General features: G+C 42.7%; 1 protein-coding gene across 2 annotated transcripts; it reads left to right on the top strand.

Annotated features, from left to right (window-relative positions):
* The first annotated feature begins 84,472 nt into the window (after positions 1-84,472).
* On the top strand, positions 84,473-134,757 carry chaf1b (chromatin assembly factor 1, subunit B). 2 transcript variants are annotated; one of them, XM_060929440.1, is made up of 14 exons: positions 84,473-84,588; positions 106,871-107,003; positions 115,389-115,521; positions 116,446-116,566; positions 118,386-118,489; positions 118,610-118,706; positions 118,842-118,926; positions 120,855-120,948; positions 121,048-121,117; positions 121,296-121,387; positions 121,505-121,664; positions 130,925-131,389; positions 133,682-133,770; positions 133,951-134,757. In XM_060929440.1, exons 2-14 carry the CDS (start codon positions 106,878-106,880, stop codon positions 134,097-134,099), a joined length of 1,785 nt encoding a protein of 594 aa, XP_060785423.1. In that variant the 5' UTR covers positions 84,473-84,588; positions 106,871-106,877; the 3' UTR covers positions 134,100-134,757. The 2 variants fall into 2 exon arrangements, with proteins under 2 accessions (XP_060785423.1, XP_060785425.1); XM_060929442.1 differs by lacking the exon at positions 84,473-84,588 and adding an exon at positions 84,589-84,670.
* The last annotated feature ends 9,422 nt before the right edge of the window (positions 134,758-144,179 follow it).

Below are 144,179 nucleotides of genomic sequence, written 5' to 3'. Positions count from 1 at the left end.
AAGTAGAAATAGGAGGAGAAAAAAAAGAAACCAGCAGAATAGAATAAAGAATAAAATAGAATAAAGTTAAAATTAAAGTAAATTTAAAACATGCAGAGAAAGTAAAAATTATTTTTAAAAAAAGAAGACAATATTAATTATTTAACAGAAAGCATCTGAAAACAGCTTGGTCTTTAACCTAGATTTAAAACTGCCAACAGCAGGAGCATTTTTGATGTCCTCTGGCAGTTGGTTCCATAGCTGTACTGCATAAGGTTTGGGCTGGAAAACGTCAGCAGTATCTGGCAACATTGCATGATGTGCGAGTCAGTGTTTATGTAGGCTTAAATTCTGTTACTGAAAGTGTGTGATGTTTACAGTGAAGCACTGTGTGCACTTTATTTTTTTTTTACTTAATACAAGAAAGTAATGGATGCCAACATTTTTGCCAAAATGGTATTTTATTTTCCATTGTTTAGGCAGCTTCAGCATCATACTGTGAGATTCTGTTCAATTTTTTTTTCCTTCTATGAAGCCTGAGCCATTTATTTTATTAGTTTATGATTATTGTTTAATTTAGTCTTCAGGAGAGACTGCCTGCACACAGTACTAGTATTAATAGTTTTTTTTTCTTACATGAAAGCTGAGGCATTTATATTATATTTGAAGGTAACTTCATGTTGTGCTGTGAGGTTCTCTGCACTTTAACTTTTGAACCAACAGGAGCATTTGGATAAGTAAAGCCTATTTTTCTGCATTTTTGTAGTCCTGGTAATCTTTTATATTGGTAAAGTTGTTTATAGGACCATTTCTCAGTGTCTTTGTTTTTTAATCAATAGTTTTTCAGTAATAACTTAATATTTAACATATCACTCAATTTTAATCACAAAAAGAAAAAATCCCAACAATTTCTCGCAACTTTCACTTCCTCCCGCAATGTAATCGCAACAAAAACCTAAAAAACACTGCAACTTTCATCACAATTTTTTTGGAAACCCCTGCAACATCAGACATTTTAGCCACAACAATCACAAAAAAGGCCCGCGGAATCCTGGGGGACTGGAAAAAGAAGGAAGTATGACCACGATTATTTAAAGTTTGGATTTTCATGGACTGGATCTGAAGATGCTCCACTGCCACAGTGTGTTGTCTGCCAAGAGATGATAGCTAACGATGCTATGAGATGTTTAAAATGTGTAAAACAAGATGTTTTAAAAAGCACAGATGTTTAAAATGTGAAAAAGAAAAAAAGAAAAATGTGTACAACAACCATTTTTTAAAAATACGAATGGAACATTAAGTATAGCAACAACAAAAATTGGGGGGGGGGGGCGCTGTTGTTTATTTGCTCTCCGAGGGGGGGCTGACTCTCCCACACTTTGAAAACCCCTGTTCTAGACAATACAAAAAGCACCACATGCCAAATAAATAATTGAATACATAATAATAACAATAATAATAAATGCTTCCAATGTTATAGTGTTGTTTGTATTTGGTTGCATTCACTGCATGAATATATTTGATTGACAATTTGACTGACAGTGTTTTGGCATATTTAACATTTATCCTCCAAAATAAATCAACTGTTTTGGTTTAAGATTGTGCAAGCCTTCAAATTTTCTCACTGAACATTTCTCCTTCACATATTTCACCTGTAGGCATGTGACAAGATTTAACATGATATTGCTCAACCTACCTCTGTAAAGTCAGCTAACAACTTATTAAAATGCACCAGAATTCAGCAAATAACATGTATGATAAAAAAAACCTCTGGGGGAGGACCCCCAGACCCCCCACTAATCATTTCCTTCAAACCAATGTACAACAACCTGTACAATCTGTTACATTGGCCAACCAATCTACATTCAAACTGCCATAATGTGTAGGGGGGCACTACAAGACACACATAGGCCTACAACACACAGATAAGGTGTATATCTCTGTGCAATATGATATGGTTATCAAATTAGAGGGTTATTTTCCAAAAAGTATATTGGGGCAGGGCAGCGGGGGCAGGGGCGGGTACGAGGCAGAGCCCCCCCCCCCCACATAACCAATCCCAATTTAACCCCTGTTGATAAGTATAAGAGTTTATTTTTTCACGGTCCGGTTTCCATCAAATCCTGTGCTATGATTGTCTGGCGAGCGGGTCCGTATCCTACGATACGGACGCCAGTTACGGACCCCGGATATGGACCTCTGGTGACACGCTCATTCACAACAACAACAAACATAGTAGCATTTTTTGTCAACATTTATCTTTTTTTATAAGATTTATTTATAAGATTATCAAAAATCTTATAAATTTTTGCCAGCATTCCTCAGGAGAATAGCATTAATTTTACAGCATGGATAGCGATAACGTCAGTGTTCACAGCGAAAGCGAGTTTTACTACCCTGAGGAAGAAGAAATAAAAGAAAACATTTCAGGAGAAAGCTAAAAACCTGTAACTGTTGCTAACGCTGAGCAAAAACATGGCTGAATCCTGAATGACTCCTATTTGTATAAATAGGGGACTACATAGGCGGCAAAATGTAGTTTTTTTCCTGCCATGGAAGTGCACTTGTATACCGAGGAGGAAGCAATTTGCATTACAGCCGTGAATGAGGATTCAAAATGGCGGCTTGCCTCGGCTCAGTTTTCCCTTTCGGGCGCTCTCGTTTTCTGTTAGAATTTGGTAAAGAAAAAAATAAATATATTATTTACCAGCTTAAGGTCGGTCAGTATGGTGAAATACCGTGACCTCGGCCTTGAATACTGACCTCAGCCCAGAGGGCCTCGCTCAGTACTTTCAAGACCTCGGTCATGGTATTTCGCGATACAGACCTCCCAGCTGGTAAATAACACACACACACATTTTATATATATATATATATATATATATATATATATATATATATATATACAGTGGGGCAAAAAAGTACAGTGGTGCTTGAAAGTTTGTGAACCCTTTAGAATTTTCTATATTTCTGCATAAATATAAACTAAAACATCATCAGATTTTCACACAAGTCCTAAAAGTAGATAAAGAGAACCCAGTTAAACAAATGAGACAAAAATATTATACTTGCTCATTTATTTATTGAGGAAAATGATCCAATATTACATATCTGTGAGTAGCAAAAGTATGTGAACCTTGGTTTCAGTATCTGGTGTGACCCCCTTGTGCAGCAATAACTGCAACTAAACATTTCCGGTAACTGTTGATCAGTCCTGCACACCGGCTTGGAGGAATTTTAGCCCATTCCTCCGTACAGAACAGCTTCAACTCTGGGATGTTGGTGGGTTTCCTCACATGAACTGCTCGCTTCAGGTCCTTCCACAACATTTCCATTGGATTAAGGTCAGGACTTTGACTTGGCCATTCTAAAACATTAACTTTATTCTTCTTTAACCATTCTTTGGTAGAATGACTTGTGTGCTTAGGGTTATTGTCTTACTGCATGATCCTGACATTTTCCTTCAGAATTCGCTGGTATAATTCAGAATTCATTGTTCCATCAATGATGGCAAGCCGTCCTGGCCCAGATGAAGCAAAACAGGCCCAAACCATGATACTGCCACCACCATGTTTCACAGATGGGATAAGGTTCTTATGCTGGAATGCAGTCTTTTCTTTTCTCCAAACATAACGCTTCTCATTTAAACCAAAAAGTTTTATTTTGGTCTCATTCGTCCACAAAAATTGTTCAATAGCCTTCTGGCTTGTCCACGTGATCTTTAGCAAACTGCAGATGAGCAGCAATGTTCTTTTTGGAGAGCAGTGGCTTTCTCCTTGCAAACCTGCCATGCACACCATTGTTGTTCAGTGTTCTCCTGATGGTGGACTCATGAACATTAATATTAGCCAATGTGAGAGAGGCCTTCAGTTGCTTAGAAGTTACCCTGGGGTCCTTTGTGACCTCGCCGACTATTACACGCCTTGCTCTTGGAGTGATCTTTGTTGGTCGACCACTCCTGGGGAGGGTAACAATGGTCTTGAATTTCCTCCATTTGTACACAATCTGTCTGACTGTGGACTGGTGGAGTCCAAACTCTTTAGAGATGGTTTTGTAACCTTTTCCAGCCTGATGAGCATCAACAATGCTTTTTCTGAGGTCCTCAGAAATCTCCTTTGTTCGTGCCATAATACACTTCCACAAACATGTGTTGTGTAGATCAGACTTTGATAGATCCCTGTTCTTTAAATAAAACAGGGTGCCCACTCACACCTGATTTGTCATCCCATTGATTGAAAACACCTGACTCTAATTTCATCCTCCAAATTAACTGCTAATCCTAGAGGTTCACATACTTTTGCCACTCACAGATATGTAATACTGGATCATTTTCCTCAATAAATAAATGACCAAGTGTAATATTTTTGTCTCATTTGTTGAACTGGGTTCTCTTTATCTACTTTTAGGACTTGTGTGAAAATCTGATGATGTTTTAGATCATATTTATGCAGAAATATAGAAAATTCTAAAGGCTTCACAAACTTTCAAGCATGACTGTATTTAGTCAGTCACCAATTGTGCAAGTTCTCCCACTTAAAAAGATGAGAGAGGCCTGTAATTTTTATCATAGGTATACCTCAACTATGAGAGACAAAATGAGAAAAAAATCCAGAAAATCACACTGCCTGATTTTTAAAGAATTTATTTGCAAATTATGGTGGAAAATAAGTATTTGGTCAATAACAAAAGTTCATCTCAATACTTTGCTATATACCCTTTTTTGGCAATGACAGAGGTCAAATGTTTTCTGTTAGTCTTCACAAGGTTTTCACACACTGTTGCTGGTATTTTGGCCCATTCCTCCATGCAGATCTCCTCTAGAGCAGTGATGTTTTGGGGCTGTCACTGGGCAGCACGGACTTTCAACTCCCTCCAAAGATTTTCTATGGGGTTGAGATCTGGAGACTGGCTAGGCCACTCCAGGACTTTGAAATGCTTCTTACGAAGCCACTCCTTCGTTGCCCGGGCGGTGTGTTTGGGATCATAGCAGAGCATTTTTTAACATAGTTACTGGGAGACCAAATGGTCTCCCAATGGTTCACCCATTTGGTCACTGGGAGACCAAATGGTCTCCCAGTGGCCAGATTTGGTCTCCTCGTCAATGTCAAACCAGCTTCACTGGGAGACCAAATTTTAAACCAAGTTATGTCATCATTTGGTTCAATCAGTTGCAATTAATTAACCAAGTACCATGTAAGTATACATTTAACAAGGAAAATGAAGATCTATGTTATAAGATATACATGCAAGATCATGTTGGTTAAGAAAAACAAAACTAAAATTTGATTACTGAGATGGCTGATGTCAGAATCCGATGTCATTACTGTGTAACTTTGAGTGTCTTTGACATAACATTTGTGCTTGGTAATTGCTCTTGATAGCTGTGTAGTCACTGTAGTGTGTTTGTCTGTATGGTGATTGGAGAACCATTTTGCATCACAGAATATGCCGCAGCGGTGGAGCCGCATGGACTCTGGGGCCTGTGATTGTATTGCCCAGACCAGTTGGTCTCCTAGTGGAAAATCCTTAAAAAATGCTCTGGATCATTGTCATGCTGAAAGACCCAGCCACGTTTCATCTTCAATGCCCTTGCTGATGGAAGGAGGTTTTTACTCAAAATCTCACAATACATGGCCCCATTCATTCTTTCCTTTACACGGATCAGTTGTCCTGGTCCCTTTGCAGAAAAACAGCCCCAAAGCATGATGTTTCCACCCCCATGCTTCACAGTAGGTATGGTGTTCTTTGGATGCAACTCAGCATTCTTTCTCCTCCAAACACGACTGTAGCGGTTCTTGTATAAGGGTGGAGCACAGAAGATGGCAGGACAGAGTTCAGGTTGGTACAGCGTTTTATTGCTACACTTTTCAGTGAACAATTATTGCGAATTTACAGACACACACACAATCGGCGTCTGGTTCGGGGAAGAGCTCCCTCTGCTCTCACTCTCCCTCCTTAAGTAGGGCGCGGTCACTGGGAAGACACACAAACACAGGTTAATTGCCCTCAGGTGTAGTGATTCTGTCACTTACCTTCCCTGACTCCGCCCTCCTGTCACAGACCAGCGCTTGACCACACCCCCGCTGCCACAACGACAAGTTGAGTTTTTACCAAAAAGTTCTATTTTGGTTTCATCTGACCATATGACATTCTCCCAATCCTCTTCTGGATCATCCAAATGCTCTCTAGCAAACTTCAGACAGGCCTGGACATGTACTGGCTTAAGCAGGGGGACACGTCTGGCACTGCAGGATTTGAGTCCCTGGCGGCGTAGTGTGTTACTGATGGTAGCCTTTGTTACTTTGGTCCCAGCTCTCTGCAGGTCATTCACTAGGTCCCCCCGTGTGGTTCTGGGATTTTTGCTCACCATTCTTGTGATCATTTTGACCCCACGGGGTGAGATCTTGCGTGGAGCCCCAGATCGAGGGAGATTATCAGTGGTCTTGTATGTCTTCCATTTTCTAATAATTGCTCCCACAGTTGATTTCTTCACACCAAGCTGCTTACCTATTGCAGATTCAGTCTTCCCAGCCTGGTGCAGGTCTACAGTTTTGTTTCTGGTGTCCTTTGACAGCTCTTTGGTCTTGGCCATAGTGGAGTTTGGAGTGTGACTGTTTGAGGTTGTGGACAGGTGTCTTTTATACTGATAATGAGTTCAAACAGGTGCCATTAATACAGGTAACGAGTGGAGGACAGAGGAACCTCTTAAAGAAGAAGTTACAGGTCTGTGAGAGCCAGAAATCTTGCTTGTTTGTAGGTGACTAAATACTTATTTTACCGACAAATTTACCAATTAATTCATTAAAAATCCTACAATGTGATTTCCTGGGTTCTTTCCCCCCATTCTGTCTCTCATAGTTGAAGTGTACCTATGATGAAAATTACAGGCCTCTCTCATCTTTTTAAGTGGGAGAACTTGCACAATTGGTGGCTGACTAAATACTTTTTTGCCCCACTGTATATATTTACATAAACAATAACACATGTGGGGCGGCACGGTGGTGTAGTGGCTAGCGCTGTCGCCTCACAGCAAGAAGGTCCTGGGTTTGAGCCCCATGGCCGGCGAGGGCCTTTCTGTGCGGAGTTTGCATGTTCTCCCCGTGTCCGCGTGGGTTTCCTCCGGGTGCTCCGGTTTCCCCCACAGTCCAAAGGCATGCAGGTTAGGTTAACTGGTGACTCTAAATTGACCGTAGGTGTGAATGTGAGTGTGAATGGTTGTCTGTGTCTATGTGTCAGCCCTGTGATGACCTGGCGACTTGTCCAGGGTGTACCCCGCCTTTCGCCCGTAGTCAGCTGGGATAGGCTCCAGCTTGCCTGCGACCCTGTAGAAGGATAAAGCGGCTAGAGATGATGAGATGAGATGAGATGAATAACACGTTTGTGTGGACTTCCAGGAAGCAGTCAGATGAAAACTGGATTTAATGTGATGATGGTCTGTAGTGACGAAAACTTCCAGATGGCTTTAATGATAAAAATCTGCCTAAAAAGTGGTTGTGCAGCATGAACCCTGACCCTCAGTTCAGGTGTATTTGTGTACCTCTATCTCTTCCTCTCTCTTTGTGTGTGTGTGTGTGTGTGTGCGCAGTTGTGTCTTCATGTAAGTGTTTGAGTCTCTCAGGAGCTGTGCAGTTGCAGAAGAGCTCAACAGTTCTGATGATGATACCAGAAAAAGCCACAAAAAGAATTGAGGAATGAATCCTGTCATTTGCCATAAATATTTATTCTAACATACATTTCTTTTAAATGTAATGCAGTCAGGTCCATAAATATTTGGACATTGACAGGGTTAGTTATTGTTATTTTAGCTGTCTACCACAGTATATTGGAAGTGGAGTTAAGTAATGAATCTGACAGTGTGTAGACTTCCAGCTTTCTCAGAGTATTTACATCCATATCGAGTGAATGTTAAAGGAATTACAGTATTTTTGTATGTTCTCCCTGCTCCCCACCGCCTTTTCTTTTTTTTTTTTTTTATTAAGGGACCAAAAGTAATATCGGACAGTTGGCTGTTCCATGGCCCTTATTATTTGACTTGCACATATGCAGAGAAAAGATTTAGCACTGATTTCAACTGTGGCATTTGCATTTGGAATATGTTGCTGTTAACTCTCAATATGAAGTCCAAAGTGCTGTCAGTGAAGCAAGTGATCATTAGGCTGAAAAATCAAAACAAACCCATCAGAGCAATGGCAAAAACTCTAAGTGTGGCCAGATCAACTGGTACTTTGGTACATTCATAAACGGCAAAATGCATTAGTGAGCTCAGGAATACCAAAAGTCCCAGAAGACCTGAGAAATCAACTGGTAGATGACAGAAGGATTCTTTCCATGATGAAGAAACACAACAGGGAGCCGGATCAAGAACACTCTCCAGGAGCTAGGTGTATCTGTGCCAAAGTCAACAATAAAGAGAAATCTTAACCAGTAAATATAGAGGGTTTACCACAAGATGTAAACCACTGATTAAGTCTCAAAAACAGAAAGACCAGATGAGAGTGTTTGTTTGTCCACTTGAATAATACCCTATGGACAGATGCAACAAAGCTTGACTTGTATCCGAATGATGGGAAGATAGCATGGTGAGGGACAGTATAGGGAAGGGAAGGAACAGTTTATGAAATATACCACTCATCCCAGATAGCACATATCCAGCGGCCCGCTAGCAACAGTGAGCGGCAAACACATCTGGTGGTCCGTTATTGGACCACCAGCGGCTCACGGGTGGCAGAATACGTGAGAGTAACAAGATTTTGTAAATTATAATAGCCATAGCCATTTCCAGCCGCTTTGCGCTGTGTGGTTTACTGTTACGCACAGCAGGGATCTAGGCACCGATTTCTTTACAAAATTTCAGTAAAGGTAGGTTAAAACTATTTTCTTCTCTTGTAATAAATAAATAAATATCTGCATCTTTTTTCCCCCTTTATCAGCTTGCCAACGTTGGCCCGACGAAGGCCCGCTGGTCATATCTCTCATGGGCCACAGTCACAGCCGATGGTGTGCTGACGTTGGGCTGACATAGGTGTGCTATCTGGGATGTTATGGTGTGCATGTATAGCTGCCAATGGAACTAGTTCCTTTGCATTTATTGATTATGTGCCTAATGACAAAAGTTGCAGGATGAATTCTGAAGTGTATAGGGCTATATTACCTGATCAGATTTAGCCAAATGGTTCAAAATTCACTGGAAGGTATTTCACAGAGCAACTGGACAATGAGCCAAAGCATACTTTAAAAGCAACCCAGAGCCTCTTAAGGTGCAGAAGTCAATCACCTGACCTGAATTCAACTGAGAATGCATTCCATTTTGCTAAAGGTAAAACTGAAGACAAAATGCCTCCAAGAAGAATCAGGAACTGAAGACAGTTGCAGTAAAGACCTGGCAGAGCATTGTCAGGAAAGAAACCCAGCATCTGGTGATGTCTATGGGTTCTAGACTTCAGACAGTCAGTTATTGCACAGCATTTGCTCCAAAGTATTGAAAATAACAATTTGTTTGTTAGTTTGTACAATTACTTTTGGATACGATGGATTTTTTGCACCTTCTGATGATACTTCACCTGGTACTCAGGACACTGTTCAGCTTACTGTTCTTAAAATGTACTGTAGTCACCCCCCTCTTTCTCATGCTGCTTCATAATAGTATGGCATTATGAGTACCTGAATTATTTAATTTCAATTTTATTTCAGGAAGAAGAAAACCAGTGACCTAAATCAAGAGAGCCCTGCGAGAAAGAAAGCGAGAAGAATTTGGTTTGAACAGCCATTCCAAGGTGACTTCCGTGACAAAAGCTACTCAAATTTGGTTGAAGTCAATCTATGGCCCATAAATTCCAGAACAAATTTAAAATGTTATGCATTTATTTCATGGACATTATACAGCTCCTTAGTATAGCCAACATTTTTTTCATTTCTAACTACATTTTCATACAAAAAAAACCAGGAGGAAAATGTGACTTCCGTGACAGCTACATCCTCAAAAATATTGACTGAAGAAATGTTTTATCCAGTTCGTAGCCTTCTGGGAGAGATGTACCATTTGTCTCATACAGTATACCAGGGGGAAGTATAGAGATTCCTAAATTAAGCAAGCCATCATAAATTAGCAAATTGCTGACCTTGGAGAGCACTGGAAGTCTGTGACTTCCGTGACCGAAAAAATGTGACTTCCGTGACGAGTACCTCCACCAGTATGAAACAAAGTGCAAAAGTTGTATCTATTTATTATTATTTATTTTTAAACTCCCACATAACAATGCACAGAATAAAGTGGTCCTTAGTTCAACTTGGTGAACAAAGTTTTCCAAAATGTTATCAGCTGCAGATCCTTCAGTTTGTATGCAAGATAAAATGTCTTTATTCAAAGTGCACATAAGGTCACTTCTACAGGTTAAATATGCTTGTGACTACTTCAGATGAACAGTTTTGATTTCTGGCTGTATGTCATCCACATTTCAAGCAGTCCATGAATGCTGAAATCAAACTTCAGATATATATCTTTGTAATGAGCTGCAGTTTTTAACACCTGGTGAGATTTGAAAAAATGACTATGATGTGTAGGTTAGCTTGGAATGGCTCTGAAGGTTTGATGAGTATACCAGATATATCAACATGTTGATCTTCCTTCCCTTACAAAAAAGAAGTTTATTCAAGTGTGATTCTAGTATACTTCTTTTAAACTAAAAATAAGAGAGTATGCTTTCAGTTTACTTTTTATTTACTTATCAGAGATATACTTAATAAAGTTAGACATAAGTATACTTGGCTTATACTGAAAAGTATATAGAAAAGTCTAAGTATATTAAGCTTATACTTAAACTTTTGATCAAGATATACTTAACAAAAGCGTAATAAAGTATTAAATATTTGTGCCTTATGTTTAAGTGTACTTGCCCTGTAGTTGTGTAGAGCTTGGATATCAATTTCAGGTGTCATTGCCATGTTTTTATACTTTGGCATTTAATACACTGTTGCTTTAAATTTAGATTTTTATAGAAAATCTGTATGTTCTTAATCCTAAGTATCTGTTGTTTGTCAGTCCTGCGTGCTGTGGTGCGTACACCTGAAGGCACGCCCCGGGCTGTGCACTTATTGAGCGGACTCTAGCATGCGCACCGTTAACAACGCGTACCTGAACTCAATTAAGGAGCTATGTGCACCTATTTAAGGACTGTGCTGATGCATGATCTATGCGAAGTATTACAATATGTCAGTATGCATTACCAAGCTTTTCTACCCATGTTTCTGACTTCCTGATTCCTGTGCCTGTTTCTCATCCCCATTATCGCTTTGCCTCTGATAGCCTGGTTGTGCCTCGCCTGACCCTTTTTCCTGTTTCACGTTTTGGATTTTGCCTGTTGATTTGGGCTGTTTGCCTTTGTGTGTGTTTTGCACTTAATCATTAAACTATATTTCTGCACTTACATCCACCTACCTCGTACCTGACATTATTATTTTGTGAATTCTTACCTTTATAACATTATTGTACCTTAAGGTACAAAACACTTACATTGTGTGCTGATAGTGTGCATGAGGTAAGGGTTAGGGCTAGAAAACTAATAGTATACCTAGAAGGGTAATTGCAGTATACTTCAAAACTCAAACGTGGACTAGATTTATATAACCAGGGCGGCACGGTGGTGTAGTGTGTTGGCTCACAGCAAGAAGGTTCTGGGTTCAAGCCCAGCAGCCAGCGAGGGCCTTTCTGTGTGGAGTTTGCATGTTCTCCCCATGTCTGTGTGGGTTTCTTCCGGGTGCTCCAGTTTCCCCCATAGTCCAAAGACATGCAGGTTAGGTTAACTGGTGGCTCTAAATTAACTGTAGGTGTGAATGTGAGTGTGAATGGTTGTTTGTCTCTGTGTCAGCCCTGCGATGACCTGGCGACTTGTCCAGGGTGTACCCCGCCTCTCACCGATAGTCAGCTGGGATAGGCTCCAGCTTGCCTGCGACCCTGTAGAAGGATAAGCGGCTACAGATAATGGATGGATGGATGTATATAACCAGTAACTAATAGTATGTTTCCAATATGCTATAAAGCATACTTTTATAAACTAAAAAGTGGACTAGAAGTGTGTAACGAGTAAACCAATAGTACATTTCCAGTATACTACAAAGTATACTTTCGTAAACTAAAAAGTGGGCTAGAAGTATAAAACAAGTAAGCTCATAGTATATTTCCAGTATACTATGAAGTATGCATTTGTAAACTAAAGAGTGGACTACAAGTATAAAATTAGTAAACTATTAGTATATAAGTTTACTTGTGGTATACTTGTAGTACAAAATAAAAAATACTAGCTGTATACTCAAAGTTTACTTCTCTTAGACTTAAAGTATACTTTTTATAAACTAAAAGTGGGCCAATTTAGTCCCAAGAAGTATTAGATTAGTTTACTTACAAGTATACTGTAAGTACATTGATATCAGTATACTTGGTACACAAAAGTATACTTAAGGAAATATACTTTAACTTTACTTAAGTATACTTAATAAAATGAACTTGAAGTATACTTTTTGATAAGGGATGTGCAGCCATGCTAGTGATGCTTAGTCAGATTAGTTTCTTAATTCACAAATAAATGTCACATTATTCACAAATGTATTTTGTAATTCACAAATAAATGTCACATGACTCACAAATGTATTTTGTGATTTACATATAAATGACAAATACATGTATTTAAAAGCATTAACAATTTTCATTCAAAAAATATTTGATGCTGTTACATTTATTTGCAGACTGATGAATCCATATTTACAAACCGCTTGCCATTTGTAAAAAGCTACATGGAGTTTTGTAGTTCAAGCAGATGTTATGTCAATCATGTTATTAAAGGAGTTTAATGAGCTAAACATGTTGTATTCCCTTACACTTGGTGGGCAGCTACCAGACACCATGGAGCCATGTTTTTTTCACATATTTGTGAATTGAACTGCATCAGGAAAGTCTCAAAAATCCATACACAAATTCAGGGATGTTCACAATTGGTGAGTGATTTGTAAATGCAGATTCATCAGTCTGGAAAAAATAACAGTGTCAAAATATGTTTTGAATGAAAACTATTAATGCTTTTAAATGCATGTATTTGTCATGTATGTGAATCACAAAATACATTTGTGAATCATGTGACATTTATGTGTGAATTACAGCAATAATCTGATTCCATAGAGAGGGTGGCACGGTGGTGTAATGGTTAGCACTGTTGCGTCACAGCAAGAATATCCTGGGTTCAAGCCCAGTGGCCAATGAGGGCCTTTCTGTGTGGAGTTTGCATGTTCTCCCCGTGTCTGCATGGGTTTCCTCTGGGTGCTCCAGTTTCACCCACAGTCCAAAGACATGCAGGTTAGGCTAATTGGTGTCTCTAAATTGACGGTAGGTGTGAATGGTTGTTTGTCTCTATGTGTTGGTCCTGCAATGACCTGGTGACTTGTCCAGGATGTACTGTGCCTCTCGGCCATAGTCAGCTGGGATAGGCTCCTGCAACCCTGTACAGGATAAGTGGCTACAGATAATGGATGGATGGATGATTCCATAGAAGGCTAGTGCCTTTTTTAACTGCTGTTCATGCTTCTGTCAAGGCTGCCCCTTGTTGCCAATCCTATTTGTGATATTCATGGATGGGATCTCAAGGCGCAGCCAGGGTGAGGAGGGTGTCCAGTTTGGGAACCTCAGAATTGCATCTCTGCTCTTTGCAGATGATGTGGTTCTGTTGGCTTCTTCAGAGTGTGACCCAGCAAATGCTGGGACAGTTTGCAGCAGAGATTGAAGCAGCTGGGATGAGAGTCAGCACCTCCAAGTCTGAGGCCATGGTTGTCTGCCAGAGAATGGTGTAGTACTCCCTCCAGGTTGGGAGTCAGTTGCTGCCCCAAGTGAAGGAGTTCAAGTATCTTGGGGTTTTGTTCCCGAGTGATGGTAAAATGGAGCGTGAGATGGACAGGCAGATTGGGGCGGCTTCAGCAGTAATGCAGGCGTTGTACCGGTCCGTCGTGGTGAAGAGGGAAGCTTTCAATTTAGCAGTCAAGCTACATTTCAGCCCTCACCTATGGTCATGAGCTTTGGGTAGTGACCGAAAGGATAAGATCATGGATAGAAGCAGCTGAAATGAGCTCTCTCTGTAGGCTGGCTGGACACACCCTTTGAGATAGGGTGAGGAGCTCAGACATTCAGAAGGATCTCGGAGTAGAGCCGCTAATCCTTCATGTCGAAAGGAGTCAGCTGAGGTGGTTCGGGCATCTGATGAGGATAGCTCCTGGGCATTTCCTTTGGAGGTTTTCCAGGCACGTCCAACTGGGAGGAGACCTCAGGGTAGACCCAGAACACGCTGGAGAGATTATATAACTCATCTGGCCTGGGAGCACCTTGGGATCACCCAGAAGGAACTGGATAGTTTTGCTAGGGAGAGGGACACCTGGAATACCCTGCTTAGCCTACTGCCACCATGACCCGACTTCAGATAAGCTGAAGAAAATGGATGGATGTTCATGCTTCGTTGTAGAGCAATGTAACACAATAGCAGTAAAGCATTATCTGCCTTCTTCTGAATATATATAAGCTCACAAATATCCATGATTGGCTAATGTTGCTCTGAATGACTGGGAGAGTGAATAAACCATCCCTCCCATCCAGAAAGCATGGCCAGTTTTGCTTCTTTGTCTCCTGACAATGGATGGCTGAAGCACTGTGTAGATTTGAATTTGTGATCTCGACAATAAGGTGAGCAATTTTTCTGTTGCATTACTCAGGAGCTTATCAGGTTGCTTTCCATGGAGATCTGGCACATTTCACCTTTTAGAGCTGCTGCTGTTGGAGTGTCAGAGGGTTTAAGGCTGACTTTGGGTCTTTGTGACAGTGGCGGAGATGCCAACATGTACCTAAAATTTTCAGGTTGAAGAAGTCAATCATAAAGTAGCAGTAACCAATCCATCTAGTAAGATGTTTTTGAGAGACTGGATGTAACCAGAGAACCCAGAGGAAACCCAGACATGCACAGGAAGAACATGCAAAAGTAACACAGAGAGTCACCAAGCTCATGATTAATTATGTTTATGTTTTTTGTTTTTCTTTGCATATGGAACATGAAGAAGAAGACGAAGAAGAAGAAGAAGAAGAAGAAGAAGAAGAAGAAGAGGAAGAAGAAGAGGAAGAAGAAGAAGAAGAAGAAAATAGCTCATTCTCTACACAGCAGCCCCACACCAGCCATGCAAGAATTGTTAGTGATGACACTGAGAAAAGAAACTCTCCCAAGCTTAGATTCAATCATATCAAAGTAAAGGTTTTAAATAATATTGTTTGGTATTTATTTCAAAAATTATATTTCATGCCATTCTTATATACAACTGAGGCAAAAAGTTTACATATACTCAGACTAAAGATATTCTAAACTTTTCACAATTCCGTATATTTCCTGTTACTGTACCATACTGTTACCGTAAATGTTACAATAGTTAATTGCAGTATCTGCTTTTTTCACATTAGAAATCTTCTTAAAACAATTGATCAGATAAAGATCTAATTTAGTTTTAATTCACTGTATTAGAATTACAGTGGGTCAAAAGACAAGATTTCAGAAATTAATTTAAACAATTTAATTAAATTAATTTGGTTTTGAAACTTCTGACTGGCCAGTTTTGAAAATTAGGAGTTAATTGGAAGTGCATCTGTGGCTCTAAAAAGGCCTTCCTTTTGCCGTTTGTGCCCTTGATAAGGGAAATTTTCAAGATCTCAGGAAAAAAAAATTTTATGTGATTACCAGCTTTTCAACAGCATGTTCAGGTGAGACAAAAACGATGAACTATTTGGCCATAATAATCAGCAGTATGTATGAAGGGAAAAGGGTGAGGCTTTTAAAATGAAGAACGATGTCAGGAATGTAGACGGGAATAGGATGCAGTTGCAGTTAGAAGTTTATTAAAATATAGGCAGACAAATCCAAAAAGTGAGTCAAGAATCAATGTAAAAAAAAAAAAACAGGCAAGGGTCAGGCAGTCAGCCAATGATTTGAATTAGGTAGTCACCTGGAATGCTTTTCAATTAACAGGTGCCTTGTCAAAAGTTAATTAGTGCAATTTCTTGCCTTCTTAATGCATTTGACATCACACAGGAAACCATAAATAGTAAAAATATAGTACGTAGCCCTATTCCACAACTGTAGTAATCCAGGTTATGTCAAGAACCACTCAACTAAACTGTGGGTGGTAAAAGAGAGCAACTAGACTTGCTTGAAGATTCTTGAAGACGTTTCACCTCTCATCCGAAAGGCTTCTTCAGTTCTGCCTGACTAATAGGGAGTATCAGGTATTTATCCTCTCATGGATGAAAAGCAATCCTAAGGTGTCGCTGAGTCATCCTGTTGGTGTGGGTCACTGGGGGCTGGGTGCGAACGGCCTAGAGAGTTGTTGGGATGATCAATGGATTGTTGGTTCTCTCTGTCCTCCTGTGAGTCACTGAAAACAGCTGGATTTTGGTGTGTATTCAGTTGTCTGGGAAGTGTGCTAAGGACTGCATTGTAGGTGGCTGATAAATGATGTCTTAGACCACCACCTCTGTTCAGTGATGGCCGTTCCAGGTTGACAAAAATGGCTTCTTTAACTCCTTGCTCATACCAACGATCCTCTCTGGCTAAAATGCGTACGTTGCAATCCTGAAATGAGTGTCCTTTGTTGTTAAGATGAAGATAGACAGCAGAGTCCTGGCCTGAGGAACTGGCTTTCCTGTGTTGAGCCATGCACCTGTAAAGCGGTTGTTTTGTTTCCCCAATATACGGGTCTGTGCATACTTCACTGCACTGAATTGCATACTACGTTGTCCTGTTTGTGTCTGGCTATTCTGTCCTTAGGGTGGACCAGTTTCTGCTTCAGGGTGTTACTGGGTCTGAAATGTACCGGAATGTTGTGTTTGTAGAAGATCCTCCTGAGTTTCTCAGATAGACCAGAAATGTAGGGAATGACAATGTTCTTGCATTTGTTCCTGTTATCCTCCTTGTCCGTTATGTTCCTTTTTCTGCTCTTGAAGAAAGCCCAGTTGGGATACCCGCAGTTCTGAAGTGCTTTCTTGATGTGATTCTGCTCCTTCTCTTCTCCCTCTACCGTTGTAGGAATGTTCTGAGCCCTGTGTTGCAAGGTCCTAATGACCCCAAAAACCGCTCAACTAAGTAAAGAGAAACGACATCCATCATTACTTTTAGACATGAATTGTCTTTTAATTCAGAAAAATAAAGAAAAATCATTGAATTAGGTGTGTCCAAACTTTTGATTGGGACTGTATGTAACTCCATACTCCTGCTGTTTATCAATTGCTTTTGCTTCTGGTATGTGGCAGTTTAGTTTGATATGCGTCTCTTCATGTATTTGGATCCTTTTTATGAATGTTTTTTAATTCTATCTACATTCACTGGATATGAGCAATCGCATGCTTTTATTGCTTATTCTACTACTAGGCTATCAGCTCATATACCGTGAGTAGAGAAAAACAAAATGGCAGAGCATGTTGCTGAAACAACCAAGGACAAAATAAAAACTCTGCTCGAAAACAAAACCCCCAAAATTGTTATCAAGTATTTAAATGAAACAGATATAGCAAAAAGAATATAGTTGTTTTTTTTTTTTTTTCCTCCCAATATCTCCTGTTCCACACTCCAGCCCAGTCAGTGGCGGTAATGCACCTTTAAGTTGGTTTGCCAACTGCCAAAAAAAACCTAAAGAAGAAGAAAACCCCCAAAATTAAACAAAATAAAAAAGAAATATGGGCGGCACGGTGGTGTAGTGGTTAGCGCTGTCGCCTCACAGCAAGAAGGTCCGGGTTCGAGCCCCGTGGCCGGCGAGGGCCTTTCTGTGCGGAGTTTGCATGTTCTCCCCGTGTCCGCGTGGGTTTCCTCCGGGTGCTCCGGTTTCCCCCACAGTCCAAAGACATGCAGGTTAGGTTAACTGGTGACTCTAAATTGAGCGTAGGTGTGAATGTGAGTGTGAATGGTTGTCTGTGTCTATGTGTCGGCCCTGTGATGACCTGGCGACTTGTCCAGGGTGTACCCCGCCTTTCGCCCGTAGTCAGCTGGGATAGGCACCAGCTTGCCTGCGACCCTGTAGAAGGATAAAGCGGGTAAAGATAATGAGATGAGATGAGAAAAAGAAATATATGGAATGAAAGTATTTGGTGAAAAAAATATGTCTTTTTTTTTATTTTCAAGAAATTTTATTATAGCATTTTTCACAAATTGCTACTGTCATTTTGCCGGTTTGTTTACATTCTAAGCGAAAATTATTTTGTCGGATGTTTTGTATAAAGTTTTTTTTTTAATTGAATTTGCAAAAAATAAAATTCGGTGCTATGCGCCTCGTCGGCTATTAGCTCATGTACAACTCGATTTCATGGAATAACTGTTAAATATTCTTTGTATTGCATTTTGGTCACTGTAAGCTGTGTTTAAGTGTGCTGTATAAATAAAATTTACTTAATAGTCTATGACTGTGATTGTGAATAGGCGTGTGACTTCAATAGTGAGGTGACTGTTAGCATGCAAGCACGTGTGTGTGTTGGGAATTGTAGTCCATGGTGGCCATATTTGAAGGCTGCAGTGCATTCTGGTAAACTGATTTCTGGGTGGATCTGTTTCTTGGCTAATATTTTGAGATGCTCTCTTATAGAATTAACATAGACACCCTAATTGACCTAACACAGGTAATGTATGATAATTGAAATGTGTGGCTTTGTGAAAAATTGAGTTCAAATGTCTTTAGTGGTGTATGTAAACCTTTGGCCTCAACTGTACTATTCTTGATTCTTCACATATTTAGGTCCACTGACTCAATCCAATAAATATTAACATATGTACGTATTGTGTGTGTTCAGGCAGTGTTCTTATACATAGATGCTACCATGGGCGTAGCGGACGTGGGGGACATGTCCCCCACACTTCCCGTATTTGTGCCCTCTGTCCCCTGCACTTTTTACAGCCATTACAACCACTCAATTCATTTTTAACATGTGGAAACGCGTTTTTCCGAGCCGCCTCTAAACGCATCATGAGCAGGCGGAGCTAAGGCGGCAAACAAACCCCGCTGTCGTGTGTAATCAGAGACGCTTTAGAAAATATTGTATGAGTATCTTTGGTGTGATTCAGATCTGGGCAGTGCTTCTGTATGTTCAGCAAACCAGCCAAGAGGCTCAAGACTTTAGACAGTTTTTTCCAAACAAACCATGTAAGTTGAGTAATGCTGTTGAATGTAGATAATGTTTAGCTAAAAGATGACAAATAGATGTCAATTTTAGTTAGTTAAGCTAGCTAGCTAACTTAGAGGCGGTAGTAACTAGTTACATTTACTCCGTTACATTTACTTGAGTAACTTTTTGGATAAATTGTACTCTTAAGAGTTGTTTTGTTGCAAAATACGTTTTACTTTTACTTGAGTAATATTATTTCTAAAGTAACAATGCTCATACTTGAGTAATGTTACTATTTTGGCTACTCTAAGATTACTCACTTCTGGGTAGAAAATAAGAATATAAATGCATTTGTGTTCCTTTGACTGTTATTTTTGTAAAGATTTAATTTATTTTGTGGTAGTTAAAGTTTAAAGTACATGAATTTGCTGATTATTATTACTGTATTCCTAATTCTGTTTCAAAATGTTGCTTTCCACATATTTTTTAATCTTTATTGCCACAATAGAAAGAGCAGGGTGAGAGAGGAGACAGTGGACCAGAGGCCAACAGGGATGATTATGCAGGGTCACAGGTGAGAAGAGAATTGTGGCAGTGGGGGTGTGGCCAAGCATCAGTCTGTGACCGGAGGGTGAAGTCGGGGAAGGTAAGTGGCAGAATCACTACACCTGAGGTTGATTAATGTGTTTGTGTGTCTTCCCCAGTGACCATGCCCTATTTAAGGAAGAGAGCGAGAGCAGAAAGGGTTCGCTCCCCAACCAGACGACTGGTGTGTGTGTGTGTGTGTGTGTGTGTGTGTGTGTATATATCCAAGTATAGTTAAGGCTGAAAAGCTTTAATAAACATGTTTGTGAACTCAGTTCTGGCCTGCCGTCCTTCTGTGCTCCACCCACCCATCAAAGTTGCTACAGTGGTGCTGAAACCCGGGACGGAGTGCAGGAAAAAACAGTCCCATGGAGTCCTCCCCTTTCGCCGAGCTGGTCCACGCCCTCGCCACGGCCCAGCAAAGCCAGCACTAGGCACTAGCCGCCCTCCGGAGGGAACAGGAACAGCAGTTCAAAGCCCTGATGCTGGCTCAGCAGGAAGCGCGACAGGCGTTCCGGCACCTCCTCGCGTCGATGGGATCCACCGCCGTGGGACCGGGCCCCTTCACCCTGATGAAGATGGGCCCGCAGGACGACCCCGAGGCCTTCCTCACGCTCTTTGAACAGGTTGCAGAGACCTCGGGGTGGCCGATGGAACAGCGTGCGGCGCGCCTCCTCCCCCTGATAACGGGAGAGGCACAGCTGGCCGCGCTACAGCTCCCCGCCGGCTGGCCTACGCAGACCTTCGCCGGGCCATCCTCCAGCGTGTGGGACGCACCCCCGAGCAACAACGGCAGCGCTTCCGCGCTTTGCGCTTGGAGGAATTCGGCCGACCGTTCGCATTTGGCCAGCAACTCCGGGACGCCTGCGGGCGGTGGTTGAGGGCCGACAACCGCGACACCGAGGGGATCATTGATCAGGTGGCGCTGGAGCAGTTCATCGCATGTCTACCAGCCGGAGCTGCAGAGTGGGTCCAGTGCCACCGCCTGGCGTCGCTGGATCAGGCAATCGAGCTGGCGGAGGACCATTTGGCGGCTGTCCCGACGGCAGGACAGCAAACAACCTCTTCTCCTCTCTCTCTCTCTCTCTCTCCCCCTCTCCTCTTGTGTCTCGTCCTCGCCCCGTTCCCCCACCGCGGAGGCGGGGGCCGGCCCCACCCCAGCCGGCCCGCCGCACCCGCGGTGCCCTCCCGTTTCTCCCGTCTGTGTCTGTCTCTCCGCCCCCCTCAGTTGAGTGAGCCCCAGAGCACCAGTGCAGAGAGGAAGCCCGGGCCAGTTTGCTGGCGCTGCGGGGAGCCGGGCCACCTCCAACAGCAGTGCTCGGTAATGGAGGTGGGCGTGGTGGTTCGGATCCCCGACGCACCAGGAGCCGCCCTCGATCGGGCCGGAGCGTATCGCATACCGGTGAGTATCCAAGGGGATACATATCAGGCGTTGGTGGATTCGGGTTGTAATCAGACCTCAATCCACCAAAACCTGGTGCAAGACGAAGCATTGGGGGAGCACAATTGGGGAAGGTGTTGTGTGTGCACGGGGATGTTCACAGCTACCCTTTAGTGTCAGTCCACATTTTTTTTCGAGGGGAAAAATTTATCGTGAAGGCGGTGGTTAATCCTTGCCTTACCCACTCGATAATTTTGGGGACGGATTGGCCGGGATTTGGGGAATTAACGAATCACCTAGTGAAGAGTGGGTCCTGCCGTAGTTTAAGAAGGGGAGGTCCTGGTGTCGCATTGGCGGGAGCAGCTGTCACAGAGCCGTCTATGTCAGCTCCGCGTCAGAGTGAGGAGCCGCCGGCTCCTCCTCTCTCTCTTGGGGAATCCCTCACGGATTTTCCATTAGAGCAGTCGCGAGACGAGACTCTGCGGCATGCATTTGACCAAGTGAGAGTAATCAATGGTCAAACGCTCCAGCCAAACGCCACCCCGTCCTTCCCCTACTTCGTGATTATGAAGGATGGATAGATTATACCGAGTGATGCAGGACACTCAAACTAAAAAGCGAGTCACGCAGCTTTTGATTCTGAAGAGCCGCCGGGAATTGGTACTCCAGGCGGCTCACTTTAATCTGGACACTTAGGGCAGGATAAAACACTAGCCCGAATAATGGCCCGATTCTATTGGCCAGGGATTCGCGGTGATGTCCGTAGATGGTGTACGGCGTGCCGCGAATGCCAGTTAGTAAATCCAGCGGCCATTCCGAAAGCGCCTTTGCGCCCTCTCCCATTAATCGAGACCCCATTCGAAAGAATTGGGATGGATCTCGTCGGGCCATTAGATCGGTCAACACGAGGGTACCGCTTTATATTAGTTCTGGTGGACTATGCAACGCGATACCCGGAAGCGGTGCCTCTTCGCAATATCTCAGCACGCAGTATTGCAGAGACTCTCTTCCGCATCATCTCCCGAGTTGGAATCCCGAAAGAGATTCTGTCTGATCAAGGCACCGCGTTTATGTCACGTACACTAAAGGAACTGTATAGGTTGTTAGGTATTAAGCCAATCCGCACCAGCGTTTATCACCCACAAACGGACGGTTTAGTTGAACGGTTCAATCGCACCCTCAAGAATATAATTAAAAAATTCGTAAGTGAGGACGCACGTAATTGGGATAAGTGGCTCGAACCCTTGTTGTTTTCAGTGCGAGAGGTCCCCCAAGCCTCCACAAGGTTCTCCCCATTTGAATTGTTATACAGGCGTAAGCCGCGCGGCATTGTAGATGTGCTGCGGAAAAATTGGGAGGAGGGACCTTCACCAAGTAAAAATGAAATCCAATACGTTATTGACCTACGCGCAAAACTCCACACACTCACCCACCTAACCCTGGAGAATTTGCGGCAGGCCCAAGAACGACAAACCCGCCTGTATGACAAGAGTATGCACCTTAGGGAGTTCTCATTGGGAGATAAAGTGCTCGTACTGTTGCCCACATCGAGCTCCAAATTAGTCGCCAAGTGGCAAGGACCCTTTGAGGTCACACGGCGAGTCGGGGACGTTGACTATGAGGTGAGGTGAACGGACAGGGGTGGGGCATTACATGTTTACCACCTCAATCTGCTCAAACTCTGGAACGAGGAAGTCCCCGTGGCATTGGTGTCGGTGGTTCCGGAGAAGGTGGAGCTGGGGCCAGAGGTTCAAAAGGGAACATTGGCATCGCGTACCTCTCCGGTCCCCTGTGGAGACCACCTCTCCCCGACCCAACTCACGGAGGTTGCCCAGTTGCAGACAGAGTTTTCGGACGTATTCTTGCCCCTGCCCGGCCGCACCAACCTCATAGAACACCACATTGAGACGCCCCCGGGGGTGGTAGTGCATAGCCGCCCTTACAGGCTACCCGAACACAAGAAAAAAGTGGTTCGGGAAGAACTCGAGGCCATGCTTGAAATGGGCATTGTCAAGGAGTCCCACAGTGACTGCAGCAGCCCGGTGGTCTTGGTACCCAAGGCCGACGGGTCGGTCCGGTTCTGTGTGGACTATAGGAAAGTCAATGTGGTGTCTAAATTCGACGCGTACCCAATGCCTCATATTGATGAGTTGCTCGATTGGCTAGGCACAGTTCGCTTTTACTCGATACTGGATTTAACAAAGGGTTATTGGCAGATCCCCTTGACTCCATTATCCCGAGAAAAAACGGCCTTTTCCACACCGTTCGGCTTACACCAGTTCGTCACACTTCCTTTTTGGGCTGTTTGGGGCACCCGCTACACTGCAGCGGCTGATGGATAGGGTCCTCCGCCCCCACGCCACCTATGCTGCTGCGTACCTTGACGACATCATTATTTATAGTAATGACTGGCCGCGGCACCTACAACACCTGAGGGCCGTCCTTAGGTCGCTGAGGCGGGCGGGTCTCACAGCCAACCCGAAGAAGTGTGCGATTGGGCGGGTGAAAGTACGGTATCTGGGCTTCCACTTGGGCAATGGGCAGGTGCGTGTCCAGATTAACAAGACTGCAGCGATTGCGGCCTGCCCGAGGCCCAAGACCAAAAAGGGGGTGAGACAGTTCCTGGGGCTGGCTGGCTATTATCGTAGGTTTATACCTAATTATTTGGACGTCACCAGCCCGCTGACTGATCTCACTAAAAAGGGGGCACCAGATCCGGTCCAGTGGACAGAGCAATGCCAGTGGGCTTTTTCAGAGGTAAAGGCTGCACTATGTGGGGGGCCACTGTAAAGGCCAATTTATGCTGACAACGCAGTCCTCGCAGATAGCGTCGCAGACAGTGTCTGCGTAGCCCCCCCACCTTCGCAGACGCTCTGCGCGCACCTCCCAAAAATTGTGACCACCGCAGAAGCCTCACAGACAGCGCCGCAGACAAGAGGGCTCCGATTGGTCCACTCTACATCCGCTGTACACGCACTTCCGTTTCCCTACTTTCCCGGTTTGGTTTGTTTTCACGACCGGCATTTTTAAAAACACGAGCAAAGATGGAGCAGCATGAAGAGCGGTTGATTGAGGAAGTACGTACATCTATACGACTCCAGTTCTAGTCATTATAAAAAAAAAAAGTTCTAGTCATTATAAGTAACCGGAGGATAAACACTCCACTAACCACACCCACCAACTACTCCTAGCGACTTCGCACCCCCTTGCGTTGTGGCGGTGAATAACTTCGCGCACGCCTATTACTCCCCGCTCAACGATAAATTACAACTGTCTGCAAAAAGCTATCTGTGAAAGCCTTGTCACAAGAGCATGCAGAGGCCTTTACACTCCCCTGACTTTTCTCTCCCTTTTATATTGCAGATGGATGCGTCGGACAGAGGGCTGGGGGCTGTTTTGTCCTAGGAGGTGGAGGGGGAGGATCGCCCAGTGCTGTATATTAGTCGAAAGCTGTCGGTGCGTGAGGGGCGCTACAGCACCATAGAGAAGGAGTGCCTGGCCATCAAGTGGGCGGTCCTCGCCCTTCGTTACTACCTGCTGGGGCGCCCTTTTACCCTCTGTTCGGACCATGTGCCCCTACAGTGGCTCCACCGCATGAAGGATGCCAACGCGCGGATCACCCGTTGGTATCTGGCACTCCAACCCTTTAACTTCAAGGTGGTCCACAGGCCGGGGGCGCAGATGGTCGTGGCGGACTTCCTCTCCCGTCAAGGGAGGGGAGAGTCGGCTGCGGGCCGGATGGCTGCCCAGCCTGATTCAGGCGGTGGGGGTATGTGGCAGTGGGGGCGTGGCCAAGCAGGCGTCTGTGACCGGAGGGTGGAGTCGGGGAAGGTAAGTGGCAGAATCACTACACCTGAGGTTGATTAATGTGTTTGTGTGTCTTCCCCAGTGACCGCGCCCTATTTAAGGAAGAGAGCGAGAGCAGAAAGGGTTCGCTCCCCAACCAGACGACTGGTGTGTGTGTGTGTGTGTGTGTGTGTGTATCCAAGTATAGTTAAGGCTGAAAAGCTATAATAAACGTGTTTGTGAACTCGGTTCTGGCCTGCCGTCCTTCTGTGCTCCACCCACCCATCCGAGTTGCTACAAGAATATAACTAGCTATGTCACTACTACTATTCTTAATTCTATTTATAAATTTTACTTTATAGATTTATAGATTTTGACTTTAGATTTTGATAGTATATCATTTTAAAGAACTAAAGTCGGTTCCCTGGTGCTGTGCTGTTTGTGGTTATGTGGTTCTTTAGCTGCTAAGGAGAGGTACAATTGAATGCGAGAGGATGATAAATCACTCAATAGACCTCTGAACAAGTTGCCCCCCTCACTTCTAAAATGATGGCTACGCCCCTGGATGCTACAGTGTACTTTTCTTATATGTTTCTTCTGTTCAACAGCCCTCAGCAGTCACAAATATAGTCATTCCTAAATCAGCTCAACACTGTGCTGACAGTGGCGTATACAGGTACCACATGCCTATTTTATTTAGTCCTTCACAAAAATAAGGTTAACTGCTAACAGTATTCTGACATGGTATTTTTTTATAGCATTAAAAAAGAGAGTATTTATTTATTTATGTTTGCATTGTCTTTTATGTCTTTTGCTCTGTAGGTTTCTATGCTCTCATGCTGGTCAATTTCACTGTAAACTGACCAACCTTGTATTTGAGATGAAAGGGAAAGGGGAAGTGCTGTACAAAGTAGTGTCCTGGGATAACAGTCGGTTGAAGGGCAAAGACCAATTCCAGCCTGCAGGACCCCTGTACAACATCGACTGCTCTAAAGGTTCAATTCTTCATCTGCATCTCCCACACTGCGAGATACATACTGGTAAGATCTTTTTGGGTTCACATGTTATGAGTCTAATCAACCTAATAAAACAGAAATGCAGAGTTACAGCGGTCTCAAAAGTAGCCGGTCACCGGCAGCAAATCGCCGGCTATGGCTTGTTATTCCGCCGGCTATTGTCAGTCGAGTCACAAAATTTAATATTAAATATTTCTGACAGCAAAAAAAGTTGTGAACGTAAATTACATCCACTATGTCACGTATGTCCGTTGCCGCGTCAACTGTGTTTACATCCTCGACATGAGTGCAGCCATTACTGCCCTGTGTTGCCAGATTGTGTTATATATCCTCGACCAGAGTGCAGCCAATACTGCCCTGTGTTGCCAGATTGTGTTTATATCCTCGACATGAGTGCAGCCATTACTTCCAGTGGCCTGTGTTGCCAGATTGCGCAATTTACCTCCCAATTTGGGTGGTTTTAAGTGCATTTTGGCGGGTTTTGAACATATTTTGGGCTGTAAAACGTCAGCAGTATCTGGCAACATATTTTTTTACTTAATACAAGAAATTAATGGATGCCAACGTTTTTGCCAAAATGGTATTTTATTTTCCATTGTTTAGGCAGCTTCAGCATCATACTGTGAGATTCTGTTCAAATTGTTTTTTTTCTTCTATGAAGCCTGAGCCATTTATTTTATTAGTTTATAATTATTGTTTAATTTAGTCTTCAGGAGAGACTGCCTGCACACAGCACTAGTATTAATAGTTTTTTTCTTACATGATGAAAGCTGAGGCATTTATATTATATTTGAAGGTAACTTAATGTTGTGCTGTGAGGTTCTCTGCACTTTAACTTTTGAACCAACAGGTGCATTTGGATAAGTAAAGCCTATTTTTCTGCATTTTTGTAGTCCTGGTAATCTTTTATATTGGTAAAGTTGTTTATAGGACCATTTCTCAGTGTCTGTTTTTGTAATCAATAGTTTTTCAGTAATAACTTAATATTTAACCTATCACTCAATTTTAAACAACCCCCACACCTCCCCCATGGCTTGCCCCCATAGTCTCCAAAATTTCTGTGGGAAACACTGGCGTGCGTAACAACGCTAATCAAGCTTAAGCTAGACGATCCACCTCAAATACCCGTCCCGGGTAAATGTTATCCCAATTTTAGATGGCCTGTTCCAAACCATCCCGCCCCATGAAAAATTCGTACTTGCATATCTCTCTCTATATCTATCTATCTATCTATCTATCTATCTATCTATCTATCTATCTATCTATCTCCCTGCACGCTTTGCGTGCATTATGTCTGTCGCTGGCAGACATTTTACCATTTTGCACCCTGCTGTAAATTATTTGTACCCTGCTATTCTCCCAAACTTTGAAGCCCTTGGAGTTATGAGTTATGTGGATTTAAATAAGGAAATACTTAAGAGCCTTTGATTGGATAATTACTGCAATGATTAATATGTTTCAGCTGGCAACAATCTTTTAACCCGAATTGAGTAGCTTCTCCTTTCTTAAACAACCACATCAGAAGACATATCCTGTGGTTCTGGAAAAGATGTTACTGTGTTCCAGAAGGGTCAAATTATTGGCCTGCATCAAGCAAAGAAAACAGTTAAGGAGATTGGCATAATTGGGACTGGGCCATTAGTAACCATGCACAATTTGAGGCTGATCAAACCAAGTATCACCAAGTTATTTACTCTTTTCTTTGGCGTGGCATTTCATGCAGGGCTTTCCACTAAGGCTCATACTAGCCAGCCATGACAAATAAGTAGCCAGCCGGGGGGGTAGTAAACACAAACTCCTGTGCACGCAGTTCCCAGGATTAAATGTATTTTCCACAGACCATTTATTTATTCACTTTACTCAAATACAAAGTAAAATGGCAGTAAATCTTCTTTCTTTTCTTGCGTTCAACTGACAAACTGAGGTTGCAGGTCATTATAACCTGTTTAAGAACAGTCAGAGTGACAAAAATATAACCTAAAATGTACAAATAAAAATACTCTGCAGTATTTACTAAATCACATACTGCAGCAGTAACAATATACCACATGTAGGCTTACATTAATTATGGTATAAGTGCTACCATTGAAATAAATAATCTGAAAAAAAAAATAATAATTGGCAACAATGAATGTCCCTTTTGGGATGAATAAATTAATCTGAATCTGAATCTTAATACTATTCTGAAGCACTTCAACTGACCACCACTTCTCTTCTTTAAGAAGCCTTCCAGAGTCTGCTGATTAAGTTTTCTTTCAGGTGGCATCTTTCCTACACCTATGGGCAGGAATAAACAATGAACATGAACATTCAAAGCAGGAGAGCATTATTCAAAAACCGTTCATATTATTATTATTATTATTATTATTATTATTATTATTATTATTAGCCTAAGTATGCCTGCATAATAGACAAGCTATATTAATTTCTCAGACATTTGCTCTATTATTATTATTATTATTACTACAACATATTGCATCTTTTTTTATTCATTAGTGTATGCCAGACGCTAATGCACCAATGAAAACTGATTTGCGCACCGAAAATAATCAGTAATAGGCTATACAAGCTCACATATTGCATCATGAAGTGTTCCTGGCTTGTAAATCTCTTATTTTCGGTGCATGACACATTCACGCAACTGAGCATGCTATGAATTAACACAACGGTCTGCAGTGGTGGCTGAACAATTAAACGCTCAGCGAACATTTCTCCATTTGTGTATGAAAATACACTCAAGCGACTCAGTTTGGTTTCATTTACAACCAACGGTGTCTTTTGATGCCAGCACGTAATTGAACGAGAGAAGACTGGTTTACCGGAGACAAAATAAGCTTCTGTCCCCTCCGACGGCCCCGATACACTACTCCCTCCGCCGAGTGCGCGCTCACACACCGCATGTCGGGGCCGCGGATGAGTTACTCTCCCTTGATCAACAAAGTTGGCGGGGAATTTGTGGTTATTCGAGGATGTGATTCTTCTGGATTTTTCCGGAATTCCGGATTTTCAGGCATAAAAATGCGACCCTCGTGAATCATGCAAATTCGTTTTTTTTTTTGGGGGGGGGGTAGGACCACATTATCCATAGACATATAAACATAGACGCCGCTTTCTGCATAGAATCATACGTCATCCTCGCCGCCATATTGGATGTGGCAAAGTGGCTGCGTTTAACTGTACCAACAGGTTTACCGTCCAAACGAGATCACATGGGATTACCTTTCACAGGCTAGACTGGAAAAATACTTTTCAATACTGTTCCTTCAGTCTTCAGTTTCCCAGCTCATCTCCACCGGGTAGGTGTAGAGTTATAAGCAGTGGGAATTAGATAATACAGTGCCACATTATGATGAACGTTTTTGAATGTATGATGAATGTTTTTAACCTTTCTGAATGTGAAAGAATCAGTGATGTATTTTGTTTTGGTATGACGGTAGAACCTGGCCGAACTCAGTTTGGCGCTCATTCAGCTCACTTTATTCAACGAGAGTAGGTCTGTGTGGTGACTCAATAAATAAAACAGTAAATTTTTATTTTTATTCACTATTTCCAGTTTTTCCACTATTTCCATCATTTATCATATTCAGTCTTGTAGGTTGGTTATTGTGGCCTCAGGTTTTGGTAGCTTGCTACGGTATGCTGACTGATTAGCTTACCTGAGCTATCTATCGCGTATCTGTCGCTAGTTTGCAGTGTACAGGGTATTTCGCACACTATTTATAACCATCACATTAAAAGTTATATGTGTTGTTTTGATGCCTGTTTGTTTCCCAAATATATACGTGTGTGTCTTAATGGGTGAATAAAAGGCATCGAGTTAAATATTATTGGAGAAAGGGGCTTTATGAAGTTCAGTCCATTTACTTGCATTGGTTTACGGGGAAGATTTGCCACATCAAATATGGCGGACACTCTGACGTATCCCAGCAACGGGGCCACCAGCTCAATGCGGCGTCTATGTTTATATGTCTATTACATTATCCATAGGCAACTCCAATGAGCCACGCGTGCGCATAATAACCTACCCTAGGTTAAGCGGTACCAATAATAATAAAAAAAGCCCATTATGCATAACGCGAGAGTAACCTTTATGTGACCCGAGTCTTGAAGACTTGAACAAAGTTAGCTAGCTAGCTGGCGTCGTTAGCGTTACGGTTAGCTCGGCCAGGAAGCACCGGGTTTGCTAAAGCAGTGTGAGGGAAGAGTGAAGGTGCGATGCTGGGGCAAAAGGAGGCGGCGCAGGGCACTGAGGGTCGCCGGACGGAGTTCTGCGCTCGGCCGCTTCCAGCCCTCAGGACACTCGGGGGCTGCGTGCTGCTCCAGGTGGCCCTGTGCCTTGCCAGACGCAGCGGGGTAATCAGCACCAACAGCCATAACAACCACCCGAGTGTCAACGTTTACATGAGTGAAGATGAGGTGAAGAAACTTCTGGGTGAGTGTCTGAGTGAGTGTGTGTGTGTGGGGGGGGGTTTTCCTCTCTCAGTCCATGTTGGCTGTGTGTGTGTGTGTGTGTGTGTGTGTGCGCTAAAGCAGCCTGGATGTAGAAACACATTACACTGTTAGCTTGCAAACTAATTTAATACTTTACATAAGTACACACGAGTGAAGTTAGGAATTAATTAGTTTGTTAATTCATCAACAGTTTTGTTTTCCAGGTAGTAGTTTTAAAGTGTGTCCCAGTTTGAATTCACTGGAAATTTTAGTTAGTTAGTAACACATCTATAAACGAGCGCTATTACGCATGCGTATGAACAGGCCGAATCCCAAACGGCTCCTGGTTGGAGACGGAGTGCACTACTGTAGAAGCCTTTTTATACTTTCTATAGGGCGGTTTTGGAGAGAGCTGGGAGGCATTTGGGATTCAGCCGCAGCTAGCTGCTCTTTTGTTAATAATAATAATGATAATGATCTCATCTCATTATCTCTAGCCGCTTTATCCTGTTCTACAGGGTCGCAGGCAAGCTGGAGCCTATCCCAGCTGACTCCGGGCGAAAGGCGGGGTACACCCTGGACAAGTCGCCAGGTCATCACAGGGCTGACACATAGACACAGACAACCATTCACACTCACATTCACACCTATGGTCAATTTAGAGTCACCAGTTAACCTAACCTGCATGTCTTTGGACTGTGGGGGAAACCGGAGCACCCGGAGGAAACCCACGCGGACACGGGGAGAACATGCAAACTCCACACAGAAAGGCCCTCGCCGGCCCCGGGGCTCGAACCCAGGACCTTCTTGCTGTGAGGCGACAGCGCTAACCACTACACCACCGTGCCGCCCTATAATGATGATGATGATGATAATAATAATAATAATAATTAACTGAATCCCAAATGCCCCCCAGCTCTCTCCAAAGCCGCCCTATAGAAAGTATAAAAAGGCTTCTACAGTAGTGCACTCCGTCTTCAACCAGGAGCCGTTTGGGATTTGGCCTGTTCATAATCATGATGATAATTATATGATATAATTATATAATAATAATAATTATTATTATTATTATTAGACTGCATGGTGGTGTAGTGGTTAGCACTGTCGCCTCACAGCAAGAAGGTCCTGGGTTCGAGCCGCGTGGCCGGCAAGGGTGTGGAGTTAAACTGCTCACCTTGAATTCCATTTGGCCATTAACGGGGTGCTGAGTCATTATAACATCTCATGGGTAAAGTTCTCTGAAACTGTCTATTTATACCACAACACACTGCTGCCGTGTCGCATTATGGGTCTATATATTTTCCTGCTTTTTTGTCCTTGGCCAATCACATCCCTGTTATTATCGGTACAAACAGCACGAATCACAACTTAAGAGTGTGATTCAGTTTGACATTATTGTCAGTCTATTAGATAAACATTAAATTTTTTTAAATCGAAAATTAATATTTAGAGCCTGTGGACTACAAAAACAATAGTCATTAAGTAGCCGGCTGGGCTTAATTGTGTAGTCGGCTGTATGGCTGGCAGCCGGCGCTTGTGGAAATCCCTGCTCATGCGAATCAATTTCCCGCCATTATGTCCTCATTTGAGGTATCCACTATTCCTTCATAATTTATCATTACATATGTTGAAAGTCGGGCTGCACGGTGGTGTAGTGGTTAGCACTGTCGCCTCACAGCAAGAAGGTCCAGGTTCGAGCCCCGTGGCCGGCGAGGGCCTTTCTGTGTGGAGTTTGCATGTTCTCCCCGTGTCTGCGTGGGTTTCCTCTGGGTGCTCCGGTTTCCCCCACAGTCCAAAGACATGCAGGTTAGGTTAACTGGTGACTCTATATTGACCATAGGTGTGAGTGTGAATGGTTGTCTGTGTCTATGTGTCAGCCCTGTGATGACCTGGCGACTTGTCCAGGGTGTACCCCGCCTTTCGCCTGTAGTCAGCTGGGATAGGCTCCAGCTTGCCTGCGACCCTGTAGAACAGGATAAAGCGGCTAGAGATAATGAGATGAGATGTTGAAAGTTTATTCTAACCAAATTTCAAGGAAATTCAATGTTGCTTTACAGCAAGAAAGTTCTGGATTCGAGCCCAGGGGCCTTCGGTTATACTGTAGATGATTATAACAATCAACAAGCCTGTAAAACGAAGACGCATTCTTCTGTTAGGACTGGGACTGTTTTGGCCTCTCGAGGCTGCTGTTATTTCCATCTTGTCATGTTTGTTTTGGCCTCTAGAGGCCGCCACTGTGTTTTTGTGTTTGTCTTCATTGCCTGTTTCCTGCCCCGCCCTGTTCCTTAATTAGTGTGTGTATAAATACCCCTCTGTTTGTTCCCTTTTCACGGAGTCTTTTTCCTATGCTATGCCTGTTAGTGCTAGTTCCCTCTGTTCCATGTTCCTTGCCTGTGTCTTTGTGGTTTTTGTACTTTGCTTTCTTTTTGGACCTTTTTGAATTTTGTTTCTTACCAGTTTTGAGATCTTCTGAGCGTTTGCATTTTTGCCTTTTCTTTTCTTATTTTTGGACTTTGAACTTTTGGATATTTTTTTATTTTCCCTTTATCTTCTGAGCTTTTGGATTACTTTTGTTTTTTGCCGTGGATTGTACTTTTTGTCAATAAACTTTTTGATACTTTTCTACTTCCGCCTCACGCCTCTGCACTTGAGTCATCCCCCTGGTGGCCAAGTAGGGGTTTGCTGGATTATCACACCAGCGAACCAGGTTCGAATCCCAGCAAAACCCTAACAGAAAGACTCCGTCTGGGCACTACAAATACCAGGTGATGCCCTTCGGACTCACCAATGCACCAGCTGTTTTTCAGGCCCTAATCAACGATGTCTTGCGGGACATGATTAACCTGTACGTTTTTGTCTACCTCGACGACGTCCTTATCTTTTCCAAGACCGTGCAGGAGCACCACCACCATATCCGCCAGGTTCTCCAGAGGCTGCTACAGAACAATCTGTTCGCCAAGGCCCAGAAATGCGAATTTCATGTTCCCGAGGTCTCCTTTCTGGGTTTTATTGTACGGACAGGCCAACTCCAAATGGACCCAGCCAAGACCCTGGCTGTCCGGGACTGGCCCATTCCCAAGTCCGTCAAAGAGGTTCAGCGGTTCTTAGGATTTGCTAACTTCTACCGCAAGTTTATCAGGAACTTTAGTTCTGTAGCAGCACCCATGTCGGACCTCACCAAAGAGACAGGTGGATCTTATGTCTGGTCTCCTCAGGCGGAAAAGGCGTTCAAAGACCTCAAGCACCGCTTCTGCATGGCACCCATTCTGGTCCTCCCGGACACCTCCCAACCATTCATCGTGGAGGTGGACGCCTCGGACAGTGGTGTCGGCGCGGTACTCTCTCAACGTTCGGAAGGAAAGCTGCACCCCTGAGCTTACTTCTCCCACCGCCTGAGTCCTGTGGAGTCCTGGTACGATGTGGGGGATCGAGAACTGCTAGCGGTCAAACTGGCCCTTGAGGAGTGGAGGCACTGGCTGGAGGGAGCGCAACATCCATTCCTGGTTTGGACGGACCACAAGAACCTGGAGTACCTCCAGCAAGCCAAGAGACTGAACCCACGACAGGCTAGGTGGGCCCTGTTTTTCAGTCGGTTTGACTTCACCCTATCGTACTGCCCCGGCTCCAAGAACACCAAACCTGACGCACTGTCCAGGCTGTTCTCTGCCACTAACAGGGAGAGTGAAGTCGGGCCTATTATCCCTGTGTCCCGGATTTTGGCCCCTGTCCGCTGGGGTATTGAGGAGGCCGTCCGACAAGCCCAACGCCAGGACCCCGGTCCTGGGACGGGGCCACCAGGCCTCTTGTACATCCCACATCAAGCCTGGGCCAAGGTTCTCCAGTGGGGTCACTCTTCCCTTCTCACCGCCCACCCGGGAGCTCGGAGGACCCTGGACTTCCTGAAAAGACGCTTCTGGTGGCCTAACATGGAGAAGGAAGTAAGGTCATTCGTCCTGTCCTGTGAGGTCTGCACCAGAACCAAGAACCCGCAACAGCGTCCCCAGGGTCTCCTGCATCCTCTGACCATTCCCCGGCGTCCCTGGTCCCACGTGGCAGTTGACTTCATCACGGGTCTCCCTGAGTCACAAGGCAACACTCATATTGGTCATAGTTGACAGATTCTCCAAGGCCTGCCGCTTTTTACCACTGTGCAAGCTCCCTTCTGCTCTTGAAACTGCTAAACTATTAATCACTCATGTCTTCCGAGTCTTTGGTCTCCCGCAGGACATCATCTCAGACCGAGGGCCCCAGTTCTCCTCCCGAGTGTGGCATGGGTTCTGCAAGGTCATCGGAGCCACTGCCAGCCTCTCCTCTGGGTTTCACCCACAGTCCAATGGCCAGACGGAGAGGCTCAACCAGGACCTGGAAACCACCCTGCGAGGCCTGGCTATGGATAACCTGACATCGTGGAGCACCTGGCTGCCATGGGCAGAGTACGCCCACAACGCCCTGCAGTCATCGGCCACCAAGCTGTCGCCATTCCAGTGCCAATTCGGGTTCCAGCCACCTCTGTTCCCGGACCAGGAGGAGGACGCGGGGGTGCCCTCGGTCAACCAATATGTGAGACGGTGTCGCAAGACCTGGAGCAAGGTCAGGAAGACCCTCATCCAGACCTCCAGAACCAACCAGACTCAGGCCAACCGCCATAGAAGACCTGTCCACGCTTTCCGCCCTGGGCAGCGGGTTTGGCTGTCCACTAAGGACCTTCCACTGCGGGTGGAGAACCGCAAGCTTGCTCCTCGCTACATTGGCCCCTTCAAGGTGGTGCACAGGGTGAACCCTGTCGCCTACCGGCTCAGTTGCCCCGGACTCTGAGGATCAACCCCACATTCCATGTTTCCCTGTTGCGGCCCGTACTGACGTACACGTATGCCCCTGCCCCTAGGAACCCCCCACCCCCCGCATCTTCCAGGGTCAGACTGTGTTCACCGTGCATCGCCTGCTTGACTCCCGCCGGGTCCGCGGCAGGCTTCAATATCTAGTAGATTGGGAGGGCTATGGCCCTGAGGAACGCTTTTGGGTCCCCGCCCGGGACATTCTAGATAAAGGACTATGCCGGGACTTCCATTCGGCCCATCCGGATCACCCTGGGAACGTCAGGAGACGCTCCTGGGGGGGGGTCCTGTTAGGACTGGGACTGTTTTGGCCTCTAGAGGCTGCTGTTATTTCCATCTTGTCATGTTTGTTTTGGCCTCTAGAGGCCGCCACTGTGTTTTTGTGTTTGTCTTCATTGCCTGTTTCCTGCCCCGCCCTGTTCCTTAATTAGTGTGTGTATAAATACCCCTCTGTTTGTTCCCTTGTCACGGAGTCTTTTTCCTATGCTATGCCTGTTAGTGCTAGTTCCCTCTGTTCCATGTTCCTTGCCTGTGTCTTTGTGGTTTTTGTACTTTGCTTTCTTTTTGGACCTTTTTGAATTTTGTTTCTTACCAGTTTTGAGATCTTCTGAGCGTTTGCATTTTTGCCTTTTCTTTTCTTATTTTTGGACTTTGAACTTTTGGATATTTTTTTATTTTCCCTTTATCTTCTGAGCTTTTGGATTACTTTTGTTTTTTGCCGTGGATTGTACTTTTTGTCAATAAACTTTTTGATACTTTTCTACTTCCGCCTCACGCCTCTGCATTTGAGTCATCCCCCTGGTGGCCAAGTAGGGGTTTGCTGGATTATCACACCAGCGAACCTTGTTCGAATCCCAGCAAAACCCTAACATTCTTCGGTCTTTGCCTCTCAACGTGCCGAAGCACTCAGCAGCTGAACAAGCCTGTCGGACTGATAAAACTCCCAAACCACGAAGTGTTCTCTTTCGGGTATGAATAATGTTCAGTGTATCTCACTAATGGCATTTATTGAAGTAAATGCATTTATACTGAACATGACATGGCAGATCAGCGGGTTTCCAAAGATTTTTTTTATAATGTTTCCTGATATCAAGTTTTATTTAACTAATCGCTGGTTTATAAATGTTTTGATAAGACATTCTGAGATTTGATGATGATGTTGTACAGTGTGGTAGACTTGGTCAATCTCTAGGTTGTATGAATTCTTGTCACTTATATCTTACCTTCTCACCAAGCTTGATTTGGATTCAGATTTCCCTGCTGTAAACCCTTGACATGTTATCCACCTCTTTAAATCACCAATTTTATTGTCTTCCATGACAGAGCATGGCAAAATTGCTCTGTCATAGAAGACAAGCTAACATCCATTATATTGCTCAACTACCGACCCCAGCTATCCCCCATAATGCATTGCAATAAACAAGTAGTTGTGCTGAGGTAGTTATGCTTAGGGACTATTAACTCAATGTCCTTGCAATGTACAGTGGTGCTTGAAAGTTTATGAACCCTTTAGAATTTTCTGTATTTCTGCATAAATATGATCTAAAACATCATCAGATTTTCACACAAGTCCTACAAATAGATAAAGAGAACCCAGTTAAGCAAATGAGACAAAAATATTATACTTGGTCATTTATTTGTTGAGGAAAATGATCCAATATTACATATCTGTGAGTGGCAAAAGTATGTGAACCTCTAGGACTAGCAGTTAATTTGAAGGTGAAATTAGAGTCTGGTGTTTTCAATCAATGGGATGACAATCAGGTGTGAGTGGGCACCCTGTTTTATTTAAAGAACAGGGCTCTATCAAAGTCTGATCTTCACAACACATGTTTGTGGAAGTGTATCATGGCACGAACAAAGGAGATTTCTGAGGACCTCAGAAAAAGCATTGTTGATGCTCATCAGGCTGGAAAAGGTTACAAAACCATCTCTAAAGAGCTTGGACTCCACCAATCCACAGTCAGACAGATTGTGTACAAATGGTGGAAATTCAAGGCCATTGTTACCCTCCCCAGGAGTGGTTGACCAGCAAAGATCACTCCAAGAGCAAGACATGTAATAGTCGGCGAGGTCACAAAGGACCTCAGGGTAACTTCTAAGCAACTGAAGGCCTCTCTCACATTGACTAATGTTTATGTTCATGAGCCCACCATCAAGAGAACACTGAACAACAATGGTGTACATGGCAGGGTTGCAAGGAGAAAGCCACTGCTCTCCAAAAAGAACATTGCTGCTCAACTGCAGTTTGCTAAAGATCATGTGGACAAGCCAGAAGGCTACTGGAAAAATGTTTTGTGGACAGATGAGACCAAAATAGAACTTTTTGGTTTAAATGAGAAGTGTTATGTTTGGAGAAAGGAAAACACTGCATTCCTATGGAATCAATTTTGTGCCAAAATGTTCATACAATACTTTTGAAATATCAAACAAAAATGACAAATCAAAATACAAAAAAAGTCTTTTTTTTTTTAGACTGGCAAACAAATTATTCATGTAATTGTGCAAAATATCAGTCTATTACTCTTCAGAAACCTTTTATTTTTGTTCCGCATCTTTCTCAGTTTTGTTTGACGTAATTTATTTTGGTTGCGATTCCAGCTTTCTCGTTTGCGCTCCCTGACTTTTTGCTTGCAGTTTTGGCACAAAATTCACGTGTGGGTGGGCTGTCCAGGAATGCATTCCCATTGGGTAACTTGTGTTTGACTGACAGCTACGCTCAGCCATTCCCTACTCGGATTCTGGTGGACTGTTTGACGAGTGACCGATCCATTGACAGTAAACAAGGATCGAGTGGACTTCAGTGGGGACTATGATATTGAATTAATTCAACAAAGTGTAAATTCAATATCATAATCGCCACTGAAGTCCACTCGATCCTTGTTTACCGTCAATGGATCGGTCACTCGTCAAACAGTCCGCCAGAATCCGAGTAGGGAATGGCTGAGCGTAGCTGTCAGTCAAACACAAGTTACCCAATGGGTAACCTCCGTGGGAATGGCTGAGACTTGTGACATGCTGACTTTGGGGCTATTTCCCATTCTGTATAGACGCAACTTTGGTCATTAGAATGTCTGGAATAATCGATCACTTAATAAGGCAATATTTTGATCAGGGGTTGACACAGGGAGATTTGCATTAAGTCTTTTAATAAGGGATAATTTCAAAATTAGTCCGCGGCACCTCCGCAGAAGACTGGCCCGGCTTCGTCTCTACCAACGGAGATACAGTGATCCAGCTGAGATCATGAAATAATTGTTTTGTTTTCTCGAGATCTCGGAATAATGGTTTTGTTTTCTCGAGATCTCGAATTAGTTGTGTTGTTTTCTCGAGATCCTAAATTAATTATGTCGTTATCTCGGGATAACAAGGTGAATCAAAAAAGATTATATGAAGGGCCTCTCTCGGCTTCCGTAAATATACACTCAAACAAAACAGCAATAAAGGAGGAAAGCCCCCACATGAGCGCACATCATTTGCAACATAGGCTACCCAACTCAGTACAAGAACAAAGCACTTACAGTGTGTGCAGTAGGCTTCGTGCGCATTGTTCTGCACCTCTCGGAGGAAGGGGTAGGTGCCCTGTAAATCTTTGGAAGGTACATTTTCTTTTCGGCATAATTGCTGCGGCATTACTGCTGCTAGCTGCTAGACAAAGAACATTCGCGCCAGTTAATGTTTATTTTACCTTCTTGCTGTGAGGCGACAGTGCTAACCACTACATGACCGTGCCGCCCTGGTGTCCATGATTTCTAAAAAGAATTTCTACTTTTGATTCGTCAGAACTTGGGAAAATTTTCCACTTTGCCTCACTCTATCATAAAAGAGCTCGGGCCCAGAGAAGGTGGCGGTGTTTCTGGATATTGTTTATATATGGTTTTAACTTGCATTTGTGGATGCAGTAATGAACTGTTTTCACAGACAATGGTTTTCTTAAGTGTTCCTGAGCCCATACAGTGATTTCCACTCCAGGCATGTGTCTGCTTTTAATGCATTGTCGCCTGAGGGCCTGAAGATCACAGGCATCCAATGTCAATTTTCAGCCTTGTCTCTTGCATACAGAGATTTCTCCAGATTCTCTGAATCTTTTAATGATGTTCTGTAACATAGATGATGTGATCCCCAAATTTTTTGCAATTTTACATTGAGGAATGTTATTCTTAAATTGTTGCTTGGCAACACGTTCTGTTGTCTGGAATAATGTGGCTAAATAAACACCCATGCCAGGGGGCAATAACCAGGAAAGTTTGCGATTCCTGTCAATTCATCAAAATAGTAAATGCAGACATTTCTCCGCTAGTGATTCCCACGCTGCTCAGTCGCAAACGTCGCGAGTGGCGAAAACCGGCACATATCCGTGTCCCGACAGACTTTTGTCGAGACTCGGGACACACAACCCCAAATCGGGACTGTCCCAGTAAAACCGGGACGTCTGGTCACCCTAAATTAAGAGAATTTATTTTTTTCGCGGTGCGGTTTCCATCAAATCCTGCGCTCTGATTGGCTGGTGAGTGAGTCCGTATCCTACGGTACAGACCCCAGTTACGGACCCCGGTTATGGACCTCTGGCAACTCGCTCATTCACAACAAAAACAAACATAGTTGCATTTTTTGTCAACATTTATCTTTTTTTTTTTACAAGATTTATTTATAAGATTATCAAAAATCTTATAAATTTTTGCCAGCATTTCTCAGGAGAATAGCATTAATTTTACAGCATAGATAGTGATAATGACAGTCTTCACAGCAAAAGCAAGTTTTACTACCCTGAGGAAGAAGAAATAAAATAAAACATTTCAGGAGAAAGCTAAAAACCTCTAACTTGCTAACGCCGAGCAAAAACATGGCTGAATCCTGAATGACTCCTATTTGTATAAATAGGGGACTACATAGGCGGCAAAATGTAGTTTTTTTGCTGCCATGGAAGTGCACTTGTATACCGAGGAGGAAGCAATTTGCATTACAGCCGTGAATGAGGATTCAAAATGGCGGCTTGGCTCAGTTTTCCCTTTCGGGCGCTTTCGTTTTCTGTTAGAATTTGGTAAAGAAAAAATAAATATATTATTTGCCAGCTTAAGGTCGGTCCGTATGGTGAAATACCGTGACCTCGGCCTCGAATACTGTCCTCGGCCCAGAGGGCCTCGCTCAGTACTTTCAAGACCTCGGTCACGGTATTTCACCATACGGACCTCCCAGCTGGTAATTAACAGAATGTCTTTATTATCAGCTGCAGCATTCCAATATCTCCACCCCTCTGTATTCTTGGACACCTCTCCATAAAAAAAATCCACCAATCCAAAATTCAAAACCTATATTAATATCCTTCATAATTGGCAAGAAAACTATGCTCCTAAACTAGAAATACATTATCCATCACACAATGGTGAAATCTCCTCAAAGAATACATATCCATGAAACAATGACATTACATTCCAGCACCAACCCTCACACTTTGCAAACATTTGGGATATCTTTATCATCTCATTAGACTTGCCTGTTAACTAATCCCTCTCTCTCTCTCTCTCTCACACACACGCACAAATATTATAAACCCTCTCCAAAACCTTCTTTTCTTCATTTTATTCTCCATCATACCTCCTACATCAACACATATACATCCCCTTTAACTTTCTTACAACCCATTATAAGCAATGCTTGATCCTGTCATGTTGATCTGTCTGTATGTTTATCAGTCTGTATGGTTGATTCTCTTCATGTCTCATCATGTCTTCCTATGCCAACTGTTTTCTTAGTCTGTTTATCTACTTGGTCTTGTCATTTCTTATCATGTTAGTCTGTATTTGGTGTGAGTTGACCCTTTGCTTTAAAAAAGTAGTCTCAAAGTACAGTGAGTGCAGTTTGATAAGGAAATGAGCTGTAGGTTTTACTGAGCATCTTGCAGAACCAGCCAGAGTTCTTTAGGACACTTTGACTGTCACACTCGCTTCTTCATTTGGCAGCAAAACCCAATCGCCTTCATTGTGTTTTCTTTTTTCATCTGAAAAGTGGTCTCATGTGTAATATGCTGCTCAGATACAAACATTTTTTTTATGTGACTTTTAAATTTGTGCTGGAAAACGAATGTCTGGGACTCTAAAATGTTTTTGTACTGATTCAATAATGTATAAATCCTAAATTAGAAATCTATAACAAAGTTTGCATGAAAAAAAAAATCTGGTACCAAAGACTTTTGCACAGTATGGATGTTCCTAATAAAGTGGCATATATATATATATATATATATATATATATATATATATATATATATATATATATATGAGAGAGAGGGAACAAAACACGATAACCACTAATATGCTTAACATGCTGTTCGTCCTCTGCATGTTGGAGCTGCTGCAGATCAGATTTGTTATTCCAGCATTTCCCATTGATGCTGAATCGGATCGAGGTCTTGGGAATTTGGTGGACAGGGCAACACCTTGAACTCTTTGGCATGGTACTCAAACTATTCCTGAGCAATGTGTGCAATGTGCGTTATCCTGCTGAAAGAGGCCACTGCCATCCACAAAATACCATTGCCACGAAGTGGTGTACTTGTTTGGCACGGTGGTGTAGTGGTTAGCATGGTTGCATCACAGCAAGAAGGTTCCGGGTTTGAACCCAGCGGCCGGCGAGGGCCTTTCTGTGTGGAGTTTGCATGTTCTCCCCGTGTCTGCATGGATTTCCTCCGGGTGCTCCAGTTTCCCCCACAATCCAAAGACATGCAGTTAGGTTAACGTGGGGCAGCCTTGGGCTGAAGTGCCTTTGAGCAAGGTACCGAACCCCTAACTGCTTCCTGGGTGCTGTAGTGTGGCTGCCCACTGCTCTGGGTGTGTGTGCGCGCGTGTGTGTTCACTGCTTCAGATGGGTTAAATGCAGAGGATGAATTTCGCTGTGCTTGAAGTGTGCATGTGACAAATAATTTCTTCTTCTTCTTCCAGAACAATGTTTAGTTAAGTGGTATTTCTCAACTTGACATCCACATGAATGCCTGGACCCAGGTTTTCCTGGCAGAACATTGCCCAGAGCATCACACCAACACCAGCTTGTCTTTTTCGCACAGTGCATACTCGTGCCATCACTTCCCCAAGGAAACAGCTCACACATTCCCATGCCATCCACATGATGTCAGAGAAAATGGAACGACCTTCTTTTGTTGGTTCATGCCTTGTTCCTACTCAGACCACTGTCAATAGATATTTACTTGCTGACCAGATGTACCCCACAAACCTTGTCATTTTGGAGAGGGTCTGACCTAGTGATCTGGCCATAATGATGTGACCACTATCAAAGCCGCTCAAGTCTTTACACCTTACCATTTCTCTCGTATTCAACACGTCAACCATGAGGACAGACTGTTTGGTTATTGTCTCATATATCCCAGATCTTGTGCAGTTATTATGAGCTAATCAACATGATTCACTTTGTCTGTCGGTGGTCAGAATGTTGTTGCTCATTGCTGTATGACACTGTTTCATAATAATTGGAAAAATAACTTACATAAAGATGTTTGATTGTTTACCGACTTTTGGATTTTCCCTTTCAGCTCCTTGCAGCACTGCATATGTTCCGGATAAAAATCAGATTGAATTGGCTGTGGCACATTTCAGTAAGGGTAATGTGGAGATCATTAAGTCCCTGAAAGTGACAAATACACATGTGATCATAGAAGTCCAAAATCTGTCCCTCTTTGGCCTGCTCAAAAAATGGATCTTCCAGGAAACTCCCATCAGTGCCCAAGTCCTTCTCTTCTACCAAAAAATGGAAATTGGGAGAAAACTACACATTTACCTGTTGCCAGGAAATGTGCCACTTAAAAAGGTATTCTGCTTCAATTTGTATATTTATCATTTCAATTTTATAATTTTTGGATTTTCAGAAAATGTCTTTGTGATGAACATAAATTCCACCAAACTATCAGTGATATTTGCTTTTATGGGTTCAAGTTAAATTTTAGTTCATTTTAAAAATTCCATTCAATGAAATATTTTTTCTGTCCATGAAGGTGCAGAATCAACATGAGGGTGACACATTCATTAAGTGCAGCTCCATATGTCAACTGACCCCTGGTGAAAAATACAGACCGCTCTGTGAGCCTTATGAATCCCATCCAAAGGTAAACTCCACGTTTATTTGTGGAGAAATAAGATTTCTTGACACATTGAAATAGTGTATTCAGCAATCTTTGGTTTTCTTAGGTGCAGACATTTAGCTGTGATTTTGGCCCCAACTATCACCCCACATTTGAAGTGATCCTTGATCCCGAAGCTGAAGACCTCACATTGAGTATTTTGGATGAAATTGGCCAGGAGGTGTAGGAGCCTCATCAGGTCTTGCTTACAGGTAGCTAAGATTTTCATTTTTGTATTCTGATAGTTCTAGGTTGACATTACTATCGTATTATTTAAGGTTACATTATAGTTGTAGGTACAGTCCCTTTTAAAAACTACATTTCCCATCAGCCCACTTCCGCGTTGGCCTGCATCACGCCGGGGCGGGATCACCAACACCACGTCCTCTATGAAGACATAAATAATGGAACGACACTTCCGCTCTCTCTCTCGTGTCCGGATTCCAAGCCATCTGGACACACAAAGAGATACGCTCCGTGAGCAAACTAGATAAAGACGTCTTTTTCTTTCTTTCTTGCAAGATCCACGAGTTAGCGCAATTTCTTTGTTTACCTTTGGCCACGGTAGACTCTAAGATCGCGCGATTTTAAACTCAGTGAGTTACAACCGGTTTTTCATTCATTCATTAAGTACGTATGACTGCAGCTCAAAGCTAATTTATAATTAGGAGCGACCAGAATTCCTCCTGATTGAAGCGCTGTGCACATTGTTAATCAGAGTTTTTCTTCCCACGAGCCACGAAGCGCCGGATCAAGAATTCTCTGCTTTCCACAAACGTGCTCCATGGGCCTCTGTGAACCTCAACTTCTCCAAGTACTCTCACAATCTCGCGTAGAAGCGGGGTACGGAAGTAAGACTGGAAAAATTTTGGGCATACATAAAGATCAGTCTTTAGGAATTTAGCTTTTATTGAAATAATGTGAATTTAAACCCAGGTTTATTTGTTACACTGTTAAACACGCAGCGTGTTGATTTATTTTGTTCTATGTTCTCTCAATTGTTTTAATAGATAGGCTGTGCATGCTCCTCTCTATCCCTGACTAACACTTTAATTTCCTTATCACACATTTTGACTTTATCAAGGTTCAGTGAATTTGGTAATGTTATAAAGCTAGTGGATTAGCTGCCACGGCTAATTCTTCTATCTTATTAACATCCAGAGATAACGGTATTGTCCCCAAAGGACGTTTAGGCCTTACACACGGCCTCAAAAGCACGTCAGCTAGCTTTCCTTTGTCTAGTTAGCACACAAAGCTAATCAGTTGCTTACATACACAAACACATGCTAGCTAGCATTCCTTTGTCTTAGCCTAGCCACGTGGTCAACTCCTCCCCCACAAACACACGTGGAGTTAGCTACACAAAGCTAATTCTCTTGTGTGGGCCACACCCACACAAGGCCTCTCATACCCACGCACACACACACATACACACACACCTCACCGTTTGTATATACTCCATCTGCTATTATCCATTTTTATCTTTGTTATAATAAATTCATTTATTATTGAAACTGTGTGTTTTATTTGTGTTGCAATAATCTCTGAAGTCCCCAATCTCCCAAAGAATTCAGAAAGGTGCATATAAGTTATGTAATACGGTAAGTGATCATAATAATTTAAGTGATTCACTTGAATGATTCACTTGAATGATTCACTTGGGTGATTCACTTGAATGATTCACTTTAAGTGATTCAATTTAGACAATTCAAATGAGACTGATTCAATTTAATTATTAACCTTCAAATTTACTATGAGACTGATTTAATGAGATTGATCACTCAATTACCCAAATGCACCCACATAGTATTGTAGCACTGAATCTTGTTTTCTGTCTTATTTCCTCAGCTGATCGTCGAGAAGCAGTTCCAGTCAAAATAGATTAAGGTAAGACTTTCTGACTGAAATTGGCATCATGTATTTTTCAGCTTCATACACTCTTTCCCAATAGAGCAAAGTGTGTATTGCAACATTCAATTTATTTTTTTATTCATTGACCACTATTTCCTAAACAGAAACACATGAAATAAGTTCTGACCCTGCAACCTTCTTATGCATCATATATTTTTAATTACATGTTTAAATATTTTGAAAAAAATATTTTGAAAAATATAATTTCCAGTTAAGGTTTCACTGGCATTTGTATTAAAAATATGGATTTTAAAGTCATCAAATTCAATTTATTTATGATGAACCTTTGATGAATTCTGTTGAAAGAGTCATGCAGTACATGTTGTAATTTAATTTTTATCTCTATTTTAGGTGCTGAATTTGTAGATGAACACAGAGACATGCTCATATAGAGTTTCATCAGTGATGGAAATGGCAGATACTTTCCTAAGAAAGAAAATCATCAGTCATGAAATATACAATTATATCAATAAGGCACCAACACCACAGGAGAAAATGAGGAAATTGTACAGATTTCTCAATTCAGGAGAAATGTAAATGAAAGCAGAGTTCTGCAAAGTTCGAAAGGAAAAGCAGCCTTTTGTAGTTAATGACCTGGAGTTTAGATCAAATAATGCATCGATGATCCTCAAAGGAGACTTTTACACTGAAATGTGAAATAAAAGTTAAGATCCCAGTAGTGGTTAGTACAAGTACATACTCATTTCCTGCTTAAACGTTTATAGAATTCTGCAGAATACAAGCACATATTTCTTTGCATATTTTAATCAATATTTTTAGATAATGAAGTTAGACAAAAGCATAGCCTATGTTATATCAAAATCAACTATCCAAATATTTTTATTAACCCTTTCCTTGACTTGGTGATTTGTATTTTGTACTTAAAAAAACAAAACATATGAGTGCATTTATGAACTCTTAACTGATGTGTACATGTACTAGATATTGAGACAATCAAGAGAACCAAATGAAATACAAATTTAGGCATTTTGTTGATGATCATCTCTGTAATATTTTAATTTACAATCTATAAATATTTCCAAGGAAATGGGTGGTGTGTGTGTGATTTATATATATATATATATATATATATATATATATATATATATATATATATATATATATATAAACGTAGGTTAGGGACTGTATTTATAAATGTCATTGTGTATATTCTACAACATTAGGGATAACTCTCTTGTGCATATCTTTTACATGAGAAATTTTGTTTTTTGAAAAACGTATGCTCATTTTGAATTTGATGTCAGCAACACATTTCAGAAAAGTTGGGATAGGGCATGTTTACTATTGTGTGGCATCACCTCTACTTTTAACACCACTCTGTAAACATTTGGGAACTGAGGAGCCCAACTGCTGTAGTTTTGAAAGAGAAATGTTGTCCCATTCTTGCCTCATATACAATTTTAGTTGCGCAACAGTTCAGGGTTTCCTTTGTTGTATTTTACGCTTCATAATGCACTAAATGTTTTAAATGGGAGACAGGTCGGGACTGCAGGCAGGCCAGTTTAGCACTCGGACTCTTTTACTATGGAGCCATGCAGTTTTAATACGTGCAGAAAGCGGTTTGGCATTGTCTTGCTGAAAGAAGGAAGGCCTTCACTGAAAAATATTTTGATGCTGGCTTTTGAACTGTGCACTGATAAGCTGGATGATCCTTCTAACTTTAGCCTGGAGGACGTGGTGTCCATGATTTCTCATCTCATTGTCTCATCTCATCTCATCTCATTGTCTGTAGCTGCTTTATCCTGTTCTACAGGGTCGCAGGCAAGCTGGAGCCTATCCCAGCTGACTACGGGTGAAAGGCGGGGTACACCCTGGACAAGTCGCCAGGTCATCACAGGGCTGACACATAGACACAGACAACCATTCCCACTCACATTCACACCTACGGTCAATTTAGAGTCGCCAGTTAACTTAACCTGCTTGTCTTTGGACTGTGAGGGAAACTGGAGCACCCGGAGGAAACCCATGCAGACACAGGGAGAACATGCAAACTCTGCACAGAAAGGCCCTCGCCGGCCACGGGGCTCGAACCTGGACCTTCTTGCTGTGAGGCGACAGTGCTAACCACTACATGACCGTGCCGCCCCGGTGTCCATGATTTCTAAAAAGAATTTCTACTTTTGATTCGTCAGACCTTGGGAAAATTTTCCACTTTGCCTCACTCTATCATAAAAGAGCTTGGGCCCAGAGAAGGTGGCGGTGTTTCTGGATATTGTTTATATATGGTTTTAACTTGCATTTGTGGATGCAGTAATGAACTGTTTTCACAGACAATGGTTTTCTTAAGTGTTCCTGAGCCCATACAGTGATTTCCACTCCAGGCATGTGTCTGCTTTTAATGCATTGTCGCCTGAGGGCCTGAAGATCACAGGCATCCAATGTCAATTTTCAGCCTTGTCTCTTGCGTACAGAGATTTCTCCAGATTCTCTGAATCTTTTAATGATGTTCTGTAACATAGATGATGTGATCCCCAAATTCTTTGCAATTTTACATTGAGGAATGTTATTCTTAAATTGTTGCACTGTTTGCCCCTCCCCATTTTTAATTCTGACAGACTCAGCCTCTCTGGGATGCTCTTTTTTTTTTTTTTTTACTCAACCATGTTACTGACCTGTTGACAATTAACCAAATTAGTTTTTTTTTCTTTATGCAACTTTTTCAGTCTTTTGTTGGTCCTGTCCCAACGTTTCTGAAGTATGTTGCTGACATATATAATATGCAAATTTTTAAAATTTTATATATATAATATATAAACCTAAAATTTCTCAGTTTCAACTGATATGTTGTCTTTGTACTATTTTCAATGACATATAGGGTTTCCATTATATGCAAATCATCGCATTATGTTTTTAGTTATGTTGAACACAATGTCCCAACTTTTTTGCAATTGGGGTTTTACATATGTAAGCTTCTAAGGTTGTTTTGCAAGGATTTGTCTGGATTTGTCTTATTAAATACAACATATGAACTACTATGTCAGTGAGCAATAAAGTCAATAAGGCTTCAGTTTGTTGGTGAATTCATTAAACTTTGTGCAAATTATGAAATAAACGAAGGGAAATTTTCCAAATCACCTCCTAATGTTTGTTGTAAAGCAGTTTCCAATCCGATACTTGCGTACAAAAAAAAAAAGCAAAAGCAGTTTTATTATGTTATTGTTATTGTTGTGTCCATGTTCAGAGGCGGCGGCAGGAAGTTTTGGATGGGGGGGGGTGACGTACGCCAAAGGCACATCAAATTTAGGGGGGTTCAGGGGCATGACCCCCCTCGAAAGTTTGGGATTTTTAACCCTCTAAAACACTATTTCCTGCATTTTGAAAGGCAAATTTTGGTGGAGTAAAGCTAAGTTGAATGTCTCTTTTAGAGTACATTTCATCCATGTATTTTTTTCTATATGAAACAGAACCAATGATACTATTGTTGCATACTTTTCAAATCAAAGCTGTGTGATATTTGTGTACTGAATCATGTACAGTATGACTGACATATGGGGCTGTATTGGTAAACTGGAAAAACTACATTCCCTTAGTTTTCTCATGGATACCCCCCCACACACACACACATTCCTTAATGTCCTTGATGAATTAAAGAGCTAATAGATTTACAGTGGTGCTTGAAAGTTTGTGAACCCTTTAGAATTTTCTATATTTCTGCATAAATATGACCTAAAACAACATCAGATTTTCACACAAGTCCTAAATGTAGATAAAGAGAACCCAGTTAAACAAATGAGACAAAAATATTATACTTGGTCATTTATTTATTGAGGAAAATGATCCAATATTATATTATATATCTGTGAGTGGCAAAAGTATGTGAACCTTTGCTTTCAGTATCTGGTGTGATCCCCTTGTGCAGCAATAACTGCAACTAAATGTTTCCGGTAACTGCAGATCAGTCCTGCACACTGGCTTGGAGGAATTTTAGCCCATTTCTCCATACAGAACAGCTTCAACTCTGGGATGTTGGTGGGTTTCCTCACATGAACTGCTTGCTTCAGGTCTTTCCACAGCATTTCGATTGGATTAAGGTCAGGACTTTGACTTGGCCATTCCAAAACATTTAACTTTATTCTTCTTTAACCATTCTTTGGTAGAATGACTTGTGTGCTTAGGGTCATTGTCTTGCTGCATGACCCACCTTCCCTTGAGATTCAGTTCATGGACAGATGTCCTGACATTTTCCTTTAGAATTCACTGGTATAATTCAGAATTCATTGTTCCATCAATGATGGCAAGCCGTCCTGGCCCAGATGCAGCAAAATAGGTCCAAATCACCACCATGTTTCACAGATGGGATAAGGTTCTTATGCCAGAATGCAGTGTTTTCCTTTCTCTAAACATAACACTTCTCATTGAAACCAAACAGTTCTATTTTGGTCTCATCCATCCACAAAACATTTTTCCAATAGCCTTCTGGCTTGTCCTCATGATCTTTAGCAAACTGCAGTTGAGCAGCAATGTTCTTTTTGGAGAGCAGTGGCTTTCTCCTTGCAACCCTGCCATGCACACCATTGTTGTTCAGTGTTCTCCTGATGGTGGACTCATGAACATTAACATTAGCCGATGTGAGAGAGGCCTTCAGTTGCTTAGAATTTGCCCTGGGGCCTTTTATGACCTTGCCAACTATTACACGCCTTGCTCTTGGAGTGATCTTTGTTGGTCGACCACTCCTAGGGAGGGTAACAATGGTCTTGAATTTCCTCCATTTGTACACAATCTGTTTGACTGTGGATTGGTGGAGTCCAAACTCTTTCGAGATGGTTTTGTAACCTTTTCCAGCCTGATGAGCATCAGTAATGCTTTTTCTGAGGTCCTCAGAAATCTCCTTTGTTCGTGCCATGATACACTTCCACAAACATCTGTTGTGAAGATCAGACTTTGATAGATCTCTGTTCTTTAAATAAAACAGGGTGCCCACTCACACCTGATTGTCATCCCATTGATTGAAAACACCTGACTTTAATTTCACCTTCAAATTAACTGCTAATCCTCAAGGTTCGCATACTTTTCCCCACTTACAGATATGTAATATTGGATCATTTTCCTCAATAAATACATGACCAAGTACAATATTTTTGTCTCATTTGTTTAACTGGGTTCTCTTTATCTACTTTTAGGACTTGTGTGAAAATCTGATGATGTTTTAGGACATATTTATGCAGAAATGTAGAAAGTTCTAAAGGGTTCACAAACTTTCAAGCACCACTGTATAAAGACACCAATAGCAAAGTGAATAAATTAAGCTTGGATCATTTGTCTGTATTTTGCACAGATCACTGATAACTTGGTGCATTGGGATTGTTAGATGTAATTAATATTAGCGCAAAAATATTAGATAATAGATCTGTAACTTGGGCGGCACGGTGGTGTAGTGGTTTGCACTGCCACCTCACAGCAAGAAGGTTCTAGGTTCAAGTCCAGTGGCCAATGGGGACCTTTCTGTGTGGAGTTTGCATGCTCTCCCTGTGTCTGCGTGGGTTTCCTCCGGGTGCTCCGGTTTCCCCCACAGTCCAAAGACATGCAGGTTAGGCTAATTGGTGGCTCTAAATTGACTGTAGGTGTGAATGTGAATGCTTGTTTGTCTCAATGTGTCAACCCTGCGATGATATGGCAACTTGTCCAGGGTGTACCCCACCTCTCGCCCATAGTCAGCTGGGATGGGCTCCAGCTTGCCCGCAACCCTGTACGGGATAAGCGGTTATGGATAATGGATCTGTAAATCAACACCACCTAAAATGAGATCATGGGACGAATATAGACCAATAACGTTAGGCTGATTGATTTACAGCAACCTAACTGTAAAGATCTAAAATTTAGATTTATTGCTGTATTATAATATTACCGGCAGACCTAGTCTGGCCCATTAAAAATTAAATGGTTGCTGTCCAATAGCAATTAATCTCAACTAGGTTTAATGCTAGTTAATACTACTAATAATAGTAATACTAAATCACATTAACCAACAATTAATATTAGTCCGGGATATTAAAGCAGATACACAGAACTTTTATTTTTAAATACATTTCTGAGTGGATAGTATCTCCATCCTTGACTCTTGTATGCTGCATAAATGGGAATAAAAAATATATAATTTTTGAGAGTTAAAATTGACCGCAAAGTTGGCATTTGAGCTGCCCCGCTGAGCCAGCCAGCCCTGAGTGTGTGACATAACAGCGGTAACTGGTTTTAAGGCAGAGGCCTTTTACAGCTATAGACCAAAGTCATATCAATAAAAATTTATGGTGAAAGTAAGAAATACCGTTACCGACTTGCTCAACTAAGACTGATTTGACTTCATTGATTGTGGGTTGACTCTCATTAAAACAGGATGGGTGTTATAACTTATGCAACATACATGTACATGCATGCATTTTCACTGATAAAACGTAAAATTAAATAATTAAATAATCTAATTAAATAATCAGATGAACTGAGACAATCACATTCTGAAGCAAATTAAATAATCTTATACTGGTAACTTAAACACACAATACAAGTTACATGTATTAATCTAAATGCAGGTAAACAACGTGTTGTTTTTGTTGTTTTTTTATCCAAATGAGAGTTGGAGCTTACCCATCTGTGTTCTCGCTTCTTGAAGGCCGATCTTGTGGCCGATTGTTTTGAAACAATCTGACTTTCAGTTTATTCAGTTCTCCGTTCATTCGCTTCTTCCACGTAAGGGCGAGATGGCAGCAATATCCAGCGGAGAAATCAGACGGCTGCTCCACTCGTTCTCCATTTTCTCCATACTGAGTACTCTGCCATTACTGCTCAGCTCAGGCAATTACTAAAACCCGGGATGGGATGTCACCGGTTTTAGCAACAACTGTGGGGAGGTCACTGCCCGAGCAATATGTCACATCCCGTTCCATCCTGGGTTTTACCAACAACCCTCAGCTCACTCTTCAGGAGAACTGGTGCAACTGAACTTATTTTCCTTTAAAATAAATAAATAAATACTTTCCTTTTTTGTAGTTTTCTTTATTTGTTGGTACTGCACCCTCTTTCAATACAGGCTTATAGCCAACACTCCTCAACAGATCAGAGGTCTCGTATGAGTCTTCAGTAAAATGTGCAGAGCAGAGGCAATTACTCCACAATGTACCTGTGAACTTCTCGCCAAATGTGTCCAAATCTTTGCAGTTTGAACATTCTTGGGCCATGAATGCAATGTAAATCCACCATCTGTCATGTTGCTGCACCGGCCAGCAGCAGATCTACGTGGCATGGCAATAAATTAGCTCAAAATGGAGGGTCGGAGTTGCAGTTAGCTCTGTGTTTTAGTATAGCGCAAATGGCAATGATACCGATAGACTTCCTGCTGTGACATTGCAGACGTCAAGGTCATTCACTCAGATCGCTACCAAACCACATGAACTTCACATGTGATTTTTCACATGTGAAATATGTGGAAAATGTGTTTTGCACATGGAAAACATTTTATTTGCACATGGGAAACGTGGTTTTGGCCCAATTTTATGTGAATCACATGTGGGAATGTTTTACACGTTTTACACATGTGCTCTACATGGTAACACGTTACAAAATCTGATACCATGTATTCCACATGTGATCACGTGAAATACATGGGAAATTCATGTGTTTTTTCTGTAAGGGCATGAATCACTTTAATCGTAAAAATTACTCTATTAGATTTATTGTTTCCGCTTAAAACTATTCCTGTGCCATTCTTGAGGTCTCATGGGATTTATAAACGAAAGTGAAGCCATGGTTCTGCGTATCTGCTTTAAGGACAAACACAAAGGGGGATTAAAACTTTTGCAAGACACTTTATAAATAAAGGCTTCCTCTTCTTCTTCTTCTTCTTCTTAATTTATCTTTCATGGCATTGTAAATCTGGATGCTTGGCAAATATTGCAATATTTATTCATCTTTATAGCAGACTTATTTGTCAAGATACTTGATTATAATATAATGTTTTCCTCCTAAAGATTAGTCCACAGTATCTGCACACAAACTCCACTAGCCACACGTGGCCATTCAATGCTAAAGCAGAACTGATTGGTGAGTCAAAACTACTTTTTTTCTTTATTACTTTCCTTTTCCCAACTGATTACTGGATGATTTTCAGCAAAGAGTTGACATCCCACGCCTATCTTTCACATTCTGAATTTTGTCCATCCTGAGTACTCCACCATTACTGCTCGGCTCAGGCAGTTACTAAAACCTGGGACGGAACGGGACGTCACCGGCTTTAGCAACAACCACGGGGAGGTCACTGCCTGAGCGATATGTCATGTCCCGTTCCATCCCGGGTTTTACCAACAATCCTCGGCTCACTCCAGGAGGAGTGGTGCAACTGAACTTTGTTTTTAAAAATAAATAAATAAAATAAAATACTTTCCTTTTCTTGGAGTTTTTCTTTTCTGGAAAACCAGTGGAGGACTGGTTCTCCAGAAGCCAAGCAGTATGGGAAGAGATTCACTAGCGCATTGAGGCAGTGAATGCCAAGTACAAGGAGTATGCCGGCAAACATCAAGGTAACAATCTGGAATTTTCACCAGGTGACAGAGTATACGAGGTGTCCACACATGACCTAAGGGAACCCAATTCATGCAAAAAACTTCAGGCACACTACATCAGCCCATACAAGGTGCTACGTCACATCAACGAGGTCTCCAAAAGACTAGAGCTCCCACCATACAGTCGCATTGTTCCTACATTCCATGTGACACATCTGAAAGAAAGAAAGCACAACTTTATTCATCACACACTTGTGAAATTTCCTCTCTGCACTTAACCCATCTGAAGCAGTGAACACACACACACACACACACACACACGTGAGCAATGAGCACACACACATACCAGTCTGAAACCCGCTATTCAAGGTCCACTTGCTGACAATGTTCTCATCCAGGAACATCAGCCTCTGAGTCTTGAGGGAGAACCCATCTATCAGGTAAACAGAATCCTTGATTTCAGAAGGAGGACAGTTTGAATACCTGGTAGATTGGGAAGGCTATGGACATAGCTAGGTAGAAGCTAAGGACATTCTAGACCCTTGTTGACACAGGAATTCCACACCTAGCACCCTGACAAACCTGCACCAAGGGGGAGAGGACATCCCAAGAAGAGTATAGCTCCCAGAGGGAGCTCTGGGGGGGGGGGGGGGGGGGGATGTTCTGTCAGTAATGGTGTTGAGTCAAAACTCTAACCGACCTACAAACAAGGCTTCCCAAGACTACAACACCCAAAGTTCACAGCACCTCCTGTCTCCCTTTTAAGTGCAGCTGACTATCATTAACTTAATCAGCAGTGCTACTTAAGCCTCTCCCTCACACACCTTCAGTGCAAAGTATCGTTCTGTGTTTACCCAGTCACATTGAGCCCGCCCGCCATTTCCTGAACCTTTGCTACATTTACCCATTTAACTCTTTAGTGTGCTCTCTACCATTCTGTTTGCCAATTGACTGACCCCTACCTACTTTTTGACTACGAGTTTGCTTACTGATTTGACTACGCTTCATGTTTGCATCCCCGCTCTCCCCTGCACTTTCATCTGTGAATGCCTGCAATCTGACTCTCTCTCATATACAGTGCCTTGCAAAAGTATTCATACCCCTTGAACTTTTTCACATTTTTCCACCTTACAACCATGAACTTAAAAGTTTTTTATTGAGATTTTATGTGATAGACCAACACAGAGTAGCACATAATTGTGAAGTGAAACAAAAATGATAAATAGTCTTCAAAATTTTAAACAAATAAAAATCTGAAAAATGTAATGTGCATTAGTATTCAGCCCCCCTGCATCAATACTTTGTAGAGCCACCTTTTGCTGCAATTACAGCTGCAAGTCTTTTGTGGTATGTCTCTACCAGCTTTGCACATCTAGACACTGAAATTTTTGCCCATTCTTCTTTGCAAAATAGCTCAAGCTCAGCCAGATTGGATAGAGAGCGTCTGTGAACAGCAATTTTCAAGTCTTGCCACAGATGCTCAATGGGATGTAGGTCTGGACTTTGACTGGGCCATTCTAACACATTGATATTCTTTGATCTAAACCATTCCATTGTACAACCCCGATTCCAAAAAAGTTGGGACAAAGTACAAATTGTAAATAAAAACGGAATGCAATAATTTACAAATCTCAAAAACTGATATTGTATTCACAATAGAACATAAACAACATATCAAATGTCGAAAGTGAGACATTTTGAAATTTCATGCCAAATATTGGCTCATTTGAAATTTCATGACAGCAACACATCTCAAAAAAGTTGGGACAGGGGCAATAAGAGGCTGGAAAAGTTAAAGGTACAAAAAAGTAACAGCTGGAGGACCAAATTGCAACTCAATAGGTCAATTGGCAATAGGTCATTAACATGACTGGGTATAAAAAGAGCATCTTGGAGTGGCAGCGGCTCTCAGAAGTAAAGATGGGAAGAGGATCACCAATCCCCCGAATTCTGTGCCAACAAATAGTGGAGCAATATCAGAAAGGGGTTCGACAGTGTAAAATTGCAAAGAGTTTGAACATATCATCATCTACAGTGCATAATATCATCAAAAGATTCAGAGAATCTGGAAGACTCTCTGTGCGTAAGGGTCAAGGCCGGAAAACCATACTGGGTGCCCGTGATCTTCGGGCCCTTAGACAGCACTGCATCACATACAGGCATGCTTCTGTATTGGAAATCACAAAATGGGCTCAGGAATATTTCCAGAGAACATTATCTGTGAACACAATTCACCGTGCCATCCGCCGTTGCCAGCTAAAACTCTATAGTTCAAAGAAGAAGCTGTATCTAAACATGATCCAGAAGCACAGACGTCTTCTCTGGGCCAAGGCTCATTTAAAATGGACTGTGGCAAAGTGGAAAACTGTTCTGTGGTCAGACGAATCAAAATTTGAAGTTCTTTATGGAAATCAGGGAAGCCGTGTCATTCGGACTAAAGGGGAGAAGGACGACCCAAGTTGTTATCAGCGCTCAGTTCAGAAGCCTGCATCTCTGATGGTATGGTTGCATTAGTGCGTGTGGCATGGGCAGCTTACACATCTGGAAAGACACCATCAATGCTGAAAGGTATATCCGGTTCCAGGTCACTGCTCTTGTGGTCGACCGGTCGGAGCACTGAGTGGTTTTCTTATTTTAATTTTTTTCTATTGTGTTTTGTTTTGTTTGTGTTTTTGTTTTGTTTGTTTCATTACACTGTCAGAATGTATTTTTCTGGAATTATTTACACGCTGGCAGCTTTACACATGTTGGTTTATTCGATCGCTGCTTCACCCTCGGAGACAATAAGGATTACATACTCGTGGGAGTTGCTGCTGCATCTCAACCTCAGTCCGGCTCCGTTCTTCCCCGATACTCTTCCTGGGGAAATTCAGAAATGAACATCCAAGGCGGATCAGTCCAACTCCAAACAGAGATTTCACAAGGCGACCAGATGGGGAAAAAAGAAGGGAGGTATCAGAGTGCGACTTCGGCAAGCAACAGGTAAACAGCTGACACTGCCGGCAGTCATCCTCGCCAATGTCTGCTCACTAAGGAATAAAACGGACGAACTTCAGGCTAATGTGAACCATCTGCATGAGTACAGGAATGCTTCTATTCTGGCGTTTACTGAAACTTGGCTCAACCATGGCAATGACAACAAAGCGCTGTACATCGATGGATTTGGCACCCCATCAGGCTCGACTGTGACAGTGACATCACCGGTAAACAACATGGTGGTGGTGTGTGTTTCTATATCAACCCCCAGTGGTGCTCCACTGTCCACATCAGAGAGAAGCTCAGCACTCCAGACATTGAGCTCCTGGCTCTATCTCTTCATCCCTTTTACCTTCCCAGAGAGTTCCCTCAACTCTTCTTCGTCCTGGTTTACATACACCCCAAAGCTAACTCCACTTCAGCAACTGACCTCATCAAAAGCTCCCTGGACAAATTTGAACATTTATCCCCTGATTCCCCCAAATTAATTCTTGGAGATTTTAATCACTGCTATCCTGAAAAATCTTTGAAAGGCTTTGAACAATACATCCATTGCTTCACTCATCTGGGAAAGACACTTGATAGATGCTATGGTTCTGTCCCGGATGCCTACAGAGCTGTCACTCTTCCTCCCCTCGGCTCTGCTGATCACCTCACCATCCTGCTCACTCCTGCCTACATCCCAGTCATCAGGAAAATTAAGAAGGTTACCAGGACCATCAAGCAGTGGACTAATGAGAGTATAGCAATCCTCCAGGGTTGCTTCGAGTCTACTAACTGGACTAACCTCCTTTCCTCTTCTGATGACATAAACGAACAGGTGGATGTCGTCTCATCATACATCAACTTCTGTGAGGAAAACATTATATCCTCCAAGACTGTTACCATCTTCCCTAACAATAAACCCTGGGTCACCAAGGAGCTAAAAACCATTATCAATAAGAAGAAACGGATCTTCTCTGGATCAGAGATGGAGAAAAAGGAGGTTAATAAAGAGGTCAAGCGGGCTATTAAGATTGCCAAGCTGAATTACAAGAACAAAGTGGAAGAAAAGTTTTCTCATGGAAACCTCCGCTCAGCTTGGCAGGGCCTGAAGAGAATGGCGGCTGTTAACTTTCCTATCAGTAACAACTCTGTTAACATCCCTGGCAGTACACCAGCATATCTCCCCAATGACCTTAATTCCTTCTTCTCCAGATTTGAGATCAACAACTCCACCCAGTTAGAGGATATCAGATCCAACCTCATACCTGATGACCCTTGCATCTCTTTCCCCACCACTGATGTAGTGAGGGCCCTTAAGAGGTCTAAGGCTAACAGTGCACCTGGAGCCAATAATGTTAGTGGCCGGGTCCTTAGATACTGTGTGGACCAGTTAGGGAGTGTTTTCCAGAAACTGTTTCAGACCTCCATCAACACAGGAACTGTCCCCAAATGTTGGAAACACTCAACAATTGTCCCCATTCCCAAGAGAAGCCCCCCCCCCATGGCCCTGAACAATCTGCGCCCAGTGGCCCTCTCCTCCCAGGTGATGAAGGCTATGGAGAGGCTTGTCAGGCAATACATTCTTACTCTGATCAAGTCACAACTTGATCCACTCCAATTTGCATATCAAATCCATAAAGGTGTCGACGATGCCAAAGCCTTCATCATCGACACTATCCACAGACACCTGGATATTCCCAATACCATCCGCCAGACTCCTGTTTGCAGATTTCTCCTTGGCCTTTAATACCCTGCAACCGCATATTCTGGCAGAGAGACTCCACCGGAACTTCAACATGAGCAGCCAGCTCATCCTCTGGATCCTGGACTTTCTAACCAACCAAACCCAGCATGTCCGAATTAACAATAACCTGTCTGATCTCCTCACCACCTCCACTGGCTCCCCACAAGGCTGTGTGCTTTCTCCACTGCTCTTCATTCTGTACACTGATGAGTGCAGATCAACGTACCCCAACTGTCACCTGGTTAAGTTTGCTGACGACACAGTTCTCCGGTCCCTCCTGTCCAGCCCCTTCTTCCATCATGGATCTGCTCTTCAGCAGTTCGTAGAGTGGTGTGACTCTTCCTGCCTGGAGTTGAATGTTAGCAAAACTAAGGAGATGGTGGTGACCTTCTAAAGCAGCCAAAGGGAACTGGTGGTAGCGGTCACCACTATGGTCCACGGTTTTCCGGTCGAGACAGTTGAGGAATATAAATACCTGGGAACCATTCTGGACTGCCAATTGAGGTTCTCTTCCAACACAGAAGGGATCCTGAGGAAGTGCCACCAGAGGATGTACCTACTAAGGAAACTGAACTCTTTTTCTGTCAGTCAGAACATCTTGCTGACATTCTATTATACATTCATTGAAAGTGTTTTAGCTTTTTCTATATGCTGCTGGTATTACTCCATTACTGTACAGGATAGGAACCACCTGCATAACATTGTCAAGGTGTGTTCTAAGATTATTGGACTTCCTGCTCGCCACCTGAATACTGTGTACGAGCAGCAGGCTAGCGGCCTGGCTCGTTGAATTCTTAAGGACTCGACTCATGCTTTGTTCCCGGCATTTGAGCAGCTGCCATCTGGTCGCAGGTTCCGCTGTCCGGCCTGTAAGACCCAGAGGAGGAGAGCAACCTTTGTTCCAAGTGTTATTCTCCTCCTGAACTCTAAGAAGTCTAAGACAGTTACAATAACTTAAGTCTTCTGTACAATACTCTAGTGCAATATCACATGTCCTGATGTGCAATATTACAATATCACCTTGTCATTTTAACTACAGTGTCACACTAATCATATTGTCACTTTAATTTTATCCATGCTTCATTTTATTTATTTGCCATTGTGGCAGCGGGGGCGTGGTCAAGCATCGGTCTGTGACCGGAGGGTGGAGTCAGGGAAGGTAAGTGGCAGAATCACTGCACCTGACGTTAATTAATGTGTTTGTGTGTCTTCCCCAGTGACCGCGCCCTATTTAAGGAGAGAGAGAGAGAGAGCAGAGGGAGCTCTCTCCCCAACCAGACGACTGATGTGTGTGCATGTGTCTGAGAGCGAACATAGACGCTGAAAAGCTAAATAAGAGTTTTGTGAACTCAGTTCTGGCCTGCCGTCCTTCTGTGCTCCACCCACCTACACGAACTGTCACAGTGGTGCTGAAACCCGGGAATGAGCACAGAAGAGAACAGCCCCATGGAGTCCTCCCCCTTCGCAGACCTGATCCACGCCCTCACCACAGCCCAACAGAGCCAGCACCAGGCGCTGCTCGCCCTCCGAAAGGAGCAAGAACAACGGTTCGAGGCCCTGGTGCTGGCACAACAGGAAGATCGTCGGGCATTCCGGCACCTCCTCGCGTTGGCGGGGTCCACCAACTCCACCGCCGCGGGCCCTTCCCCCCTCACCCTCATGAAGATGGGCCTGCAGGATGACCCTGAGGCCTTCTCACGCTCTTTGAGCAGGTAGCAGAGACCTCGGGTGGCCGGTGGAACAGCGCGTGGCGCGCCTCCTCCCCCTGCTAACGAGAGAGGTGCAGCTGGCCGCGCTACAGCTCCCTGCCGACCGCCGGCTGGCCTACGCGGACCTTCACTGGGCCGTCCTCCACTGGGTGGGGCACACCCCCGAGCAACATCGTCAGCGCTTCCGCGCTTTGCGCTTGGAGGAAGTCGGCTGGCCGTTTGCGTTTGGCCAGCAACTCCAGGACGCCTGCTGGCAGTGGTTGAGGGCCGACAACCGCGATGCCGAGGGACTCATCGACCAGGTGGTACTGGAGCAGTTCATCGCGCATTTACCAGCAGGAACCGCAGAGTGGGTCCAGTGCCACCACCCGGTGCCGCTGGATCAGGCAATCAAGCTGGCGGAGGACCATTTGGCGGCTGTCCTGACGGCAGGACAGCAGACAACCTCTTCTCTCCTCTCCTCTCTCTCTCTCTCTCTCCCCCTCCTCCTGTGTCTCCTCCTCGCCCCATTCCCCCACCGTGGAGGCGGGGGCCGGCACCACCCCAGCCGGCCCGCCGCACCCGCAGTGCCCTCCCATTTCTCCCTTCTGTGTCTGTCTCTCCCCCCCTCAGGTGAGTGAGCCCCAGAGCACTAGTGCAGAGAGGAAGCCCGGGCCGGTTTCCTGGCGCTGCGGGGAGCCGGGCCACCTCCAACAGCAGTGCTCGGTAATGGAGGTGGGCGCGGTGGTTCGGATCCCCGACACGCCAGGAGCCGCCCGCGATCGGGCTGGAGCGTATCGCATACCAGTGAGTATCCAAGGGGATACATATCAGGCGTTGGTGGATTCTGGTTGTAATCAGACCTCAATCCACCAAAGCCTGGTGCAAGACGAGGCATTGGGGGGAGCACAATTGGTGAAGGTGTTGTGTGTGCACGGGGATGTTCACAACTACCCTCTAGTGTCGGTCCACATTCTTTTTCGAGGAGAAAAATTTATAGTGAAGGTGGCAGTTAATCCTCGCCTTACCCACTCGATAATTTTGGGGACTGATTGGCCGGGATTTCGGGATTTAATAACACACTTAGTGAAGAGTGGGTCCTGCCATAGTTTAACAGGGGGAGGTCCCGGTGTCGTGTTGGCGGGAGCAGCTGTCACAGAGCCGTCTATGTCATCTCCACGTCAGAGTGAAGAGCCGCTGGCCTCTCCTCTCTCTATTGGGGAATCCCTCGCGGATTTCCCGTTAGAGCAGTCGTAAGACGAGACTCTGCGGCATGTGTTTGACCAAGTGAGAGTAATCAATGGTCAAATGCTCCAGCCAAACGCCACCCCATCCTTCCCCTACTTCGCAATTATGAAGGATAGATTATACCGAGTGACGCAGGACACTCAGACTAAAGAGCGAGTCACGCAGCTTTTAATTCCGAAGAGCCGCCGGGAATTGGTATTCCAGGCGACTCACTTTAATCCCATGGCTGGACACTTAGGGCAGGATAAAACACTAGCCCGAATAATGGCCCGGTTCTACTGGCCAGGGATTCACGGCAATGTCCATATGTGGTGTACGGCGTGCTGCGAATGCCAGTTAGTAAATCCAGCATCCATTCCAAAAGCGCCTTTGCGCCCTCTACCGTTAATTGAGACCCCGTTTAAAAGAATTAGGATGGATCTAGTCGGGCCATTAGATCGGTCAACACGAGGGTACCGCTTTATATTAGTTCTGGTGGACTATGCAACGCGATACCCGGAAGCAGTGCCTCTTCGCAATATCTCAGCACGCAGTATTGCAGAGGCACTCTTCCGCGTGATCTCCCGAGTTGGAATCCTGAAAGAGATTCTGACTGACCAAGGCACCTCGTTTATGTCATGTACACTGAACAAACTGTATGGGTTGTTGGGTATTAAGCCGATCTGCACCAGCGTGTATCACCCACAAACAGACGGTTTAGTTGAACGGTTCAATCGCACCCTCAAGAACAAAATTAAAAAATTCGTAAGTGAGGATGCACGTAATTGGGATAAATGGCTCGAACCCTTGCTATTTGCAGTGTGAGAGGTCCCCCAAGCCTCCACGGGGTTCTCCCTGTTTGAATTGTTATACGGGCGTAAGCCGCGCGGCATTCTAGATGTGCTGCAGGAAAACTGGGAGGAGGGACCTTCACCAAGTAAAAATGAAATCCAATACATTATTGACCTGCGCGCAAAACTCCACACACTCACGCACCTAACTCAGGAGAATTTGCGGCAGGCCCAAGAATGACAAACCTGCCTGTACGATAAGGGTACGCACCTTAGGGAGTTCGCACCGAGAGATAAAGTACTCGTACTGTTGCCCACATCGAGCTCCAAATTGGTCGCCAAGTGGCAAGGACCCTTTGAGGTCACACGGCGAGTCTGGGACGTTGACTATGAGGTGAGGCGAACGGATAGGGGTGGGGCGCTACAGATTTACCACCTCAACCTGCTCAAACTCTGGAACGAGGAGGTCCCTGTGGCGTTGGTGTCGGTGGTTCTGGAGAAGGCGGAGCTGGGGCCGGAGGTTCAAAAGGGAACATTGGCATCACGTACCTCTCCGGTCCCCTGTGGAGACCACCTCTCCCCGACCCAACTCACGGAGGTCGCCCAGTTGCAGACCGAGTTTTCGGACGTGTTCTCGCCCCTGCCCGGCCGCACCAACCTTATAGAGCACCACACTGAGACGCCCCCGGGGGTGGTAGTGCGTAGCCGCCCTTACAGGTTACCCGAGCACAAGAAAAAAGTGGTTCGGGAAGAACTCGAGGCCATGCTCGAAATGGGCATCGTCGAGGAGTCCCACAGTGACTGGAGCAGCCCGGTGGTCTTGGTACCCAAGGCCGAAGGGTCGGTCCAGTTCTGTGTGGACCATAGAAAAGTCAACGCGGTGTCTAAATTCGACGCGTACCCAATTGCTCGATCGGCTAGGCACGGCTCGTTTTTACTCAACACTGGATTTAACAAAGGGCTATTGGCAGATCCCCTGGACTCCATTATCCTGAGAAAAAACGGCCTTTTCCACACCGTTCGGCTTACACCAATTTGTCACACTTCCTTTTGGGCTGTTTGGGGCGCCCGCTACGTTTCAGCGGCTGATGGATAGGGTCCTCCGCCCCCATGCCACCTATGCGGCCGCCTACCTCGATGACATTATTATCTATAGTACTGACTGGCCGAGGCACCTCGAACATCTGAGGGCCATCCTTAGGTCGCTGAGGCGAGCGGGTCTCACAGCCAACCCGAAGAAGTGTGCGATTGGGCGGGTGGAAGTACGGTATCTGGGCTTCCACTTGGGCAACGGGCAGGTGCATCCCCAAATTAACAAGACAGCAGCAATTGCTGCCTGCCCGAGGCCCAAGACCAAAAAGGGGGTGAGACAGTTCCTGGGGCTGGCTGGCTGGCTATTATCGTAGGTTTATACCTAATTATTTGGACGCCACCAGCCCGCTGACTGACCTGACTAAAAAGGGGGCACTAGATCCGGTCCAGTGGACGGAGCAATGCCAGCGGGCTTTTTCTGAGGTAAAGGCTGCACTGTGTGGGGGGCCATTTTTACACTCCCCTGACTTTTCTCTCCCCTTTATGTTACAGACAGATGCGTCGGACAGAGGGCTGGGGGCTGTTTTGTCCCAGGAGGTGGAGGGGGAGGATCGCCCCATGCTGTATATCAGTCGGAAGCTGTCGGTGCATGAGGGGCGCTACAGCACCATTGAGAAAGAGTGCCTGGCGATCAAGTGGGCGGTCCTCGCCCTCCGTTACTACCTGCTGGGACGCCCTTTCACCCTCTGTTCGGACCACGCACCCCTCCAGTGGCTCCACCGCATGAAGGATGCCAACGCGCGGATCACCCGTTGGTATCTGGCACTCCAACCCTTTAACTTCAAGGTGATCCACAGGCTGGGGGTGCAGATGGTCGTGGCGGACTTCCTCTCTCGTCAAAGGGGGGGGGAGTCGGCTGCGGGGGTATGTGACAGCGGGGGCATGGTCAAGCATCGGTCTGTGACTGGAGGGCGGAGTCAGGGAAGGTAAGTGGCAGAATCACTGCACCTGACGTTAATTAATGTGTTTGTGTGTCTTCCCCAGTGACTGCGCCCTATTTAAGGAGAGAGAGCGAGAGTAGAGGGAGCTCTCTCCCCAACAAGACGACTGATGTGTGTGCGTGTGTCTGAGAGCGAACATAGACGCTGAAAAGCTAAATAAAAGAGTTTTGTGAACTCAGTTCTGGCCTGCCATCCTTCTGTGCTCCACCCACCTACACGAACTGTCACACCCATATTTTATCTGCTTTTTTTTTTACTTTGTTATTGGCAGCAGGCCTGCCATTGTACATTGTACATAATATGTTGTTTGTTTGTTTGTTTGTTTGTTTGTTTGTTTGTTTTTTTGCCCACCCACTTTTGTTATTTTATTCTTTTTGTGATTTTATTCTCTTGCTCTTATTTTAATGTACTGCTCTTCACCCTTCTAATTGCCCTTCGGGGATAAATAAAGTTTTGTCTGATTCTGATCCAGGTTTGAGAGCAACATATGCTCCCATCCAGACGATGCCTCTTTCAGGGAAGACCTTACATTTTCCAACATGACAATGCCAAACCCACGGTGGTGTAGTGGTTAGCGCTGTCGCCTCACAGCAAGAAGATCCAGGTTCAAGCCCCGTGGCCGGCGAGGGCCTTTCTGTGCAGAGTTTGCATGTTCTCCTCCGTGTCCGCGTGGGTTTCCTCTGGGTGCTCTGGTTTCCCCCACAGTCCAAAGACATGCAGGTTAACGGGTGACTCTAAATTGACCATAGGTGTGAGTGTGAATGGTTGTCTGTGTCTATGTGTCAGCCCTGTGATGACCTAGCGACTTGTCCAGGGTGTACCCTGCCTTTCGCCCATAGTCAGCTGGGATAGGCTCCAGCTTGCCTGCGACCCTGTAGTACAGGATAAAGCAGCTAGAGATAATGAGATGAGATGAGATGAGATGAGATGAGACAATGCCAAACCACATACTGCATCAGTTACAGCATTATGGCTGCGTAGAAGAAGGGTCCGGGTACTGAACTGGCCAGCCTGCAGTCCAGATCTTTCACCCATAGAAAACATTTGGCGCATGATAAAATGGAAGATACGACAAAAAAGACCTAAGACAGTTGAGCAACTAGAATCCTACATTAGACAAGAATGGGTTAACATTCCTATCCCTAAACTTGAGCAACTTGTCTCCTCAGTCCCCAGACCTTTACAGACTGTTGTAAAGAAAAAAGGGGATGTCTCACAGTGGTAAACATGGCCTTGTCCCAACTTTTTTGAGATGTGTTGTTGTCATGAAATTTAAAATCACCTATTTTTTCTCTTTAAATGATACATTTTCTCAGTTTAAACATTTGATATGTCATCTATGTTCTATTCTGAATAAAATATGGAATTCTGAAACTTCCACATCATTGCATTCTGTTTTTATTTACAATTTGTACTTTGTCCCAACTTTTTTTGAATCAGGGTTGTACTTCAGTCTTGTCAGAGTTAAGTAGAAGGAAGTTAATAAGCATCCAGTGTCTAATGTCCTTCACACATTCCTCAATTCTATTAAGCTGGTGTCTCTCATCAGGTTTTGCAGAAACATACAACTGTGTGTCATCAGCATAACAGTGGAGACTAATACAATGTTTATGAATAATATCACCCAGAGGTAACATATATAAAGAAAAAAGCAGTGGACCCAAGACAGAATCTTGTGGAACACCAAACTTTACCTCAGTATGTCCAGAAATATCACCATTTGTATCAACATACTGATAGCGATCAGTTAAATAAGAGCTGAGCCAGGAGAGGGCCGTTACTCCCACAACATTTTCTAGTCTATCCAGAAGAATGGAATGATGAATGGAATGATCAATGGTAATAAATGCTGCACTAAGGTCAAGCAACACAAACAGTGAGACACAGCCCTGATCAGACACCAACAGTAGATTGTTTACTACTTTAGCCAGAGCTGTCTCTGTGCTATGATGAGGTCTAAATCCTGACCGATACATTTCATGGATGTTATTCCTATGTAAATATGAGCATAACTGCTGTGCCACAGCTTTTTCAAGGATCTTGGAGATAAAGGGGAGGTTTGATATTGGCCGATAATTGGACAGCTGACAGGGATCAAGGTCAGGTTTTTTAATCAGGTGTTTGATAACTGCTAGTTTAAAGGATTTGGGTACATAGCCAATCATAAGAGAATAATTTATTATTTTTAGAAGTGGTTCAGTTACTTCAGGTATTATCTGTTTGAATAGACGTGTAGGTAAGGGATCCAGTACAAAAGTTGAGGCTTTTGATGCCGAGATTAATGAAAGTAATTCAATTTCTCTAAGGGGAGTAAAACATTCTAATTGCTGATCTGATACAGTTATATTGTTAACTACAGGGTCACTTACATTGTCTGACCTTAAATTAGTAGTTTGAATTTTTTGTTGGATATTCTCAATTTTGTCATTAAAAAATTTCATGAAGTCGTTGCTACTACATACTGCAGGTGTACATGTGTCTATAGTGGACTTATTCCTGGTTAATTTTGCTACAGTATTAAATAGGAATATAGGATTATTTTTGTTATTTTCTATTAGGGAGGAGAGATATATTGATCTAGCAGCACTAAGAGCTTTTCTGTACATCAGGAAGCTCTCCTTCTACACTAATTTGAATGCTACCAATTTTGTTTGATGCCATTTACGCTCCAATTTTCAAGTGGTCTGTTTTAAAGTGCGAGTGTCATCATTATACCAGGGTGCTAATTTTTTGGCTCTGATAATTTTCCTTTCAAGAGGAGTATGTCTGTGAAGATTCTCAGTCATCCAGGTCATAGTAACTGTGGGTGGTAAAAGAGAGCAACTGGACTTGCTTGAAGATTCTTGAAGACGTTTCACCTCTCATCCGAAAGGCTTCTTCAGTTCTTGTCTGACTGGTAGGGAGTATCAGGTATTTATCCTCTCATGGATGAAAAGCTCATCTAAGGTGTAGTTGAGTCATCCTGTTGGTGTGGGTCAGTCAGTACGTTTACATGCACGTCCAAATCGAGCTGGTGTTGGTAATCGAGCAAAGGGTCCCAGCAGGGGTGCCAGAGAAATCCAATCCTACATGCACAAGTGAAATCGGGCTATTGTGCAAGGTGCATTGTGCACCCGAGCCACACGTGGCGCTACACGCCCCCATCGTGTTGGTACACTTCCGGTTGTCGTCATGAAGAAGAGCTTATAGTGTTGCCAGATACTGCTGACGTTTTCCAGCCCAAAACATGTTCAAATCCGCTAAAATGCACTTAAAACCCCCAATCTGGCAACACTAGCAGTTCCGTGTTCAAGCTGTTAGGCTTTTTTTTTCTTTTAGACTATGGCTACAAACTGTCCGGCGCAGACCACTATTTTGTAAGACAACTTATTTTGCACAATAATATTTTTCTAAAGTCCATTTTTTGCTTACAAAAAAATTTTTTTTTTTGCTTACAATTTAACTTATGTCTTAATAAACACACAAAAAGTTCAATTGTTTTGTTTTTATTGACATTCTTCAGATGTTGGACATATAAACACACACACACAAATACAATGACTTGTTTATGTACACAATTCACAGCTATGCAACAGCTGTACAGATGTATTTGGTGATACAGTAAGTGAGCTAAATTTTAACAGTGCAAACAATGCCACAAAAAGAAAAGATTCATGCCGTTGTCATGATTCGTTGTCATGCCGACCGAGGCTGTTGTGTTTCCCGCTTGTGGTCTCGTCACTCGTCACTCCCGGAAGTAGCTCGACAAGTAGCTCGATAGGGTATACATGCACAAAGTAGCTCGGCAGAAATCGCATAAACTAGGTCGTGTAGCTCGATTCCGAGAAATCAAGTTCGGTTCAATTTCAGCCGAATTAAAGTGTATACATGGCATTTTGAACTTCGATTTCAGTCGAGCAACGGCAGAAATTCGATTCTCTCTATGTGCATGTAAACGTAGTGACTGGGGGCTGAATGTGAATGGCCTCGAGAGTCGTTAGGGTGATCAATGGATTGCCCATTAAGGTGATCAATGGAATGCTGATTCTCTCTGTCCTCCTGTGAGCCACTGAAAACAGCTGGGTTTTGGTGTGCATTCAGTTGTCTGGGAAGTGTGCCAAGGACTGCATTGTAGGTGGCTGATAAATTATGTCTTATGGCCCTTTTCCACTACCCTTTTTCAGCTCACTTCAGCTCGCTTCAGCTCACTTCAGCCCGACACGGCTTGCGTTTCGACTACCAAAGAACAGCACGACTCGGCTCGCTTCAGCCCTACTTAGCCCCTAAAACTCGCACCGTTTTGGAGTAGGGCTGAAGCGAGCCAAAGCGAGCCGAGTGAGGCTGGGGGCGTGAGCAGACACTCCCCTGTGCACTGATTGGTGAGGAGGAGTGTCCTCACATGCCCACACACGCCCCGCGAGCACGCTGGGATCTGTAAACACCGCAAACCCGGAAGAAGAATAATTACGAATTACGAGAATTTCTGAAGCCTTATGTGCCTCGCCTCATCTATACGCTCTTGCCAGTATCTGTTGGCGTTGTCGGTGACAACAAGCCACAGAACCAAGACCAGCAACACTAACGACTCCATGTCCTCCATGTTTATTGTTTACTATTCGGGTCGTGAGACTACCGCTTAAAAGCTCACTGATGTCACTGTTTGCGCTGCTTAACGACATCACGTGACGTCCACCCACTTTCGCTAACTCCACCCAATGTGTCCACCCACTTCCAGCCAGCACGGTTCAGCGCGGTTGTAGTCGAAATGCAACTCCAACAGCCCCACTCAGCTCGACTCAGCACGGCACAGCTCAGCCCGACTCAGCCGCGTTTGCAGTGGAAAAGCGGCAGTAGACCCCCACCTCTGTTCAGTGATGGCCGTTCCAGGTTGACAAAAATGGCTTCTTTAACTCCTCGCTCATACCAACGATCGTCTCTGGCTAAAATGTGTACGTTGCAATCCTGAAATGAGTGTCCTTTGTTGTTAAGATGAAGGTAGACAGCAGAGTCCTGGCCTGAGGAACTGGCTCTCCTGTGTTGAGCCATATGCCTGTGAAGCGGTTGTTTGGTTTCACCAATATACGAGTCCGTGCATTGTTCACTGCACTGAATTGCATACACCACGTTGTCCTGTTTGTGTCTGGGTATTCTGTCCTTAGGGTGGACCAATTTCTGCTTCAGGGTGTTACTGGGTCTGAAACGTACCGGAATGTTGTGTTTGTAGAAGATCCTCCTGAGTTTCTCAGATAGACCAGAAATGTAGGGAATGACAATGTTCTTGCATTTGTTCCTGTTATCCTCCTTGTCCGTTATGTTCCTTTTTCTGCTCTTGAAGAAAGACCAGTTGGGATACCCACAGTTCTGAAGTGCTTTCCTGATGTGATTCTACTCCTTCTCTTTTCCCTCTACCGTTGTAGGGATGTTCTGAGCCCTGTGTTGCAAGGTCCTAATGACCCCCAATTTGTGTTCCAGTGGGTGGTGAGAGTCGAAGAGTAGGTACTGCTCCGTGTGTGTGGGTTTCCGGTAGACCTCGATGCTAAGGCTTCTGTCTTGTCTAATGTGTACATCACAATCCAAGAAGGCTAGATTATTTCCACTTACGTCCTCCCGAGTGAAATTGATGTTGATATCCACTGCATTGATGTGTTTAGAGAAGGCTTCCACTTCATGGGCTTTGATTTTAACCCAGGTGTCATCCACATATCTGAACCAGTGGCTGGGAGCAACTCCTGAAAAAGTGGTCAAAGCTTTATGTTCCACTTCCTCCATGTAAAGATTGGCCACAATAGGGGACACCGGTGAGCCCATGGCACATCCATGCTTCTGTCTGTAGAAACTTTCATTAAACTGGAAATAAGTGGTAGTCAGGCAGAGGTCAAGCAGGGTGCAAATCTGGTCCGTGGTGAGGTTCGTTCTATCCAGTAAGGTGTTGTCTTGAAGGAGTCGTTTTCTAACAGATTCAACTGCTCTGTGGTGGGAATGCAGGTGAAAAGAGAAGTGACATCGTAAGAAACCATGGTTTCATATAAGTCTAGTTTGAGGTCTGCAACTTTAGTAGCAAAATCTTGGGAGTTTTTGACGTGATGTAGTGTATTCCCAACAAGAGGAGCCAGGATGGTGGCTAGGTGTTTGGCAATGTTATAGGTGACAGAGTTTATACTGCTGATGATAGGTCTGAGTGGAGCTCCTTCCTTGTGAATCTTGGGGAGTCCGTATATGAGAGGAACGGCTTCCCCGGGGTACAATCTGTAGTACAGAGATCGATTGATGGCTTGGTCCTTTTCTAGTTGTTGCAGGCAGCTAACAACTTTCTTTTTGTAACAACTGGTGGGGTCCCGCCTTAAGGTTTCATAGGTGGTTGTGTCGCTGAGGAGACTGGTCATCTTTGAGTGATAGTCCGCTGTGTTTAGCACCACTGTGCATCTCCCTTTGTCAGCAGGAAGGATGGTGATGTCCCGGTCTCTTTGAAGCAATTTAAGAGCCCTCCTTTCTTGGCTGGTGAGGTTGGAGGGGGGTGCTTTTGCACCGGACAGAGCAGCTGATACCTTCAGTCTAAGTTGTTCTGCCTCTGTGTTGGTCAGATTGTTGTTTCTGATGGCTGACTCTGTGGCTGTGATGAGATCTACCACTGGTATCTGCTCTGGTGAAACTGCAAAGTTAAGTCCCTTGGATAAAACATCTTTCTCTGGTTGGGTGAGTACCCTGTCAGATAAGTTCTCCACCCATTTCTCTTCTATATCCGGTTGTGTAGCCTGGTCAGATTTCTTCCTCCAAGTCAGCACTTCTGTCTTAGTCTGAAGGTATCAGCTGCTCTGTCCGGTGCAAAAGCACCCCCCTCCAACCTCACCAGCCAAGAAAGGAGGGCTCTTAAATTGCTTCAAAGAGACCAGGACATCACCATCCTTCCTGCTGACAAAGGGAGATGCACAGTGGTGCTAAACACAGCGGACTACCACTCAAAGATGACCAGTCTCCTCAGCGACACAACCACCTATGAAACCTTAAGGCGGGACCCCACCAGTTGTTACAAAAAGAAAGTTGTTAGCTGCCTGCAACAACTAGAAAAGGACCAAGCCATCAACCGATCTCTGTACTACAGATTATACCCCGGGGAAGCCGTTCCTCTCATATACGGACTCCCCAAGATTCACAAGGAAGGAGCTCCACTCAGACCTATCATCAGCAGTATAAACTCTGTCACCTATAACATTGCCAAACACCTAGCCACCATCCTGGCTCCTCTTGTTGGGAATACGCTACATCACGTCAAAAACTCCCAAGATTTTGCTACTAAAGTTGCAGACCTCAAACTAGACTTAGATGAAACCATGGTTTCTTACGATGTCACTTCTCTTTTCACCTGCATTCCCACCACAGAAGCAGTTGAATCTGTTAGAAAACGACTCCTTCAAGACAACACCTTACTGGATAGAACGAACCTCACCACGGACCAGATTTGCACCCTGCTTGACCTCTGCCTGACTACCACTTATTTCCAGTTTAATGAAAGTTTCTACAGACAGAAGCATGGATGTGCCATGGGCTCACCGGTGTCCCCTATTGTGGCCAATCTTTACATGGAGGAAGTGGAACATAAAGCTTTGACCACTTTTTCAGGAGTTGCTCCCAGCCACTGGTTCAGATATGTGGATGACACCTGGGTTAAAATCAAAGCCCATGAAGTGGAAGCCTTCTCTAAACACATCAATGCAGTGGATATCAACATCAATTTCACTCGGGAGGACGTAAGTGGAAATAATCTAGCCTTCTTGGATTGTGATGTACACATTAGACAAGACAGAAGCCTTAGCATCGAGGTCTACCGGAAACCCACACACACGGAGCAGTACCTACTCTTCGACTCTCACCACCCACTGGAACACAAATTGGGGGTCATTAGGACCTTGCAACACAGGGCTCAGAACATCCCTACAACGGTAGAGGGAAAAGAGAAGGAGTAGAATCACATCAGGAAAGCACTTCAGAACTGTGGGTATCCCAACTGGTCTTTCTTCAAGAGCAGAAAAAGGAACATAACGGACAAGGAGGATAACAGGAACAAATGCAAGAACACTGTCATTCCCTACATTTCTGGTCTATCTGAGAAACTCAGGAGGATCTTCTACAAACACAACATTCCGGTACGTTTCAGACCCAGTAACACCCTGAAGCAGAAATTGGTCCACCCTAAGGACAGAATACCCAGACACAAACAGGACAACGTGGTGTATGCAATTCAGTGCAGTGAACAATGCACGGACTCGTATATTGGTGAAACCAAACAACCGCTTCACAGGCGTATGGCTCAACACAGGAGAGCCAGTTCCTCAGGCCAGGACTCTGCTGTCTACCTTCATCTTAACAACAAAGGACACTCATTTCAGGATTGCAACGTACACATTTTAGCCAGAGACGATCGTTGGTATGAGCGAGGACTTAAAGAAGCCATTTTTGTCAACCTGGAATGGCCATCACTGAACAGAGGTGGGGGTCTAAGGTGGGGTTTACATTAGACCATATCAGCGGATCATCAGATTAAAGTTTTTAAAAACGATTAGCATGCACACAGCAACGCCAATACACGATTTGCGTGCACACAGCAATGCCAATACACGGATATGCTAATCACATGACTAATTCGGCACGTAAGTTGAAATGTGTCAGTGCAGCTCATCGCTTCCTCCTCAGTGGCTGCACTCCAAATCACTCCGCCCTGAACAGCGAGTGCCCTCTGGAGGGTGCGCACTCCGGCCCTGCGCAGCTCACAGAGCGCGCGAGTGTAGTGCACGAGCAGTGATTCGGGACTGAGCCGCTGTGCGCAAGTCACTTACCACTTGCAAGTGGAAGGATGGCAAGCCTAAAGACAATCATAACTACACAATGGGCAGTATTTGCATCAGTATTTGCAGTATTTTCATACTTTTATACTCTTTAATGAAAGGTGATACAAGGCGGAAGTCCACACCGTTTTTCAGCAGTCGCGTCACATGACCAACGCCAGCGAATCAGGAAGGTGGATGTCACAGTGACGTTGTCCAATGACGACGCCAGCTAGAGCCCAGCACAGCATATCCGCGTATTCTCAATGTTTACACAGCACCGGATCAGACACGATCTGGATTGAATACGTGGACCCTGGCGGATTCCCGTTTCCTGGCGTTTCCAGGCGGTTTAATGTAAACGGACAGTGCATCCGCGAAGAAAACGAGACAGATACGGTCTAATGTAAACTTGGCCTAAGACATAATTTATCAGCCACCTACAATGCAGTCCTTGGCACACTTCCCAGACAACTGAATGCACACCAAAACCCAGCTGTTTTCAGTGGCTCACAGGAGGACAGAGAGAATCAGCATTCCATTGATCACCTTAATGGGCAATCCATTGATCACCCTAACGACTCTCGAGGCCATTCACATTCAGCCCCCAGTGACCCACACCAACAGGATGACTCAGCGGCACCTTAGGCTACGTTTACACTAGACCGTATCTGTCTCGTTTTCTTCGCGGACGCACTGTCCGTTTACATTAACCCCCCTGAAAAAGCGGGGAAACGGGAATCCGCCAGCGTCCACGTATTCAATCTAGATCGTATCAGCTCCGGTGCTGTGTAAACATTGAGAATACGCGAATACGCTGTGCTGAGCTCTAGCTGGCGTCTCATTGGACAACGTCACTGTGACATCCACCTTCCTGATTCGCTGGCGTTGGTCATGTGACGCGACTGCTGAAAAACGGCGCAGACTTCCGCCTTGTATCACCTTTCATTAAAGAGTATAAAAGTATGAAAATACTGCAAATACTGATGCAAATACTGCCCATTGTGTAGTTATGATTGTCTTTAGGCTTGCCATCCTTCCACTTGCAAGTAATAAGTGATATGCGCTGGGATCTCACACACAGCGGCTCAGTCCCGAATCGTGGCTTGTTCACTTCACTCGCGCGCTCTGTGAGCTGCGCAGGGCCGGAGTGCGCACCCTCCAGAGGACACTCGCTGTTCAGGGCGGAGTGATTTGGAGCGCAGGATGCCTGCGGAGCCGAGCGTATCCGCGTATTGGTGTTGCTGTGTGCACGGCTAACGGTTTTAGTGTCAACGCGAATCGTTTTAAGAACGTTAATCTGATGATCCGCTGATTCGACGTAATGTAAACGTAGCCTTAGATGAGCTTTTCATCCATGAGAGGATAAATACCTGATACTCCCTACCAGTCAGACAGAACTGAAGAAGCCTTTCGGATGAGAGGTGAAACGTCTTCAAGAATCTTCAAGCAAGTCCAGTTGCTCTCTTTTACCACCCACTTTCAAGAGGAGCTACATTATCTAAAGTATAGCGGAACTGAATAGCATTCAGTTGCCTGATCAAGTTCTGCAGGGGCTGACAGTGACCCAATCAAAGTTGATAACTCTGGGAGATCATTTATAAAGCTCTGTGCAGTAGTTGACATGAATGTACGTTTCATACAGTAGCGTAGTGAGGTGCATATATTATTACTCAGACATATTTTGAATGAGATGAGATAATGATCTGAGATAACTTCAGACTGTGGAAGTATGACTATATTTTCTACGTTTAACCCAAATGTTAGTATTAGATCGAGGGTGTGACCACCATTACGGGTCGGTCCTATTAACCCCTATTGAATCTAAAATGGACACAAATGCTGTTTTCAAAGGGTTTTCTGGGTTATCGAAGTGAATATTAAAATCTCCAACAACTAAAGCTTTGTCAAAGGAAATAACCAGGTCTGAGAAAAAACCTGCAAATTCAGAAAGAAACGCAGAATATGGCCCCGGGGGCCTGTAAACAACAAGCAATGGAATTAACTGGGTAGACCTATTTTTCGAGGCTACATACATTATATGAGTATGAAGAACTTCAAATGTATTAAATTTATAACCAGGTTTGTGTGTTACATCTAGATAATCATTATAAATAACCACGACGCCTCCTCTGCCAGTTAGACGAGGCTGGTGTATGTAACTGTATCCAGGAGGACTCGCTTCATTTAATGCTATATATTCATTTAACTTAATCCATGTTTCCAATAGTCAGCTGGGAAAGGCTCCAGCTTGCCTGTGACCCTGCACAGGATAAGCAGTTTCGGATAATGGATGGATGGATGGATGGATTTAAAAATGATCATCTGCAGCACTTCCATCAGTCCATCACAGAGCTTCATGCACACAGTCACACTTATAGGCAATTTAGCGTCAGCAATCCCCTTTCAGTGTGTTCAGCACAGAAACTTCTCAGAGACTGTTCCCTGAGCTCAGGATCTAGCCTGGATCTGTGACACTGCCATCACAAATAAAGATTAGCATTTTCTGATGTTGTGCATTATCCCTATATTAGCTAGGCTCTGAAATAAATGCACTTAAACAGTATATAGAACTGTCTGTGTGTATTCACTGCTTCAGCAGGGTTAAAAGCAGAAAAAGAACTTCAGTGTGCTGTAATGTACTGTATATGTGACAAATAAAGGCTTCTAATTCCAAAAATCTAATCAGAAATTTTCTGTAGCCATGTGATTTTTACTGGTAACAAAATACACAAATCAACAGACTTCACTTTTATGAAGCGTAAATCTAACTTGGCCAGATAATGCATACACAGTACTGACACAGATACTTGTAAACAATATCGTTGTCACAGCAACATGACACTTGTCATCTAAAAGGATCACTTTTCTCAGTGAATAAAAACAAACAAAAGCATGTAACATGAAAATACTGTCTGGCTTATTTTTACAGCCAAACACTTGACACTCGGGCATCTTCAGGGTTGTTTACAACAAATTAGATGCTATGTATCCACTTGGTCTTAACTTCTAGAAGGCATGTGGCGAGTAAGTGACATCACAATCTCAGATTCTCTCATGTAATTTGCACTCAGAGTGCAATATCTGAACCTCAAAGAGAATGAGATGTCAGCGCCTAGGGACATTGTTTTTCTTTGAAAATAAAATCTGTACATAGTATACAGGTACAAATATGAACAAGTGAATACTCGAACATGTCTTGTATGGATATTATCTGTCAGTATAAATGAGGTTTTTTTGGGTTTTGGTTAATTTTAAGCAGAAAAGTCAGTATAGAGAATCTCGTACATCATCATGTGGCTGCAGGAAGGACAGCGTTATTCAAGAGTGTTTCCTCTTTTCTTTTTTAAGAGTCTCATCTCATTATCTCTAGCCACTTTATCCTGTTCTACAGGGTCGCAAGGAAGCTGGAGCCTATCCCAGCTGACTACGGGCGAAAAGCGGGGTACACCCTGGACAAGTCGCCGGGTCATCACAGGGCTGACACAGACAACCATTCACACCTACGGTCAATTTAGAGTCACCAGTTAATCTAGCCTGCATGTCTTTGGACTGTGGGGGAAACCGGAGCACCCGGAGGAAACCCACTCGGACACGGGGAGAACACGCAAACTCCGCACAGAAAGGCCCTTGCTGGCCACGGGGTTCGAACACGGACCTTCTTGCTGTGAGGCGACAGCGCTAACCACTACACCACTGTGCTGCCCTTTTTTAAGAGTATAGTATCTATATACTTTTTAAATGCACGATAAAGGGTGGTCAAAAGTGTGTGAGGAGTTGAGATGTTGGAATGGTACATTTGTATTTGATAATTCTGTGAATATTTTGGCAATTTGTAAGGAAGGCAAGCAGAAATTAAATACTTTGGGAGGTGTTAATAGAGTAGTGTTACGCTACATATCAGACCTCCCAGGTAGCCTGCATCTTTTGGGTCAGATCCACCAAATGATATCCAAACCAGCTGACCCAGAAAGACAAGAAAAAACCTGCATCAGAAAAATCTAAAAAAAAGTAATGTAAATGACCTGTCAGGATTTATCTAAGCTTAAACTTGCCGATAAGTGTTTCTGCACTGATTAACATCTTATTAAACAAGTATGTCCTGTATGTCTTCTGGTATGTATGGAATTAGTTGATTGGGCACCTTTGCTAGTCATGCTGACAAGTGACTAATGAAATCTGGTCTTTCTTTTTTTTTTTTTAAATTCACAACGGTCTGACTACTCGACAACTTCTGAAACTGCTTTTTGGCATTTCACATGCTGAGATTTTCCGATTGCTTTCACAGGGCCTGCAAGTTTACAAACCTTCAGACGTATGGCAGTTGCTGTCATTGCATGCATGTATGTAAGTTAATCTTTATAACTATTGATCTCTACCATATCTCGCCTGCACGATCGGTCATTTGTGCAATCATGTCAGATTATGATGGACCAAGTACAAGTACACCAAAGAAAAGAAAGATTGTGCATCGTCAAATGAAGTTCAGTAAAGAGTGGTCTTTGCATTTCCATGTACACAGCCTGTGAAAGATCAGCCAGGCAAAGCTTCCTGCACAGTGAGTGTATATTATTTTTAATAACTTACTGACAAGATCTAGGCCTAATGCTTCAATTTCCCTTTATATTCCTGGTTTGTAAAGGATCCATATGTTGTAAATATCCATTACATTACAGGCATTTAGCAGACACTCTTATCCAAAGCGACCTACAACATACCCAGAGCAGCCTGGGGAACAGCTGGGGGTTAGGAGCCTTGCTCAAGGGCACTTCAGCCATTCCTGCTGGTCCAGGGAATCGAATATCCCAGTGTTTTAATGTGTCTAAAATCTACATCTGATACAGACTCTAGTGTATAGCCTAATGTCTGTAATGATCTAAGACTGTGTGATTTATTAAATGTCAAGGTTGCGGTGATAAACCGTCAGCAGTTTATCTGTACCAATCCATCCATATCACTACAGTGACATGGCCACTCTGACAGCTTCAGCCATCAAATGCCGCTTTTCCACTACCAACGCAGCTGAGTTGGGCTGAGCCGTGCCGTGCTGAGTTGGGCTGAGTCGAGCTGAGTGGGGCTGTTGGAGTTGCATTTCGACTACAACTGCGCTGAACCGTGCTGGCTGGAAGTGGGTGGACACATTGGGTGGAGTTAGCGAAAGTGGGTGGACGTCACGTGATGTCGTTAAGCGGTGCAAACAGTGACATCAGTGATCTTTTAAGCGGTAGTCTCATGACCCGGATAGTAAACAATAAACATGGAGGACATGGAGTCGTTAGGGTTGCTGGTCTTGGTGTTGTGGCTTGTTGTCACTGACAACGCCAACAGATACTGGCAAGAGCGTATAGATGAGGCGAGGCGCAAAAGGCTCCAGAAATTCTTGTAATTCGTAATTCTTCTTCTTCCGGGTTTACGGTGTTTACAGATCCCAGCGTGCTCGCGGGGCGTGTGTGGGCATGTGAGGACATTCCTCCTCACCAATCAGTGCACAGGGGAGTGTCTGCTCACGCCCTCAGCCTCACTCAGCTCGGTTTGGCTCGCTTCAGCCCCACTCCAAAACCGTGCGAGTTTTGGGTGCTAAGCAGGGCTGAAGCGAGCTGAGTCGTGCTGTTTTGAGATAGTCAAAACGCGAGCCGTGTCGGGCTGAAGTGAGCTGAAGTGAGCTGTAAAAGGGTAGTGGAAAAGGGCCATTAGTGTCTAGGGAACATTATACAGCCTTCTACTGGATTATTATAGAGGTTTTCGCCTCTCAACCATTCACACTCACACCTATGGACAATTTAGAGCCACCAATTAGCCTAGCCTGCATGTCTTTGGGAGAAACCAGAGAAAACCCACACAGACACAGGGAGAACATGCAAACTCCACACAGAAAGGCCCCCATCAGCTGCTGGGCTTGAACTGTGAGGCAACAGTGCTAACTACTTGCACCACCATACCACCTTTGATACCAATATGTCCATCCATCCATCCATTATCTATAGCCGCTTATCCTGTTCGACAGGGTCGCAGGCAAGCTGGAGCCTATCCCAGCTGACTACGGGCGAAAGGCGGGGTACACCCTGGACAAGTCGCCAGGTCATCACAGGGCTGACACATAGACACAGACAACCATTCACACTCACATTCACACCTACGGTCAATTTAGAGTCACCAGTTAGCCTAACCTGCATGTCTTTGGACTGTGGGGGAAACCGGAGCACCCGGAGGAACCCCACGTGGACACGGGGAGAACATGCAAACTCCGCACAGAAAGGCCCTCGCCGGCCACGGGGCTCGAACCCAGACCTTCTTGCTGTGAGGCGACAGCGCTAACCACTACACCACCGTGCCGCCCAACTACAGTCAAGTCAAGTTTATTTGTATTGTGCTTTTAACAATAAACATTGTCGCAAAGCAGCTTTACAGAATTTGAACGACTTAAAATATGAGCTAATTTTATCCCTAATCTATCCCCAACGAGCACGCCTGTGGCGACGGTGGCAAGGAAAAACTCCCTCAGATGACATGAGGAAGAAACCTCGAGAGGAACCAGACTCAAAAGGGAACCCATCCCCATCCGGGCAACAACAGACAACATGACTATAACATTAACAGTCCTAACATAAAGTCAGCTTCGTTGATGCTATAAACCCCCCACTTATGGAAACCCGAGCGCAAAACCATTCACGACAACCGCAGTCCCAAAGTCAGCAAGTCAACTTCAGTCCCCAGCCACAAAAGCACCACTGCAAGAGTCCAGAGCGTCCTCCAGGCATGACCCCCAACTACATCAATGTAGAAAGAGAGGAATGGAAACTGGATACGCTTTGTGATCTTTATGAGACTCTGACGATTACCCAGGCCGTCATTTTCTTGAACACGAGAAGAAAGGTGGACTGGCTGACTGAGAAAATGCATGCCAGAGACTTCACCGTGTCTGCGCTGCATGGAGATATGGATCAGAAACAGCGTGATAACTACGGTCAATTTGGAGCCACCAATTAGCCTAACATGCATGCTTTTGGACTGTGGAGGAAACCGGAGCACCCAGAGGAAACCCACGCAGATACGGGGAGAACATGCAAACTCCACACAGAAAGGCCCTCGCTAGCTGAATACAGGATTTTCTTGCTGTGAGGCAACAGTGCTAACTTGCACCACCATGGACATCAATATGTCAAAAAGATAAACTTAAATGCTTGGAAATTGCATATTTCAATGCCATTTTTAAAAAATTCTGGGGAGACCCCCAGCTCCCGCCTCCTGGCAGCTTCGCTGCTGTTGATAGGTTGCTGCGTGGCCTCAGCCTCCAGCATCACTTCAGAAATGGACCAGCTTTTGGAAATTGGAAACTTGGAACCTATGCATATGCTCACATTTTGAAACTAGACATTTATTTTAAATGGGCATGTTTTTAAATGGTTTGTGCATTCACCTGGGAGGAAAGGGGAAAAAACAGTTTTAATCCCAACAGTAGGGGGTGTGAATGTCCCCGTGCAACTCCTATTCAATATGACTTCAAAATGAAAAGCATTTACTTCTTAAAATTAGTTTAAGATGGGCTTTTGTGTTTGTTTATTTATTTATTTATTTTTTTTAAACTTCAGTATGATCATAAGCCCACACTGCACCAGTGCCGTTTGCTCTGTATCCTGTGCTCTTTCCTTTCACGAGCTCCTCTGGCACACAAATGGGACAAACCATTGCATGGGGGTGATGAAATTTTATGCGATTTGTCTTTGGTTTTATTTTTTAAACGTTAACTTATTAAACTAAACTAACATATACTATTCCCAGAAAGCGTCGTTTAGTTTATGCCATCTGTGTATTTTAATGACAGTTTTGCGGCTCCCTTCATCATAAGAAATGTGGACTTTCCCCTCCGCTTGTTCGCGTCAACTACGTAGGTTGCCAGATCAGTATAAAGACCACAAAAATACCTGTTCCTACAATCATGCATTCAAGAACAAGAAGTATTACTTAAGGGAAATACCACAATCAGGATTTTCAGATGGCTTGTCCCAGCCTCTATAGATAAAAAAAGAAGTCTGCAGTAAACCGTATATAAGAAAATTTTCAAAAGATATATATATGTTATTTACCAGCTGGGAGGTCCGTATGGTGAAATACCGTGACCGAGGTCTTGAAAGTACTGAGCGAGGCCCTCTGGGTCGAGGTCAGTATTCAAGGCCGAGGTCACAGTATTTCACCATATGGACCGACCTTAAGCTGGTAAATAATATACTTATTTTTTCTTTACCAAATTCTAACAGAAAACGAGAGCGCCCGAAAGGGAAAACCGAGCCGAGCCGCCATTTTGAATCCTCATTCACGGCTGTAATGCAAATTGCTTCCTCCTCGGTATACAAGTGCACTTCCATGGCAGGAAAAAAACTGCATTTTGCCGCCTATGTAGTCCCCTAGTTATACAAATAGGAGTCATTCAGGATTGAGTCATTCATCAATAACGTGTAGAATTTTTCACTTTCAGTTTCCTCTTCTCGGAGTCTGTTTTAACATCCAAATCATCAGGCCACATGCAAACGCTTCCTTTACATGTTTCCTCACACTTTCAGTTATTCTTTGTAAAACAACATGTTCGCAAACTACGCGTGCAATTTATCTACACACTGATTAGTATTTGGGGTGTTAATTGTTCTTATTTTTTTCGCGGTCCGGTTTCCATCAAATCCTGTGCTCTGATTGGCTGGTGAGCGGGTCCGTATCCTATGGTACGGACCCCAAAGAACGTTCTTTAAACGTTAGGTTTTGGTTTGGTTCTAACCTAACCTTTAGAGAACCAAATGCTAACGTTCTCCTTACGTTCTCTGTTACTAGGGTTTCCTCCGGGTGCTCCGGTTTCCCCCACAGTCCAAAGACATGCAGGTTAGGTTAACTGGTGACTCTAAATTGACCGTAGGTGTGAGTGTGAGTGTGAATGGTTGTCTGTGTCAGTGACTACATTTACATGCACGTCCAAAGGATAAGCGGCTAGAGATAATGGATGGATATTAAAATGGATAGTTTGGACTTTTGTGCGAACAAGTACAATAGCACCACCTGCAGTCACATGAATATTGCACAGAATGGTATGAAGAAACGAGGCTGGGACTGATTTCTTTCTAGCCCAGACAGTAGATTCATCCAGGTTGTCAGGCAGTAATTAACATGTAGACAAATGGCAACTGCAGTTTGTGAAAGTATTGATTTATAAAGAATAAATACGTGACTGATGTCACATGCAAAGTCAGGGAAGGAAACATGTAAATGAGCCTTTTGCATGTACTATTTGTCCTCAGAAACCATGGCAACTTCGGACAAAGAGAATCCCATAAGAGTGAACTGAACAGTAAAACATGCCACGTGTGTATTTGATGATAAACTTTTTTTTTTAAATCAGCAAAATACAATATTAAAGTAGAACAAGGGCATGAGACATGAGTGTTTGTTCTGTAATGTGAATGAAAACCTTTTCACAGTCTCTCTTTAAACGATAGTGGAATTAGCAAAAGTATATATTTATATATCGGACACTGAAGTAGGGCAGCACGGTGGTGTAGTGGTTAGCACTGTCGCATCACAGAAAGAAGGTCCTGGGTTCGAGTCCAGCGGCCGACAAGGGCCTTTCTGTGCGGAGTTTGCATGTTCTCCCTGTGTCCGCGTGGGTTTTCTCCGGGTGCTCCAGTTTCCCCCACAGTCCAAAGACATGCAGGTTAGGCTAATTGGTGGCTCTAAATTGACCGTAGGTGTGAATGTGAGTGCGAATGGTTGTCTGTGTCTATGTGTCAGCCCTGCGATGATCTGGCAACTTGTCCAGGGTGTACCCCGCCTTTCGCCCCTAGTCAGCTGGGATAGGCTCCAGCTTACCCACAACCCTGTAGAACAGGATAAGCGGCTACAGATGATGGATGGATGGATGGATGGATGGATGGATGGATGGGCACTGAAGTAGGGTAAGGCATTCCAGTTCATCCCAAAGGTATTCAACTCTGAGTGGGGTTGATTTCGGAGGAGGATTCACCTGGGTTCTTCCACTCCACCCTTGGAAAAGCTCACTTTGTGCACAGGGGCATTGTCATACTGGAACGTTCGGGTTTCTTGTCCCAGCGAAGGGAAATTAAAATTTGCTCCAGCATACAAAGACATATTACACTGGGGTGCCTGGGGTCAACTGTACAGGAAAATGGGGGCTGCGATAGTGAGGTGAGAAAGAGAGTGCAGGCAGGGTGGAGCAGTTGGAGAAGGATTCCGTGAGTCATTTGTGATAGGAAAGTCCCAGCAAAAGTGAAAGGTAAGATGTATAAGACAGTAGTGAGACCAGCTGTGATGTATGGATTGGAGACCGTACCCTTAACAAAGAGACAGGAGACAAGGTTGGAGGTGGCGGAGTTGAGGATGTTAAGGTTTGCAATGGGAGGTTGGACAGGATAAGGAACGAGCACATCAGAGGGACAGCACATGTGGAGAGCTTGGGAATTAAGCTAAGAGAGATGAGACTGAGATGGTACGGGCACATTCTGAGAAGAGATGCAGAGCATGTTGGAAGGAGAATGTTGAGGATGGAGCTGCCAGGCAAACGAAAACGAGGAAGGCCAAAGAGGAGATACATGGATGTGGTGAGAGAGGACATGAAAGTGGCAGGTGTGGTAGAGAAGGAAGCGGAAGACAAGGAGCAATGGAGACGAAAGATCCGCTGTGGCGACCCCTAATCGGGAGCAGCCAAAAGAAGAAGAAGATACAAAGACATATTATACAATTCTACTTCCGCCATCAAGTCAAGTCAAAGTCCCTCTCACGCCAGAATCTGGTCTTCCCAGGCAGTCTCCTGTCCCAGTACTAACCAGCTCTATGGATGCGGCACCGATCTCCGTTTCGATAGCCCTCAGCCTCTCGCCTATACAGCTAGGGTTACAGCGAGGAGCTAGTCCTCTGGTAACCGTGAAAGTTTGACTTCCCTACTCGCATCTGTATTCCAGCATGCCTTGCCAGACGGTAGTAGGTGCCATTTTTATGATGGTCTTTGGTACGACCTGACTGCGAGTCGACCTCAAGCTCTCCCAATCGAGAGGCGGACACGCTAACCACTAGGCCAACTCACAGTAACTTTGGCCGTATAGTGTATTTAAGGCCTGTGTGTCAGTGCACATGAATATGACTAGAATAACGTGTTGAGAATATAATTCAGGGTTTTCTCTGACTAGGTTTACTGGTTTATCAAAGTTCTTATTTTGATTTATATTATTAAGTATTTAATTATCCTTATTGTATTGTTATCACTCTATATGTATTATATCATTTGTATTATTTTATCTATAGTCACGATTATTGGTAATTAAGACTATAATCAATTTTAAATAAGTATAGAGGAGGAGGGCCTAGTGTAAGCGATTAACGCTTTTTCCCTCCTGCACCTGTTTTTTTTTTACTGTTTATTGTATTATGTTCTTTCTTGTTGTGCAAACAAACAAACAAAGTTCTTGATGAAAAATCGTGTTTTATGTTCACGGTCTGGCAACCCAGTGAAAGCGGAAATAGTAATGTTCAGTATAAACCTGCGCGGGAAAAGCAGTGTTTTGGTGGAAGTCAAGCGAGAGAAATTTTAATTATTTTCATACGGACCTCGTTATACTTCTGTTTGTCTGTGCGGTAAATTACCTTTATTTGTGTTGTAGTGACTCTTTTCCAGGTATATTTATTACTTTAAGTGCCCAGAGCGCTGTTTTAGGCGGTGAGTAGTTGATTGAACAGTGGTGTGTAGAATAAGGCTGAGGCCCGGCCTGCTCGGACTTTATTCACCGCTTACAGTCTCTGTGCAGAATTTCTCTGTCCTGTCTGTTATCCTGGGCCTTTTTAATTTATATATAAATATACTTTTAAATGGCTGAAGGTAGATCTCAGTAATAGTACAGCTGCATGTCTGGTGTCTTTGTTTATATAAATAATCAAGCTTGGATTGTTGGTTTGTTAATTTCACGTGTTTTGGTGTTTGGCTTTAGTTTTGTTACTGTTTGTCTTTCGTTCAACTATATTCTTAGTTTGCTTCCGTTATACCTGCTAATGGATAAATGACCGTGTTTCTGCTCCAGACTTTGTTCAGGTTTTTATGCTGTGACATTCACATGTTTCTTGTTAAAGATGTGTGCTAAAGTTTATCTAATTGATTATCACGACCTATCTTCAAAGATTTATTTTCAGTATTGTCCTTTTTTTTTCTTCCCAGGGGAAAGTAGCCAGCACATACTTTCAAAGTCGCTCGATGACGCCATGGGCTAATTTGCATATTCTTATAATTTCCATGCTGATTTGTTGAATTTCCGTGCTAATTTGCATATATGTTAATACTTCGTGCTGATTTGTTGAATTTCCATGCTAATTTGCATATATGCTGAATCGTTCAATCTGATTTGTTGAATTTCCATGCTAATTTGCATATATGCTGAATCGTTCAATCTGATTTGTTGAATTTCCATGCTAATTTGCATATAGGCTGAATCGTTCATGCTGATTTGTTGAATTTCCATGCTGATTTGCATATGCAAACGTGTTGCATGAAGGCAAATATTGTCAGGGTTGCTGCTAGCGCTCGTCATTTGCATATATGTTAATACTTCGTGCTGATTTGTTGAATTTCCATGCTAATTTGCATCTACGCTGAATCGTTCAATCTGATTTGTTGAATTTCCATGCTAATTTGCATCTACGCTGAATCGTTCAATCTGATTTGTTGAATTTCCATGCTAATTTGCATCTACGCTGAATCGTTCAATCTGATTTGTTGAATTTCCATGCTAATTTGCATCTACGCTGAATCGTTCAATCTGGTTTGTTGAATTTCCATGCTAATTTGCATCTACGCTGAATCGTTCAATCTGGTTTGTTGAATTTCCATGCTAATTTGCATCTACGCTGAATCGTTCAATCTGGTTTGTTGAATTTCCATGCTAATTTGCATATAGGCTGAATCGTTCAATCTGATTTGTTGAATTTCCATGCTGATTTGCTGAATCGTTCAATCTGATTTGTTGAATTTCCATGCTGATTTGCTGAGTCGTTCGTGCTGATTTGTTGAATTTCCATGCTGATTTGCTGAGTCGTTCGTGCTGATTTGTTGAATTTCCATGCTGATTTGCTGAGTCGTTCGTGCTGATTTGTTGAATTTCCATGCTGATTTGCTGAGTCGTTCGAGCTGATTTGTTGAATTTCCATGCTGATTTGCTGAGTCGTTCGTGCTGATTTGTTGAATTTCCATGCTGATTTGCTGAGTCGTTCGAGCTGATTTGTTGAATTTCCATGCTGATTTGCTGAGTCGTTCGTGCTGATTTGTTGAATTTCCATGCTGATTTGCTGAGTCGTTCGTGCTGATTTGTCGAATTTCCATGCTGATTTGTCGAATTTCCATGCTGATTTGTCGAATTTCCATGCTGATTTGCCGAGTCGTTCGTGCTGATTTGTCGAATTTCCATGCTGATTTGCCGAGTCGTTCGTGCTGATTTGTCGAATTTCCATGCTGATTTGCCGAGTCGTTCGTGCTGATTTGTCGAATTTCCATGCTGATTTGCCGAGTCGTTCGTGCTGATTTGTCGAATTTCCATGCTGATTTGCCGAGTCGTTCGTGCTGATTTGTCGAATTTCCATGCTGATTTGCCGAGTCGTTCGTGCTGATTTGTCGAATTTCCATGCTGATTTGCCGAGTCGTTCGTGCTGATTTGTCGAATTTCCATGCTGATTTGCCGAGTCGTTCGTGCTGATTTGTCGAATTTCCATGCTGATTTGCCGAGTCGTTCGTGCTGATTTGTCGAATTTCCATGCTGATTTGCCGAGTCGTTCGTGCTGATTTGTCGAATTTCCATGCTGATTTGCCGAGTCGTTCGTGCTGATTTGTCGAATTTCCATGCTGATTTGCCGAGTCGTTCGTGCTGATTTGTCGAATTTCCATGCTGATTTGCCGAGTCGTTCGTGCTGATTTGTCGAATTTCCATGCTGATTTGCCGAGTCGTTCGTGCTGATTTGTCGAATTTCCATGCTGATTTGCCGAGTCGTTCGTGCTGATTTGTCGAATTTCCATGCTGATTTGCCGAGTCGTTCGTGCTGATTTGTCGAATTTCCATGCTGATTTGCCGAGTCGTTCGTGCTGATTTGTCGAATTTCCATGCTGATTTGCCGAGTCGTTCGTGCTGATTTGTCGAATTTCCATGCTGATTTGCCGAGTCGTTCGTGCTGATTTGTCGAATTTCCATGCTGATTTGCCGAGTCGTTCGTGCTGATTTGTCGAATTTCCATGCTGATTTGCCGAGTCGTTCGTGCTGATTTGTCGAATTTCCATGCTGATTTGCCGAGTCGTTCGTGCTGATTTGTCGAATTTCCATGCTGATTTGCCGAGTCGTTCGTGCTGATTTGTCGAATTTCCATGCTGATTTGCCGAGTCGTTCGTGCTGATTTGTCGAATTTCCATGCTGATTTGCCGAGTCGTTCGTGCTGATTTGTCGAATTTCCATGCTGATTTGCCGAGTCGTTCGTGCTGATTTGTCGAATTTCCATGCTGATTTGCCGAGTCGTTCGTGCTGATTTGTCGAATTTCCATGCTGATTTGCCGAGTCGTTCGTGCTGATTTGTCGAATTTCCATGCTGATTTGCCGAGTCGTTCGTGCTGATTTGTCGAATTTCCATGCTGATTTGCCGAGTCGTTCGTGCTGATTTGTCGAATTTCCATGCTGATTTGCCGAGTCGTTCGTGCTGATTTGTCGAATTTCCATGCTGATTTGCCGAGTCGTTCGTGCTGATTTGTCGAATTTCCATGCTGATTTGCCGAGTCGTTCGTGCTGATTTGTCGAATTTCCATGCTGATTTGCCGAGTCGTTCGTGCTGATTTGTCGAATTTCCATGCTGATTTGCCGAGTCGTTCGTGCTGATTTGTCGAATTTCCATGCTGATTTGCCGAGTCGTTCGTGCTGATTTGTCGAATTTCCATGCTGATTTGCCGAGTCGTTCGTGCTGATTTGTCGAATTTCCATGCTGATTTGCCGAGTCGTTCGTGCTGATTTGTCGAATTTCCATGCTGATTTGCCGAGTCGTTCGTGCTGATTTGTCGAATTTCCATGCTGATTTGCCGAGTCGTTCGTGCTGATTTGTCGAATTTCCATGCTGATTTGCCGAGTCGTTCGTGCTGATTTGTCGAATTTCCATGCTGATTTGCCGAGTCGTTCGTGCTGATTTGTCGAATTTCCATGCTGATTTGCCGAGTCGTTCGTGCTGATTTGTCGAATTTCCATGCTGATTTGCCGAGTCGTTCGTGCTGATTTGTCGAATTTCCATGCTGATTTGCCGAGTCGTTCGTGCTGATTTGTCGAATTTCCATGCTGATTTGCCGAGTCGTTCGTGCTGATTTGTCGAATTTCCATGCTGATTTGCCGAGTCGTTCGTGCTGATTTGTCGAATTTCCATGCTGATTTGCCGAGTCGTTCGTGCTGATTTGTCGAATTTCCATGCTGATTTGCCGAGTCGTTCGTGCTGATTTGTCGAATTTCCATGCTGATTTGCCGAGTCGTTCGTGCTGATTTGTCGAATTTCCATGCTGATTTGCCGAGTCGTTCGTGCTGATTTGTCGAATTTCCATGCTGATTTGCCGAGTCGTTCGTGCTGATTTGTCGAATTTCCATGCTGATTTGCCGAGTCGTTCGTGCTGATTTGTCGAATTTCCATGCTGATTTGCCGAGTCGTTCGTGCTGATTTGTCGAATTTCCATGCTGATTTGCCGAGTCGTTCGTGCTGATTTGTCGAATTTCCATGCTGATTTGCCGAGTCGTTCGTGCTGATTTGTCGAATTTCCATGCTGATTTGCCGAGTCGTTCGTGCTGATTTGTCGAATTTCCATGCTGATTTGCCGAGTCGTTCGTGCTGATTTGTCGAATTTCCATGCTGATTTGCCGAGTCGTTCGTGCTGATTTGTCGAATTTCCATGCTGATTTGCCGAGTCGTTCGTGCTGATTTGTCGAATTTCCATGCTGATTTGCCGAGTCGTTCGTGCTGATTTGTCGAATTTCCATGCTGATTTGCCGAGTCGTTCGTGCTGATTTGTCGAATTTCCATGCTGATTTGCCGAGTCGTTCGTGCTGATTTGTCGAATTTCCATGCTGATTTGCCGAGTCGTTCGTGCTGATTTGTCGAATTTCCATGCTGATTTGCCGAGTCGTTCGTGCTGATTTGTCGAATTTCCATGCTGATTTGCCGAGTCGTTCGTGCTGATTTGTCGAATTTCCATGCTGATTTGCCGAGTCGTTCGTGCTGATTTGTCGAATTTCCATGCTGATTTGCCGAGTCGTTCGTGCTGATTTGTCGAATTTCCATGCTGATTTGCCGAGTCGTTCGTGCTGATTTGTCGAATTTCCATGCTGATTTGCCGAGTCGTTCGTGCTGATTTGTCGAATTTCCATGCTGATTTGCCGAGTCGTTCGTGCTGATTTGTCGAATTTCCATGCTGATTTGCCGAGTCGTTCGTGCTGATTTGTCGAATTTCCATGCTGATTTGCCGAGTCGTTCGTGCTGATTTGTCGAATTTCCATGCTGATTTGCCGAGTCGTTCGTGCTGATTTGTCGAATTTCCATGCTAAATTGTTGATCTGAAGATGATTTAAGGGCCGAAACAGCCACGGGGGAGGCACATTCAGAGCCCTGACTGTCCCTGAGCACATGGGGCAGTGTCAGTAATATAGTGTAGAGGTCTGCGCGGGACAGAATTTTCAGTCCCACTCCCACAAAGAGTTATGATTTTCAGTCCCGCTCCCGCTCGCGCCTGCCATATTTTGTCCCGCCCGCAAATCCCGCATGATGCAGACATTCGCGTTATTTCTCACGAAAGTTCTTGTCAATGGCTTGGGGAATTAAACATGCTGAGCTCTCCACTGACCGATCCTTCACCTAGCGCACGTAGCGAGGGTGCGCGTTGCCAGGCGGCATGCGCAGCTGAGGCTTTACAGAGATACCCAACACACCTACCAAAATCTACAGTGGATATTAAGAATGTTGTACATTGCACATAGCTTAAATGCACCTCTTTTTAAAGCAGCACTTCTGAAGCACTGTGAGCGTCACCAGAGGAGCTCTGCTCTTCTGCCATGATCAGAGATCTCAAACACGGAAGAGCAGTAAGGATTCGGAAACGTACGCGAGATTAGACCACATCCGCAAATTTAGGCATCTTAAAATATTTTTATTAATGCCAAATTAAAATATCCAGCACAAATTATATATGATGGACATAAATTAATAATTTATAAATTTTATCTTAAACACGTTTTTAGTTAGCGGGACTGCAGCTTATCACCTCTTCCGCATTGTGCACTCGCGCCCGCAATGAGCTTTCAAAATTTGTCCCGCGCCACACTGCTTTGCGTCGGGTCCAGCGGGTCCCGCGGGAGTGCAAAGCTCTAATATAGTGCAGGGTTTCCCATACATAGACCATTATGTGGCGCAGCGCCACACAATGGATTCCTATCGCCACACAATCAGACTCGCGATTTTGGAAAAAAAAAAATCCGTTGCATATCGTTCCGTTCATTCATAGTGCTTTTTCTTCTCGTTCGCGCGCGCGCGCGCACCCCCACACACAGAGAGGGAGAGAGAGGCGTGTCCACAGGCCTGCCGTTGCGCATATACCTGGACTGCAAGTAGGCCTGTTAGGCTAATTAAAAATAACGCAGCCTTCCCGATTCGCCTTCTGACCCCTTATTTTAAAAGGTAGCCTACGTCGTGCTCATGATGAGCTTTATCATAGCCTTCTTAGCTTACAAGAAACGGACATCCCTGAGTCAGGCTATAAACCAATTTTGATGCATACAGTAGCAGCTTGACGCGAGGAACCGGCCTTATTGCATTATCCCATTTATCCCACTTCAGCATTGACTTCCCTTATGATAGGGCACTGGAGTTTTTTTTTTTTTTTGTTTGTTTTTTTGTTTGTTTTTTTGTAATTTTTTTTTTTTTTTTTTCAGGAAGCCATGCAGAATTAAATGTTCTGATAGGGCAGGCATGCTTTGCACCAATTAGGGTAATGCTTTTTCATTATTGTTAGTTGCCTTGGTGTTACCTTAAGTGGTTTCTTACATCTAATTATGATATTTTATTATTATTTTGTTACATTATACTATTTATTTCATTTTAGTATTGGTTGAGGTAAGTGTTGAGTTCAATATTTAAAATAAAAACCTCCAGCTTGTTTTTTTTTTGCAATTTATTCCTTGAATGTCAACTAAAGAATGATTGAAAGATTGCCACCAAAAAGGCAAAAAACTAAGGTAGAAACCAGAGATGCACCGATTGACCGGCTGCTGATCGGAATTGGCCGATTTTCACGTGATCGGCCATGACCGGCGACCGGCCGGTCAAAATTAAAATATGCCGATTTTCTGCTGATCAAAACTTGTGTATCACATAGAGATGAAAGTGGAAATAAACGTAATTCGCAACTAAAAAGACTGCAGCTACACTGGCAGCTTGAACATGCTTTCTAGTGCGATTGTGTTGCGCTTGCGCAGAACAGTGTCAGTCCTGCGCGCCTAACGAGCTCCGGCGCGCGCGCCGTTAACAAAAAAAAAAAAAAATCACTATATTTGGATATCCAAATGTAGTGATTTTTTTTTTTTTTGTGCCAGATATTGGATGTGAAAAGAAAATGTTTGTGGTTGTGTGAATTTCCCATTACAGGAATTAATACGTTAGCCTATTACCAAACATCTAGTTAGATTTGTACAGAGAGAGAGAGAGAGAGAGAGAAAAAAATGTCTTTTTGTTTGTTTTAAACCTTGGTTGCACTTGATTCCATTGGAAATTACTCTACAAATACACATTTGACAAAGATGATAGAATGGCTATGGTATAAGTGTGACTGGAAATTATTTTTGTATTTTGATACTGAATGAAGAAATGGGTTGTTCTTTAAGGCATAAGTTTTCAGATCTAAATAGGCTTATGAAAGTGTGTTCCATAGCAGTAGGCAAATAATATATGAGGGGGAAGTTGTTTTTGTGCCAGATATTGGATGGGAAAAGAAAAAATGTTTGTGTGAATTTCCTATTTCAGGAGTTAATATCTCATCTCATCTCATTATCTCTAGCCGCTTTATCCTTCTACAGGGTCGCAGGCAAGCTGGAGCCTATCCCAGCTGACTACAGGCGAAAGGCGGGGTACACCCTGGACAAGTCGCCAGGTCATCACAGGGCTGACACACAGACACAGACAACCATTCACACTCACATTCACACCTACGGTCAATTTAGAGTCACCAGTTAACCTAACCTGCATGTCTTTGGACTGTGGGGGAAACCGGAGCACCCGGAGGAAACCCACGCGGACACGGGGAGAACATGCAAACTCCGCACAGAAAGGCCCTCGCCGGCCACGGGGCTCGAACCCGGACCTTCTTGCTGTGAGGCGACAGCGCTAACCACTACACCGCCGTGCCGCCCAGGAGTTAATATGTTAAGGCCAAAAAAAAAAAAAAAAGTGTGTTTCCGGTTACGTAGATTTCAAAACTAGGGTCGGTAGGCAGGCTTTTTTTTTTATTATTGTTTTTTTTCAAGATGGCTGCCATAACCTATATTTAGACAGGAATAATTTCACAAAATATAATGAATTTCTTTGCAGGTCACCTGAGTTACCACCTTCTGATGAATCTGATGCAGCATGAGACACCTTTTAACATGAATTTTTCTGTAAATATAACAGCTCAATACACCATGAGAGAGAGAGAGCAGCCCCGCCCCTCTCTGCTCCCTGAGTGCAGCTCGTCGCCTTGGTAACGGTGCAGGGAAAAGACACAATATAACAAGCAAAGAGCGCTTTTTCTCAGAGTTCCCTTTCCTCGAACAACGCTGATTTACACGGAAACGAAAGGAGCTATTCACAAAATTCTTTCACATTGAGTGCTACAAGGCTCCCATGAACACATTAATGTAATTTTTTTTGTCCCTAGTGTAAAAAATGTGGACACTAAAGCGAGTTATAAACAAGTGACTTTTCTGATTTTGCAGTAAAAGCGCTGTCACGTTTATAATGTGAGTCTATGGGAGAGCGCGCCTGTCCTCTCCTTACTTTCAGGCTTCTCATTCAAAAACTGTAAATCCTATCGCTCAGGGAGACACTTGTCTTGATTCACACAATGTGTGACTACAACTTTTGAGAAAGTTGTGTGTGTAGAGTGAAAATTGTGGCTGAGAAAACAGTTTAAATTAGAAAGAGCTTTTTTTTTTTTTTTCAAGCTGCCTACACTCTAATGCCGCTTTTCCACTACCAACGCGGCTGAGTTGGGCTGAGCCGTGCCGTGCTGAGTTGGGCTGAGTCGAGCTGAGCGGGGCTGTTGGAGTTGCATTTCGACTACAACCGTGCTGGCTGGAAGTGGGTGGACACATTGGGTGGAGTTAGCGAAAGTGGGTGGACGTCAGATGATGTCGTTAGGCGGTGCAAACAGTGACATCAGTGACCTTTTAAGCGGTAGTCTCACGAGTCACTACCCAGAAAGTAAACAATAAACATGGAGGACATGGTGTCGTTAGTGTTGCTGGTCTTGGTGCTGTGGCTTGTTGTCACCGACAACGCCAACCGATACTGGCAAGAGCGTATAGATGAGACGAGGCGCATAAGGCTTCATAATTCTCGTAATTCGTAATTCTCCTTCTTCCGGGTTTACGGTGTTTACAGATCCCAGCGTGCTCGCGGGGCGTGTGTGGGCATGTGAGGACACTCCTCCTCACCAATCAGTGCACAGGGGAGTGTCTCCTCACGCCCCTAGCCCCACTCAGCTCGGTTTGGCTCGCTTCAGCCCCACTCCAAAACCGTGCGAGTTTTGGGGGCTGAGCAGGGCTGAAGCGAGCTGAGTCATGCTGTTCTTAGATAGTCGAAACGCGAGCCGTGTCGGGCTGAAGTGAGCTGAAAAAGGGTAATGGAAAAGGGCCATAACTTAACGAGCCCCACTGGTGTGTAACGCAATAGACACCCATTATAAAGGCTGAATTTCTCCAGATTTGCTCATGGTGTTTGATCTGTGACTGATCAAAAAGTATAGAACCCAGCAAAAAAGTTGAATGCCAGATCCACACAGGAGAATTTTGTCTCCGTTTTAAAGTTTGAATCATGTCTCTAGGTGAAAGACAAAATAAGCGTTATCTCTGCTTCTGTCCCCTCCGACGGCCCCGACACACTACTGCCTCCGCCGAGTGCGTGCGCACACACCACATGTCGGGGCCGCGGATGAGTTACTCTCCCCTGATCAACGAAGTCTGCGGGGAATTTGTGGTTATTATCGGTACAAACAGCGCGAATCACAACTTAAATGAGTGCGGTTCAGTTTGACATTATTGTCAGTCCGTTAGGCTGCTGGGCCATAGAAGGTTCACGCTGCACGCTGCATGCTGCACGCTGCACGCTACACGCGTGTAAAGAAAAGTGGACAAAGGTAGCATGACTTGCTCTGGGCCATAGAACGGCGTTCACGTTGCACGCTGCACACTTCACGCGTGAAGCATGAAATGAACATGCACACTTTTTTCTAGGCGTGAAGATGGAAATTCCAGTCAATGCATGCGGTCAATGCATGCGGTCACCGCCGCGCCAGCCAATCAGAACGGGTCTAGGGAGATAACGCTATGCTTTCAGGGGAAAACTTCAGAAAAAATATAATTGAATGGTATAATTGAAAAATAGTTCTTCATCGGGATTGTCAAGCAGATTATAGAATGTTCGGTGAAATTCACCACGGGTTTCTCTCAGAAGGAAGTGTTCTCGGCTCCAAATTCTGTTCCTTTTTCTCTTCCTCTGTCTCAGTAAAAGCAGAATGAGGCAATCGTCGTCATCCGAAGAGTCCATATTGTTGGTTACTCGGTCAAAGTAGAACAGACGCAACACGTGAACATCCAAGCATGAAGTTTAATGGCCCAGGGTCCGGTTCTTCACGTGAACGTGTAGCGTGCAGCGTGCAACATGCAGCGTGCAGCGTGAACCTTCTATGGCCCAGCAGCCTTAGATAAACATTTAATTTTATTAAAATCGAAAATTAATATTTAGAGCCTGTGGGCTACAAAAATAAGTCATTAAAGTAGCCGGCTGGACTTAATTGTGTAGTCGGCTGTATGGCCGGCAGCCGGCGCTTGTGGAAAGCCCTGATTTTCCCAGTGAGTGACAAACTTCTGGTTCACGCGGTTGGGTTATATGTAAAAGTCGTGACTGGGAAAAAAACGAAAAAAAAAAGTTTAGGGTCGGTCGGGTAACCGGAAACACTTTTTTTTTTGGCCTAATACCAAACATGAAGAAAGATTTTACAAAGAACAATGTCTTTTTGTTTGTTTTCAACCTTTGAGGTGTTAAAAATTTATTACTGAAAATCTGGCAGAATGTTCTACTAAAGAAAAGATAAAAAGAAAATAGTCTTTGTGTGTGCTGTGAAGTGGTTTGAAAAAATGAAATCGGAATCGGCCAAAATTGGTATCGGCAGGTCACACTCCATGGAAAATCGGAAATCAGAATCGGCCCAAAAAATTGCAATCAGTGCATCTCTAGTAAAAACTAAACTTCAATTTTGGTGAGTAATTTTCATAAATTGAAAAGACAGGTTTTCCACCAACATCAAGCCCAGCAAACTAATAGCCTGCCCTGTAATGTAAAGTTGGGTCAAGGAATGAAACCAGGCAGGGTTCTGGTAAAAATTGTTTTAGCTGTCTTCTCTTAAAGAACTTAAAAGAATTTAGATTGAACTGAATAATCTCAAATGCTTCTTGTAGCTTTAAAATAGTCCCAGCAGGTGACTCTGAAGAAAAATACTGTGTTTGAACACCGCCCGCTGTAAACACTTTGCATACACCCCAATGACCGACTCCACCGACCGCCATGACACCACCGCGCACGATTCCCTCATCGGCACAGTGGAGCACCACAAATTGCTACCTGGTCTGTGGGAAACACTGTAGTGGTCGGTTAAAAAAAAATTAGTGGTGTCAGCTGTGGTAAGAGACTGGAGGGCTCCATGTTTTAGGTGGCATGTTGCATTCCAATGGCTAATGTATGATGAAAAGCGCGGTGTCATTCTGTGTTCGGTTCATAAATCGACAGGAAAATCGGATTCCTTCACTGTTGGTTGTTTCAAGATTCTTCTTGACTCTGTTCAATTGTAAATCAAGTTTTCTATTGACATAAGCGCTAAAGGGAGTCCTAATACCTCTTTTGAATAATTCCACGCTAAAATAACCTTCAGTAAGCTCAAACTAAAGAGGTTTATTTGAGCTTGATGGTGTACAGGGCGCCCAAAATCAAGTCTTTATCAGAGGCTGGAGTGGAGGCTAAATCTTGTATGTAATGGAGAGACCTGTGCAAATATTTGAATTGTGTCCACTTTGATAAGTCAGTAACTAAGAAAAAATACAGACTAAGTGAAGAATACTTCTCTTTTCAAGGAAAAAAAAGTGGAGAATATTTTTCAGGACCCAGGAGGAACGCTGTATTGTGAAGACATTTTGAATAGAATTAAATTTTATCTGAACAGAAACTAATTGATTATAACTTTTTTTTTTTTTCATATGGAAAGTCACTTTTGGTTAACTGTCTGATTTTATTACCTCCGCCAAGGAGGTTATGTTTTCCGTAGCATTGGTTGGTTTGTTGGTTGGTTTGTCTGTTAGCAACATTACGGGAAAAGTAATGAACGGATTGCTCTGAAATTTTTTCCAGAGGTGTGACTGGGCACAAGTAACAATCCATTAAATTTTGGCGGTGATCCGGATCACCTTCTAGATCCTGGATTTTTTTAAAGGATTCTTGGCGGAGGTCTGCGCTCTCCGAGTGCTTTTCTAGTTACTTTATAAAATGTAACCAAGAAGAGAATATGGGAAAAAAAAGAGTTCCCAGGTGGGGAAAAACAGCGATTGGTCGATGGGAACATTAAAGGGCACATCTTGGGTCAATTCAGGAGCAAGATCAATGTAATTCTCCTATTTTATATTAAACTTTGGTCAAATATCTGTCACATTTTGTGCAATTCTTTTACCTTGCGCAATACCAGAAAAATTCAGTTGAAATCAAGCCATTTGAGGTGAATTGGTCTGCCTCTGAAAAAACTTGGCATTTGGATTTCCCAGCAAACGTTGATTTCAAACGTCGCGTGCGGGACGCCTCCCTCTGAATCCTACGTCAGCGCTGGTTTGTTTATGAGAAAATGACCTGGTGGTTTTCTGCAAATTTCAACGTTATCACAGAATTATTAAAATGGTTAACAGATGTATCGTAGGAGGGTGTAGCAACACCAGTCTTGATGGGATTAGTACTCCTCGTTTTCCAAAAGACCGGACAATGAGTGCGTTTACATGCACATAGAGAAAATCGAATTTCTGCCATTGCTCGACTGAAATCGAAGTTCTAAATGCCATGGAAACACCTTAGCTAGGCTGAAATTGAACCGAACTTGATTTCTCGTAATCGAGCTACACGACCTAGATTATGTGATTGTAGCCGAGCTACTTAGTGCATGTATACCCTATCGAGCTACTTACTTCAGCACTGCCCCTTCCGGAAGTGACGAGTGATGAGACCACAAGCGGGAAACACAACAGCCTCGGTCAAAAAAAAAAAAAAAAAAAAAAACAGCCTCGGTTGGCATGACACTTCATCTTAGCTGCCACTTTATTAGGAACACTTATCTGGGCATGTACGCACCCATTTCCAATTAGTTGGTAAGTTATTAGCATGTTAGCAGGCTAACAGTTAATATGTTCACCATTACAGATCAACTTCAACTTGGTGGCTATTTTATTAGGAACACTTCTGTTCATACATACAAACTACAAACACTCTTCTTGTGAACACGGAACTGATAACTTTGTTTATACTCTTGAATAGCACTTCTTCATGACGACAACCAGAAGTGTACCAACACGATGGGGTGTGTAGCGCCACCTGTGGCTCGGGTGCACATTGTACCTCACACAATAGCTCGATTTCCTTGTGTGCATGTAGGATTGGATTTCTCTGGCACCCCTGCTGGGACCCTTAGCTCGATTACCGACAGCAGCTCGATTTGGATGTGCATGTAAACGTACTGAATGAGAGAGAAATGGGAGCGCTTGGTCTACACAGGCTGTGCACTGAAACCGTGCAAAGCTCTCGCAGCCTGCTGGCGCTTCCGCAGGTGGCGTCACGAATCTGGCTCCAGACTCCCTTGGGATTTTTCCAGACACGTTTTGTTGTTTTATTTTTTTCTGCTGTAGACAGATGGCCTTGTGCAAAATTACCCTTCTGGATGAGTGTGTAAAGGGACATACTTTCATATAAAAAAAAAAAAGAAATTGGTCCAGGATATGCACTTTAAGTTCACTCAAGCAGAACTCTGTCAGGCTTTATACACTGGTAATGAGTCGACTAAACCTGCTCCCTCAAATCGTAACCAGTAGTTATGTCAGCTGGAGAGCCATATTGAGTCCATGATGGTTGTGAGAAAGTTGCCACAGTTACTTGGCTTTTTTTTTTAAATAAATTTGCCAGATTGATGACTTTGCCTCAGATCTCTCTCCAGTTAGTTATGGGAGTTATTTGATAGGCACCATACATGATGCATGTTATGGTAGTTAACGCTTCATGTCATAAATATTGCATCATAGCAACTTTATGGAAATATGAGGAAAAAACAAGACCTTAAATACACTCTATGCCCGAAAGGATGTGGACAACATGATCATAGCATCTACATGTGCTTTTTGAACACATCATTCCAGCTTTAGTCCCCTTTGCTTTTATAATCCCTTTATGCTGAAACAGGTTTGGGCCCCTTAGTTGCAGTGAAGGGGAATTTTATTGCTACAGCATACAAAGACATTCTAGACAATTCTATGCTTTCAGATACTTTTGAACATGACATGAAAAGGTAATGAGGCAGGTCCAGCACGGGGATGTATTTGGGCTTGTATTGACCCGTATTCACCACATCAGTGAGTGTTTTTTCATGAATACCCCATCATTCAGCCAATTAAAGCAGAACCCTAAGGTTTATTAATATACATTAGCTTGGCAATAGCCTTTTCAACAGATGTCTTTGAACCTTTTGCTGTTTCAGCCCTAAGCATAAAATTGCACTTTCATTAATAAATATCCAGTTCTATTGACCTTTTGATTTCTCAATGCTGTAAGGATGTTAGTTAAGCAGTTGGAGGATCACTGATAATTAACTTTAGCCATTGCTAAACGGTCGGAGGTGAAATGTAGAATATCAACTTTGTCTAGATTAGAAGAACAACCCAAAAAGTGAATTAAATCTTCCTGGTGTCTAATTTGCACCCTAAAATTGAATAAAATGCTTAAAATGTACTGTTTTGCCCAATTTCCGAAGGTTTGTTTCCATCTCACTTATGCGCACTTTCACCGCCAGGGGACCGTCATCGTGATGTCATTTAAGCCAAACAGACCGGGAGCAGCACTGTGTTTACTTGCAAACCGAGCACACGTTTAGGAGGTTCATTTATTTAACCGTTTTCTAAATATACTTTTTTTTTTGTTGGAGAGAAACATACAGGGCTAATTTTCAACAATTCAGTAATAACATAACAGGACATTTAATGGGTTACCTACTGATGCGCGTGCACACATAATCCCTGTAATAGAATGTGGATTCGTTTATATTGCTAATATAAGTTATTGCTAATATTAATACAAGTATCATACTACTTATAGCCTACTCCTAAATAAGGAAATGTCCCTTTTGTCTCATTTACCCAATGATTGTTCAGGATCCCTCAGGATTCTTTACTTGAAAAATTGCAAGCAAAGGTAAAAATGTTTCTCTCCAATCTTCTCCTTTTTGCTTGAGCATTGCTGGTCTGTTTCTTCTTTGACTGCTTGATTTTGTGCTCAAATTTTGTTGGAACAGCGTCTTGTTTGAGCCTTCTCTGTCCAACACTGACACCTAAACTCTCCAACAGATGGGGATTCTTCAAAAATGAATCCTCCTCAAAGTGATCGGAGCCCAGAGCGGCGTATTTAGCTGGCTGCCAACCCTCTCGCTTCACACGCACAATCCACTCTCTCCGCCTCTTCTCCTCTTTTGGAAAACAGTAAAAACTTCTTCCTAAACTGGTCCCGTTGTTACAGTTCACTGCAGAACAATAACGCATGTTCTTGGTTTTTTTTTCATTATTATTTTTTAAATTCGCGAAAGCACGTCTGTAATCAAGCCGAACAGCAATGAAAATACACGGAAATGGACTCAACTCTAGCGGTTTGTTTGTCTTAAATGACGTCACACGCCGAGTGGTCACGGAAATAGCCGACAAAAATTCGCCACGATCTGCGCTAACTTTATTTTAATTATTACTTATTAACAATACTTCTTGGGACCAGAAGAAAATTACAGAGGGTTTTTTTTAACATACAAAGTTTCAAATGTGCATAAAATTAAAACCGTTGCCTATGAGCTTTAAAGTGCATATTCTGGACGAATTTGGGGTTTTTTTTCTCTTTTTTTTTTTTTTTTAAATGAAAGTATGTCCCTTTACACACTCATCTAGAAGGGTAATTTTGCACAAGGCCATCTGTCTACAGCAGAAAAAATAACAAAACGCGTCTGGAAAAATCCCAAGGGAGTCTGGAGCCAGATTCGTGATGTCACCTGCGGAAGCGCCAGCAGGCTGCGCGAGCTTTGCACGGTTTCAGTGCACAGCCTGTGTAGACCAAGCGCTCCCATTTCTCTCTCATTGTCCGGTCTTTTGGAAAACGATGAGTACTAATCCCATCAAGATTGGTGTTGCTACACCCTCCTACGATACATCTGTTAACCATTTTAATAATTACGTGATAACGTTGAAGAAATTTGCAGAAAACCACCAGGTCGTTTTCTCATAAACAAACCAGCGCTGACGTAGGATTCAGAAGGAGGCGTCCCGCACGCGACGTCACGAAAATCAGTGTTTGCCAGGAAATCCAAATGCCAATTTTTTTCAGAGGCGGACCAATTCACCTCAAATGGCTTGATTTCAACTGAATTTTTCTGGTATTGCACAAGGTAAAAAAATTGCACAAAATGTGACCGATATTTGACCAAAGTTTAATATAAAATGGGAGAATTACATTGACCTTGCTCCTGAATTTACCCGTGATATGCACTTTAAAGTGCTACTTTGACAAAATTTTGCTAAATTTAAACACCATACGTAAGCAAATTCTCCTGGCTCAAAGAAAAATATAATCTCTAGGAAAGTACATTTAATTTCAATTGTTGAGCCAGCTAAAATAGGTCATGAGGAATGTGTATTTTGATATTGGTATTTCATGGTCCGCCATGTTTATTTTGCATATACCTGCCTGCTCAAAAGATTCAGTGTTAGCAACCATAAGACTGAACCGTGTTGTCATACATTCAACATTCAGCTTGAGCTGCACAACACACAGTGAAGTTTTGCAATGTCTGCCAGTGAAATGAGATTTCTTTAAGTTTTTCTTTGGATTGCTCAAATGTGAATCCCCTTCAGATAGCATAGATATTGAAATAGTTGTTCTAATGCTGTAATTCCGTTTGATGAAAGTCTAGAACCTCATGTAACTGAGGAGGATGGTGAAGCGTACAAGAATGCCATTGCCTCAGAACAAGAAGAGGATCTTGGTGGTTTTTGGTTGTTATAGTAAACATTTCCCTGACCATCTTTAGGTTTTCACGTTTTTATAAAATCAAGGATGAATATTATGATTTTAGGTAGTTTGGACAAAATCAGCTACAATAGAACTTGGGATTTTGACATTTCACCTTCCGCTGTTCTCTGGCACAAACAACCGAGTAGGGCTGCACGATTATTGGAAAAAATGATAATCACGATTATCTTGATCAAAATTGTAATCGCGATTATTAATCACGATTATTCTTGATGTTAGGGAAATCACTTAAATTTTATTTCACGATATTCAAACAAACAATATGAACAGCTTTCAGTGCAGAATGAAATTTAAAAGAGAAATTCTGATTTCCAAATGACAAAATAAATGAAATTTATCCAAGAAATTACCAAAGGATGAAGGAACTGAAAACTCAATTGCAACAATTACATAGCATTATACTGAGGCCTACAAGTTTTTAGCTAGAAAGAGCAGCCTATCAACATGCTCTGGCTTTAAACATGAGCGAAGGCAGGTCACAACATTGCCTCCAGTGCTAAATAGTCTGTTGTTCCGACATAGTTAGCTTTTCTCTCTCACCTCAATCTGCTACCTACTCTCACGCTATCACCCGTTGAAGAAGATACCGCTGCACTGAAGCTCTGCGCACTTGGCCAGTGTTGCCAGATGCTGCTGACGTTTTCCAGCCCAAAATATGTTCAAAACCTGCCAAAATGCACTTAAAACCGCCCAATCTGGCAACACTGCACTTGGCTTGCTTGCTTATTTAGGCGGAGTAATGAAACCTTACATGCGTCGGTTCGCCCCCTAATGGTTTGGCAGAGTATTGGTCAAAAAGTGCTTGATCAGATATACACGTACAGCAGAGCTCGCATTTTAAATGGAAATAAATCGCAATTTTAATTTAATCGTGGCAGCCAAAATCGCGATTTTCGATTAAATTCGATTAATTGTGCAGCCCGACAACCGAGACTTCAGTTTCACTTTCACTCTCCCTCTTGTCTGTGCCTCCGATACTCTGTTCAAGCCTCGCCTGACCATTGCTCATTTGCCTACTCTGAGTTTGCCTTATGATTTGGATCTGTCTGCCTGCTTTTAAATAAACACACTTTCTGCGATTACCTCCATTCATTTGCCTCATCAATATAATTCCTGACAGTGGCGAGTTATGGATTGAAATCCCTGCCTCTAGATCAGCTGTGTTGCTTCAGTCTTGCACAGCACAATGACTCGCAGGCATCTTTTACATTACTATATATCTCAGGCCATTATTAAAAAATGTTCTGTTTCCGGTCCACCGGCCAGGTGAGTGCCGTTTGTGCAGTTGAATTTTTTTTTTTTTTTAACGCCGTTTTTTTGACACTTTTTTCGGGTTCGTAAATCTAAAATCGAACTTGACATTTACGCATTCCCAGGGCTTTCCACTAAGGCTCATACTAGCCAGCCATGACACAGAAGTAGCCAGCCGGGGGGGGTAAACACAAAAATAAACTCCTGTGCACGCAGTTCCCAGGATTAAATGTATTTTCCACAGACCATTTATTTATTCACTTTACTCAAATACAAAGTAAAATGGCAGTAAATCTTCTTTCTTTTCTTGCGTATTGCATCATGAGGCGTTCCTGGCTTGTAAATCTCTTATTTTCGGTGCATGGCACATTCACGCAGCTGAGCACGACAACGGTCTGCAGTGGGGCTACACAATTAAACACTCAGCGGACATTTCTCCATTTGTGTATGAAAATACACTCCAACCACTCAGTTTGGTTTCATTTACAACCAACGGTGTCTTTTGATGCCAGCACGTAATTGAATGAGAGAAGACTGGTTTACCGGAGACAAAATAAGCATCTTCTCTGCTTCTGTTCCCTCCGCTGTCGCCTCCGACGCACTACTGCCTCCGCCGAGTGCGCGCGCGCACACCGCATGTCGGGGCCACGGATGAGTTACTCTCCCTCGATCAACGAAGTCTGCGGGGAATTTGTGGTTATTATCGGTACAAACAGCACGAATCACAACTTAATTGAGTGCGGTTCAGTTTGACATTATTGTCAGTCCGTTAGATAAACATTTAATTTTATTAAAATCGAAAATTAATATTTAGAGCCTGTGGGCTACAAAAATAAGTCATTAAAGTAGCCAGCTGGACTTAATTGTGTAGTCGGCTGTATGGCCGGCAGCCAGCGCTTGTGGAAAGCCCTGCATTCCGCGCAGAATATAGAATTGAATCAGCTCTGCGCATGCGCTGTGCGGCACAAAAAAATGGCAGCCACCATGAAGGAAGGAGATCCGGAGTTTTCAAACATTTGCTTAAGTGTGAAATCGCAAAATGGTATTCTAGCGAACAACAAAATAGTAAAGATTCAGAAAAACAAATCATTCAGTGATCATTTTAATAGTGTAATTTCATCCGAACTAGGCCTAACGCTCGATTTAGAACTACAAAAAGTCCGTGTGTCGGACATTTTAAGTACCTTTTGTAAAAGTTTTGCAAATGTTGCAGTCAGCATTCAAAATGCTAACTTAAAGTTTTTGTACAAGTTTCAGTTGATTAAACTGTCATATTTTATTAAATGTGTCTGCTTTTGTATAAAGTACTGAAAGAAAAAGCAAACACAGCATTGCGATTTCTTATCCATATATATAAAAATCCCCCCCCCCCGGACTGAATTTTTTTTTTTTGCTCACCTGGTGGACAGGAAATGGAAATTTTTTTTTTTTTTTTTTAAGGATGGCCTCATCTCATTTATCTCTAGCAGCTTTATCCTGTTCTACAGGGTTGCAGGCAAGCTGGAGCCTATCCCAGCTGACTACGGGCGAGAGGCGGGGTACACCCTGGACAAGTCGCCAGGTCATCACAGGGCTGACACATAGACACAGACAACCATTCACATTCACACCTACGGCCAATTTAGAGTCACCAGTTAACCTAACCTGCATGTCTTTGGACTGTGGGGGAAACCGGAGCACCCGGAGGAAACCCACGCGGACACGGGGAGAACATGCAAACTCCGCACAGAAAGGCCCTCGCCGGCCACGGGGCCCGAACCCGGACCTTCTTGCTGTGAGGCGACAGTGCTAACCGCTACACCACCATGCCTCTATCTATATATATATATATATATATATATATATATATATATATATATATATATATATATATATATATATATATATATATATATATATAATAATTTCGGACAATATTAGGTCCGAAATTATTCATAATATACATCAATGACATATGTACAATTTCGCAAGAATTGAAATTTGTTTTGTTTGCAGATGACACCAATATTTTTTGTTCCGGTGAGAATTTGCAGCAGACTTTAGAGATAATCACAACTGAAATAAATAAACTAAAACTATGGTTTGACAAAAATAAATTATCATTAAATCTAAGCAAAACAAAGATTATGTTGTTTGGGAGACATAAAATAGATTGTAATGTAGAATTGATAATAGACAATACTAAGATAGAAATGGTACAGGAAATTAAATTTCTTGGTGTGATTTTGGATCCTAAAGTCTGCTGGAAACCTCATGTAGGATACGTACGAGCAAAACTGGCAAAGTGCTCGGCAATTCTGTGGAAAACAAAATATATTCTTGATTGTAAATCTTTGCATACTCTATATTACTCATTATTTTTGCCATATCTGACTTATTGTGTCGAAGTCTGGGGAAACACCTACAAAACCACTCTGCAGCCGATATGTACAATACAGAAAAGAGCAATAAGGACAATAAACAAAACAGGATACAGAGATCACACAAACCCACTATTCATAAAATCACACATGTTGAAATTTATGGATCTGGTCAAATTCAGAACAGCACAAATAATGTACAAAGCAAGAAATAATCTATTGCCAAAAAATATACAAGGAATGTTCAGTGAGAGAGAGGGGGGATATAATCTAAGGGGAGACCTAAATTTTAAAAAACCAAAGGTTCGAACAAATATGAAAAGCATGTGCGTATCGAGCTGTGGGGTGACTTTATGGAACAGACTGGAGACAGAAATAAAACAAAGTGCAAATATAAATCTGTTTAAAAAAGGGTACAAAAAAATATTTTTAAACAAGTATATTGCAGAGGAAATATGTTAATGGAGGATGATGAGGGATAAATAGAATAGGGTTGATTGTTATATTAGAACTAGCTTAGTATATGGTATATATTTATTTATGGGGATAGATATCTTCATATTTACAGGGATAAGTATGTAGTAGATATTTTTTTTTTGTAATTATATATTTATATAGATAGTTATGTGTATATGTATATATATGTATATGGATATGGTATGTAGTATATATTTATTTTTGTAATTATATATTTATATGGATAATCATGAAGTGTATATGTGGTATATATTTTTATAAGTGTATTAATGTAGTTTGGATTTCGGGGTAGTTAAAAAGGGGTGGGAAATTAAAAAAAGTATTGTACTTCTTCCCACTCCTTTTTCGAACAATGTGCGGTGTATTGTAATGTATTAGCTCTTTATATTATTTTATTTATTCTTTTTTTGTCACTTTTTTCATTTTCTTTCTTTTGTATGTATAAATAGTTACATACATTTTTATACATGTTCGAAATAAATAAATTCATTCATTCATATATATATATTTTTTTAATGATTTTCAGGCCTGCGAAGATTTAAAATTGCAACTTTCACACACTAGCATTGTATATGACATGTATTTTGGTTGACTGAGTGACGTTACTTCCCGCATCGACCCATTTCTCTGCCAAGTTCAACAAAATGCAACGGTTGAAATGGCAGTCGTGAAAGCTTGCCTTAGAAAAAGCATTTGATACAAATCTCTAGGAAAAAAATTACACACAGGCTTTATTGGAAGAGTAAACATTATAACTGCAAAGTTTGAAAGAGTTTCGTCATGTTGGTACGGTCTCATCAGAGTAGCCCTTTAAGGCAAGTTCGTTGGAATTTTGAGCTCGTGTTGTCACTCGTGAAAACTGGACAGTTGTGTGAATTGTCCGTTAGCAAGCTAGTGTACCAAGTAGCATTTCACCATACTGCAACTTTGTTTTATGTAGTGGGGTAGTTTTCTACTTGTGATTTGGTCCATGGCAATTTTAACGAGTTTTCCTCAGCAGTGTTTTGGCATGCTGATCTGCAGAAACATTTTCACAGCATTGCTGCAACTCCATATAGTCTAAAATCCCATCACAAACGGGGAAAAGTCAGTTTGGGCCCTTTTACATGAAGAAATTCCTTTTCATTATTACAGCCTGACCTCACTGTTTTTTGTTTTGTCTTGTCTGTTAGTACCAGGATGAAGGTGGCAACATGTGAAATTGTCTGGCACAACAAGGAGCCAGTATACAGTCTGGATTTTCAACAGAATGCCGATGGCAAAATTCACCGTCTGGCCACAGCTGGAGTGGACACCACAGTGCGTGTAAGTGAGCTTCCCTAACACTCTTCACATGCTGCGTTTGCCTGGATGCACCCCACACGTTAAAATATTATAGCTACTGTAGATTTTCCTGGTCCCAAATAAATGTCACGGAATCTTCTGTCAGTCTGGGATGCTCGTGAGAACATCAGATCAGTAGGAGGTGTAGTGAATTTATAGCACGTCTGAAGAGTGCAGCTGTGCCATGTCCAACACACTCTTTTATTAATCATACTGGCCTTTTAAATTTGAGTGTGGTAGAAAGTATTTGCTTGAGTTCTGTTTCTGCTCTGTGTGGTATGTAATACTACAAAATACAATATTAATACTAATATTTTGCAATGTATGGCCAGAGTGTAATTGACGCTCCAGAAATGAAGACCAATAGAAATGCCACTACCAGCTGTAAATTACTTTCCCTACATCATTTTGGTAACAGTGCACATCTGTCTTTGTGATAACAGCTGGAGTTAATAGATCCAGCTAAGAACATATAAAAGGTTCAGCAATAAACCTATACAAGATTCCCTGTCTTTTTGGTGTGTGTGTACTGGTAAAATTGACGACTTTTACTCGACTCTGATACTGTGAAGTATTGTAGTGAAGATACAGTGGTGCTTGAGAGTTTGGGAACCCTTTAGAATTTTCTATATTTCTGCATAAATATGACCTAAAACATCATCAGATTTTCACACAAGTTCTAAAAGTAGATAAAGAGAACCCAGTTAAACAAATGAGACAAATATTATACTTGCTCATTTATTTATTGAGAAAATGATCCAATATTACATATGTGAGTGGCAAAAGTATGTGAACCTTTGCTTTCAGTATCTGGTGTGACCCTCTTGTGCAGCAATAACTGCAACTAAACATTTCCGGTAACTGTTGATCAGTCCTGCACACCGGCTTGGAGGAATTTTAGCCCATTCCTCCGTACAGAACAGCTTCAACTCTGGGATGTTGGTGGGTTTCCTCACATGAACTGCTCACTTCAGGTTCTTCCACAACATTTCGATTGGATTAAGGTCAGGACTTTGACTTGGCCATTCCAAAACATTAACTTTATTCTTCTTTAAGCATTCTTTGGTAGAACGACTTGTGTGTTTAGGGTCATTGTCCTGCTGCATGACCCACCTTCTCTTGAGATTCAGTTCATGGACAGATGTCCTGACATTTTCCTTTAGAATTTGCTGGTATAATTCAGAATTCATTGCTCCATCAATGATGGCAAGCCGTCCTGGTCCAGATGCAGCAAAACAGGCCCAAACCATGATACTACCACCACCATGTTTCACAGATGGGATAAGGTTCTTTTGCTGGAATGCAGTGTTTTTTCCTTCCTCCAAACATTTTAAACCAAAAAGTTCTATTTTGGTCTCATCCATCCACAAAACATTTTTCCAATAGCTTTCTGGCTTGTCCATGTGATGTATAGAGATCTTGCAGTCACGTGACCGGAATGTAAACAGCCGCCATCTTGTCGGTAAAAAACACAGCTGAATACTGCTGCACTCGTATACAAAATGGATCAGTTTCAACCGACGGACTACACGGCTCATTTTTCTAATGAACAGATAATTAGATATATGTCTAAAATAAACGACCTATAGATTAGTGACCCTTATCGCTTACCGGACGTAGTTTTCACGACCGTGTCAGTGGATATTGAACTGCCAGAGGTGGAATACCCAGACGTGTATAATTACCTCATTAACTTTCCCTCGCTGTTCAGTGGTGAAGCACTGCGGTACTTATAAATCTCTGGACAGTTATCTTTACAGAAATTCAGGATTTGTCAGCGACTCAGCCCCCCTCAGATGTGGCATCTTGTAAACAAGAAAATAACAATCCTCATTGGACGGGTAAGTCACTTAAGTATTACTAGTACTGATACTAGATATATCAGTATTATCTAGTATAGCACTGACCAGCCAATTATAGAATAAGGTAATTCCAGCTGTAATTCCAAATCGTCCGTCTTGTTTACATGGATCTGGCGTTGGAGAGATAGAGGCTTGGCAGTGGAGATTTGAGTGGCTGTTTTTTGAGCTTAGTCAACAGGCCGGCTCTGCCTGCAGCCTCGCTTTTGCTTCTGCTCCCGACGCCGCCTCCTTCGCCTGCTAGACCCGATAACAATACACGGAGACCCCGCTGGTCTCGCTATCTCGTCCGGAATGTTGTGCATGCGATGGAAATCGCTACAAACCGTCATTTTCTGCTGGAAACCAATGTCCAGCAAGTCCATACGGTTGTAGTGGATATTGAAGTCCGGTACAGATGAACAACACGCAAAAATACACACAAAAAACATAAACGTGCACAGGTAGGGAGAGCTTGTAGCTGCAGCCGTTGTAGTAGAATTGTATATAGTAGGGTTTTCCAGAATAAAAGGTAGAAGCAGAAGTAGAACCAGAAGTAGAAGGCGGAAATATGGCGTTTGACCGACAAGATGGCGTCTGTTACAATCTGGATCGGCTGTGACGTCACATGCAAGATCTCTATAGACCCCTTTCACTGACGTCACCCGAAACCGGAAGTAAACAGACCCTGCGCCATTTTGGAAGACCAACAAACTCGTGATTAGGGGGAAATAACAGCAGCGGTATGTGAACCCACGAGCATAAAGTGGAGTGGCAAACGACTTAAACAAACAAATCTGAGCTGTTTTATTTATGATTTATTGGCCCAACAGTAGACTTGAAAGAAACCTGTGTGAGACTTGGCAAAAAACTGTGGATATAATGGATAAGTCTGTGCATGATCTGTGGACACTTTGAGGTAAGCAAACGCAAGAAATTCAGATTTAAGACATGCTAAATTGGCCCCAAGTTGATAACTGTATGAGGAGCAAGCCTCCCAGACTTCTACAATTTAATAATAATAATAATAATAATTTAGGATGGTTTGGGGCTTGCTCTCCCTCCTATTATATAAATAAAGCATAGTTGTTGTGTAGGCATATATCATAAATACATATGTATAATTTGGATAAATTAACCTAAATTATGGATACCTTAATAGTAACAAAAAGTATTAATTTTTCAACTGAAAAGATATATTATTAAAAGATAAATATCAACAAGATTACCTTGGCCATAACTATGTGTAGGTTATTCTTAATAACAGCTGTAATATCACAAACCAAGCCACTAACATAACATAATACGTAAGCCTGTAGCCCTTTGTAGGCCTTCAAGTCATCAGCAGTGTAGGCACTGGGTGTAAACAACAAATAGTTTACAATGTCTGGGTAGCAAACAGATGGCAGAATTGGTGTCAGGTCCTCCTTATGTTTCCATTCTCCCTTGCCGCGAGTCTTATCATATGGGTCAAACCCATCAATCACAGCCAGTTTCTCCACATACCGTGCCCTTTCTGCAGCTGGTAATGTACTCACATAACCAGAATTATCATCCATCGTGTCACTTTACTCTCGCTCGTACTTTGTTTTATATTGTGAGTGCATGTACTTGGTCTTCCAATATGGCGCCTAACAAAATCTCGCGGCGCGGTGACGTCATGCAGTAGCCCTCTATAGCAAACTGCAGACGAGCAGCAATGTTCTTTTTGGAGAGCAGTGGCTTTCTCCTTGCAACCCTGCCATGCACACCATTATTGTTCAGTGTTCTCCTGATGGTGGACTCATTAACATTAGCCAATGTGAGAGAGGACTTCAGTTGCTTAGAAGTTACCCTGGGGTCCTTTGTGACCTCACCGGCTATTACACGCCTTGCTCTTGGAGTGATCTTTGTTGGTCAATTGAATTTCCTCCATTTGTACACAATCTGTCTGACTGTGGATTGGTGGAGTCCAAACTCTTTAGAGATGGTTTTGTAACCTTTTCCAGCCTGCTGAGCATCAACAACGCTTTTTCTGAGGTCCTCAGAAATCTCCTTTGTTCGTGCCATGATACACTTCCACAAACACGTGCTGTGAAGATCAGACTTTGATAGATCCCTGTTCTTTAAATAAAGCAGGGTGCCCACTCACACCTGATTGTCATCCCACTGATTGAAAACACCTGACTCTAATTTCACCTTCAAATTAACTGCTCATCCTAGAGGTTCACATACTTTTGCCACTCACCAATATGTAATACCGGATCATTTTCCTCAATAAATAAATTACCAAATATAATATTTTTGTCTCATTTGTTTAACTGGATTCTCTTTATCTACTTTTAGAACTTGTGTGAAAACCTGATGATGCTTTAGGTCATATTTATGCAGAAATATAGATAATTCTAAAGAGTTCACAAACTTTCAAGCACCACTGTACTGTGGTTTATCTCTGACATCCCATTTGCTCATCGACCGACCCTTAGCACGAACCTGACTTTTATTCTCATCTCAAGATTCGGATTTGTTTACCAGTTTGCGATGCACCCGCTCTCCCTGCAGTTGCGTGCATAAGTGCCTGCACTCTGGCAGTGATAATGAGAAAATAAATTTGTACTGATTTATTGTTAATTTTTATTTAAGAAGAAGCCTTTATTTGCACACTCAAGTACAGTGAAATTCCTCTCTGCATTTAACCCATTTGAAGCAGTGAGCGCGCACACACATACCCAGAGCAGTGTGTAGCTATGCTACAGCGCCTGAGGAGCGGTTAGGGGTTCGGTGCCTTGCTCAAGGGCATCTCAACTGAAGCCCACCCCATGTTAACCTAACTGCATGTCTTTGGACTGTGGGGGAAACTGGAGCACCCAGAGGAAACCTACACAGACACGGGGAGAACATGCAAACCCCACACAGAAAGGCCCCTGTCGGCTGCTGGGCTTGAACCCAGAACCTTCTTGCTGTGAGGTGACAGTGCTAACCACTACACCAGTGATTCCCAACCACTGTGCCACGGCACATTAGTGTGCTGTGAGAGATCAGGTGTACCATGGGAAATTATCCAATTTCACTTAATTGGTCTGAAAATTATTTATTTACTGCAAATAATTTGTCTTAGTTTGTCTATGCCAGCGACCTCGAGTGACAGGCAGAACAATTAAATACTCTTCCACTAGATGGCAGCAGGTAGCTAATTAACCTGTTGGGGGCGGCATGGTGGTGTAGTGGTTAGCGCTGTCGCCTCACATCAAGAAGGTCCAGGTTCGAGCCCCGTGGCCGGCGAGGGCCTTTCTGTGTGGAGTTTGCATGTTCTCCCTGTGTCCGCGTGGGTTTCCTCCGGGTGCTCCGGTTTCCCCCACAGTCCAAAGGCATGCAGGTTAGGTTAACTGGTGACTCTAAATTGACCGTAGGTGTGAATGTGAGTGTGAATGGTTGTCTGTGTCTATGTGTCAGCCCTGTGATGACCTGGCGACTTGTCCAGGGTGTACCCCGCCTTTCGCCCGTAGTCAGCTGGGATAGGCTCCAGCTTGCCTGCGACCCTGTAGAACAGGATAAAGCGGCTAGAGATGATGAGATGAGATCTACCTGTTGCCATTCAAACAATAGAATAGTAATGCTTTGGGTGTGACAGCGGTGATGGCGATGGATAAATATTTGAAAAAGTGCACAATCCGAACTGGGTCCTGGGGAAAACTCTGACCCAGATGAAGGCCCTAGTATGAGTAGTGGTCAGAAGAGAGAGAAAAAAAAAGGTGAACTCAAGACAATACAATGGTTATCTTTCCTTTGGATTTACTTTTACTGGGGAACCAACCGAGCCGACTCCATTATGCTTGGTGTGTGGGGGGAAAAGCTGTCCAACAGTGCAGGAGCAGGAGGAAATAACTGTACTGAGACAAAATCGTGGTTTTAAGCTGAGCTTTGCTGATCTACCTTTGGGCAGTTTTTGGCTGACTGCTGTCAAGGAGTTCCCCATTCTGGCAAGCAGAGCTCTTTCAGCTCTGCTCCTATTTTCCACAACCTATCTATGCGAGCTGGGCTTTTCAAGCATGACCGCTATAAAAACTAAAAAAAAAGAGGGACTCGGAACTGTTGAGCAAGATCTTCATGTATGTCTTTCTTCAATTCCTGGGAGTATATCAGCTTTGTGGGGTGGCACGGTAGTGTAGTGGTTAGCACTGTCGCCTCACAGCAAGAAGGTCCGGGTTCGAGCCCCGTGGCCGGTGAGGGCCCTTCTGTGTGGAGTTTGCATGTTCTCCCCGTGTCCGCATGGGTTTCCTCCAGGTGCTCCGGTTTCCCCCACAGTCCAAAGACCTGCAGGTTAGGTTAACTGGTGACTCTAAATTGACTGTAGGTGTGAGTGTGAATGGTTGTCTGTGTCCATGTGTCAGCCCTGTGATGACCTGGCGACTTGTCCAGGGTGTACCCCACCTTTCGCCCATAGTCAGCTGGGATAGGCTCCAGCTTGCCTGCGACCCTGTAGAACAGGATAAAGCGGCTAGAGATAATGAGATGAGATATCAGCTTTGTGTTCAACTAACCAGGCCCAGGTTTCACAATGAGTAAGTAAATTGAGACATGATGATCATTTATATTTCATTTTTTATATATAAAATATACTTTTTTTTTTTTTTGTTTGTTTGGTCGTGTGCTGTGGGAGTTTTCTGATGTACAACCCCGATGCCAAAAAAGTTGGGACAAAGTACAAATTGTAAATAAAAACAGAATGCAATGATGTGGAAGTTTCAAAATTCCATATTTTATTCAGAATAGAACGTAGATGACACATCAAATGCTTAAACTAAGAAAATGTATCATTTAAAGGGAAAAATTAGGTGTTTTTTTTTTTTTTTTTTAATTTCATGACAACACATCTCAAAGTTGGGACAAGGCCATGTTTACCACTGTCAGACATCCCCTTTTCGCTTTACAACAGTCTGTAAACGTCTGGGGACTGAGGAGACAAGTTGCTCAAGTTTAGGGATAGGAATGTTAACCCATTCTTGTCTAATGTAGGATTCTAGTTGCTCAACTGTTTTAGGTCTTTTTTTGTCGTATCTTCCGTTTTATGATGCGCCAAGTGTTTTCTATGGGTGAAAGATCTGGACTGCAGGCTGGCCAGTTCAGTACCCGGACCCTTCTTCTACGCAGCCATGATGCTGTAATTGATGCAGTATGTGGTTTGGCATTGTCATGTTGGAAAATGCAAGGTCTTCCCTGAAAGAGACGTCGTCTGGATGGGAGCATATGTTGCTCTAGAGCCTGGATATACCTTTCAGCATTGATGGTGTCTTTCCAGATGTGTAAGCTGCCCATGCCACACGCACTAATGCAACCCCATACCATCAGAGATGCAGGCTTCTGAACTGAGCGCTGATAACAACTTGGGTCGCCCTTCTCCTCTTTAGTCCGAATGACACGGCGTCCCTGATTTCCATAAAGAACTTCACATTTTGATTCGTCTGACCACAGAACAGTTTTCCACTTTGCCACAGTCCATTTTAAATGAGCTTTGGCCCAGAGAAGACGTCTGCGCTTCTGGATCATGTTTAGATACGGCTTCTTCTTTGAACTATAGAGTTTTAGCTGGCAACGGCGGATGGCACGGTGAATTGTGTTCACAGATAATGTTCTCTGGAAATATTCCTGAGCCCATTTTGTGATTTCCAATACAGAAGCATGCCTGTATGTGATGCAGTGCCATCTAAGGGCCTGAAGATCACGGGCACCCAGTATGGTTTTCCAGCCTTGACCCTTACGCACAGAGATTCTTCCAGATTCTCTGAATCTTTTGATATTATGCACTGTAGATGATATGTTCAAACTCTTTGCAATTTTACACTGTCGAACTCCTTTCTGATATTGCTCCACTATTTGTCGGCGCAGAATTGGGGGGATTGGTGATCCTCTTCTCATCTTTACTTCTGAGAGCCGCTGCCACTCCAAGATGCTCTTTTTATACCCAGTCATGTTAATGACCTATTGCCAATTGACCTAATGAGTTGCAATTTGGTCCTCCAGCTGTTCCTTTTTTGTACCTTTAACTTTTCCAGCCTCTTATTGCCCCTGTCCCAACTTTTTTGAGATGTTGCTGTCATGAAATTTCAAATGAGCCAATGTTTGGCATGAAATTTCAAAATGTCTCACTTTCGACATTTGATATGTTGTCTGTGTTCTATTGTGAATACAATATCAGTTTTTGAGATTTGTAAATTATTGCATTCCGTTTTTATTTACAATTTGTACTTTGTCCCAACTTTTTTGGAATCGGGGTTGTAAAATATGTGCCGTGGCTCAAGAAAGGTTGGGAAACACTGCCCTACACCACCGTGCCACCTCGTCTTAAAATTGAAATAAAATCTAAATTCTAAGAGTAATTCTTTGTACAGTGTTCTTTTCGTGTCTGTTTTGGCTTTACTGGAAATGTATGTATTGTATACAGATCTGCAAAGTCACTTAAAATGCTTAACTAGTTGTAATAAGTGTGTTTTTTTTTTTTTTTTTTTTTTCTCTCTCTTTTCCCTCCCTTCCGTCTCCTCCTATGGTGTAGATGTGGCGTGTGGACAGGGGGCCGGATGGAAAGGCTGTAGTGGAGTTCCTGTCGAATTTAGCAAGACATACAAAAGCAGTGAATGTAGTTCGCTTTTCTCCAACTGCAGAGCTGCTGGCCTCTGGAGGAGATGGTGAGTATCACTCAGACATTATTTCTTCTTCCACCTTGCACCCTTCCAGCTGTAATAATTTGCCGGACAAGAAAGGAATATTAGACCTAATTTTTAGCTGTATTTGTAGATCAGTATATTGAAATGAATGATCCAGTCTCACTTCTGTGTTCACACCTGGTCTTTTAGAATCATTCTGGTTTTTGAACTTGATAAGCAAACAAAATGGCTAAATCTAAAGACAGATGTTTAAAAAAAAAAGTTTATCTGTATCTTGTGTGTTTGGGGGTTTTTCTGCACATATCCGTATCTGCTTCAACCTGAAGTGGATCTGGCTTAAACTGGAGGGGTTTTCGTTTAGTTGATTTCCCAAAACATAAACTAGTAGGCACTTAGTAAGTATAAGTTAATAAGCACTGTAAATACATCGTGCAGTGCCACACGTTCATGTTGACAAATGTGGCCTTTGTTACACAAGCTTCATATCTGACCATCTGCACGTGCCTCTGTGAAAGTATAAACCTGCAGGCACCCCAGTATTGGTGCGCACCTCGAATCTGGACCTGAACAAGATCCCTGGTGAACCTTTCTGGAATGCTTAAGGGGTGGGGGGGAGAATAGTGTGTCTCTGTTTTTATTTGTTCATTTCATAACTGTTCATTTCAGTTACATCCCTGATATTGCTGCTCAGAGTATTTCCTATATCTAATACTTCAAATTCTCCATGGATCGAAGTGAGCGATGAGAATAATCAATTGGATCGTCATGCTGACAACGCAGCCCAATTGTCTAATATCAACGAACGATGTGGGAACATCATAATCCTCCTTTTGACAAATGGGCTTGCCATTGCTCCATAATATGAATGGTCCTTTGGAAAGACAGTTTGTAGTGTACTAATGTGTTTTTTTTTTTTTTTTTTTTTGTGTGTGTGTGTGTATTCAGATGCAGCCATCTTGTTGTGGAAGATTAATGATAGTAAAGAGGTCGAGCAAACCCCAGCTTTCCAGGAGGATGAGGATGCTCAGCTGAACAAAGAAAGCTGGAATGTTGTTAAGACTCTCAGGTCATCTCTCTCTCTCTCTCTCTCTCTCTCTCTCTCTCTCTCTCTCTTTTGGTTACAGGCTTTCTAATTGCATACTTTTTAGTTTCTTTACATCTGAAAGTTGTTAGCTCGTCTGGCCATAAGGCCGATGAGCTGTTGCCATGGTGTGCTGTCTGTCCATCATCCACAATTCAGTTAAATCGTATCTCCTGTGTCAGTTCTCCATGGATTTCTGTTCAGATTGTTTTGTTTGAAAGAACTCATCCTTCCACACACAACTCGGTTGTCGTTTTGTTAATTTAATTTGCTAACGAGTTAGTAATTGGGCCAAATGAACGCATTTTCGAGGCCTCTCACTAGAATTGTATCTCCTGTCTGATTTCTCATCCTATTCCAGTTCTGATTGTTTTGGGTAGATCTTCCCTGGAGGAATAAAACTTTGGTCGTTTGTTTTATTTTCCTGTTGGAAACAATTTTTCAGTTAAATCATGTCTCCTCCTAGCCTGGGCCCGCCCATCCTAAGTGTGACGCAACACGAGGGCCTGTTGCGAGTTTAGTCTGGCCAGGCAAGCTATCTACAGCTCTTCCAAGCTCCCGAAAAATCGGGAACCAGTCAACTTTGAGCATCTCCAACGGCCCTGGGTAGAGGCGTGTTCAAGGCACTGCCGTAGTAGAACTGCGACCGGAAGCCATAGACTGTTTACAGAATCTATGCCGGAAGCGCTTCATTCACGCTTCCGCATCTATTACGCATAGATGCTGTATTGAAAGCATTCAACGGGAAGTTCTCGTTGAAAACGGCGCAAAGAGCAGCCCTGGAGGTATTTATTGAAAGGAAGGACGTTTTCGCCTTGCTCCCGACCGGCTTCGGTAAGAGTTTAATCTACCAGTTAGCCCCGTCGCGTCGCATACGTCAGAGGAAAGAGTGATGTGATTGGTTTAAGCTTCGTCACAGCCTTTTCTGGCTTCGACCAGTAGCAAACTGAGGCATTTCAGGGAGGCGGGTCAACCACGGGCTCTGGGGAACGGTTGGGCTTAATATCTTGGCCAGACCAATAGCTCGTAGAGCTTTGAAGTCGCGTTAGCCAGGCTAGTCTCCTCCTTCAATTCTCAGTGGATTTCAGTTCTGATCATTTTGTTTGAAAGCACTAGACTTATACAAAACTTGGTCATTGTATTGTCAAATTTTTTGCTAATGAACTGCTAATTAGGTCACCTTAACGAATTTTCAGACTTCTCATTTAGAATTGTATCTCCTCTCGCAGTTCTCACCCGATTTCAGTTCTGATTAATGTTTTGGGTCGATCTTCCCTCGGGGGACCAAAACTTGGTCGTTTGTTTATTGATTTCTTGTTGTAAACAGTTTGTTTACAACTTTTGTTTATTTCAGTTAAACCGTGTCTCCTCCCTCAGTTCTCGATGGATTTCAGTTCTGATTGTTTTATTTGAAAGAACTAGACCTTCTGCACAAAACTTGGTCATTGATTTGTCAATGTTTTGCGAGCAAATTAGTAATTAGATCAACTTAACACGTTTTCTTCTGACTAGAATTGTATCTACTCTCTCAACTTAGCATTCAAATTCAATTCTGATGGGTGTTTTGGGTCGATCTTCCCTCGGGGGACAAAATTTAGTCCTGTGTTGATTTTCCTGCTGTAAACAGTTTGTCGTGGAGGTTGGTCCTCTCTCACACGGTCACATTTCAGCTCTGTTTGAGGTTTTGGTAGTCATGGTTGTTTTGATGGCAGGTCAGATGAACTACGACGTCCTTGACATTCGGGGGGGGTATTTATTTATTTATCTTTCCTTCCAAGTAATGCTCACCATTTCTGTGCTGCAGAGGCCACATTGAGGATGTGTACGACTTGTCATGGACAAGCGATGGGAATTTCTTGGTTTCTGGCTCTGTGGACAACACTGCCATCATGTGGGATATACAGAAGGGTAATGATGTGCACTATGATTCGCAGCTTGTATTCATCTGGTTTTTGTGTGCATTCAGATTGAAGTAATTTTCATTATTTTTATGCTGTTTTGCTCACCCATGTTGCTTCTTTCATGCAGGTCAGAAGATCTGCATCTTTAATGACCATAAGAGCTATGTGCAGGGTGTATCCTGGGACCCACTAGGTCAATATATTAGCACACTTAGCTGTGACAGGTAATGGATGTGTGTGTGGGTGTGTTAAAAGCATCGCCACAAATTTAGCACCTAGTTCTGACTTACGGATATGAGTAGTTCTTCTCCTTCTTGTTGTTGTGATTATTTTCTGCAATAACGATGCATGTCTTTCAGAGTTATGCGTGTGTACAGCACGCACACAAAGAAAAAGGCCTACAGTGTCAGTAAAATGACATCAGGTTCTGCTGGAGAGGGAGAGGTCAGTGTGACTCATTATGCTGTACATTTTATTCTGTCCCTTATCCTTGAACCTCTGAGCTTTAGTCAAGTTAACATAGAGCTCTGTGAGTAGCTGTGCCGCTTGCTGACCTTGCGGATAGACCTTTTTATAATTAGGGATGATTGCCAGGTCCTGTCTGAAGTTACACTTGCATCTTTCATTTCATTTGCAGCGTTTTCCACATAGGCAGGGTGAATAGGTATATTGACAACCACTCAAATATGAGCTATCGATAAAATGCATTTTATTGATCACTGTGTAAAGCTGTTGCTTGTAAGATGTTAACTGATCTGTTTCACTGGCATATTAATCGAAACAAAATAGTTGCCGACTGTGTTCCTTTGCTCATTCATATGTATTAAGTGTATAACTCATTCTGATCCTCGCTTGGAATAAAGTGCAGTAATGAAGACACCCAAGCACTGCATCTTCAAAGAGGAGAATGTCACTGATAGAGAATTGAAATTCATATCCATGTCTATTTCTGGTTGCTAGTGATGTGTGGTGACTCAGTCACTTCAGACTGTTTATAATGAACCTGCATTAGTGAGGAAAAGTTCTGGTGCATGGAAATGCTCCTGTTTGAGGCGTCTAAAAACGCTATGGAGAAATTAGCGGTTTTATTTCCGTCCATGGTTTGTGCTCTTGCATCATGAGAGCTACTTAGCTTTAGAACTTCACCTGGTTTTATATTAGGGCTGCGTACCGTGAAAATCGATTCAGTACGGTCCAAAATACTGGATCATGAAGTACCGGTACTGTACCGATATAAATTTACACCAAGTATATGCTTATTTTGTGACTGAAGATGCGTAAATCCTACCACAAAGACGAAAATTTAGCACTGGAAAAGACGTAAAATGCTGCGCTGAAACTTGAAATCGGAGCCAGCTTTGATTTGAGATCCTCTCGCCACAGTCTCACGAGACATTGAGAGAGTTTGGCTGATCCAGCGTTCTGATTGGTCAAAAAGACTCGAAAGCAGGTCGGCCATTTTTCCTTTGCTGGCATTGGCGGCCTTTTTTGCTTTGTGTAATTTTGCCGCGCAAGTTAAAGGCCGCGGACTGTGCGTAGTCTGTAGTACTCTAGTGTAGTCACTTCTCGCTGTGAGACAACTTATGACTTTTTGTCCCAAGTTAACCAAGTGTGAGACTGAGAGGGTGACTGAGAAGTGAGGTAGGAAACCTAGTTATGTTCGGTTTTCTTTGAATAAAGATACTGACAAGTTGTCAACAGTTTATTAATGTTTGTCATTATTGAAGAAGTTCAGAAGAATTTGTCAAATTGTACAGGTCCGGACCTGTACCTGATGTTACGTTTAGGTATGCAGCCCTAGTTTATATCATGTTTGGGAGGTGTGTATAATTTCGGGGTGGGTAACTTTAACAACAGTTGTATTGAACGTCAATTATTTCACTGTAATATAATTGTGTGCTTATAATGCACATATTAATTTAATGTGAAATCAATCTGAATTTGTAGTGAACAATGAAAAGGATATATACAAGTGACTTTTGGTTAGTTTCAGGAGTCTAACGGACATACAGTGCCCTCCACAATTATTGGCACCCTTTGTAAAGATGAGTAAAAAGGGTTTGAGGAAAAAAAAATCCACATTTTGGTGAAGTAGCTTCATTTCACACTGGGGGTAAAGTTAAAGAGAATCTTTTAACTGAAGGAAATTTATTCAGAGAAAAACAAATCCCTTATCAAGAAATAATTATTTTCAACAAAAACACGTGCCACTATTATTGGCAGAAGTAACACGGTATATAAAGATGAGTCGTAGTACAACACTCCCACCCTTTGTCCTATTTTGTAAGCTGCATTATTAGTTAACACCTGATGAAGCTTTGAAGTGCAAAAACATATCTTCCCACAAGCTTTAATGATCGTGCATCCCACAGGTAAAGAACTTCAGGATGTTTCATGATGACAGTATGCGATCCTTCTTCAGACGCCTCACTTTTACACCTGATGGCTCCTTCCTCCTGGTACCTGGTATGCTTGTTGTGGTGTTCCACTGATGAATCTCTTTTATCTTATTTGAAAAAGTGGGGTGGCTGGTGGGTTTTGATGCAGTTGTGTGTGTATTCTCAGCTGGTTGTGTGGAGACGGGAGAGAACGTCACAAACACCACCTACGTCTTCTCTAGGAAGAGCTTCAAGAGGTGGGGTAGTGATGATGATTACTTTTATTGTCGCATTTCATTCTTCTGTACTATCTGCCATGTTGCAGACCAGTTTGATATTTATGCTTTAGCTATTTTTTTTCTTTTTTTATTATTAATCCTGTAGTAAACCCTGAGCATTTACTGTATAACGTCTGTACGTGTGGTTTTGTATCAGACCCATAGCCCATCTTCCTTGTCCTGCTAAAGCCACCCTTGCTATACGGTGCTGCCCTGTGTACTTTGAGCTCAGAACCAAGAAGCTTGAAGGTGAGTTGCCTCCTCAATTACAAGTAGTTTTTCACTATTCCTTAGATTTCAGCCTATTTTTTTTTTTTTTTTTTTTTTTTTTTTTAATCTTTGCTCTCTCTTCTGGCTTTCTGTCAGATGAGTCGGTGCAGCCGCTGCCCAACACGTTCCAGCTGCCGTATCGCTTGGTGTTTGCTGTGGCATCTGAAGACTCTATCTTTTTTTACGACACGCAGCAGACATTGCCATTTGGTTACGTGTCTAATATTCACTACCACACCCTGAGTGACCTTAGCTGGTAAGATCCACACACATTTTAATACATAATTTTATTTGGTTCAGCAGCTCAGTGGGCATCTTTTAATGAAACCTCAACACATGGACATAATTATAGTTAGCAGTCTGCAGCACATTAAATGTGGTTTATTTTGTCCCAAGTGGTGGTGTTTCTCCCCTTTTTTATTATTTTTTACCCCCGCTCCAAAGAAGGGGGGTATACTGGTTTACCTCTGACTTCCTGTTTACTGACTGAATGTATTTACAAAAGATGTAGCGTGGATTTACAAAATTTTTGTAGCCTTTTTTTTTTTTTTTTTTTTTTCTCAGCAACTACAAATTACAACTGCTTGATATTTGGTGCTGAGCTTCAGCTTGGGGTTCTATACCGTGCATATCGTTTTCAGGTCTGTCGTACGTCGAATTCCTGTTTACCGACAATGTATTTACGAAACATGTAGCGTGGATTTACAAAATTTTTGTAGCTTTATTTATTTATTTTTTTTCTTAGCAACTACAAATCACAACTGCTTGATATTTGGTGCCGAGCTTCAGCTTGGGGTTCTGTACCATGTATACCGTTTTCAGGTCTGTCGTACATCGACTTCCTGTTTACCGACTGAATGTATTTACGAAACACACAGGGTGGATTTTGACACTATTTCAAGAAACAAAATGCTATTTTAAAATGACAGTTTAGCAGGATGCTGTTTGAAATCCCTGGGGAGAATGCTGCTCTTTACTTCCTTGTTTCAGGGTTATGTGTTGAAGTCAACATTCATAATAAGTGTCCTATTCCTTCGATTGCTTGCATTCTGATATAAGCGAGAGTAGGGGGGGGGATACGTAAGTGAGCAGTAGCTCACAGTTGATCTTGTTTCCTCTGTAAAACATCCAGAGTTGTACACAGTTGTGTGGGGGTTTTTTGGTTTGTTTGTTTTTTTAAAGTATATAACTACATCATATCACTGCATTTAATATAGCACAATACTAAAAATATTGTTAACTGATAATTGATTTCTTAGGTTTGGTGTTTCATCGTGCATCAGCAGGTGTGTTTTTTTTTTTTTTTTTTAAACATAAGGGAAGCAAACTCGCTGGATTTGTGTATGTGACTGTGTGCGAGTTAGCGTTGCTTTTACTTCTAGCACAAGGGGGTCAAACATACAGCCTGTAGCCTGGGAGTGGCTCAATAAAGGTTCTAATCTGGTCCAACAAATTAATTAAAAAACATGTTCTAAATTAATTAATATTTTGTGGACCAGAACTGTGACAGATTACAAAAAAAAAGTCTGTTATTTTACTAGGGAACAAAATGGAGTAATAAACTCAGCTACTGACAAAATGTGCTAATGACATGGAATTCTTCATTAGCAACGTAAAACTTTTGATGCTGTACCCATGTCTGTTTCCAAAAAAAAAAAGTTAGGGGTTTCAAAGTGAATCCAGAGACAATCACTATTATTTACTCACTTAGATGTGAATAATGTTCCTGTCTCCACTTCAGTAATCGGTGTTCAATTAATAGCTGTTACCGGAAGTTACTTTGATACCTCTGTTGGAGCATATCGCAGCAGAGTTTAAATTAAGACCATGGGGCTTATCCAATTAACAAAAGCACTCGGTGATGATTGCTTTTGATTTTATTCTTCTTAGCTATATGCAGTGAGCTAATGTTCAAACACTAAAAGCTCTGCACTCTGTGGTGTGTGCACACGCCCCGTTTACACGGCCTGTTCAAGGCAGAATTCATATGCTCTGTGTTCTACATGTATGTATGCAAGTGTTCTGTATAAACCGTAGTGAATGCAGAACAGGGGTCTGTGTCCTGCCTCTGATCTGGAACGATTGGTAGTAACAGAGCCAGAATCGATGTCCATGTAAAAGGGACAGCCAGAATAGCAGGACAGAGGTGACATCTATGACCTTGACACCAGTATGAATTCAAATGTCTCCATCTGCGGCGTGTAAGGTCCACACACCTTTCTGCTTTAATTCACTTCCTGCTTCTCTTCGCTTTCTCCTCAACATATCTCTGATCACACAAACATGTTGCTTGTATGAATCTCTCCACTCCTCTTTTCCTCTTTACCTTTCACGCCAGTTCTCTCTCGTTATTGAGCGCAGTTTTCTGTGACACTTTTTCTCCTGAAAACCCGTCTCAATGTGTGCTCTAAAGGACACAAAGATGGTTTTTTTTTTTATTTTTTATTTTTATTTTTTTTAATATAGCCTCGTATTTATTACTTCCCTTAAATGTGAATTATTTATTATTATATGATTACATGTTGCATGATGCTCAGTAACTTTGCTTGTGTTTTGAAGAGCGGTATAAATGTACATAGCTAACAAAAGCACCTCAACACTCTTCACCCGTTGTTTTTAAAGCAGCCCTGGTATTCATATTTCCGACGCATAGATATGTCACCCGAGATGCCAGTGCTCTGTTGTGATGCGTCAAGACTCTGGTTGCGGAATGCCAGCTCACAGTGTAAACCAGGGGCTTAATCAGGATTGGGAAGGTTGGAAGTGTTTTTCAAAGTAGGAAGTGTAATTTGATTGCGACTGGGGAGGGGCAAATTGTACAAATTTCATCTTTTTTTTGGTGCAATCTGGTGACTTCTGGAGCTGCAACTGAGCCTTAAAGGAGTACGCCACCCCCAGGTGAAATTGAGTCAGTCCTTCCAGTCCCTAGAGTTGGATGAGTGAGCCAAAGCGTTTTGTAGCCGACCCAGCCATTGCCCTGATCTAGAAACGCCCCACTTAGCTTAGCGTAGTCGCTGTAATCCGGTGTGTCCAGCTAGCATGTCGTTGCAAAAGTGAATCAAATAACTCAAGATTTTTTATAATTATTTCTCATGACCTGTACATTCACATCGAGTACACATATCTATGCAAATTAACACGAAGGGATTTACTAAACCAATTTATATATGGAACTATTTTCGGCCACAGCACAGGCAAAGCACCGCTGCAGGCGCAAAGACACCACGCAGCACCTGAAAACCCTCAACTTCCGTCAATACACCAGCGTGACTACTAAGTTCTCTGCTACTAGCAGTGTTGCCAGATACTGCTGACGTTTTCCAGCCCAAAATATGTTCAAAACCCACCAAAATGCACTTGAAACCGCCCAACTGGACGGGAAACCGCCCAATCTGGCAACACTGGCTACTAGGCTGACACTGACAGGTGCTGCGTGGTGTCTTTGCGCCTGCAGCGGTGCTTTGCCTGTGCTGTGGCCGAAAATAGTTCCATATATAAATTGGTCTAGTAAATCCCTTCGTGTTAATTTGCATTGATATGTGTACTCGATGTGAATGTACAGGTCATGAGAAATAATTATAAAAAATCTTGAGTTATTTGATTCACTTTTGCAACGACAATGCTAGCTGGACACGCCGGATTACAGCGACTAAGCTAACCGGGACGTTTCTAGATCAGGGCAATGGCTGGGTCGGCTACAAAACGCTTTGGCTCACTCATCCAACTCTAGGGACTGCAGGGACTGACTCAATTTCACCTAGGGGTGGCGTACTCCTTTAAAGGATATACGCAGAACCTTTATTTTTAAATACATTTCTGAGTGGATAGTATCTCCATCCTTGACTCTTGTCTGCTGCATAAGTGGGAATTTAAAATATATTTTTGAGAGTTAAAATCAACTGCAAAGTTGGCATTCAAGTTGCCCCGCTGAGCCAGCCAGCCCTGAGTGCGTGGCGTCACAGCAGGAACCGCTTTTAAGGCCAAGGCCTTTGACAGCTATAGACCAAAGTCATATGAATAAAAATTTATGGTGAAAGTAAGAAATACCATTACTGACTTGCTTAAATAAGACTGATTTGACTTCATTGATTGTGGGTTGACTCTCATTAAAACAGGATGGGTGTTATAACTTTAGATTAGATAGAACTTTATTGATCCCTTTGGGAGGGTTTCCTCAAGGAAATTAAGATTCCAGCAGCATCATTACAGAGAAAGAAATGGAGGAAAACTTCTAGATAAATTAAAATAAATTAAGTATTTACATATACAAATATAAAAAGAATAAGATATGGGGAAGGGGGGGGAGAAGGAAAAAAAGGGGGGCAGCAGCAGAAGAGGTGTTGCACTTCAATGTGCAATATAATGTGCAATATTAATGTATTGCTTATTGCTAGGCTAGGCTACTGCTCCTTCCTGTCCTCTGTCCTCCTGTTACCCCTCCTCCCCCCCAGAGAGGAGTTGTACAGTCTGATGGCGTGAGGGACAAAGGAGTTTTTGAGTCTGTTCGTCCTGCACTTGGGAAGGAGCATTCTGTCACTGAACAGGCTCCTCTGGTTGCTGATGACGGTGTGCAGAGGGTGACTGGCATCGTCCATGATGTTCAATAGTTTGTCCATAGTCCTCTTCTCTGCCACCGTCACCACAGAGTCCAGCTTCATGCCGACCACAGAGCCGGCCCGCCTGATCAGTTTGTCCAGCCTGGATGTGTCCTTCTTGGATGTGCTGCCCCCCCCCCCCCCCCCCCCCCCCCCCCCCCCCCCAGCACACCACGGTGTAAAACAGGACACTGGCGACCACAGACTGATAGAACATCCACAGGAGTTTCCTGCAGATGTTAAAGGACTGCAGCCTCCTAAGGAAGTATAGCCTGCTCTGTCCCTTCCTGTACAAGTGTTTGGTGTTGCAAGTCCAGCTTGCTGTCCAGCCACAGCCCGAGGTACTTGTAGGAATCCACAGCTTCCACCTCAACTCCCTCAAACTTGTGCAACATACATGCATGCATTTTCACTGATAAAACATAAAAGGCTAATTAAATAATCAGATGAACTGAGACAATCACATTCTGAAACAAATTAAATAATCTTATACCGGTAACTTCAACACACAAGTTACGTGTATTAAACTAAATGCAGGCAAACGATGAATGTTTTTTGTTGTTTTGTATCCAAATGAGAGTCGCGTCTTACCCGTCTATGTTCTTGCTTCTTGAAGGCCGATCTTGTGGCTGATTGTTTTGAAATAATCTGACTTTCAGCTGTTCGTTCAGTTCTCCATTCATTTACTACTTCCACATAAGGGCGAGATATTGCTGCTGAGGCAAGCGTGTCCAGCGGAGAAATCGGACAGCTGGCCCACTCATTCTCCATTTTCTCCATACTGAGTACTCCGCCATAATTGCCTGAGCCGAGCAGTAACTAAAACCCGGGACAGGACGTCACCGGTTTTAGCAGCAACTGCGGGGAGGTCACGGCCCAAGCGATATGTCACGTCCCAGGTTTTACCAACAACCCTCAGCTCACGCTCCAGGAGAACTGGTGCAACTAAACTTTTTCCTTTTTTAAAAAAATAATAAAATAAATACTTTCCTTTTCTTGTGGTTTTCTTTAATTGTTGGTACTGCACCCTCTTTCAATACGGGCTTATAACCAACACTCAACAGATCAGAGGTTTTATACGAGTCTTCAGTAAAATGTGCAGAGTAGGAGAGACCACTTCGTAAGCGCCCAACATGCCCGTGAATTTCTCGCAAAACGCATCCAAATCTTTGCAGTTTGAACATTCTTGGGCCATGAATGCAACATAAATCCACCTTCTGTCATGTTGCTGCACTGGCCAGCAACACATCTACGTGGCATGGCGATAAATTGGCTCAAAATGGAAGCTCGAAGTTGCAGTTAGCGCTGTGTTTTAGTATACGGTAGTGGAAATGGCGATGAGACCGATAAACTTCCTGCTATGACGTCACAGATGTCAAGGTCATTCACTCAGACCGCTACCTATATGAATCATTTTAATCATAAAAATTACTATATTAGACTTGTTAACGCTTAAAACTATTCTTATGCCATTCTTGAGGTCTTGAGGCATTTATAAACAAAAAGGGAGGCCCTGGTTCTGTGCATCTCCTTTAAAAAGAAATGAAATGAAGCATTTAATTTTAAGTGTGAATTATATTTTATTAGGCATTTAATGCAAATTTTATTTGCTAACTTAAAATGTTATAACACAGTTTTTAAATTTAGTTTCTTATTCATTAATCAGAACTTTACAAATCTTTTATCAATAAAATCTTCTACAAATTCCCGCAATAAAAGCAGAAACCTTAAATTATAAAATACAAATTGCTGCAATCAAGTCCTCTTACACAGAATACATCTTTACTATATACAACAAAGATATAAATGAGATTCAGCTGACTCTGAAGATTAAAATTATGAAATGTATACAACTGAAAATAATAGATACCATTTAACAAGTTTTGATTTTACGAAATATACATAATGCAAATGTTACATCACAAAATATTAGGAATCATTTGGATTCTGCTAAAAAGTGCAATAAACAGGAGTTAAAAATAAGTGAAATTAAGTTACAAATAAAAGGGAATTTTCCTGTAGTTACTTGAAATGTAAATAATACAAAATTCAATAATAATAATAATAATAGTAGTTTATGGAAGTACTATTGAAGAGAATGTATATCTTGGCGAAAGAGAAACCAATTGAAACCGAAAGAGTGAACGTGATCATCAGGCTGTTACCATGGGAACAGTCTTTTATGAATGCGGAAGTGGGCTGTCAGTGTGCTGAGTCCGGTGTGACTGAGGAAGGGGACAAGTTTTATGTTTCATCTAATTTAGGTCATTTAAAAACTATATTTGACAGTGGGCACATAGGAAAGTATAACGTTTCTGTCAGTATGTTTATCATGCTTGTATGAGATTTTTTTTTTTTTAAATCTCACAAAGGTATTTATCACAAACACGGCCTACTCATTCTAAACCTGCACTGCAAAAAATTGGAAACTCTATTTGAGAATTACGTAATACTAGTGAAATTATCTTGCTGCATGGACACATTTTTACTTGATAAGACATCTTAGAATAAGTTGGTTGCAATCTCGACCCAAGTTTAATAATCTCAGAATTGGTGTCTTGTTTTCTTCTAATAGGAAATACTAGATCGTGTCAACTATTTTCAAGATATTTTCACTTGCTAAGATTTTTTTGCAGTGTACCGAACTTTGGCAGAGAAGCTCTCAAAACTCGTAGCATTTTGCTTCTGTTCAAGTCTCGTTTCGAAGTCTGACCAATAAGAGCGCTACATTTTTGGCAGTAAATTTGATTCTCAATTTTAACTTCAATATATGGAAAGCGCATGTGCCGGGCACGCCCCTGGAAACCACTGACCGTCGGTAAAAATGTCCACAGAAATGCACAAAATTACTTCACAAAACTAGCTTAGTAAACTAGACCCACCCGCCTAGCGGCCAAAAATATTTTTGCCTAGCGAGTGGGTCTAGCCTCGCACCATATAAACAAAAACACCCCGGGCATTAAATCATGCCCGCCAATCACAACGCAAGGTTTTTGTTTGGATTCTTTGGGCGGGATTTTGCAGGAGTGACGACAAAGCTGCGCGACGCTGGAGAAAGCGCAACAGGAAAGATGGCTACGGCTATTGAACAGCGCGTGTTTGACTCCGCTTTGGAATCAGTTTTAGAAGAATTAGACTTGGAGTTTTCGTTGAAACATGAGCAGGAAGAAGCTCTCCGCTCATTCCTTTTCAAGAAGGACGTTTTCGCTGTTTTGCCGACCGGCTATGGCAAAAGTCTGATCTACCAGCTGGCTCCGCTCGTAGCCAAAAGGATGGGGCTAGTTTGTGCAGTACGAAGAATTAATAAACAGCTTTGAAACATTACTTTTTGATTGTTTCTTATTTTCCCGTTATTTTAAATTTAAGGGAAATTATTTCACCAAACACCACTAAATAAAAACTCTCAAAAACAGTTTAAGCAAACCCTTGGAAAACACTTGGAAAAAATGTGTATGTGGTACAGACTCCAAACTTGTGGTCATTATCTCCAAACTTCTTAATATCTAGAACCTGTTTATTAATTAATACGCATTTTGAAAAATTATTTATTTCAAGGTCTCCCCCACTGCTTTCTGTTGCTCTGACTACGTCACAGTCACTGTTGTGCTGATTGGTCAGAGCGTTGGCCTATACGCACAGAGACAATTTGAAAGACAGCGGTTTGTTCCTCCCACCCACTTCGGAAATGTCTACGGATGGAGGCCAGACTAAATATTCACATTTAGTCTGGCTTGCCAGGCTATCACAAAACAACAAAATTTCACAAAATTTTGGTTAGCACGGGTTAGTATAAAATTTATAGGCTGTGTTTTTTGAGAATTGTCCGTGTAAAACACGTCTGCACGGCTCGCTAGCTAAGCCTGTGGTGTAAACACGCACACTGGTGCGGCTTTATTTAGTTTACTGTAAAGCTGGAATATTACGGAACATCTGTGTAAAAAGAGCTGTAGAGCCACAGGCCTGACAGCATTTCTGCAAAGTGTGTTATGGGTTGTTTTACAATCGGGGTACGCAAGCTAAAAATCACATTTAACACTTATTATCTTCAATATCAAAAGGCTTGATTGAATAAACTTGGTTGTTTATTGTAGCCCTGTGATGGCTCTATTTACCATGCAAAAAAAAATTTGGTGATGACGTTATTTTTGGTGAATGTATGGCAATATGTCATATTTTTAGCAAAATTACTCGTGTCATTTAGAAAAAGTGCTTTTTTTGACCACAGGTAGCTCCAAAAGGGATGCACTTAAATCATTCTTTATACCATAAAACAAATATTTGGTTCCATATCATTGGAAACATAGTTAAGTTTTAATGTTGAATGCCAGTAAGTTTTCAGACTATTTTGATCAAATTAGTATGTAATTGTGTCAAAAAAAAAGTCCTCTCGGAGACAGCTAATTTTTCAATATAAAATAACATATCTAAAATGATTTTCATCCTAAAATGTGGTTAAGATATTGGGACATAAATATTAGAGACAACTAACACAAAGCTTACAGCCTTATATTTAAAAGCACTATGGAAGTAGTGGATTCTGAATTGTCAAAAAAAAAAATGTCCTCTCCGAGAATCACTTCATTTGTTTCTCCCAGCCCTGCTTAAAGCTACACTTAATCATCTTTATCTTATAGCAGATTACACAAAGCTACCATACACATCAAAAAATTACCTGAAATCTGTTCTTTAACTTGTCCTTCACTTAAAAACTGGTACAAGAACCAGTTTGAATTGATTTTAATTTTGGACCCCTGTGACACACTTTGTACCCTGATTGTAAAACAACCCTTAATGAACAATAAACATGTGGCGATGCACAGGTTCAGACATTGTGTTTTTATATCTGATGTTATGTCTCATATCTGAGTGTGTGTATCACTGTGATGATGAAAAAGTTAATATACTAATCTTATGACATCAGGTCTGGTGACGGCTCATTCCTGGCCGTGTCGTCCACGGATGGCTATTGCTCTTTTGTGTCCTTTGACGAGCTGGAGCTTGGCACGCCTCTGAAGGAGCGGCCACAGTTGGATATCATCACCCCACCCACTGCCAGTGAGAAAAAGGGCAAGAGAACATCGGGTAGCGGACGAACAGCTTCACCCGTGCCCCGCACCAACCCTTCCCCTGTCACGCAGGAGAAAGAGACTTCATCTGCTACCTCTGAAGAGAAGCGAACGCCACAAGGCCTGAAGGCCAAATCGCAGCCCAGGCGCATTACCCTCAAAACACTGGAGGGATGGAGCAAACCCAGCACCCCAAAGTCTTCTGCCCCCTCCACTCCTCTGCCCCGTCAGGGACTGCTTACTCCCAAAACTACCCCAAGCACACCGCTTGCCCCCATCAGTGCCAGAAACTCTGCAACACCTAAAGGACCCACCCCTAGGTAATAAAGCAACTCAGAGGTCCTCTTAAGTTTAATTTTCCTCAAATAAATTTAATAAAATGTATTTATTCTATTCATTTTGAATGGTTCAGGCTGAAGAATTGATTAAATATTTGGTTTGGCAGTGCATGTCCACTTCATAAAGGGAACGATTGGTCAAAATCTGTGATTAGTCCTCAGGGCAGCTATTATTAGTCATTTCAAACTAAAGTGTTAAACGGTGGCTTCATCAGTGAAGGTGGAGGTGAACTAGAAAACCTTTTACTCCCAAGATTCTTTGCAGCGTTATTGCTCTGAGTGGAATTCAGCTGGTGAATTGTAGTTTACCTAGCATGACCAGTGTTTATTAAATATGCATAAATGGTATACAATGTTTTTATTTATCCACATGTTAACACAAGAACAGCCCTTTTCTCATCATGCATAATTCAGCAGGTGCAAGTGTGAGAGAGTCGAACTCTGGCTTCAGTCTTAACTTGATTTTTGAAGCGTTTTCTAAATGGCTATTACTTTTGGTACCCTACAGAGTGGGGTGCCAAAAGGGTCCTGTACAGGGTTCTGTAGTCTTAACAGGGAGTGTGACCGTCATGATAACTTTAGAACAGACCACGGTCTTATAAAATTTCCATCCATCCATTATCTGTAGCCGCTTATCCTGTTCTACAGGGTCGCAGGCAAGCTGGAGCCTATCCCATCTGACTATGGGCGAGAGGCGAGGTACACCCTGGACAAGTCGCTAGGTTATCGCAGGGCTGACACAGAGACAACCAATCAACCATTCACATTCACACCTACAGTCAATTTAGAGCCACCAATTAGCCTAACCTGCATGTCTTTGGACTGTGGGGGAAACCGGAGCACCCGGAGGAAACCCACACAGACACGGGGAGAACATGCAGACTCCACACAGAAAGGCCCTTGCTGACCACTGGGCTTGAACCCAGGACCTTCTTGCTGTGAGGTGATAGTGCTAACCACTACACCACCGTGCCACCCCCTTATAGAATTTCCCTCACCCTAAATGTATATTATATGGCCAAAATTATATGAACAGCTACTCCATATGTACCTTTTCCCAAATCATGGGCATTTATAATATGGAATTATAAGGTCTTCTGCTCTTCTGGGAAGACTTTCCACTAGGTTTTGGAGTGCAACTGTTGATTTGTGCTCATTCAGCCACAAGAGTATTAGTAAGGTCAGGCACTGATGTCAGCTGATAAAACAGTCGGCATTCATGTTCATCCCAAAGGTGTTCAGTGGATTTAAGATCAGGGCTCTGGCCACTCAAGTTCTTCCACTCCAGCCTTGGCAAACCATGTGTTCATGGAGCTCGCTTTGTGCACAGGGGCATTGTCATCCTCAAACAAGTTTGGGCCTCTTGGTTCCAGTGAAGGAAAATTGTAATTCTAGACAATTATGTGCTTCTGACTTTGTGGCAGCAGTTTAGAAAAAACCCACACATGGGTGTGATGGTCAGGTGTCCATGTACTTTTGGCCATATAATGCATGTTCTTGAAGTTTGCTTCTTTAGTTTTGGACTTGTGCTGCCATACTAATGTGGTACACTTTGCATGGCTAAATCATAATATATAAGGCTCAGCCCACACAGAGTTCTCACAAACTGAAATTCTGATGTGTTTTTGTCACTGTATGATACACGATGTATAAAAGTGAACATATGCATGTTTGTTCAAGTAGTGGAAGCCATCTTAAAGCTATGAGCTAGCCATTTGGGGTTTAAGTTGGCACTGCCATTTTATTGATCGCCTGCTGAGGTTTGTTGGTGCTTCATGACGAGAGGATCTTTTTGGTACTGGATGTTATAATAGTGATGGTTTGTAGTTGTAACCTCTGCTTTTGCCACGTGCAGGTGTTTAATGTAATTTGGGAAGACCTTGTACACTGTTCCCCTTTTTGAGGTCCTGCATAGTTAAAGGGCACTTCCTCTTTACGCCAGTCCCTGTTATTAGGCCAGTTGCATGCATTTTGTATTTATTTATTAATAATCTTAAATATTATAGTCAAAATTGAAATAGGTTGCCTAAATGGATGTTTCCGAATTTTCATTCAGAACTGATTTCCTGTGTCATCTGGCTGCTAATGTTTTTATAAGCTTTAGTATTTCCTTTGCCCACATCATTCAACTCCATTCTCACTGCATTACTGCTGAGCAAAATGCACCACACACTGGAATAAAGGCCTTTGCAAACTGATTACTAAAAAAAACCTAAATTAAAGATGTGTGCATTATACTGACAAATTTAACTCTGTTCTCTTTTGCTTACACAGGCGAATTTCTCTGACGTCACTTACCCCCAGATCTCCAGCTTCCTCTCAGACCGTTATCACTTCATCCTCCACTGAGAAAGCTAAACATGGTCAGTCGTGATTGGAACCTCTTAAAAAATGGCTGCTGTCTGCAGATCAGATCTGGTGTTTTTGTATTTGAATTTGTTCTTTGCAGTACAGCATCCTATTGATTGATAAATTAAGATGAACTTGTAGCATATTATTGTTTACAGAGCATACAAGTAATAAGTTTTCATTTAATTTTTTAGAGAGACCATCTCCTTCTAATGATCCAGTGTGCAAGCCTCCCGGATCCAAGCGGCCCAAGACCGACGAAGCTTCAGGTCCGAGTGACAGCAGCACTTCTCAAAGCACTGAGCCCTCAGTGGAGTCCAACAGCAAGGCCATGGATTCTTGACCAAGAGCTGAACCTTCCCATGTTTATATCAAACTGTGTTCATGTCTGCAGGAACTTCTTTTAAAAAGTATCCAGGAGCATGTGTATTTGGACACAATCTCTTGAAATTAAAACTGAACTGAACCAAGCCCTTACAGTGTAATTTGACCATAAGGGAACTGGGTGCATTTATATTTCTGGTTCATTTTGGCAAGCTCATTGACTTGTCTATTTATACTGTTGAGGGTTTAGCATTGTGTATTACTGATAGTTTTGGAGACAGTTCTTAATTGTTGTATTGACAAATCCGGTCATCAAGACTAAACTGTTTTATTACTGATAGCAAAGTAACAAGTACTTTTTTCTTTTTTTTTTAGTTTTTGGAAAAGACTAGTTTTAAGAATTCCTGTCTGTTTTCAGAGGCCTAAAGATGGTTGTTTCCCTGTGGCCAGTTTGTATTGTCGTCTTTGCAACAACTGCAGCAGCTGCTTCGTCCATGTGAACATGCTGATTCATCTGTACAGAAAGCGAAACACACTAGAATTGTGGTGACAAACAAACCATAGATAGACTAAAATGTGGAAGCCTGTTTCAGAACAGAGGCTCCAGACTGAGCTTTTGCTGTAAACATAATTTCTAAGGAATGAAAAGTAAATATTCATTGATGAGTCAGCTTTAACCTCTGAGGCTTTATTTGGATTCAGTCTTTGTTAAAGAAATAATTAATTAAATTACTTCCCACTTCTCCTTTTTCTTCTAAAGCAACTTTAGTAGTCTTCTTTCATTATTAGTTGTGAGGCCATTACTTAAAGGTTTAGTAACCCAACCAACAAGCTATCGTCAGAGATTACTTGGCAGTCTGCCTTCCTCCTTAAAAATTTCAAAATCTTTTATATCCAGGTAAGAAACTTGTGTGAAGAAAGCTAGTCATTGGGCCTTGTTTATCAAACCAGATTTAAATTTGCATACACTCAATGAGCACATTATTAGGAACACTCCTAATACTGCATCGGGCTTCCCTTTCCTCTCAAAAACAGCCTCAAATTTTTTGTGGCATGGACTCCACAAGATGGATCGTTTTTTTATATATATATATATATATATATATATATATATATATATATATATACACACACACAGAGAGAGGGTGTTTCAAAATGTAAATATTCCAGAAACTACATAGGCTAGGCAAATGAAACTGAACAGGCCTAATATTGAGCAATAAAAGATTTATTCCTCAAAATTTGAATGAGAAATTCAAAGGCATGTGGATTCCATGAACAATTTCACAAATTTTCAATGTGCATGCCATTTGAGATACAGCACTCTAACACACACAGCGCTTTTTCCAGTGAATGGCATTTCTATACCTAAAAAAATAAAAACCAAAGCATAAAATTTTTACCCGTTTCCACGTTGTTAAAATTTGAGGGCAATTGAGCAAGAATTGGCAAACTTACTAGACTGTGAAATATCAATTTTTTTAAACACCCTGTAGGTATGTTTATGTATATATATATATATATATATATATATATATATATATTATTAGTTTTAAAAAGAGATTTTGGTCTATATTGACATAATTGCATCATGCAACTCCTGCAGGCTTTTCAGGTGCACATTTCATACTGCAAATATCCTGTTCTACCACATCCCAAAGGTGTTCTATTGGTTTCAGATCTGGTGCCTGGGAAGGCTACTGAAGAATACTGAACTCATTGTTCATGAAACCAGTTTGAGATAACTTTTGCTTCGTGACATGGTGTATTGTCATGCTGGATATAGCCATGATAACTTGTAGTTACAAAGGCATGCAGATGGTCAGCAACAATAGTCATATAGTCTGTGCCATTTAAGTGATTGGTATTAACAGGCCCAAAGTGTGCCAAGAAAACATTCTCCACACCATGACACCACTTCCACCAGCCTGCACTGTGGATACAAGGCAGATTGGGTCATGGATTCATGCTGCTGGCACCAAATTCTGACCCTAGCATCTGTGTGCCTCAGCAAAAATTGAAATTTATCAGTCCAGACTATATTTTTCCAGTTAACTGTCCAGTTTTGGTGAGCCTGTGCCCATTGCAGCTTCAGTTTTCTATTCTTGGCTGAAAGAAATGGAACCCACCCTCAGAGGCGATTCTAGAGTCTGTTGTGGCCCCAAGCAAAAATTTCCAGGGGGCCCTTCTGACCAGTGTTCATCACCCATATGTTATAAATAATCTGGCACCAATGAAAAATGTATGAAACCAAAGTTTTTTTAAATTCCAAATGTGAAAATACAATGGTAAAGAACAATAAAAAACAAAATAAATAAGCTCTCGGGCCCTGACTCTTGGGGGGGGACCCTGGGCCAGGGGGCCACAAGCAGTTGCCTGCCTTGCCTGCTCACCCTGGGCTTCAGCTGTTATAGACATGATTGGCTGATCAGATAATTAATTGATCAGATAATGAGTAAGTGTATGGGTGTTCCTAATAAAGTGCTCCATGAGTGTATAAGGAGCCTCAATAATGCAACCCTTGACTGATCAGCTTCAAATCATTTTGGAAATGAGCTTCTATGCAAATTAAGTTAAGTTTAAATGGCTTATTTATGTTGTATGTCTAAATTTGATGAGTATATTTTTGTTAAGCTCAGTCATCTCAGGTTAATGACTTCAAAGGAAAAAATTGAAAAAAAAATTCATAGTTTAAAACAAATGAGACTAGCCATTCATTTTGAACAGCTTCTGGGAGGTTTTAACACCATGTTTGTGGCCTCAATCGAGGCTGAAAAATGAGTCTAGTTCAGCCTGTTTGTGCTGATCTGCTTCTAAATTAGCTGAGTGGGATCTCTTGCACACACATCTGCTTCATGTAAAATGATATCAAAGAGTTAATGGTGCATTAAAGAAAATTTAAAAAGACTTTTCCCAGTGTAGACTCGTGCAGTTAACTGTAGATTAGAGTTCTAAAAATTAAAGTGCATTTAGCTGCTTTCTTTACTGTCTGCTTTGCTGTTCCCCCCAACACCTGACTGGTCTACATCCTCACAGTGACAATTAGTGAATGTATTAGACAACTAGTTAATCTCATCTCATCTCATTATCTCTAGTCGCTTTATCCTGTTCTACAGGGTCGCAGGCAAGCTGGAGCCTATCCCAGCTGACTACGGGCGAAAGGCGGGGTACACCCTGGACAAGTCGCCAGGTCATCACAGGGCTGACACATAGACACAGAAAACCATTCACACTCACATTCACACCTACAGTCAATTTAGAATCACCAGTTAACCTAACCTGCATGTCTTTGGACTGTGGGGGAAACCGGAGCACCCGGAGGAAACCCACGCGGACACGGGGAGAACATGCAAACTCCACACAGAAAGGCCCTCGCCGGCCACGGGGCTCGAACCCGGACCTTCTTGCTGTGAGGCGACAGCGCTAACCACTACACCACCGTGCCGCCCAATGCAAGTTTATATATAACAATATCCAGAAATACTGCCATCTTCTCTGGGTCCGAGCTCTTTTATGATGGCCCGGGTGAAGTAGAAAATTGTCCCGAGGTCTGACGAATTAAAAGTAGAAATTCTTTTTAGAAATCATGGACACCACGTCCTCCAGGCTAAAGAGGAGAAGGACCATCTGGCTTATCAGTGTACAGTTCAAAAGCACAGCATCTGTGATGGTATGAGGAGGCATTAGTGCACATGATACGGGTAGCTTGTACATCTGGGAAGGCATCATTAATGCTGAAGGATCTATACACGTTTCAGAGCAATATGCTGCCATCCAGACAAAATATTTTTCAGTGAAGGCCTTCCTTCTTTCAGCAAGGCAATGCCAAACCGCTTTCTGCACATATTAAAATTGCATGGCTCCATAGTTAAAGAGTCTGAGTGCTAAACTGGCCTGCCTGCAGTCCAGACCTGTCTCCCATTTAAAACATTTGGCGCGTTATGAAGCGCAAAATACAACAAAGGAGACCCCGAACTACTGGGTAACTGAAACTGTATATTAGGCAAGAATCGGACAACATTTCTCTTTCAAAACTACAGCAGTTGGTCTCCAGTTCCCAAGCGTTTACAGTGTTGTTAAAAGTAAAGGTGATGCAACACAGTGGTAAACATGCCCCTGTGCCAACTTTTTTTTGAAACGTTACTGACATCAAATTCAAAATGAGCATATATTTTTCAAAAAACAGTAAAATTTCTCAGTTTCAACATTTCATATGTTGTCTTTGTACCATTTTCAATGAAACACAGGGTTTCCAAGATTTTCAAATCATCATATTCTGTTTTTATTTACATTTAACACAGTGTCCCAAATTTATGGAATTGGGGTTGTAGTAATTAATGATGCTGTTGCATTCAGCATTTGTTTAATTGTTCCAAGGTCACAAGTTCTTAACCCTGGTTCTGAAATGACCCCATCCTCCTGTCCCGTCACATATTTTAGTGTTTTTCCTGCTTCCTATACATGTGATCCAACTAATAAACTAGTTAACAGCACTTCCCGAGCTGAACTGGGTGTGTTAGAGCAAGGAAAACACTAAAATGTACAGGACAGTGGGTACTCCAGGACCTGGATTAGGAACATGTGTCCTAGATAGTTAAATATGAATGTTTACATACACTTTAGGCAGTGTAACCAAGGTAGCAATAGCTTTTTTTGGATAGACATTTTGTGGTGTATATTAAGCACATTATCTCACATGGACTTTACTCCCATTTAGTCATCCACATTACTGCTGAGGTTACCGTTGCTTCAGAAAGCTGCCAATATCTTGATCTTTAACCTCGTAGATACTCTTCCATTCACATATACTGCCTGCAGCCTGATTTTGCTTCACTAATCTATGGCATTTATATTCAGGATATTAAATATTTAACAGGTACCAGGGTCTTCTCTCTCTCTCTCTCTCTCTCTCTCTCTCTCTCTCTCTCTCTCTCACACACACACACACACACACACACACACACTATGCCCAGAATGCATACTGTATATTGCCTTAACTTTAAAGTACTCCATGTTCTCAATCCACTATCTTTCTCAGGGCTTCTGAAGGTCCTGACTTTTCCATTAAACATTGTCTTTTTTTTTTCTCTCCTACTTTCTTATCACCTTTTATATGCTGCTTAATGTAAAGCAGCCTTGACTGTGTGCTAAATATACAGCCAGTTTATTTGATACTTCCCCTGCCGTCAGACTAATAACATATTTCAACAAGTTATGTGTCACATTAATGCAGTGTGGAATAGACCAACATTTTGAGAGTTAGTTTTTGTTAAAAGGGCAAAATGACCTGTCAGTCAGGGAAGTTGAAGGGAAATTGTGACAATTGTATAGCAAACCAAAAGGCAACAACCAGGCAAATCACCTCCAAATTCAGCATTGGTGGACTGCTGAGGAGCAGAGAAAAGTTACCTGGTTTCTTTTGCATCATTCTAATTGAAGAATCACAATACTAAGTCCATGGAACCATTCTGTTTGGTATGAACAAATAGGGGAATTTCCAAAAACTTGCAGGTAGATGGATTGGTTATGTTAAATTGCCCCTGTGTGTGTGTGTGTGTGTGTGTGTATAATTACCCATAGCCCTGACCAAAACAAAGCAGCTACTGAAGATGCGTTAATAATGAGGAGAAGAAGAAGAAGAAGAAGATCAGCATGAAATGGTCAATGTCATGATGAATCTGGAGTCTATCCCTGGAACACACCCTGAATGGTACTCCTGTCCATTGCAGGGCACCATGCAGATATAGGGAAAACATTAAATTCTACACAGACAGTAACCCCAGTTCAGGTTTGAACCAGGGACCCTGGAGCTGTGAGGAGGAAACATTACCTTCCTACTGTCTTGTGGTATCCAGAGAGCACTATAAAGCTCATAGAGAGCTTTAAAGGTCTACTGTACATAGCCTGTAATTTGTATATCTTTCAGTCCCCCCCCCCCCCCCCCCAAAAAAAAAGTTGTAAGGGTGTTAGTAATTAGTGAAGTCTCCTGACCCTCATCAGGATATTTTGGTCAGTGAAGATTTATGAATGAACATAACTTCTTCACCATGCTTCTATTTAACAGTTATTCCATGAAATCGAGTCGTATGAGCTGATAGCCAATGAGGCGCATATCGCCGAGTTGTCTATAAGCCATGTATGACGAGATTGAGTTGAATAACTTTTATTCTATCCACTTTCACTGTAGATTTTTATTTTTTTGCAAATTCAATAAATAAAATCTTTATACAAAACGTCCAACAAAACCATTTCTGCTTAGAATGTAAACAAACCGGTGAAATCTCATGTCACCATCTCTAGCTGCTTTATCCTGTTCTACAGGGTTGCAGGCAAGCTGGAGCCTATCCCAGCTGACTACAGGCGAAAGGCGGGGTACACCCTGGACAAGTTGCCAGGTCATCACAGGGCTGACACATAGACACAGACAACCATTCACACTCACATTCACACCTATGGTCAATTTAGAGTCACCAGTTAACCTAACCTGCATGTCTTTGGACTGTGGGGAAACTGGAGCACCTGGAGGAAACCCACACAGACAGAACATGCAAACTCCACACAGAAAAGCCCTCGCCGGCCACGGGGCTCGAACCCGGACCTTCTTGCTGTGAGGTGACAGCGCTAACCACTACACCACCGTGCCACCCAACCGGTGAAACGATAGTAGCAATTTGTGAAAAATGCTATAATAATAATTCTTGAAAAATAAAAAAAGATACGTTCTTACCATCGAATACTTTCATTCCATATTTTGTTTTATTTTTGGGGGTTTTGCTTTTGAGTGCAGTTTTTATCCCGTCCTTGGTTGATTCAGCAATATGATCCACCATTTTGTTTTTTCACTGCTCACGGTATATGAGCTGATAGCCTAGTAATAGAGTAGCCAATCAGAGTGTGCAATTGCTCATATCCAGTGAATGTGGATAGAATAAAACAGATTATAAACTTTGAGCATGTGATCATGCTGGGGCACTGTTAGGTAGGTTGACCTGTTTTTAAAAGTCAGACCTCAGCATCAGAAACTTTCAGTTGCCAATATTTTAACTATGGAATATTAATTGAAATCTGCCTGTTTTGTCCAGGCCCTTATCATCTTTACAAACATTTTGGTAATTGGGCATGACTGAGATTGAGTTTGAAACAGTTTTCTTTGCTTAATCACAAATAAATTACTACAAGGTGAAGAATTTTGCTAAAGGTGCCAGAATTTTTCTGTTTTGGTTTAAAAAGTAATTTATTTCAAATGCAACATGCTGTATTTAACATACATTATATGCCCAAAAGTATGTGGACAACTGGCTACAACCCCCATATGTGGGTCTTTCCCAAACTGTTGTCACAAATTTGGAAATGCACAATTGTCTAGAATGCCTTTGTATGCTGGCGCATTAAGAGTGAGGTCCATAAAGACATAGTTTACCATGGTTGGAAGAACTTAAGTGGTCTACACAGAACCCTTACTTCCACCACACTAAGCACCTTCTAGATAAATTGGAACAACTTCACACCAGGCCTTCTTGTTGGATATCAGTGCCCATCCTCTTGTGCTCTTGTGACTGAATGGGCAAAATTCCACACAACCATGTTCCAAAATGTATAGGAAATCATTCCCAGAACACTGGAGGCTGATACATGATTTTAGAATGGGGTGTGGCACGGTAGTGTAGTGGTTAGCACTGTTGCCTCACAGCAAGAAGGTCCCGGGTTCGAGTCCAGCAGCCGACAAGGGCCTTTCTGTGTGGAGTTTGCATGTTCTCCCCGTGTCTGCGTGGGTTTCCTCTGGGTGCTCCGGTTTCCTCCAAAGACATGCAGGTTAGGTTAATTTGTGGCTCTAAATTGACCATAGGTGTGAATGTGAGTGTAAATGGCTGTGTGTCTCTATGCATCAGCCCTGTGATGACTTGTCCAGGGTGTACCCTGCCTCTCTCCCATAGTCAGCTGGGATAGACTCCAGCTTGCCTGCAACCCTGTACAGGATAAGTGGCTACAGATAATGGATGGATGGATGGATTTTGGAATGGAATGTTCAATGGTTAGGTGTCCACATACTTTTGGCCTTATAGTGTATGAATATATTGCATGAAATGTGAATCAGCATTAGGGAGCAACTATGACAGTAAAATGCATGCTGCGTGCATGTGTGCATGTGTGTGGTGATGTTTTTGTTGGATGTGTTAGTCATGAGTTTGTCAAGAAATGCCTTTGCAATCATTCTAGAATTTACCACATTTCACATCCTCCCTCCTTCATCAGTTGTGAGCAACAGCCAGCTCAAACAGCCCTTATAGCTTTTATTACATTCATTTCTATTATGTGATGTGAAGCTACTCCTACATACTCTGTAAAGACCGGAAGCACTGCATTCACATGGACATCTGAAATGCATTGATGATTCATTGCTACACATGGACCATAAACTGAGGGATTATGGCTATTTAAGTTTATTTTTCCATTATCATTTATTTTACATTATATTACATAACATGGCATTTAGCAAATCCAGAGCAACATATGAATGCAAAAGTCAGGTACACAAAGTGGAAGAAAGTTCCAGCGCCAAATGAACAAGTGAAAACAATACCTAGTGTAATATTCTATTGAAGTATTAATACTCCAACAGCCAAGGAAACAAACCAACCACATAAAGTACAACTAAATAGAGAACTCAAATGGCTAATTCCAGGCTGGACAGTACACAGCCTGGGTTGGTCTAAACCAAAACGCAGTTACACAGTGGGCAGGGAAGCAGGGGAGAAGTGCAGCCTGAAGAGGCGAGTCTTTAGTTTGCGCTTGAAGGTGGTCAGCAGTTCTGACCTCAATGGGAAGATCATTCCACCAACAGGGAGCCAGGACAGACAGGCGTCTTGAGTGGGCTGAGCAGGACCGGAGAGGAGGAGGGGTCCAGGCGACCAGTAGTAGTGAAGCATAGGGATCTGACTCTGGAGGTATGCAGGCCCTAACCCCTTGACAGCCTGGTAAGCTAGCACCAATATTTTAAATTTGATACAAGCTGCGATGATTCAAGGTTCAAGGTTTCTTTATTTGTACCATACTGTAGTACTGGTAAATTCGTTGTGCAGGCAGGAATTCAACAATCCCAATACAAAATAACAGCTACGTAAAATACATTGTGACAGACAAGACAACAACAGTACACACATCCTAACATATACAATCCTTAAAAGTGTGATCTTTAAAAAGTGCTTCATCATCAATTGTTCAGTATGAACAAAATTATTCACCTCTGGGCCTTACTGTTCAGCAATACAATTGCTGTTGGTACAAAGCTCTTTCTGTACTGTTTTGTCTTTCCCTTAGGGACCCCAAAACGACGACCAGAGCGAAGGAGCTGGAACTCACCATGCAAAGGGTGTGAGCCATCTTTAAGAATACAGGTAGCTTTACATTGTAACTGTGTGTCATAAAGAGAAGACATGGTGGGTTGAGGCTTCCCAATTAGCCGCCCAGCCCATTTAATGAGTTGGTTCAGGGAGTTTTTGTCCTGTAGTGACAGATTACCAAACCAAGACACCAAGGCAAAAGATGGCTCAGGTGGATAAGGCGCCATACCATAACTCCGGGGACCCGGATTCGATTCCAACCCGAGGTCATTTCCTGTCTCTACACTGTCCTATTCAACAAAGGTGGAAAAAGCCCCCAAAAAATCTTTAAAAAAAATAGGGTCAGCATAGTTTTATCAATGTTAAAACGGAACAATTTCCGAAGATAAAACAACCGCTGATGTCCCCTCTTGCATACTGCTTTGCAGTTCTTGTTAAAAGTCAATTTGTCATCAATGACAATCCCAAGATACTTGTAATTATCCACACGTTCAACAGATTGGCCCTTGATGACTGTGGGATCATGGTTTGGAGCCTGATTTCTAAAATCAATAATCATGTCCTTTGTTTTGGATGTGTTAAGCACCAAGAAAGAAAGATCACACCACCTGATAAAATCCTCCAAGACTGGACCATGACTGGATTCATTATTGTGTAACAAACTTACAATAATGTACAAAATACAATACAATAATGCAATAATACAATAGCGATGGGAAGCCAGTGCAGGTCGGCAAGCAGAGGGTTGACATGGGAGG

Source organism: Neoarius graeffei, chromosome 9 (genome assembly GCF_027579695.1).
Source record: "Neoarius graeffei isolate fNeoGra1 chromosome 9, fNeoGra1.pri, whole genome shotgun sequence".
In the NCBI taxonomy this organism is placed as follows: Eukaryota; Metazoa; Chordata; class Actinopteri; order Siluriformes; family Ariidae; genus Neoarius; species Neoarius graeffei.
The sequence above is the reverse complement of the archived record's forward strand: the minus strand, read 5'-3'. Positions and strand labels throughout refer to the sequence as shown.

Excerpts from the sequence above, each read along its gene's own strand:
- chaf1b (XM_060929440.1), top strand. The coding sequence starts at position 106,878 with ATGAAGGTGGCAACATGTGAAATTGTCTGGCACAACAAGGAGCCAGTA. Across the intron at positions 116,567-118,385 it reads AATGTTGTTAAGACTCTCAG|AGGCCACATTGAGGATGTGT; the intron begins GTCATCTCTCTC and ends TCTGTGCTGCAG. Across the intron at positions 121,388-121,504 it reads CAGAACCAAGAAGCTTGAAG|ATGAGTCGGTGCAGCCGCTG; the intron begins GTGAGTTGCCTC and ends GCTTTCTGTCAG.